Genomic DNA, 105,581 nt, shown 5'->3' on the forward strand with positions numbered 1-105,581 from the left:
TTTTTTTTTTTGAGTGGGGGGACCCTCTTTCCCCAGGCTGGAGCGCAGTGGCAGGATCTCGGCTCACTGCAACCTCGGTCTCCCGGTTCTTAAGCAATTCTCCTGCCTCAGCCTCCCAAGTAGCTGGGATTACAGGCATGTACCACCACGCCCACCTAATTTTTTTGTATTTTTAGTAGAGACGGGGTTTCACCATGTTGGCCAGGCTGGTCTTGAACTCCTGACCTCAGGTGATCCGCCTGCCTGGGCTTGCCAAAGTGCTGGGATTACAGGCCTGAGCCACCGCGCCCGGCCCTGTGCTATATTTTCACTGTCCTTTTTCTGCTTAGACATGTTTAAACACACAAACTCTCGACGCTGTGTTCCAACTGCCTACAGCATTCCGCACAGTACCATGCTGTCCAGGTTTGTAGCCTAGGTGTGTAGTAGCCTATGCCATGAAGGTTTGTGTAAGAGTCCTCTGATGTTCATACAATGATGAAATCGCCTAACGACCCATTTCTCAGAACGTATATCCGTAGGTAAGCGAGAAAACAAAGTGTGTAAGGCCAAATATATGGGTCGCATGACTGGGTAACTGACTGCAGGCTACTGCACGTGTCGGCTTCCCTTCCGGTTCACCACGTGGCTATGGCAGGGCTTAAATATCCAACAGAAGCACTCAGGCAGCGGGCCGGAAAGTTCCACAAGCGACCACTCGACTGTCCCCGCGGGCTTGTGGCCTCTAGAACTTTCTTGCAACTCGGAGCTCTATGCCTGCTCCGGGGTCCCTCGGCTCCTTTTCTTCTCGGCCCGTTTCCAATACCCTTGCCCCCTAGTCCCATGGAGCTGTAACGGCGGCGTCTGGGCTGGCAGCAGCACAGACACTGCCACGTCCCCCGCCACCACAGGGTGGGCAGCACGGCAGAGGTCCTTCGACGGCGACCCGGATCCCAGAGAGGTGAGAGAGCCGAGCCCCACCATACTAAGTCACCACGAGGGGCTTCCACTCTCGCGCCCTTGCCATGGAGCCAGTGCCGAGCGACAAGGCCGGCTTAAGGCCGGGCGGAGAAGAGGCCGATACGCCGGCGGGAACCAGAAGGAGGCGTGCGCGGGCCCCGATACCATCCCCCCACCCCCAGCTCCCCGAGTCGCCCGGAGTTAGCACGGCCCTGACGCCTGCAGCCCTTACCTTCCGCATCCGCCATGTTACCCTGCACCGCGTGCGTGCAGCCCGGACCACAGCCGAGAGACCGACCGCAGACTCCCGCCGCCTCGGTCCCGTCAGGCCGCGCTGCTAGGACCCACCCACCCGCGCACCGCCCTGTGCGTGCCTTGCCGCGGGGCGGGAGGGGGCGGGGCCGTCCCGGGGGCGGAATCCGAGGCGCGCGCTGGTAGTCCGCGCAATGCGATTTGCTGGCTTGGCCAGTACGGAGGGCGCGACGGCGCGTGAGCATCGAGCCTCAACCAGCCCGGTTGGCCCAGGCTGGAAGCGCGACTGCCGCCCGCCCGGGCAGCCCGGAGTCTGTGGGCGTGGCCTCAGCGGTAACTGGTTCACCTCCGGTTTTAGCTCCGCGCCTGCGCCTGGGCTCACGGCTGAACGCTCCGTAAACAGTACCTCTTTCTTTGCTTTCTCACACCGACCCTTTCAGGTTGGTGTTGGATCAGTCCTGATTAATAAGTGAACATGTTAAAGCTCGGAGAGGTTGAAAGCCCTTTGCTGCTTGCAGTTCCCATCCAGCTAGAGCAGATGGCCAATAGGAGTAGAGTGCTTGCTACATGTTGACTTTTAAATTTTCCAGCAGCAACATCAAAGAAGAGTAAAAAGAAAAAGGTGAAAATGATTTTTATAATGAGTTTTTTTAACCCAGCGTATCCGAAATATTATCATTTCCACATATAGGCAAAACACAACAGTATGAATAGGATATTTTACATTTTTTTTCTCCCCTCACGAAGACTTTCCGGAGTGTACGTTTATGCTCACAGCACACCTCAATTCGAACTCCACGACCGGGCTTCACGCCAAACAGCAGAAACAAAGCACTGGCACTAAATCTCATAGAAACAGGATGAGCCTGGGTATCATGATAGGCAGCAGGGCTGGAAGCTGGAACCAAACTGATTTCTCCCCAGGGATCTTTGATGGTGTCTAATTGATCACAGTGTCCTGTAGTAAGCCATCATGATCTGTATAACCCCGGTAACTCTAGGTCTGGCTAAAGGCATTCTGCCTTGAATCACCACAATGGAAAATCATAGTGCCTCATCTAATTCCCAGATCTAGTCAGTCCACAGGCCAGAGCCTGTGAGGTGAACCTGTAAAGGCGAGGCCAGGCATATGTAAAGCTACAAGTGTGTACTTGAAGCCTGCCTCCTGCCTTCTCCTGGGACCCATGGCCATTTCCTAGGGGCTTGCACTAGCCTGTGTTAATCGCTGGGGAAGTAGAATGCCACTGTGGTCCAATGGTCAGAAGTGGAGTCAGCCCACGTCCCTTTCACTATCAGCCACCCTGTGACTCTCTCCCCAGTTCTTGAATCCATACTTGTAATAAACAGTAAATTGGTAGCTGGAAAAATTCCCACAGGGGCTTCCTGACTCAAGGACTGAGGGTGATAATGAAAGGAAAGATCAAAGGAAGCCTCTGGCACATTATCATAATTGATTCCCTGGAAACTGATTTGATCATCTCACTGTACCCCAAGACATCATGCAGAGCGGACCTGATGCTTAGGAAGTAGCAAATATTTCACCACAGGGTGAGAGATAAGCCCCTTGAAAATTCAGGGAGGTGACACCTCAGTGAGCTTCCTGGGCATCCAGTGGGCTGAGGCATGTTGAGACGGTCCCTCCAAAGAGAAAGACAAGTTGCCTTACTTGGAACCCTCTGCTTGCTAAACAAGAAGCATGACACTCAGTGGACCATTTTCTGGAGATGGCATATCCCATTAGGATGCTACACAGAGCCTTTTCCAAGCTTTAGTAAGAGACTCACAGTTCAGCCCTCTGGAATTTGAAATAAACTTAAAGCTAAAACCTCCACACACAAAAAATAATAATTTGCCAGGAGGAAAAGCTCCTGGCTTACTGTAATTATTTACTGAAACGGAATGACTGTGATACACGTGGTCTTAAGACCTGAGCTACCCATGATAAACTGGGTGTTGTCTGACCAAACCATGAAGTTGGGCATGTGAAGCAGCACTCCATCATCAAATACAATGATGCAGCCACTTTAGAAAATGGTCTGGTAATTCCTTGAAAGGTTAAACATAAAGTTACCATATGACTCACCAATTCTACTCCTAGGTATAGACCCAAGAGAATTGAAAATGGATTTTTAGACAGATGGTTCTGCACATATGTTCATAGCAGAACTGTTCACAATAGCCAAAAGGTAGAAACAACCAAAATGAACAGATAAATAGATAAACAAAATGTGGTCTATTCATACAATGGAATATTATTAGCCATAAAAAGGGATGTAGTACTGATCCATGCTACAACATGGGTACAACATTGAAAGAAGCCATACACCAAAGGCCACATTTTGTATGATTCCATTTATAGGAAATATCCAGACTAGGCAAATCTAGAGACAAAAAGCAGATTAGTGGGAGCCTTGGCCTAGGAATTTAGGGGAACATGGGGAATGACTGCTAATGGCACAGAGTTTCTTTTTGAGGTGATAAAAAAGGTTCTAAAATTACATTTTGATGATGATTGCACAAGATTTCAAGAATTGTGGGATAGGATGGCTGCTCATGACTGTTTGGGATCATTTAAATGACAGCCAAATTCCTCGAATTTTTGGTTTGGGTCACAGACAGAAATCCAGGGAATTTCTGTAACAATGCTTAAGGAAGTACTTATCTTTTACAGGCACAAGAATAAAACAACTAAAAACCAAACTTTAAAATTTTGACCCATCACCTTTCCAAATTACAAAACTCAGTGAATTCACAGCCTTCTCAGTTCCCTTAGTAAAGGTTGGGGCCATGATCGGAAAAGCGTAGAACACTGGGATTGGAAATGGGAGTAAATTGGAGAATTGGGAGTCCCCAGGATCCCCAACTCTTACTGAGCCTCCATTGTTAAACAACCCCCACATTTATCTGATTGCAGGTTCCCTTACTCTCTCCTGAGGGAATTAGCAGGGAAGCAAAAGCACTTCCCTCCTACTCTCCCACCCCAACGTCTCCAGGCCTGTGCCTAGATCCTTTGTCACATCATTTACTGGCCTCTCTTGCAGTTTGGGTGGCCATGTGGCACAGTGCTGGCCAACGACTTGTAACTGGAAGTCAGCTGGAGAGGGGAGGATTGGGTAATGGCATGAGGAGCCAGAAGTGGCCAAGTGGCTCTGTTTCCAGGTTAGTGGAGTGATTCTCATAAGTGGAAGCATGTTTTTCTTGGGTACTAGTGATTTGTTTTTCTAAGACCAGCCGAGCGGGCACAAAGGAACCAGCGACCAGGCAAGGGTAGGAGCAAAACTGCAAGTTTATTTTGGTAACCTAAGGTGGAGGGGAGAAGTCTGTCAGCCTCCGGCGAAGGAGGCCGGCAGAGTCCCCCCGTGGGGCTCTCGGAGGGAGTTCCCACAGTCTCGACATCCCTACAGGAGTGGGGCTGTGAGAAGGCCGCGTGGGACCCTGGCCCACAGCGGCTTTTCTAGGAGTGGGAAGGCAATAGGCGGGGCACGGGCGTGTCCGGGGCGTTCCGCAGGTGCGACCAGGTAAATCTTGGTCTCTTCGGATTGACGTCACCTGGCGCACGCCCAGTTGATCTGCACCTTCCCGGCGCCGGCTGCATTTTCGCGCGCGGGGGAAGAGTTGGTGGTGAAGAAGAACCCGGAAGTGCACCATCTTGCCTCCCTTCGTCCAAACAACTAGAATCTAAACCAGCCAGGTACAAAGTCATGAGGTTGAGAAGCAAAAATTCTGAAGGCAGATTATTCAGCATATCTGTGAGATATGCCATTCCCCACCTCAACTCTGTTTTCCAGACCTCTTATATTCTGACCATGAGAAAAACTGCACCATTTAATGGTTTCTAGTTCAGAGTATGGTCCAGATCCTCACAGGAGTGTTGTGTCCCAGCTAGCAACACAGCAGAATCTTCAACAGGCCACTTTATCATTGCCCAGATCAACAGCTGCATACAGAATGTTGGAAGAGGTATGGAATTGTTTTAGCAAATAGATCACATCTGGAACCATAGCAGCAATTGAAATAACCATCTGATTATGCTTTCAGTAATCCACAGCCGTTTAATGTCCACGGTTTAGGTTTCTACTGCTGCATAACAAACCATCCCCAAACTTAGTGCCATTAAACAGCCATTTCATTGTGCTGACAGGTTCTTCAGGTTAGAAATTAAGACAGGACACAGTGAGAATACTTTCTCTTTGCTCCGTCATGTCTGAGGTCTCGGCTGAGATGACTTGATGGATAGGGGTGACAGGATGGCTGGAGGCTATAATCTTCTGGAAGCTTCTTCAGCCTGTTGCCTATACTAGGATGGCTGGAAGGCTGGGTTCCTCTGGAACTGGAGCACCTACTACACACAGCCTCTCTTTATGGCAGCCTTAGACTAGCTGGAGTCTGTACTTGGTGGCTCAGGACCTCCAAAGCAAGGATTAGAGTGAAAAAGGCAAAAAGCTGCATCACCTTTTATGACTTAGCCTTGGAAGTCTCATCATGCCATTTTTGTTGCAGTCTATGGTTGAGGCAGCCACAAGTCTGCTCAGGTTCAAGGGGAGAGAACATTAACCCCACCTCTCAATGGGAGGAGTGTCAAGAATTTTGGAGTCCTGGTTTAGAACTGCCACATTTAGCAAGACCTAACCAACTGCTGTGCAGGCCAAACGAATGAATTAAATGAGGGTGTGATAGGAATTTTCTTCTCTGCATTTTTCAAGTCTTTGGTGAGGGAACTAATTTCTGAAATTGCTCCTAAGTATGTGGTATTATTTGTTTTGATTTACACTTTGTGAGAAGGGGAAACTCTAGGGGTTTCCACTTGGGCCTTTCTGCCATGATGGTCTCATTCTGTAGGTCAGGAAATCATTGTGGGAATTTTGTTTTGTTTTCTTTTGAGACAGGGTCTCACACTCTGTCACCCAGGCTGGAGTGCATTGGTGTGATCACATCTCACTGCAGCCTCAACCTCCTGGGCTCAAGTCATCCTCCCTTGTCAGCCTCCCAAGTAGCTAAGACTACAGGCGTGCACCATCATGCCCAGCAAATTTTTGTGTTTTGTGTAGACACGCAGTCTCACTATGTTGCCCAGGCAGATCTTGAGCTCCTAGGTTCACGAAGTCCTTCTGCCCCGGCCTCCCAAAGTGCTAGGATTACAGACATGAGCCACTATGCCTGGCCCAATGTGGGGATTTTGCTGACCTTTTTTTTTTTTTTTTTTTTTTTTTTAGAGACGGAGTCTTGCTCTGTCACCCAGGCTGGAGTGCAATGGCTCGATCTTGGCTCACTGCAACCTCCGCCTCCCAGGTTCAAGCAATTCTCCTGCCTCATCCTCCGTAGTAGCTGGGATTACAGGCATGCACCACCACGCCTGGCTAATTTTTGTATTTTTAGCAGAGATGAGGTTTTACCATGTTGGCCAGGTTGGTCTCAAACTCCTGACCTCAGGTGATCTGCCCGCTTCAGCCTCCCAAAGTGCTGGGATTACAGGCATGAGCCACCGCGCCTGGCCTGCTAACTTTTTTTTTTTTTTTCATTTAGATAAGTAGGTAATGGTGGTTTTAATATGCACTTCTCTAATAGCTAATGATGCTGAACCTCTTTCTATGGGCTTATTTGCTACCTGTATATCCTCTTCAGTGAAATGTCTCTTCATATCTTTTGTTTATTTTCTAATTGGATTTTTTTTACTGTTTATTTTTGGGAATTCTTTATATATTCTTGATATGAATCCTTTGTTAGATACATGATTTGTAAATATTTTCTCCCAGTCTGTAGCTTGTCTTTTTATACTTTTTTTTTTTTTTTTTTTTAAAGAGTTTCACTTTTGTTGCCCAGGCTTGAGTGCAGTGGCATGATCTGGGTTCACTGCAACCTCTGTCTCCCAGGTTCAAGTAATTCTCTTGCCTCAGCCTCCCGAGTAGCTGGGATTACAAGGGCCCACCACCACGCCCAACTAATTTTTGTAATTTTAGTAGAGACAAGGTTTCACCATGTTGGCCAAGCTGGTCTCAAACTCCTGACCTCAGGTGATTCACCAGCCTTGGTCTCCCAAAGTGCTGGGATTACAGGTGTAAGCCACCATGCCTGGCTGTCTTTTTATACTTCTTAACAAGGTATTTTGTAGAGCACAAGTTTTAATTTTGATGCAGTCGAATTTATCACTTTTTTCTCTTCTTTTTTTTTGGGGGGGGGGCGAGATCTCGCTCTGTGACTCACTGTTGCCTCAATCTCCTGGGCTGAAGCCATCTTCCTGCATCAATCTCCTGAGTAGCAGGGACTGCAGGTGTGCACCACCACACCTGGCTAATTTAAAAAAAAAAAATGGTGTAAAGACGCTGTCTATCTTTGTTGCTCAGGCTGGTCTCAGACTGTTGGGCTCCAGTGATCTTCCTGTTTCGGCCTCCCAAAGTGCTGGGATTACAGGCATAAGCCAGTGCACTTGGCCTCAGGTTTTTCTTTTATGGATTGTATTTTTGGTGCCATGTCTAAGAACTCATCACCAGGTCGTAGGTCCCAAAGATTTTCTCCTATTTTATCTTCTAAAAGTTTTGTAGTTTTACATTTTATATTTAAATCTCGGATCCATTTTGAGTTCATTTTTGTATCAGGTGTGAGGATTGGGTTGAGGTATTTTGTTTGGTTTTGGCCTATGGAAGTCCAGTTGCTACAGTCTGTTGAAAAGACTATCCTTCCTCCATTGAATTGCTTTTGCACCTTTGTCAAAAACCAGTTGGACGAATTTATGTGAGCCTAGCTCCAGGCTCTCTATTCCATACCATTTATCTATATGTCTATCCTTTCACCAGTACAAAAAGTTTTGATTACTGTAGCTTTATAATAAGCCTTGAAATTGTATAAAGAGATTTATATGTTGACCTTCTATCCTGCAACCTTGCAAAACTCACTTATTAGTTTGGGGAGTTGTTTTTGCATATTCCTTGAGATTTTCTGTGGAGACAATTATGTTCTGCAAATTGAGACGTTTTCTTCCCAATCTTTATGCAATTTGTTTCTTTTTATTATCTTATTGTACTGAACTAGGACTTCTAGTACTATGTTGAATACAAGTGGGGAGAGTGGATAGTCTTGCCTTGTTCCCAGTCTTAGGGGGAAAGTGTCCAGGTTTTCACCAGTAAGTATGATGTTACCTGTATGTCTTCTGCAGATGTTCTTTAATAAATTGAGGAAATTCCCCCATTTTCTGAGAGTTTTCTGAGAGTTTTTATCATGAATTCTGTCGAATGCTTGTTCTGCATCAACTGATAAATCATGTGATTTTTTTTCTTTTGTCTGTTAATGTACTGTATTGCATTAATTGGTTTTCAAATATTGAACAAGCCTTGCATCTTGAGATGCATGGTGTATAATTCTTTTTATGTATTTGTGGATTCTATTTGCTAATATTTTTCTAAGGATTTTTGTGTCTATATTCATGAGGCATTTTGGCATATAGGCTTCTTTTTTTAACTTTTTCTGGTTCTGAAAGTATCAGAGTAATACTGGCTTTGTGGAATCAATTGAGAAGTGTTTGATTTGGACTTATGACAACAATTTTGTGCAATCTTTTATTTATTTGTTTGTTTGTTTGTTTAGCGATGGGGTCTTCCTATGTTGCTCAGGCTGGTCTCAAACTCCTGAGCTCAAGGGATCCTCCTGCCTCATCCTCCCACAGGGCTGGGATTACAGGTGTGAATCACCGTACCTGACCAATTTTGGGCAATTTTAAATACAACAATAATGGATATGATGAAAGACTATCATTGATAATAATAAAGTCAAATTTCATATTCCAGATGAAAATTAGATGATTTTAACTCTTAGAGAAGTCCTTTATGGATGCCTATCTAGGCAAAAGAGCGTTCCCCTATCTGAACTTGTGCCATGGCACTCCAGGCCTTTAATTCACATACTTCTTCAATTTATTAAATCAAGAGGTGGATGGGAGGTGGGAGATATAGGAAGGTGCAGTCCTTTCCCTCATTATTGGCTTTCACACACATGTGAAACTGTTTCCCATGCCTGTCTGTGATCCAGAATTTTCTTTTCAAATTTTCTTTTCATAGCGAATAAGTTAGATGCATAGCCACTTTGACTCATCATGATGTAATTGAGATAGAAACTCTTCTGTAATAGTGGGCATTTATTTTCACAAGTTTGTAGTTATAAGATTTACAGAAGTTAATGAACTGTGAAACAAAGTCTATTTTAAATAAAAAATAAATGGGGAAGCCACAAAGGGAATTCAGGTGCCAAAAATCACTTGCTATTCAAATTCTCTCCTCTTCCCAGGCTAGAGTGCAGAGAAACTGGGATGGGTTTCCATGAAGGAACAATTTCAATTTCTCCAGCAAGGAGAACAGCGTACCCTGAAAGATACAGGAATAATTACTCATATCACATCTTTATTTAACCCATCTGGCTAGTTTGGAGATTAATAGTGGGTAATTGTAGAATTTATCAGGTTGTGATTCGAACTGAAGCTGCTATTCCAGATGATGCTGTTTTCCTACAGCAAATCAACACAGCCCCCTGGCACCTGGGATACAACTATCCATCTGCCAAATGTTATTTTTTCCCATTCAGCAGAGAACACTAGAAGCAGCTTACTTTCATCTGGCAGGAACAGAAGTACAACTTTAGGGCTGTATCTATTCTCTGGCTCACTGTCATAATCCACGTTGAATGGAATTTGATTGTTGTGAATGTCGTGCTGGTTTATTACACTGATGACATATGTACTGGACCTGATGATCAAGAGGTAGCGAATACTCTAGATGCTTTATTATGATACAAGTACACCACAGGGCGGGTGATAAGCCCCATGAAAACTCAAGAGCCTGAACCTCAGCAAAGTTTTTAGATGGTCTGGACCACGTTGGGTATTCAACATGTTGTTGTATCTCATACCACCTACCACTCAGAAAGAGGCACAGAATTTGGTGTGGGTGTTTGAATTTTGTAGGCAACATATGCTACACTTAATTGTGCCGCACCAATGCACTCAGCAAGTAATCTGTAGGGTTGCATGTTTTCAGGGAGAGATCCAGGGCAAAAAAAGGCTCTGTGACAGGTCCAGGCCACTTGACCCTTATGACTATGTAGATTCAACAGGTACAGAACCTTTGACACATTGGGAGGCTACGTGAAGCCTCTGGCAAGTCCCAATAGGAGAAACATACAACAAACCCCTAGAGTTTTGAAGTAAACCATGCCCACAACCACAAAAGAAGTATTTTCCTTTTGACCAATAGCTTCCAGCTTGCTCCTGGGCTGTGGCAAAGTCTGAATGCTTGGCCGTGGGGCACCAAAGAACCAAGTAACTTCAGCTACCCCTGATACATTTGGTGTTACTTGGTCCTCTATTGGAAGTGGAATATTTGAGACCAGGCTCAAGCAGGTCTGGAAGGTACAGGAAAGTTGCTTGAGCAGGTGGCTCACATCTCTGTGGCCCTTGCTGCTGCATGATCACCATTCCCTGGACTCATACCTAGAATGTCATAGGGAGTTCCTCATGACCAGGTCTATTGGTCAAGGTTTCAAAAGGAAGCAAATGGTAGACTCAAGGGGTTGAAATGAGGAAAATATAATTAAGGGATTTTTTTTAAACACAGGTGTGAGCAAGACTTAGATAATTAGCAATGCATAGCGGGGCTCTCAGGGACTGGCAACAGTTGATATGGCCACAGCCACGGCTAAGTGCTCAAGCTGCCCACAGGCAGAGACAAACAATGAACCCCTAATAACATAGCATTCCCTGGAGGGACCAGCCAGCCACCTGGACTGCCATCTGGAAGGGGCAGCAATTTGTTCTCACTTGAACAGGTACTAATTTTGTACATGGATTCGCTTTTTAAAAATTCACATTTCTGCTGGCACTCCCACCCATTGACTTATTGAACCCATTATTCACACTGACATTATCTCACACAAGAAAATCATTATAAGCCAGTGTGTGCATGCTGATGGACCCCACTAGTGTTACCATGTTAGCTCATCACCCTGAAGCACCTGGCCTGATAGGATGGTAGGATGGTCATTTTGTTGAAGATGCTAGCAAACGTCACACAGATGATGCCTACAAAAAGCAGAGAGTGGTGCTTAAGTGGATGGGCTCTTGGCACAGCTCTGGCTTCCTATGGATGATTTTCTAGTTGTGTGGCTCTCGACAAGTGACACTGTCATCCTGTTTTTCATTTTAGTAACCTGCAAAATTGAGATAATAATAAGAGCCCTTTGACAGGGTGTTTGTGTGGATTCAATGAGATAACGCCTGTAAAGTGCTTTAGCACAATCGCTGGCATGGTGTTCGCTTGGCAGTAAGGAAGGTCAAAGTGTTAGGTGCTCATGATTGTTATTTTTATTTAGCGTGGTCAGCACACTAGTTGTCACAATCAACTTTAGATCCATCTTTTAAAACCTTAGAGTCAAAGAGACTGCAAACAGCACTACCTTTTGAGTTTGGGTCATTTGGGTTCATTAAGACATTTAGACCGTTTAGCCGGCAAAGCTTATCACTCAATACAAGGATCTTTGGGGGAGGGACATAGAAAACAATCAAGTGGAATAGGGAAGTCAAAGAGGAGTCGTGCTTTTGTTTCTCCCTGAACTATGCACATGGCAGTTGTGGGTGGTACGTCGGTTTTGGCTCCAGGGTCCCTGAGGCCCAGGGACCATCCCGTTTGGCGTGGCTGATTGGGGATGGGGCATGAGGGCAACAGGTTCCAGGCTGTGCTCCCATTAGGTCGCAGGGCTCCTTTCGAGCGCTTTTTCTTGACCCTGGGTGAGAGTGGCAGGCGCCCTGCTGCATAGGCTCCCCTGGGCACAGCCGCTGGCGGCGCTGCACTTGCTCGAAGGGGCTTCCCAGGCTTCGCTGCCTGCTTTTCCCGCCGTCTTGGGGGGCGGGCGGCGTCGGTTCCCTCCCCGGGGGCCGCAGCGGCCGGAGGCGGGGGTCGCAGCGGCCGCTCAGGGCGGCGCTGGGCGGGCGGCCGCTGGGCCCGCCCCGCCGGCATCCTTGGCTCAACTTCCTTCTGCCGCGGGCTGCTGGCCCAGCTGGAGGAAGCGGCGGCGGCGGCCACGATGAGTGCGGGCGACGCAGTGTGCACCGGCTGGCTCGTTAAGTCGCCCCCCGAGAGGAAGCTACAGCGCTACGTGAGTAGGGGCGCCGCCACCCGCCCGGCCTTCGCTTCCCGGGGCACCCGCCCGCGGGGCGGCCGCGGGGAGCCGCGGGGCTCTGGGCGCGCCAGGCGCAGCCGCTCCCAGCGCCCGGGACTGCGGGCGAGGCCGATGGACGGAAAGCGAAATCGCACGTCGAGCCAGCGTCGCCGCTGTGCTAGGCAGCGGGCCGGAGACCAGGTGGCGCCTGCCCGCGGGTCTCAGGGACTCCAGACCGCCGCTGACTCTAGCGGAGGGAGGCGGGTTGGGGCTGAAACCTCAGGCACCAGTCTCCGTGCAGGAGCGGCCAGGGTGACATCTCGAAAGCGTGCCCCTTTCGTTGGCGGGGAGTGGCTCTGAGACCCATTGCCCTGCGAGGGGGACGCGGCAGGGGATAGGGAGACTGACAGCCGGCAGGGAGTTGCCTGCATTCCCCCAGGACCGTAAGGAGTGCGGAGTGCTGCTCTTGTAGCTGTCATCGGACACTGCTGTCTGGAACCCCACACAGTGTAACTCGTTTCTCATCGTGTAACCCATTTCAACTTCTTCTTAATGCTGACACCGCGCTTTTATAGTGCCAGCAGGACAATTGACTTTCACTAGTATGAAATTAGGAATACTTGGAAGAGCATATCTTCCGACATACTCCATTACTGTTTTAAGATGTGCTATCGACACCTCAAACGTTCATTATCTCCATCAGCGTCCTCACGATGAGGTTTTAAAAACATTCTGCTTAAAGACCTGATTGCTACTCAGTGTTTTTCAGCCATTAGGAAGAACCACTTCAGTCCCCAGGGAGTTGCATATAAATAGATATTAGGGCTTCTTGCTTTTTTTAGGCTGGGGGTAGCTGCATGGAATCATCTTGTTCTTAATTCATAATTTCTCTGCAACTTCACTGCACGGTGGTAGGAACAAACTCGCCCATGCCTGCGCTCATCCAAAGCAGCCCACCCCAAATGTGGTTCAGCCTCGTGCTCTTGTCTATACAGTGCTCTCAAACTGCTGTCCTCTTTTGGCCAAATTTCACAACTGTTTTTGTTCCCACATAAATGAGGCACATATTGTGTGGAAGTTCAAGAGGTGGGATTATAAAAAGACTTTAATAATGTATGAATACTTCCAGAATGTGTGGCAGGAGATTTTCCTGAACATAGAGTTGCTCAAATCTTCTTTCCCCATTCACCCCGGGCTAGACAGTGTTTGTTTCTCTCTTAAGGGTCTTTGAAAATATTTTTGTTATTTGTTTGTTCTGCAGAACAGAATTTTAGAGGAAGTTTGTTCTATTTAGCATGTGAATATCAGGGGTGTATAAATACTGAGATTTCTCTAAGTGCCAGTGTGTCCCTACATCATTTGCTTTTGAGTCCAGGTGTCCCCAAGCACAGGGTCCAATATCTCTTGGCCTCTGCATTATCCAGCTGCTTCCTTAACTGTGAAGCTACTCAAAGGAGGCAAGAGAAGAAAACCTGCTCCCATCACCTGCATGAGCAGGTGAGGCTTTTGTCACACAGCAGTGCTTGAAATGTTGTCTCAGGATGGGTTTCCTTGTTGTCCTTTGGAATGACAGTTTTAGTAGATGATACAGAAAGATGGTGGACCTGGAGGGCAAAGATTATAGAGTATTTTATTCCCCAGTCTTTTTTTGTATCTTAAGCAGACTGGCTTAGGGAAGTTTATTAGTATTTCATCAACTTTGGAAAGGCTTGGGTGTGTGTGCCTATTATCACATGTGGTTCATTCCTATAGGGGATGTGGCAGGACTGGACACCGTGCAGCTTAGAGATATGTGGGGCGTGTGATGATGGGGCAGGGACCAGACTTAAGACACAAGAGTACCTAGGTGTCATCTTACCAACACTCCAAGACATAAACCTTGATGGTTGGGGACTCTCTCTAAGAAGGATCATAGATAGTCAATGCTTTTTTTGCTGACTGGCATCTGTCCCTGGAACACACCACAGAAAGAATTCTTTTTCCTTTCATAGCTAAATTTTGCAGGAATTCTTTTTACCACTAGATGGTGATCATGTGTCACTTCGACGGGGCCTGGACAGGGCTGTTGCAGCTGCTTAAATTCAATTCCTGTCACTCCCTCCCGTTAACGGAGCGCTAACTCTGAACTAGGCCCTGTGTTACAGGCTGGGAAGACAGAAAAAAAAGACTTGATTCCAGTTTATAGTTTAACATTTATAATAATAACATAGCAAAACTAGTTATTGGCACAACCAGGACAATAACTCAGTTCTTCGTGCTGTCAGGCCAGCAAGCAGCACTCCATCAATGTTTGCTATTACAAATGGAAGCTCAGGCAGTTTTTAGGCAAACCTTTCAGTCCAAAGTAGGCTTGTACTTCATCCACTTGAATCCATCGGTGAAGACAATCAGAAAGTTATTTTTTATCATTGGTCTTTTAAAAGATAATTATTTTCATTTGTATTTTTTGTTTCACAAGAAATATATTCTTATTTTAATAAATAGAACGAAACATGAAGGCCCCCTTTATATTTCCCCTACCCCCTACTTTCCCTTTGCTCTCCTCCTTATTCCACTCCCCAGCCCGGGGATAACAGCTGTTAGCCGTTTAGTGAGCACCATTCTACAAAAGTTTTCAGAAAATATATAATTTTCTTTTTGCACAACTGGGATCATATGATACTATCTGTCCTGCAATTTGCTTTGTTCACAAAAATTCTGGACATCTTTCCAGGTTAGTACATATAGATTTACTTCTTTAAAGCATTGTCAAATATTCCTTGTAATACATATAATATAACAGTTTCTCTACTGGTGAACATTTGGCTTGCATCTATTTTATCAATTTTAAAGAATCCTATAATAACTGTGATAATAAAGCTATAATAGTTCACTTTTATTGAATGTTTATATGTGCCGGGCACTACACTAAGAACTTGTATTAACTCATTTAGTTTTCAAAACAATGACAAGAGCCAGGCACTGTTTTTGTCCCTGGATATAGGTTCTCTGGATATAGGTTCTTTGTTGCATATTTAATTTGCAAATATTTTCTAGCAGCTCATAGTTTTTGTCTTTTCATTCTCTTTTGAAGAACTAAAATTTAAAAATTTTAATGAAATCCCCAATACAACTTTTCTTTTATGAATCATGGATTTAATGTCAAATCTAACAACTCTTCATTTAGCCTAAGATCCTGAAGATTTTCTTCTGTTTTTTCTATAAGTTTTGTTTTGTTTTGCTTCCTTTTCGAGACAGGGTCTCACTTTGTCACCCAGGCTGGAGTGCAGTGGCATGGTCATGGCTCACTGCAGCCTTGACTTCTCGGACTCAAGTGATCCTCCCACTTCAGTCTCCTGAGCAGCTGGCACTATAGCTGCTCCCCACGGTGCACTGCTAATTGTTGTATTTTTTGTAGAGAGGACAGGATTTCTCCATGTTGCCCACAGGCTGGTCTCCAACTCTTGGCCTCAAGCGATCCTTCCACCTTGGCCTTCTAAAGTGCTGGGATTACAGGTGTGAGCCAATGCACCTGGTCTCTGAAAGTTTTATATATTTACATTTTATATTTAGATCTATGATCCATTTTGAGTAGATTTTATAAAAGCTGTGAGGTTTATATCATGGTTTCTTTTCTTGCGTACCAATTTCATTTGTTCCAGTGCTATTTATTGAGTAGACTTCCTTTATTCCATTTATTTACTTTGAAACATCATCAAAAATCAATTTACCTGGAGGGCACAGTGGCTCACTCCTGTAATCCCAGCACTTTGGGAATCTAAGGCTGGAGGATCACCTAAGGTCAGGAATTCGAGACCAGCCTGGCCAACATGGTGAAACGCTGCATCTACTAAAAATACAAAAAAAATTGTATTTTTACAAATTTGTATTTTTACAAATTTGTGGTGGGTGCCTGTAATCCCAGCTACTTGGGAGGCTGAGGCAGGAGAATCGCTTGAACCCCGGAGGTGGAGGTTGCAGTGAGCTGAGATGACACCATTGCACTCCAGCCCGGGCGGCAAGAGCAAAACTGTCTTAAAAAAAAAAATAAATTTACCATATCCATGTAGATCTATTTCTGGATTCTCTAGTCTGTTCCATTGATCTATGTGTTCTATGCCAACAACATGCTGTTTAATGACTAATGACTGTAGCTTTACAGTAATTCTTGAAATCAGGTTATTTTAGCCCTCAGACTTTTTCTTTCTCAGAGTTGTTTTGGCTATTTTAGGTCCCTTGTTTTCCTATAACAATTTTAGAATTGGTTTGTCAATTGATTTCACTGACCTCATATCCCATAGCCTTGCTAAACTCACTTATTAGTTCTAATAGCGTTGTCTGTAGTTGCAACCTGCAATACTATAAATGTTGCATAGAAATGACGAGAGCAGACATCCTTGACTTTTTCTTGATTTTAGAGGGAAAGCATTCCATTTTTCACCTTTTAAGTATGTTAGCTGTAGGCTTTTTGTAGGCACCTTTTACCAAATTGAGGAAGTTCCCTCATATTGCTAGTTTCCTGAGGCTTCTTCTCATGAGTTGGATTTTGTTGCGTTTCCTGCATCTATAAAAATGATGATATGTTTTTTATTTTTTAGTCTGTTACTATGGTGAATTATGCTGCTTGATTTTGAATGTTGAACCAACCTTAAACTTCTGGAATAAACTTCAGTTGGTTGTAACATATTATTCTTTTCATATATTTCTGGATTTGCTTTGTTGAAGATATTTGTGTCTCTGTCCATGGGGGATATTGGTCTGCAGTTTTCCTTTTTTATACTATCTTTGGTTTTGATATTAGCATAATGCTGGCATCATAAAATGAAATCAGAAGTTCTCCCTCTTCTTGTATTTTCTGAAAGATGTTGTGTAGAATTTGGTATTCCTTCTTCCTTAAATGTTTGATAGAACTCACCATTGAAAACATCTGGGCCTATACTTTTCTTTTTGGGAAGGCTATCAACTAGAAATTTTCTTTCTTGTATTTTTTTTTTTTTTTTGAGATGGGGTTTCACTCTTGTCACCCAGGCTGGAGTGCAGTGGAACCATCTTGGCTTGCTGCAACCTCCACCTCCTGGGTTCAAGAGATTCTCCAGCTTCAGCCTGCCGGGTAGCTGGGATTACAGGTGCCCGCCACCATGCCTAGCTAATTTTTTTATTTTTGGTAGAGACAGGGTTTCGCCATGTTGGCCAGGCTGGTCTCGAACTCCTGACCTCAGGTGATCCACCCACCTTGGCCTCCCAAAGTGCTAGGATTACAGGCATGAGCCACTGCGCCCGGCCAAATTGTATTTCTTTAATTGATACAGGGCTATTTGGGTTATCCATATCTTCTTGAATGAGTGTCATTAGTGTCTTTCAGGGCTTTTCTCTATTTCGTTAATTTATCCTATCTTTATTATTTTCCTCCTTTTGATTGCATTGGGTTTAATTTAATCACTTCTTTATCTAGTTCCTTAGGGAGGAAACTTAAATTACTGATTTGAGACCTTTCTTATTTTCTAATATAAGCATTTAATGCTACAATCTTCCTTGTTTTTCTGAGATTGAGTCTTGCATTGTTACCCAGGCTGGAGTGCAGTGACACAATCTTAGCTCACTGCAACCTCTGCCTCCTGGGTTCAATTCTCCTGCCTCAGCCTCCCGAGTAGGTGGGATTACAGGCACATGCCACCATGCCTGGTTAATTTTTGTATTTTTAGTAGAGACAGGTTTCACCATATTGGCCAGGCTGGTCTTGAACTCCTGACCTCAAGTGATCCAACCCACCTTGGCCTCCCAAAGTGCTGGGATTACAGGCGTGAGCCACCACGCCCGGCCCAACCTTTTTCCTTTATAAATTACCCAGTCTTGGGTATGTGTTCATGGCAGTGTGAGAATGGACTAATACACCACATATATTAGTCTGTTTTTACACTGCTAATACAGACATACCAGAGACTGGGCAATTTATAAAAGAAAGAGGTTTAATGGACTCAAAGTTCCACGTGGCAGGGGAGGCTTCACAATCATGGCGGAAGGTGAAAGGCACGTCTCACATGGCAGCAGACAAGAGAAAGAATTTGTGCAGGGAAACTCCCCTTTATAAAACCATCAGATCTTGTGAGACTTATTTGCTATCATGAGAATAGCATGGGAAAGGCCCACCCCCATGATTCAGTTATCTCCCACTGGGTCCCTCCCACAACACGTGGGAATTATGGGAGCTACAATTCAAGATGAAGTTTGTGTGGAGACACAGCCAAACCATATCTCTGTGGATGCATTCTCTAGTAGGCAGAGGCCAGGGATGCTGCTAAATATTCTACAATGCACAGGACAGTCCTCCACCACCATGAATTTGGCCCAAATGGGTCCAAGTGGTGCCAAGAGGGGGAAATTCTGTTCCAGATTGAACAGTGAATTCCTTCAGCTTAAATGAGAATCCTGTTTATAGATATCCACTTTAATTATAGGAGACTGTTTCCTGTTATGGTGAAGAGGAATGCCAGGGACCTGGGTTAGCTATACAGGTAGCTTGTTTTCTGGGTCGTGGGCTACCTCAGCAACTGGAAGTCTCTGTACTTAGGATCACCACTAAGGGAGGGATCTCCTCCATGAGCCCTATATACTGTGGGAAGGGATTGTCATCCCTCTTTGGAAGTCAGATCACTTGGGTGCCTTGTGACCTCCACTCTTTGACAGGCTTAATAAAATGAAGATTTTGTGTTTTGTCCAGCTTTTCTCGTCATAGTGGGAAGGATGTTCTTTGCATCTTTTTCATTCCTAGAAGTGGAGACCCCTTATATTTCTTCTCTGAGACAAGTTTCTTGATTTTCCTTCCAGATATATTCCATGCATATACAAGCACATATACTTCCCCATTTTTTGCACAAATGGTAGTACACTATACTCACTATTTTGTAACCTCCTTTCTTATTAATGTATTTTGGAGATTGGTCCATATCAGTTTCATAATATTTCACTATGTGGAGATACTGTGATAGAACTTCTCTTGTTTCCAGTCTCATGCTGCTGTAAACAATACTGCGGTGAATATCTTCGTACATTGGTCTTTGTGGTTATGTGCAATTATGCTTGTAAAAAAAACTGTTAGAAGTTGAATTGCTGAGTCGAAGTGCATGTAAATGTATAATGCCAATTTTTACTCTCAGCAACAGAGTATGAAAGTGCTTGTCCTCCTGCACCCACTCAAATATAGTGTACTATTAAATGTTTTTATCTTTGAAAAATCAATAGATGATAAATGACATCTTGTTTTAATTAAATTTCTTTCTGAGTGAGGTTAAACATCTCTTCAAGTATAAAAGCTATTTATATTTCTGTTTCTAGAAAATTATCTTAAATGTAACCTAAATCTTAAATCTTTCTTTGGGTCTGTTTTGGGGCAGTTCTGTTGATCTTCCTGTCTATTCTCCTACTTTTGCCTTAGTTTTAAAAATTGCTATCGAATAGGTAATGCAGTCATGTTTCAAAAATTAAAGAATATATTTTAAATGTTTAATGAAAACTCCTTCCACCTCTGCCTTCCTCCACCCTATTTTTACCCTTACCCCTCAAATAACCATTTTTAAAATTTTTTTCTTTAATCTTTTCAGTATTTCTTCATATGAACACAAGGAAATACATATACAACTTCTTATTCCTCCTTTTCTAACATAAAAGATACACAATGTTCTGTACATTACTCCGTCCATTAAAAAATTTATCCTAGAATTGTCTCCATGTCAGTGGCCAGAGTTCACTTCATCTTTTTTTCTTTTATTGATACTATATATATATGTGTGTGTGTGTGTGTATATATATATTTAAAGATGGAGTTTCACTCTTGTTGCCCAGGTTGGAGTGCAATGGCACAATCTCGGCTCACCGCAACCTCTGCCTCCTGGGTTCAAGCGATTCTCCTGCCTCAGTCTCCCAAGTAGCTGGGATTAAAGGCATGTGCCACCATGCTCGGCTAATTTTGTATTTTTAGTAGAGACAGGGTTTCTCCATGTTGGTCAGGCTGGTTTCAAACTCCTGACCTCAGGCGATCCGTCTGCCTCAGCCTCCCAAAGTGCTGGGATTACAGGCGTGAGTCACTGAGCCCGGCCATATTTTGTATATTTATGGTGTACATACGTTTGCTACATGCATAGAATGTATAATGATCAAGTCATGCTGTTTGGGGTATTCATCACCTTAAGTATTTACCATTTATATGTGCTAAGTATAGTCACCCTACTCTGCTAGTAAACATTAAAACTTCTTCCTTCTATGTAACTGTACATTTGTACCCATTAACTAACCTCTCTTCATTCACCCCCCACCCTTCCCAGTCTGTGGTATCTATTGTTCTATTCTCTGTGTCCATGGCATCAAGTTTTCTAGTCCCCACATATGATTGAGACCCTGTGAAATTTGTCTTTTTGTGCCTGGCTCATTTCACTTAATATAATAACCTCCAGTTCCATCTGTGTTGCTGTGAATGACAGGATTTCATTCTTTTTTTATGGCTGAATTGTATTCCATTGTGTGTAGGTACCACATTTTCTTTTTCCATTCATCCATTAATGGACACTTAGGTTGATTCTGTAGCTTGGCTATTGTGAATAGTGCTGCAATACACATGGATGACATGAGTACACTTTAAGTATGGTATAAATATGTAAAAACAGCTTCTGTTAATAATTTTCAGGGCATGGTACTGAGAAGGTTTGTTTTTTAAAATCATATATCTTTAATAAAAACTTTAATTTTTGACACTGGGCTCCCACTCCCCACTCCCCTAAAACCTTATCTTCAGTGAGCATGTCATTTCAGGTAACTAGATGATGATTTAATTAGGCAGATAAAAAGTACTGTTGTGGGATCTGCAGAAACAATCTTGAGGTTAAACTGTCAGGAAAGACAATCAGAATTTGTACCTTCATAGTAAGGGAGATCGGAAAAGAAAGGATCCGTCATTTCTTGCTTCTGTAACTGGAGTTGGTCTCTTCTGTCCCAGTAACTTAAAAGGTTGGGAATTTCCCAAATATAGAAAAAGGTGCAGATGCTGGGTGGCCAAAACAACTGACAATGTTACTCCAGATTGCCACTTAGATTCTGAAAGTCAGGTTGATTGGGATGGTATTCGAAGATGTCCTTTTTAAAAAAATCTTTCCTATGCAAGGCGACTTAGTCCAGGGTATTAATGTGAATGCAGCAGAAGGGAAAATATGGTAATATTTTAGAGAAATAATCAATGGGAAATGTTGATTGCTTAATTATAAGCTATGTGAGAGAGGGCATAATTAAAGATTTTGAACTTGGCAGGAGTAGGGATGTGGAGAAGGGTGATTAGCCCAAGATGAATTACAGCAACTCCAATGCTGGCCACATTTTTGCCAGTCATTTGTTATCTGGACACTTCCAATGACAGGAAACCGGTTACATAATATGCTACCCAAATAATCGTGTGATAGTTCTGACTGCAAGAAATTGGTCCTGGTGTTACCTCTTTTTAGAATATACAGAACACTTCTAATTCTTTTTCAATTTGAGAGCCCTGCAAATATCCAACCTAAATGTTGCTGGTTTACTCAGTCATTCCTTAGGATAGAACAGAGTTCTGAGTTCCCTCACTGTCCTGTATATTTCCTCTGAACTGGTACCAGAACTAAATAAACTCCTCCAGGACCATCATTGCTCATCTGGACATCGTGCTTCTGAGAAGGCAGCTGGAGATTCCATTAGCTTTGTTCTGGCAGCCACGCCACACCGTTGACTCACACTGAGCTTCCTGTCAAACGGACTTAGTTTTCCTCTGTGTTTCAGCTAAGCTATCTTTTCTCCAGTCTGTTCTTGTGCTATTGGTGTTTTGCTTAAGCCCAGGAACAGGACCTACATTATTACTGTTGAATTTCATCTTTAATTTATTCATTTTTGTAATTGATTCTTTTTTATTTTTTTTGAAACAGGATCTCACTCTGTTGCCCAGGCTGGAGTGCAGTGGTGCAATCTCAGCTCACTGCAACCTCCTCCTCCCAGGTTCAAGCAATTCTCCTGCCTCAGCCTCCTGAGAAGCTGGGATTACAGGCAGCTGCCACCAGGCCCAGCTAATTTTTGTATTTTTGGTAGAGACGGGGCTTCACCGTGTTGCCCAGGCTCAAACTCCTGACCTCAGGTGATCCTCCTGCCTTGGCCTCCCAAAGTGCTGGGATTACACTGCGCCTGGCCTGTAATTGATTTTTTACACCACATCTTTTTGGACACTGACTGTGTCATACAGACACTGTGAGCAAGAGCATGGGAGAAAAAACCCAGTTTGGGGGCAAGTCAGTGAGACTGGTACATTCAGGCTGGCACATACCAAGTTTGAAGTATCCGTGGGTAAATTTGTCTAGAGCCAAGGGGAGGGACCTGGGCTCCAGATGGAGTTTTGGTGGTTACTGGGGTATAGGAAGTAGTTAAAGTTATGGGGGTGGATGAGACTATCCAAGGAGGGTGTGATGAGTAAGAAGGAAAAGGACCTAGGGCAGAATTTTGGGAGATACCGCAGTTAGAGAGTAAGAGGAAAAGTGTCAGCAGAACTGAGAAGAGATAAGAGGAGAGACCATTAGAAGCGATGGATAACCCTAAATACCTTGCAGTGGTAATGCCAGTCACCCGTCTTTCCTCCCAGGGCTCTGACTGATAGGGCACAGAGAAGGAATGGACAAGGGGCACAAGATAAGGAAAATGGATGCAAAACAGCTGTTTTATCACTAAAAAAGCTGAATTGGAGAAAGCTACTTGGGCCTGAAGTCTAAGTGGAGCTTCCGAGTCTTTCTAGTGAAGCGGATTCCCAGTGTTAATGGTTTAGGAAGAAATGGGTAGCAAGGACAGCAAGAAGTATGGCAGTGGAAGAGAAAGGAGATGAGATGGTAGTTAAAAGTGAAAGAAGCAAATGGGAGGAAAGTATTTATTCATTTGCAGTGTCAGCTAGAAAACCAGTGACCCAGGCTACCAGACCCAGGCCTAATAAAGAAAGAAATACAACCAAGTGGTGAGATGGACTCAAAGTCAACAATTTTGCAAAGGGCTGACTACATCTTTAGGGCCTGAAGTGTGTGTTTTAGATGAGTTCTGCCAATAGGTATTTGTGAGATTGAGGATAGAGTGTACTGGTTAGAAGTCTTAATAGGAAAAACCCCTGGACTGGTTCCTCCACAGGCTAAATGCTTTGGGACAAGCTCTCTAAATGGCAGAGAGGTCACTCAGGTCCAACCCTGGCTTATCCTCCCCGCCCCTGCATTTGATGAATACCTTAAACCTTTATCATGAATCTGATATAAGACTTTAAGATCTTTCAGGAGAATAACCACTCTTAGCACCAAAATACGTACACACCACAGAAAAGCAGAAAGAAAACTTCAACTCTAGCATTTTACTCTTTTTAAATTGGAAGATGGCAGTATGTGGATCCACTTGGCTCTAGATGATAACAGTCAGCACTCAAATATGTTGTTATTTTCTGAGAGAATAATATAATGAACCCTTCCTAGATGGTATTATTGTACTTCCATTAGGAGGAAAATCATATCTGGTTGTTTCCCTTTTTGTGATTGTAGCAGCCACTGATGCTTAATGCTTAAATTGATTAATTCATTAAGGATTACAAATGGTGAGATTCTATTTCTCATTCACTCCTGATCACGTGTTTACTCCACCACTCCATCAAAACTGCTCTTGTCAAGTTTGACCAATATCCTGCGTCATGGGGTTGTTGTGAGGATGTAGTGAGTTATATGTAATGCACTTCATAAGTAGCCAATAAAGGTGACCAATTCATATGGTATTACTAGTACTGCTAGTACTAGTACCACAGAAAGATATTGGAGGATGTGCTCCTCTCCCCCGACTTTGGGGGGCTTTCACTTCCAACAGTGGCAGCTTCTGTTTGAGAGATTGCTCTTGGCCTACCAGAGACCATTTTGCTTGCATGTTAGAGAGCTCAAAGTGTCTGGGAATGGCATACCCCACTCCTTAATCAGGGGAGGGAATGGACAGTGTACAGCCTCTGAAGCAGGAACACACCTGGAATGTTCCAAGAGCAGTGAGCTTGGCTGCAGCCCAGGGAGTAAGGGATGGAGCAGATGAGGTCAGAGTGGTGATGCAAGTAGAGGCCTTACTTTAGCCTTTGGCTTTTCGTCTGAGTAAGGGAGGAAGACACCAGAGGGTTCTGAGAACAGAACTGACATGATTTGATGTGAATTGTGACAGGATCACTCTGGCAGCTGCCTGCAAGCTGTAGGGGCCAGGGCAGAAGCAGGGAGACCAGGTTGGGAGCTAGTGGAGTGATACAGGTGAGGTGCGTGGAGAGGGGTATATTCTGAAGATAGAACCGGCAAGATTTTCTGACGGATTGGTTATTCTGTGCAAGAGAAAGAAAGGAGTCAAGAATTCCAGTGTCTTGGCCTGAGCACCTGGAAGGATAGAGTTGCCATGTACTGAGATTTGGAAGCGTGCGGAAGGAACAGGTTCAGGGAGCCCCCAACTACCCCCATGGGCTCCATTCTGGAAAGATGTCTTGTGAACAGTCTGTATTTAATTGTTTTGAAAATTTGCTTTTGGAATTATAGACTTTACTGTTCGTTTCACTCCGACTTGTAAATGGGATGAACGGAATGGAACTCAAATAATCACAGCACACAAGAGTGCCAAGATTGCCAAAATATAAGCATAGACTGGGGTGGAGGGGCTTATGTGTGTGCTTTGCTTATTCGTATCATAATTTATTTTATCTTTTGATAGATGTTTAGTTTCTTTCTGATTTTTAGTCATTATGAAAAATGACATTAAGATACATTGCACATGTTTGAACATTTTTGCCAGTCTTATATGCAAAGATGTCTCATTTAAAATTAGATATGGATATATAGTTTGGGGCCATTTCTGTTTCTTTTTCTGTGAAATACTGATTCATATATTTTGCCCATGTTTTTCTATTAGGTTATTCATATTTATCTTAATGCCTCATAGAAGCTCTTTTCATGCTTTGTTTATTAGATACACATTTATGTGTAATTCAACATAAAAGATTAAAAGAAAACATAGGAAAATATTTTGATAATCTTGGAGTGGAGAAGGCTTCCAGATCGCGTAATAGGAGGATCCCCCACTTCAGTCAATAGGAGGATGGCCCCCACTTCAGGGCAAGCCTTAGAGTGGAAACAGCGATCAAAGTCAGTTTCCTTCCCTTGCAAAGCAGCCCCTCTGTTTACTTGTCTGTCTCCCTCCCTGAGCGCCTTGCTCAGCGCTGTCTCCCCAGGGCCTGCAGTGTGCTACATCAAAGTCGGGGTTCCTTCCCTTGTGGGTTGTGCCCAGTGCCTGAAAACACAGTGTCTTCCTGCCAAGTAGAGCCTTGTAAGAACGTCCCACTGACCTGCGAAGTGTGTGGGCGAAAACCTTCCCATCCTCCCTCTTAGGCCCTGGACTTCCCTCTGTTACAATATTAGCATTCCGCACAGTGATTATTTGTTTGACTTACTCATATTTGTAGCCTTTCACTGGAGACTTTCTATCCAAGTAATTCAGCCTATTTTGCCTTCTTTGCACATAAGAATGTCACCATGCTCTAGACCAAGCTAAAGCTTTGGCTATTACTTACTAAAAGGCAACAGCAGCAAAATGACAGCTAGGCCCCCAAAGGGGTATGGCTGCTTTTCTGTCCCCTCCTTTTCTTTAGTTATTTCACCACTAAGTCATGACTTCCTGTTAGAGGCTTCCAGTTCTGGCAGTATTTGGTTCCTATTTCACAAGAAGCCAGTCTTACATTGTGGCTTTTAGTGCTAACAAAAAATCAGTGGTTTAGGGTCTTTAGCCACGAGAACAGTGTAATTAGAAGTTAAACTGAGGTTTAAACATTAATTTAACCCCACCCAAATTTTCACACCAAATAAGAATTCTAACATCGCCTTGCCAAAAAAAAAAGGTACACTCTTCAAAGTGTTAGCCCCTGAAATGTTAGACTAATCAACATTGTAAGTAAATATAAGACATGAAAAATATTGTCAGATAATTACCTCCAGGACAGATAACTAACTCAGAAAGTCTTAGATTTGAGATCTCTTGAGCTTTAAAGGACATATAACTCTCATACTCTTGAAACTGACACAGAAAAAGATGCAAACGCCTTTGGTTCATTGTATGACATTAGTATGACCCTGATACCAAATTACATAAGGAGATTACGGTACAAAAAAGAAAATTATAATCAATCTCACTTAGCGTAGATATGAGAGACGAATTCCAGATGTGTTGTATTTAAATGTAAAGAAAACGAAATAATATAATTTCTAGCAGGGACAATGTTATTGAATCTCAATCTGATCTTGGGGTTGGGAAAACCTTCCTAAACATGATAGCAGAGGAAAAACTATAAAGGAAGAGACAAGGATTTTTGCTATATGAAAATAAAACTTATCTCTTTGCTCATTTATTTATTCAGTCAATTCTCCAACAAATAATCTAGTGAGTGTCTCCTATATGCTGAACACTGTTTTAGGTACTTCAAAAATAATACCAACTTATAAGACAAATGACAAAATGTGAAAGTTTTTCACATCGTACAAGGCAAGCAAAGAGTTCATATTCTTCACCTTTATGAGTAATCCTGATCAATTATTAGGAAAAGATCAGCATCACAATTGGAAAATGGGCAACATACCTGAACAGCAGTTCACAGACAGTTCACAGCAGTTCACAAAGGGACATGACACATAAAAAATAACATACATTGAATTGAAAATGAGACTGGTTGGTGTTGTATCCGAGTGTGCATATTGACATGTTATGGACCAGTGCTCACTGATTCATTCAGCAAACATTTTGGGAACCCTAACTTGCACATGTGTTCTTGGGAGGAAAGAAAGGGCATTTGGTTCAACAGTGAAGAGGCCAAGAGTTTGTCTGGAACTGTAAACAATAAAGGGTTCTTCCGTCTAGTTGATGTGCTTTGAGCCAAGCAAGTAATTAAACCAAGTTGAAATTGAGAATGTTCTTTTCCTCTCCAGGTACCTGGGGATAAGTCAGCATGCAGATGCTCTCTGGGGTCTTAACTTCTCCCATGCTGAGACAGGAGTTTAAGTAAACACTGGTGCCCTGTGGTCTCTGATGGAGCAGCTTCTATTGACTCAAGGTTATATGCTGGCCAGGGGCTCGGAGGTGGTTTTGGCAACTTCCTCCAGCCAGAGGAGTACTTAGAAGTGATGAACCACTCCGAAAAAATTCATTTGGGGGCTGTAGCTGACTGCTGGATTTCCCACCGACCCTGGGGTGCTGGGACCCATTCTAGAATGGCTCACTCCTTCCCCTGTCATCTCTTTTCTTCCCTCCCACCCTTAGACTCACACATAGCACTTAGGTGTTTCAAGCATTTCTACTTTTTAGGAATTCATATATGGTTAGAAAGCCTTCCCAGCTGCCAGTATTATGTAAGTGTCTACCTCTATTTTTTCAGTACTGTCAGTTTCTTTATTTCAATGTAAACGTTTAATCCAGGAAGAATTTATTTTTATTATATGTGGGATGAGACAGAGATTCATTAATTAATTCAACAAGATTTACCGAGTCCCTGTTAGGCACCAGGCACTGTTGGGACATTTGAGAAAGACTTTCTTCAGTATTAAACATCAGATTATATTATGCCCAATAACACAAGATACAAGGTTTTCTGAATGCTTTCAAAATTCATGTATTTTAGGAAAAAAGAATAGGAGGACCTCTTGCTAGACTATGAGCTCGTTTTTACAATATGATGTTGTATTTTTCTCCTCTCCTAGACTTTTTAACCTGAATACACACTCTTCCACAATCCCAGTCATTCAGCTCATGCTTTTCTTCACGTGGAATGAGATTCCTCTTTGACTCCTCACCCACTGCTCACTCTTCTGATGTGCTAAGCTCTTTGACCTACATAGCTGTAGTCAGTGGATGACAACTTCTCGACATCACACATAGTCTGTGATTAGGAACCAGACTGAAGCAGATGATCTGATTTCATGGCCACCTCTGCTACATATTCGCTCTTGCCCTTAGGCAAATTGCTCGACCTCTCTGTGCCTTAGTTTCTGCATACGTATAGAATGCCCTAAAAAGAGTATTTACTTACATGGGGTCTGAGTGTCAAATTATTTAATTTAATTTAAAGCATTTAGAATAATTCCTGGGATATACATGTTAGCTATTAATATTGCTATTGCATATTTTGAGGGATCTGTGTTACTTCATGTTTGTCTGTGACTCTGGTACTGATATGTTCTCATCGTTAATGGACTCCTTTAGAGACAATCCCAGGAGCCACCACATCTTGCACTCAGCTTGGGCAATGGGGAATGTCCCTAGGGGACACCCATGGATGTGAGGGTAACATTTTTCATTACTTTTCTTGTGGGAAAAGATACATAACATAATATTGACCATTTTAACCATGTGTAAGGGGACAGTTCAGTGGCATTAACTACTGTACCTTCATGATGTTGTGTAACCATCACCACTAATTGTACCTAACACTTTGGAGTTATTCTTAATGTTTTGCAAGTACCTCTGCTTAGAAGAGCCTCCCCTCAACCACATTGGTCTCATACAACTGGTAAGCTCAGCTGCACCGTCACTTCCTCCATATTGCAGCTTCCTTGATCCTCCATCCAGATTTGATTACCTCCACTGCATCTCAGATACTTAATGTATCACAGAACTTACCAGAGTTTAAAATAACTTTATTCCTCAGTTGGTTTTGGCCCATTGTTTCAACCCATAATTTTGCATCGTGATCCTGACCTAACATATTGGTGACCCTCCCAGGTTTGTAAACACCTGCAAATTTGATTAGCTGGTCTTAATGACCTCGAAGATCCTGCCACACAAGAAATAATGAGCAACTAGCCAGGATATTCAGTGGCACTTTGGTTGACAATACATGAGGAAGGTCAAGTCCATGTCATGTAGTGTGGCTGTACTTGAACACAGCCCTGTTGGCATGCTTATCTTTGCTGAACATTTCTCCTCGGGATTCTTCCTTCCAAGGCCCACCATACTGTAGAGATACAGGACTTTTCTGCTTCTGTTGACAAGCTATGGAAGCAGATCCTGTGGGCCAGGCCATCTTCAGGACAATCACAGGAAGTTATTCCATGCCTTGGACAAGTCCCAACTCTATCTGGCAGGGAGCAGAAGGTTACAGGCCATCAGGCTGAAAGGTCACCAGCAATGCCAGGGCTGGTGGCATTGAGCCAGGACAGAGAGGAGAAGTGTGTAACCTGCTCCTGGAAATTCCCAACCTTTGTGGTCCCCCTTGGCAAGGAAGTAGAAGGCAGAGGGAAAGGGCCCTCTTGAGTAAAGCTCAGCAGAATATAGAAAATTAACCAGATTTCTGTTTCTTGAATGATGCTTACCTTTTGCAACATATAAACACTCCCAAGCCTCGTGAGTGCGTTCAAGGTGTAGCTACTGGGCAGAGAACGAGAGATCAGCTTAGAGGAGCAGGTCTTGGGAAGTTACCAAAAATCTCTAAGTTGTTACCAAATGCTTTATTTCATTTCATGTTCTGGGACCACATCCAAGATTCCTAGGGGCCTTGCAAGTGGCAGTCAGTAATTGAGTTGTTAGGTTTTCTAAACAGTAACTAGAATCTACTAAGTATATGTCAATAGCAACACAAGAACGAGAAAAACACCGTAGGGGAAAGTTGTCCACAGTCAGAGGAGCAGGGGTGAGGAAGGGTGTCAAAGGAAATGAAAAGTCAGTAAATCAGACAAGAGCAAGTCTTATTCCTCTTTCCTTCTTTTCCTCTGTGTCTTCTGGACTCCAAAGAATGTTTGCACATGAAGGGACAGAAATATCCAACTTTGCAATACAGGGCTAAATCAGAGGAAATAACTTTGACAGTTCCATGTGATAGAACAGTGCTCAAAGTGCTCTAGCACATGACTGTTTTCCTCCAGATACCCCCAGAGCAAACTGCAGAGTGTGGCAGGAGCAACCAGCTTGAAAACTTGCCTGGTAAAGTTCTAAGCTATCTTGAAGGATCATCAACCAACTTGAATGGCCACATACCCTCTCCTTACTGTGGCTCTCTGTTTTCTCTCTTCTTTAATTTCAAAGAATTTGAAACAATGTTGTTGAACACCGAATGGGGGAGCCATGGGTTCAGATTCACTGTTACTCAGTGAGCAAGCCACTGCCTCTGAGGACCAGTATCTTTTTCTGGAAAATTAGGGTAGCAGCTGCCTTGACCACTGCACAAGATTAGGAATGTAAGTTGATAAAAACTTGTAGGAGAAAGAAATGTCATCAGTGAAAGCTCATTTGCCCTTGTTCCATGAGGCCTTGATAGCATGTTATGCAATAGTATTATCTGCTAACTGCAAACCAGAACCCTGTGATTCAGTCTGAATCCTTTCCTCTCCCTGGTGGCCCACATGCATTTGGTGACCCAGTCCTATTAATTCTCCTTGCAACTTGTCTGCTATGGCCACATCTCTAGCTTCATCTTCCATCGCTACAAACCTCTGGCAGTTACAGACTCATTCAGGTGGCACTCATTAACAGCATTTGGCCCAGTTCTTGGTTCATTGCACCAAGCGTCATAAAAGCAGGGCCTGGGTCGTATTCATCGCTGTTTCCCTTGCACATATCACAGGGCTTGGTTCACAGTAGGCATTGGATAAATGTCTTTTCACAAGAGCATTGAGTCCATTTACATTTTAAGTAATTATAGGTGCCTTTGGATTGACGTCAAGCGTCTTATTGTGCTTTCTATTTGTCTTTTCTAGGTTTCTTTTTCTGCACTTTTAAGTTTTCCTTTGGATTGAGTGTCTTTTTGTAAACTTACTATTTTGAAATCACTGGATTCACAGGAAGTTGTAACGAAATGTCCGGAAGACCAGTGCATCTTTTCCCGCGGTTCCCTCAGTGTCGCCATCTAGCATAATTCTAGTGCGGTCTCACAACCAGCAAATGACATTGATACCCTCTAAGAGCAGCTGTAGGTGTCACCCCTTGCACGTGCATGTGTGCACATGTGTAGCTGTGTGTGATTTCATCACCTGTGTAGAGTCATGTACCCACCACTGAAACCAATACTGAACTGTTCCATCACAAAGATCCCTTGTGTTGCCCCTTTATAGCCATACTTTAGTCAGTCATTCTGTCCACAACAACACATTGAGTATGTATTGTATGCCAAGACTGTTAAAGATGTTGGAGGTACTTTAGGGACCAAGATGGGCAACGTCCTTGCCTTCACAGAGCATACAGTTTAGGTCAGCACAGGCTAAAATTCCAGGGAAAGTTGGAGCCAGTTGCTGTTCACTGGGTGGGGCTTGGTTTCCAGGATTTCTGTGTTCTATCTGTAACTCCAACTGCTCCCCAAGCTAGTTCCATTTCCAACATCTCACCAATTTACATTCAACTTGAAAGCCTTTCACAGTTGGTTCAGGTAGGTTCTTAGCAACATTTTTATTTCCTCCTTGTTGTCTTTTAATCTGAGGCATCTCCTCTACCTGGTCAGTAAGGCCACTGAAAAAGCAGTGCAGAAGGAGACCAACACCTGTAAGCAATCAGAACAATCAGAATCTGAGCACCAAAATCCTGGCGCTGTAGACACTCTTGGCCAGGACAGTATGAAGCACGTTCATGGGTCAGGAGGGGAAGAGGCCCACACAATTCCTTTTGGCAGGTTCAGTCAAAAAGTGCCATTGCTGAAATGACAGCAGTATTGAAGGATCAAAACACAGAGCTGCAAATGCAGATAGATATAGCTTCTCCTCCCTCAGCCTGAGTTGGAAAGCCTGGCTCTGAAGGCAGGTTGCTGACCCCTCCTGTGCACATGTGAAGGAAATGACTTCATAGCTTTGGGATTTCACCACTGCAGAGGGGGCAGAGGGCCAATTCTGCTGAAACAAAGGGACAATAATCACTCTCACCAGAAAAGTAGTTTAAATCAGAGGTGTCTCTTTACAGCCTCAGAGACTTTCAGGATGTTTCTCAGTTCATTTCTGTGTCTTTTGACAATGGATACAATCCAGGCGGGCCACTTCAATTTTATTGGAGTGAATTCTGGAGCCAAAGAAGTGAAACTTGCTGTAACCCAGCCAGGTTTATTTTACTGTGCAAGTAGAATTGAGTGCAGAAGGAACGTGTCCAAACTTCCAAGCCTTGTTCGTTGTTCAGTTTAATCCTGAACAACATGCTGCAATATCTGGATAGTGCATTTGTTGATTTTTAGTTAAAACTCTGATATGACACCTTGCCTGACAGCCTAAGTTCCAGCTTGGAGACCATGTCTATCTGGTTCACTGTTACATCTCCAGCTCCCAGCACATAAATATGTGATGAGTAAATTCTGGTAATTAGGTTTGCTATAAACCACAATACTACTCTTGTTCCTCAAGAGTAGTGTTTTAAACCTAGGTCTGTGATATCATGAAATCACGTGTACAATTCATTCATTCAACAAGTATTTACTGAGCGACTATCCTGTGCCAGGCACTACTAGGCCCAGAGGATAAAACAGTGATCAAGACAGACAAGGCCTCTACTGTCCAGGAGCTCACATTCTACTGGTGGAGGCAGAGAATGACTGTGACTGGCCAGTGAGGCTGGCCACTTCAATATGGATGATCAAAGAGGGTCTCTCTGAGATGACAATGAAGTTCAGGTCTCAATGACAGGAAGCAGAGATCCGCATGACAGCCACGCAGGAACAAGTAAGGCAAAGCCCCCAAGATGGAAAGAAGAGCATTTCCTCCCATCCTATCTCTGGTAACCAGTTTTTTTTATTTATAAATATACCACAGTACATTTGACCTTTTCCCCCCACATACAAGGTAGATCATTCAGTATTTGTCTTGCTGTGTCTGTCCTGCTCCACTTACCATAATGTCCTGTAGATCCATCTATATTTTTGCAAATGGCAGGATCTCCTTCCTTTTTAAGGATGAATGATATTTCATAGTGTGATGCGATGCACATACCACAATATCTTTATCCACTTATCTGTCAACAGACACCTAGGATGTTTCCATATCTTGGCCATTGTAAATTAATGCTGTGCTGATCATGGGAGTGCAGATATCTTTATGAGATGGTGATTTCACTTCCTTTGGTTCTATACTCAGAAGATGGTCTGCTGGGTCAGGGTCTGCTGGGTCATGTGGTAGGTTCTAATTTCAACTTCCTTAGGAACCTCCATAGTGTTTTCCATAAGGGTTGTATGAATCTACATTCCCACCAACAGTATACTAGGGTTTCCTTTTCTTCACACCCTCACCAACACTTGTTATTGCTTGTCTTTTTGATAATAGCCATTCTGATGAATATGAGATGATATGTCATTGTGGTTTTCCTTTGTATTTCCTTGGTAATTAGTGATGTTGAGCACCTTTTCATATACCTGTTGCTATACTTGAATGTGTCCTCCAAAGTTTGTGTGTTGGAAACTTAATCCCTAATGCAACAGTGTTGGGAGGTGAGACCTTTAAGAGGTAATTAGGCCATGAAGTCAGCCCTCATGAATGGGTTTATGTCAGTGTCAAGGGAGTGGGTTTGTTATAGAGAAAGTGGGTTTTTTCTGAAAGTGAGTTCAGCTCTCTCTTGCTCTTGCATGCACTTGCTTGCCCTTCTGCCTTCTGCTATGGGGTGACACAACAAGCAGATCCTCATCAGATGCTGAGCAGATGCTGGTGCTATGCCTTTGGACTTCCCAGTCTCCAGAACCATGAGCAACATAAACTAATATTGTTATAAATTATCCAATCTCAGATATTCTGTTATGGCAAAAGAAAATGGACTAAGATACCTGCTAGACATTTTTCTGTCTTCTTTGGAGAAATGTTGTTCAGATCCTTCACCCATTTTTAAATTCTTTTTCTGCAATTGAGTTGTAAGAGTTCTTTATACATTTTGAATATTAACCCTTTAATGTAGTTTGCAAATATTTTTCCTAGTATATAGGTTGCCTTTTCATTTTATTGATTGCTTCCTTTCCTGTGCTTTTCTTTGCTGATTGCACCCTCATATCAGGCTATCAAAGGCACAAAATGTCTGATTGTTTCTCTTCCCAAGTTAGCAGCTGTTGATGCTTAATAGCTATACCTATTAATTCATTGGGGATAGCAAAGTGGGGATATTCTAATTCTGTCATTTTTTTTTCCATTACTAATCAGAATACATTCATAAAGAAACATTCCCTTCATCTACTCAAGTGGGACAGCTCACATAGCAAAGGTTGGATAATGCTTGATTCTTCCCTTTACTTAACTAGTTTTCAAGGAAATGAAGTAGTTCCCTTACATCCTCTGAAGATGACAAATTCTTTTTCTAATATCACAATAAACTCATGGATTTAAGTGTATTTGGTGGATTGCAAGCCACTATAGTTATTATACAATCATGCATCATTCAATGATGGGGATATGTTCTGAGAAATGTGTCATTAGGCGATTTAGTCACTTTGCAAATATCACAGGGTATACTTACACAAACGTAGCTTACTACACACCTAGGCTATATGGTATAGCCTATTGCTTCTGGGCTACAAACCTGTACAGCCTGGTACTGCATTGAATACCATAGGCAATTGTAACACAATGGTAGGTATTTGTGTATCTAAACATAGAAAAGGTACAATAAAAATATGGTATTAAATTTTATGGGATTCAGATGTCTCGGAGGATTGAAAAAAAATCTTACAGGACCACCATTGTATATGTGGTTCATTGTTACTATAATGTCATGCAGCATATGACCGTATTTATGAAAGCAAAAATTCTTTCACGTATGGCCAGTGGTAACCTCTTCAGGTTAGCCCCTAAGTCCTTTTGAGATGGCCCTCGCCATTCCTTGTGGCTTTGTTTCATTGTAAAAAGCTTCACTTTGGTGCTGGCAGACTGACTGCTTTCAGGGGCTTTGTCACATGTCTTCCATTTTCCAGAAGCCTGTAAGCCTGGTGGAACAGAACTATATGTGGCCTCTGGTTTTACCTACTTAGCAAAGAGCTCCAAGAACACCCATTTCTGTTTTTGCATAATCACAACTCTTATGTAGAGATTTAAAAACCTAAGGGATCACACACTGGCAATTTTGCATGATTTAGCATCAAGACTATGCTACATCCTATTTAAGTTACTGTGTGACTGTTCTTTTTCCTTTCCACCTTCATGCCTGCCTTCCAGCCCTGCTGAACTACTTATGCAAAGTTTTCAGCCTTTCCACCTTAATGCCTTTGTGCATGCTGCTTCCTCCTGCCCCACTTTAGCCTCAGCTTAGTCACCACTTCTTCCCGGAAGCCTCCCCAGACAACTGATCTGACAGAGATGTCTCTTTTGTTTGTTCCCATAGCATCTTGGTTTTCTCTTATCGTAGCACTTATCTCACTGATTGCAATTGTCTGTTTATCCATCTGCTCACTCCCTTGTTGCCCATGAGACTGTGAGTGGCAGGGCCTGTGACTCGCTTACTTCATCTTCCCCAGTGTCTGCACAGTGTCCAGCATATTAGTAGGCTATCAATAGGTAATTGTTGAATGAATGAATAAAGCCCAAACTTCTTCATGTCACTCTTTCCATTGCACTCCCACCACTCCTGGTTCACTCTTCTGCTAGACCGCTCACTATCCTGAGTTGAAATCTACCCATATCATAATTCTACCCTTCTCCCTATCCCAGCTAGAGAGTGAGGTCCTTTTAGAGACCAGCTCTAATCCCCTTTTCTATCTTCATTGTCTAGCAGGATGCATAGTGCAGAGTAGGCACTCAATAAATAAACTCTTGGTGTTACTTCTCTTCCAATATTGTTATTAAAAGATAAGAAATCTATTGTCTCCATAACACTAAGAGCAGTTAATGTGAAACTTGTTTCTGTGCTCAGTTTGACTTCCTCTTTTAGAATCGTTTTTGGGAAGTGCAACAAAGTTCCTCTTTACATTTCCCCCACCAAAGTGGCTTTTGGAAAGTTTGGAGCACCCCATGCTCCCTCCTCAGCAGGCACACATGCCATTCTCTTATCCCCTGAGCCCCTTCCCTGACCTGGGCTTTATGTTCCTGTTTGCCTCAGTTGATGCCAGTAGCCCAAGTTTCCCACTTTCAAACCCCACAGCAAGACTCAAGCTACTTCTCTTATGTTTAGTGGCTCTACTCCCATCCAATGCCATGTTTTTGCAACAGGAATTCATTGAATCAATTTTTCTCTCCCTCTTGGGTGACCCCCATGAGCATACAAACATGCTGTTATTTTTCCTGTCTTAAAAACGTGGACTTAATCACACCACGTTGTTTGTCTCCTGAGTTTGTCTCCTTGTTTGACCCATGGCCAGACCTCTTCTCAAAGCCGTATACTGTCTGTAAAGGCAAGAGCAAACCAGGGTTCACCTGCCCCAACCTGACGCAGAGTGACTGCCTTCCTTCTGCTTGCTGCCCCTTGCCACAGTCCTGGAAGGGCTTTTTATTCTAAGGCATAATTGGAGGTCAGTGCTTCTTTGGATTCTCTGACATCTCAGATTCATGTTCTCTGAGCAGGGAGGGAGCTGAGAATACTCCAAATAGTGTCTTTTCCTTTTTTCCTGGCCTCTTGGTCAAAGCTGGTGGGCTTAAAAAGTATCACACATAAATGAAGCTAGAGATACAAAAGACTTCCTGTCCCAGGGGTCGCTGTACCTCCTGGCAGAACCCCACACTTCCTGCTGTCACACATGCTACCGCACGGGAGAGAAAACCACAGAGCTATAAATCTCTCCTATGCAACACTGAGTGTCTCCAATGGAAGAGAGCCCTGTGGTCAGCCCGTCATCCTTCTCTGTGCTCAATTCCCAACTGGGGCTCATGCCATAGTTCCCTACCGCAGAAAGTAAGCATACGCTATCATTGCAGGCTGGCCTGTCTGGCCCTTTGATGAACAAAGGGCACCTAAATGTAAGAAGACAAGGAACTCAAACATTTCCTTCCCCCTGGCTCCATGAGAGGGCAGGGAAGTTTACAGATCCAGAGGACTTCTTAGGGCTTTGGTCAATTGTAAATACCTCTTTCCCCAGGCCAGAGATCTGCACCCTTTCTTTGTACTGAGCCAAGATGGTACTGTCTACATCAAACATTCTAGGTCAATGGTGAGTGGGGAGCCAAGGAGCCCTAGGTCATCCTCAGTAGTTCTCAGTGGCACAAAAGAGACCAGTCGTATCTTGGCACTGGCTTCTGTGGAATATCATTCTCTTTTCTTTTCTGAGCATGGACTGAGCTTTACCTGTTCATCTGACCTCCAGGCTTGGCTCTTTCCAAGATTCCTATTCCATTAACGAAAGTTCCTTTTAGTTTTTACAGTGTTTCAAAACAGAGGCACTGATAGCTTGAGGCCAATCCTGCCATGCCTCACCCCCCACCCCATCTCCAGCCTTTATAACAAGCAAAACCCACATATTTTCAGATGCTCCAGAGAGGAATTAGACCATCCCTTGTTGAGAAACACTGTGACTTAGGGGGTGAATGCTTAAGAGTCTCCCATCTTTAAAAAATCCCTTGACCCCAGAGCTTCCCCCTTTACAGTCAGATGTTTCTGAAGAGCTGAATACACTTCCTCTATTTTTTTTTTGACTTCACATCCATTACTGATCCTTCCATCCCAACCTGAGTTCAAATTCATTCCTACAGCTGTTTAGCTATATGACCTTGGGCACATTACTTAATCTCTCTGAATCTGTTTTATCAGACATAAGATGGAGCTAGTAATAGTTACCCCTCCCATAGTGTAGTTTTAGGGATTAAATGGATTATAGTAAAGCACTTAGGGTCTCTTACATAGGAATTGTAACTAGCCAGGCTAGTTAATTCTCTGAGAATTCTATTAGTGTTTTAATCATCATTGGGAGTTTTATGGAAGACAATTTGTCACCTTTAGACACTGGCAATCCTCTCTCCTCCTCTCCAATGTGTATGATTTTCCTTCTTGGCCAGTTGTGTAGAACTTAAATAACAATGTTAGAAGATACTGGGGCAGTGGTGAGCACTTGTGATTTGCCTCTGATTTTAATGTATGATATTGGCTCTTGAACTGAGATAGATAGATAATAGTAAGAAAGCTTCCTTCTAGTTCTTTATTGCTAAGATTCTTTTAAAGCTTAAGTATATGTTAAATTTGCACTACATTCCTTTGCTGCATCAATTTCAATGATTGTATAATTCTGGTCCTTCAAACTGTGGGTGTGAATCCCATTACTAGACTCTCATATCCTGACCTGTCCTTAAAATCATCCAATAAAGTAGACTTGAAGATGGGCACTAGTCCTGTAATACAAAGCGTTTCATCATTAGAATGGCTGATTTGCTTCCTTCCTGCTGTCCTTGTCATGACATGGGTTCTTGGCATAGCCTGAGAAGCAAGAGAAATTGGTCCAGTAACTCCTTATTGAATTGCCTTTCTGCAGGCCTGGCGCAAGCGCTGGTTTGTCCTCCGGCGAGGCCGCATGAGCGGCAACCCCGATGTCTTGGAGTACTACAGGAACAAGCACTCCAGCAAGCCTATCCGGGTGATAGACCTCAGCGAGTGTGCAGTGTGGAAGCATGTGGGCCCCGGCTTTGTTCGGAAGGAATTTCAGAATAATTTCGTGTTCATTGTCAAGACTACTTCCCGTACATTCTACCTGGTGGCCAAAACTGAGCAAGAAATGCAGGTGTGGGTACACAGCATCAGTCAGGTCTGCAACCTTGGCCACCTGGAGGATGGCGCAGGTAAGAGCGGAGTTGGGGCTCCCATGTGCTAAGGGGTATCCCAGGACTGGAGGGCTACTGCAGAAAAACAGTTCAGGATGCCAAGCCTGCCTCCTCGAGGGTGTTTTGGCAGGCTAATTTATATCAGAACTGTTCCTACCAAATATGGTACTGGAAATTGCCCTCTTTTACTCAGTCCAAATGTGGGAAGGCAGAATCCATACACACACTGAGCATTGCAGGTTACTTTAATGGCTTTAAAACCCCTTCATGTCTTTGCTCTCATTCAACCACAGTGAAAGTCAAATGTGGATGAGGATGTCTTCCCATGATGCTGACACTCATGACTTTCTAGAAATATCAAATATTGCCACACTTCAAAACATTGTGGAACTCCAGTATTTCTGGTGCCTATTGGGTTGTTCATCACTAAATGGTAGAAAGAGAGAACTTGGCTACTTACCTGATACCTCCAAATGTCTCAAGTCCTCTGCAGAGGAAATTAGTTGTAAGTTTGCTCTGGGCCATTTCTGGACAGTGGGAGCAATTGACCCATGAAGAGTACCCCAGACTCTCTCTCTCTCTGCCACACGCACACACGCGCACACACACACACACACAACTCTTCCTATGTAATTTACCAGGTATATTGTAACCTAGGGTTACAATTCACTTCCCTTCATGGATTTTGTTGTTGAGCCCCTGACATTATTGCAACATGCCCTTTTCCTCAAAATATGAGATTTTGAATCTGATTTCTTTTAGCCTCTTAGTCTAGTAGACAAAACTTGCCCCTAAATCCTGTGATCTATACTTGCTTCAACATTTTAAGGGTTACTGTATGGTTTCCGCCCTCTGCCACTGAAATATCCACACTCTAACACTAGGTGGCAATGGAGAGTCAGAGTTGTATCTCCCTCCAGGACAGGCACAAGAGAGTGTGCTTCCTGAGAACACATTCCTTTTCGTTTCGTGAACCAGGGAAGCGTATTAAGTGAGGCTATTCAGTAATATTGCTGAGCATTGAGAACACTCAAATAAAAGGAAATGAAGTGATGGCAAGTTCTTTATCCTTGGTACAATGGACAAAACTTAATTGGAAAGTCGCATTAAGTAAGTTCTGGCTAGAGTCTGACATTATGCAAATCAAGCAGAGCCTCCCTGACCAACTTCTCCAGCCTTGCTGCTGGCTCTTTACCACCCTATTCCACACCTTCTGCCCTAAATAGGTATATCGTCATATACTGTGTTATATGTCTCCTCCGTTTTTTTCCTTTATCCAGGAGTTATCCTAAAACATATGTACATAATATGTTTCCCAGTAACCCAAGAGCAATAGGAATGAGTAAGGTACCAGGCCAAAACTGGAGAGCCTGCCCTGGCGTGAAGTTGGAGGAAGCCAGAAAACTCACCTGTGACCCTTTCCATTCTCTGTAGCCCCCCTCAGTTTTTAGAACCACGTAAGAGCAGGGTCCTCTTCATCTGAGAATTACACCCAAAAGGCTTTCTTGTGACTTTTCACAGAGTGTTTGGTTCTGTCTCCAGCAACCATATAGTAGTCAACACATTGTGTGTGTACCCTGGCCAGGAGCTCTGTTGAAATGCTTTTGTATAGTAACTCGTCTCATCCCCACAGCAGTTCTATGGCCTATGTGTGATTATTATCTCCACTTTATAGAAAAGGAAACTTGGAGAAGGCAGGCTATGTAGTAATGGCTATGTAGTAGAGCCTGGACTTGAACCCAGGCAGTTCTGGGTCATCCTGACTCAGGAATCCTGGACTATTAACTTGGTTCAAAGGGGAAATAAAAGCAGGCTTTTCATTAGCTGTTTCTGATCTGGAGTTCTCATTGGTTCCTGATTCAAATTCATCTTAAGGGCCATGTTTTCAGGTGATGGGGAGGATGTTATGCTCCTTGAGAAAAAGGAATGTGCTTTTCCAGCTACCACAGCACAGTGTTTCTTTCCTTCTCTTTACTTGTAACAGTGATGAACAGGATTCTTTATTTATGTGTTATTTGTCTGTCTTCTCTGCTAGAATCTAAACTTCAATGAGGGCAGGATCTTTGTCTTGTCTGTATTGTGAGGGTTAGTGGCATTCCGGGCACATGGTAGATGTGATAGGTATTCTATATAGACATATACCTATAGAAACATGTATAGATATACATACATATATGCACAAGTACATATATAATTATATGCATGGACTTGTTATGCATACATATATATGTATGTATGTTTGTTGAGTGAAAAAACAATGATGCAGGGCTGCTGCTGAGGGCCATAAAGAAGCTGTGTGTAGACTAACTGCGGAGTTTTAGGCCAAGAATGCTGGGGTTTTTACTCTTAATTGATTCAACACTTTGCTCTTGAAACATTGGCCTTCTTTCCCAGACATTGTTTATAGCTTGGGGAAATGGTCTCCTCCATCAGTACAAACACCAGCTGTGATTTGCATCTTCTGTTTGGCTTCTTTGATGCTGTTTGAGAAATGTTGAGTGCGTGTTATAGCCATTCTTAAACATTAACCTGGGAAATGATTTCTCCAGCAGATTCCATGGAGAGCCTCTCTTACACGCCCTCCTCCCTGCAGCCATCCTCTGCCAGCTCCCTTCATACCGCCCATGCTGCCAGCTCCTCCTTGCCAAGAGATGACCCAAACACTAATGCTGTAGCCACTGAGGAAACAAGAAGTGAGTCAGAGCTTCTCTTCCTTCCAGATTATCTGGTTTTGTCCAACTGTGAGACTGGAAGACTGCACCATACCAGGTATGTTTATATCCAGGACTCTGTCTGAGCTGGGCCTGCTAGCATGCTCTCTCGAGTCACACTACCTCCTCTTGCAGAGTCTGTAGCTGAGATGTGTTCAGTGTGCTTCACCAAATTAGTCCATTCAGTGGTAGCATTTTCTAGTGGGTGTGTCTGCTCTCATCTCTCTTCCTGCCAATGGGAAGGAACAGATTGCTATGAACCACTGTGAAAGATGAAGCATGTAGCATACTAAACAGAATGAGTCATGCATTTCAGCATTGTGGTTTCATTTCTAGCCTTGCATTTTCATGTGTATCTGATACTTAGAGGATGAAAAAATCAACAAAGCATTTTTCTTTTGCCACACCAAGGGGTTGGTGTAACTGAGTGTTGTAGAGGGAATGTGGCTGTGCAAGTAGCAAGCAAGGTGGTACTGGGGGGATGGGAATGAGGCCAGTGTTGGTTTTGTGGTAGGTGGATGGCTGCATTTTAGTCCAACTTACATGCTTTTCTTCCCCAGTCTACCCACCAGATGTGATAGCTGGTCAAACTCAGACCGTTCATTGGAACAGGCTTCATTTGATGACGTTTTTGTTGACTGCCTGCAGCCGCTCCCGTCCAGTCATTTGGTCCACCCCTCATGCCATGGCAATGGCGCTCAGGAGGTGCCATCCTCGAGGCCTCAGCCTGCCCTGATCTGGAGTAGAGAAATCAATGGGCCACCCAGGGACCACTTGTCTTCTTCACCATTGCTGGAAAGTTCCTTAAGTTCCACCATTCAGGTAGATAAAAATCAAGGTTCCTTACCCTGTGGAGCAAAAGAACTAGACATTATGTCCAACACTCCACCTCCTCGCCCCCCTAAGCCAAGCCATCTGTCTGAACGGCGCCAAGAGGAGTGGAGTACACACAGTGGCAGCAAGAAGCCAGAATGCACTCTGGTTCCAAGAAGAATCTCTCTCTCTGGTTTAGACAACATGAGAACCTGGAAAGGTAAGTGTTGGGTCCTAAGATTCAGGCGCCAAGAAAACCCTGGCTCCTCCTCACTCTTTGTGTCCATGTGAGGTCATGCCAATGGACCCAACCGATGGGGCTAGATTAGAATTACCTTGATGTGTACAGCTTGGTAAAAAGCCACATCAGTAGTGTGTACTTGTGTATGTATGTGCTTGTCCCTTGCTCAAGCTGGCCTGATCTTCTAATGGGGCTGGATCCTTGGTGGAAGCATATAACCTAAAAGCAGCACTCTTCTGTTCCCAGATCCCCCCACCCCTCCTTTGAGCCTGGCCACCAGGAGAGACATTTAGGTCCCCATAGATGCTGCAATAGGTTGGAACACTGGTCCCTTGTGATGGGCTTGCCCATGCAAATCCTTGCCCATGTGGTAAGCTTTCCACCTGAATCTGAGATCCTAGTGTTTTTTGGAGTCACTCAGGGACCCACTTGGTACAAAAGTTGATGTCTTTTGTCTCAACTCAGTCCCATTCCTTTCTTTGCCTGTCTCTCACATACATAGAGAGCCCTGAGACCACAGATCATCACTGCCTTCTATTTTTCAGCAATCCCATCAGCCTCATTCATCATCCCACTAGACTTGTTCTTTCCAAATTCTAACTGGCTGTACAAAGGGCCCTCCTACAGCCCTCTTTTGCCCTTTTCTATAAGGCCATTTATCCTCACGAGGTTATCTTGCAATTCTGCTTGCAGTTCCATCTTCCTCCACCTGTTTCTTTCCACCTGGGCCTCTCTGGCCTTCAGAAGCAGTTTGATGAAAGCCAACTTAAGCCCATTCAGTGTGGTTTTTTTATTGCGGGATCTGGCCAGCAGCCTACAATGCAATGGGACTCTCTCTTTGTTCCCAGGTGGATTGGCAGGTCGAGAAATAACAAACACACACAAGATAGTGAAAGCTAGGTCCAGGGGGGTCACCACCTTCTGGTCCCGTGGTGCCAACAATGCACTGGATATGCCAGCATTTATTATTAAGTTTAGTGAGGGCAGGGGTAGGTTAGTGAGGGCTTTAGGGTCATTTGATTTTGAGGTGAGATGGTCACATGGGGATTAAGTAGTTCTTTAACATAACATCTGTATGCAGAAGTACAGTATACAGAGATAAGAATTTACAGCATAGTGTGTGCATCCAGAATTTCTAACAGAGCCTTAAAGCAGGCACACCATCTTTCCATAACCTATGATTAGCAAGATATTAATCAGCAGTAGCAGTTGCAGCAAAAGCTGGTTACAAACAATTCATAGAAACAGGACATGAAGTTAGACAACCAGTTAGACCAGAATTTCTCAGAAGGGGGCATGCCTTAACCCTAAAGAGGCCTAGAAAAGCCGCAGCAAGATGAGGGCGTTTATAGCCCTATCTTATCCATGTGGACAGGCACCCCCCATGCATCCGTTTATAGGCTCTCCACAAGAGTTGCATTCCATTCCCAGAGCTATGAACATCTGCTTTTCTGGGATAGGAATCTTGGTGATGTGAAACCTCCCTGACTGCATGTCCATTCATAGGCTCTCTGCAGGGGGAAGTACATCACGTGCTGTTGGCTCATTCTGGCAGCCCAACCTTGCATTGTCTTTATACAATCCTGCATGCAATTTTGTATTTACAATAATCAGGAGCATTTCATCTTTTATTCTGTAGCAATAGTTTCTGGGGGTCTCCCTAGAGTTTTTCAGTGACCTCTTCTTTACTGCGTTGCTGGGCCACCTCATCTTTCTGCCGTGAGCCAACCAACCTTAACATTTTGCTCTTCTTTCTTACATCAGTCTGTATCTCTCAGATACACAGACACAGAAACTAATTATCTCTGTGTCTTTCTCCTTTCTTCTTCTGTTTCTTTCTCTCTCCATTGAAATATAATCACCCACACATCACTACTTGTTTAGGCCATGTTTTCAAGGAATTATGGAAAGTGGAAGGAGTGCAAATTTATTTTCAAATTGTACGAATCTCTCATTCTGACTGAGGATTTAAGTTACTGGCAAAAGCCTTCCCTAATGTCCCTAATGATGTTACCATTACATATGTTTCTTCCTTTTGACTGTCCTTATGAAATAGGTATATACTGATTACACAAATGATCTGGATGCGCTAACATGTGTGAACAGTTGACAAAAAGGGAAAAATGAAAGTGGTTAAGCACATTTTAGGAAGTGAAATGAATAAAACCAGTAGAATAATAACATATGAAAATGAATCAAAAGTCTTAAATTGAAGAACAAAAACTTGAAATAATTTGAAATTTCAACACAAACATAAAACAGTTAGGTTGTGTTATTTTACATGAAGGCAAACAAAGGTTAAAACTAAGTAAAATAGAGGTTTTGACCATGAAACAAAGACCAAGACAACAGTGATGCCTAGAAGCAAAATGGCTCTGATAAAGCAGAGGGAATGCATAAAGTTTATTGTTCCACCTTTCCCACCGAGATTTGCCTGGAATCTGTGTTGGTGCATGGTGGCAGAGTGAGGTCACGGTTCATTTTTGTCCATCTGGATCTCCATCCAATGACCCTGCAAGGCTGTCCTGCCCCCATGGCCCTCCAGCACCCCCTCTGCCATAGATGAAGTGCCCATGTATGTGAGGGTCTGAGTCTCCTTTCTATCCCTTGGAACCCACTTGTCCAGCTTGCACCAATACCACACTCTCTTAATTACTATACCATTCTATCTCAATATCCAATAGGACAAGTCCTCCTGCCTTTAAGAATATAATGGCTATTCTAGGGTCAATTTTACAGTCAGCTGGTCAGGTTCTAGACACACCTATATAAATATATTGGGGATTTGAGGGGGATTGCATCATATCTGTAGATCAGTTTGTGAAGATTTGACATCTTTACAATGTTGAATTTTCCAATCCATGAATAGGAAATATGCTTCCATTTATATAGGTCTTATTTTTGTATTTTAAAATATTTAATTGACAAAGATTTCGTATATTCAAGGTGCGAATGCACATGTATCAGAACATGATGATTTGATATGCACATGCATTATGTACTGATTATTACAATCAAACTAATTAATACATCCATGGCCACCCATGCTGTACATTGGATCCCCCAGACTTGTTCACTTATCACTGAAAGTTTGTACCTTTAGACCAACATATTCTCATTTACCTGCATTCCCCAGTCCCTGACAACCACCATTTTACTATTGCCATGAGTTCGACTTTTTTAGATTCCAGATATAAGTGAAATCATGCAGTATTTTTTTTTTCTGTGCCCAGCTCATTTCACTGAACATAATCTCATCCTGGTTTACCCATGTTGTCACAAATGACAGGATATCATTACTTTTTAAAGCTGAGTAGTATTCCATTCTGAATATATACCACATTTTTTATATCCATTATGTCCTTTATCCATTCATCCAGTGACAGACACAAACTGACTACATGTTGTATTAGTCCATTCTCATACTGTTGTAAATAACTATCTGAGGCTGGGTGCGGTGGCTCATACCTGTAATCCCAGCAATCTGGGAGGCCAAAGTCGACGGATCACAAGGTCAGAAGTTCAAGACCAGCCTGGCCAATATGGTGGAACCCCATATCTACTAAAAATACAAAAATTACCTGTGTGTGGTGGCAGGCGCCTGTGGTTCTAGCTACTCAGGAGGCTGAGGCAGTAGAATTGCTTGAACCTGGGAGGCAGAGTTTGCAGTGAGCTGAGATCGCACCACTGCACTACAGTCTGGGTGACAGAGCAAGACTTCATCTCCAAAAAAAAAAAAAAAAAAGAACTGCCTGAGACTGGGTAATTTGGGTAATTTATAAAGAAAAGAGATTTAATTGACTCACAGTTCCACAGGCTGTACAGGAAGCATGGCTAGGGAGGCCTCAGGAAACTTACAATCATGGAGGAAGATGAAGAGGAAGGAAGCATGTCTTACATGGCTGGAGCAGGAGGAAGAGAGTGAAGGAGGAGGTGCTACACACTTTTAAACAACCAGATCTTGTGAGAGCTCTATCACAAGACAGCACTAGGGGGATGGTGCTAAACCATTAGAAACCACCCCCATGATCCAATCACCTCCCACCAGGCCCTCCTTCCAACATTGGGGATTACAATTCAACATGAGATTTTTGGGGGACACAGGGCCAAACCATATCACATGTTGTGGCTATTGTGAATAGTGCTGTAATAAACACAGGAGGGCAAATATCTCTTTGACATACTGATTTCATTTCTTTTGGATATGTATCCAGAAGAGAGATTGCTGGATCATAAGGTAGTTATATTTTAGTTTTCTGAGGAACCTCCATACTGTTTTCCATAATGGCTATCCCAATTTACATTCCCACCAACAGCGTACAAGGGTTCTCTTCTCTACACCCTCTCCAACACTTGTATTTGGTTGGGCCGATACTTTGTGTGGTTCTGATTGGCATTTCCCTGATGGTTAGTGATGTTGAGCATTTTTTCATATACCTGTTGGCCATTTGTATGTCTTCTTTTGAGAAATGTCTATTCAGATCTTTGCCCATTTTAAAATTAGGTTATTTAGGTTTTTTGCTACTCAATTATATGAGTTCCTTATATATTTTTACTGTTAACCCCTTATATATGATTTGCAAATATTTTCTCTCATTCTCTAGGTTGCCTTTTCATTTTGTTGATTGTTTCCTTTGCTGAGCAGACACTTGTTAGTTTGATGTAGCTCCACTTGTTTATTTTTGCTATTTTTGCCTGTGCATTTGGAATCATATCCAAAGTATCATTGTCAATACCAATGTCAATGAGCTTTTCCCCTATATTTTCTTCTAGGGGCTAAATGGTTTTAGATTTTACATTGAAGTCTATAATCCATTTCAAGTTAATTTTTTGTATATGGTCTAAGAAAAGGGCCCAACTTCATTCTTTTGCATGTGGATATCCAGTTTTCCCAACACCATTATTAAAGAGACTCTCCTTTCTTTGCGCTCTTGTTAAAGCATTTTGGATTTTGATTTTATATCCAGCTTTTTGAAACTATGGATTATTTTGTCTTTTCTTTGCATATAATTATATTGCCTGCAAATAATAATAGCTTTGTTTTTTCTTTAACAACTTTATATATTTCATTACTTTTTCTTATGTCACTGCATGGGATAAGAAGTCCAGGACATTACTGAATAGTCATGGTGACAATACGGATCCTTGTATCATTCCTGATCTCAGACAGAAAGCTTCTAATATTTCACCATTACAATGTGGTTTGCTGTGGATGTTTGTAGATATCATTCATTAGGTTAAAGTCATTCACATATTTTCTACTTTGCTAACTGTTATTTTCTAAAGTCATGAATAGATGTATTTCTTTTATTTTTAATTGACAAATAATTGTATACATTTATGGGGTACAATATGATGTTTCGATATACATCCATATCATGGCATGATTAAAATCAAACTAATTAACAAAAATTACCGGCCGGGCGCGGTGGCTCAAGCCTATAATCCCAGCACTTCGGGAGGCCGAGACGGGCGGATCACGAGGTCAGGAGATCGAGACCATCCTGGCTAACACGGTGAAACCTCGTCTCTACTAAAAAATACAAAAAACTAGCCAGGCGAGGTGGCGGGCGCCTGTAATCCCAGCTACTCAGGAGGCTGAGGCAGGAGAATGGCGTAAACCCGGGACGCGGAGCTTGCAGTGAGCTGAGATCCGGCCACTGCACTCCAGCCTGAGTGACAGAGCAAGACTCCATCTCAAAAAAAAAAAAAAAAAAAAAAAAAAAAAAAAAAAAAAAAAAAATTACCTAATATAATTATCATTTTTTTGTGGTTGAGACACTTTATAATCATATTATTTTTATCATGTTAATGTCAAGAAATTCACTGGATAATTTTTTAGTGCTAAACTAACCTTGGCAAACCCAACTTTATCATGATACCTTTCCTTTTTATAAATTACTAGATTTGTTTTGCTCATATTTTGTTTAGAACTTCAAAAAAAATCTATGTTCATGAGGGAGATCATCCTGTAACTTTCTTTTCTCATGACATCTTTGGTTTTGGTAAAAATGTTATGTTGACGTCATAAAATGTGGATTTATTTCTGGGTTCTCTATTCTGTACCATTGGTCTATGTGTCTATTTTCATACCAATATCATGCTGTTTGGGCTATTGTAATTTTGTATATTTTGAATTGAGGTAGTTTGATGCCTCCAGCTTTGTTCTTTCTAAATTTTTTTTTTTAGAAACAAAGTCTCATTCTGTCACCCAGGCTTCAGTGCAGTGGTGTGATCATAGCTCACTACAGCCTCAAACTTCTGGGCTTAAATGATCCTCCCACCTCAGTCCCCCAAGCTGCTGGGACTACAGGCTCACGCCACCAAACTTGGCTAATTTGAAAAAAAAAATTTTTTTTTTAGAGACAGGGTCTTGCTATGTTGCCCAGACTGGTCAGACTGGTCTCGAACTCCTGGCCTCAAGCAATCCTCCCACCTCAGCTTCCCAGAGTACTGGGATTACAGGCATGAGCCACTATGTCCAGCCCAGATTTGTTCTTTTTGCTCAGTACTGCTTTGGATGTTCAAGGTTTTTTGTGGTTCCATATACATTTTAGGATTGTTTTTTTCTATTTCTGTGAAGAATGTAATTGATATACTGATATTTTGATAGAGAGTGCATTAAATCTGTAGATTACTTTGGGTAGCGTGGTCATTTTAACAATATTAATTCTTCAGATCCATGAGCATTTTCTTTTTTCTTTTTTCTTTTTTTTTGAGATGGATCCTCACTCTGTTGCCCAGGCTGGAGTGCAGTGGCGTGCTCTTGACTCACTGCAACCTCTGCCTCCCAGGTTCAAGCGATTCTCCTGCCTCTGCCTCCCAAGTAGCTGGGATTACAGGCATGTGCCACCACGCCCAGCTAATTTTTGTATTATTAATAGAGATGGGGTTTCCCCATGTTGATCAGGCTGGTCTCGAACTCCCGACCTCAGGTGATCCGTCCGCCTCAGCCTCCCAAAGTGCCGGAATTACAGGTGTCAGCCACCATGTCCGGCCAGATCCATGAGCATTTTAATAATATTAATTCTTCTTTCCATTTGTTTGTGTCCTCTTCAGTTCTTTTTATCAGTGTTTTGTACTTTAGTTTTCATTGTACAGGTCTTTCACCTCTTTGGTTAAATTTATCCCTGGGAAATTTTTTGTAGCTATTGTAAATGGGATTGCTTTCTTCCTTTCTTCTTCAGCTAGCTCATTGTTGATGTATAGAAACGCTACAGATTTTTGTATGTTGATTTTGTATCCTGTAAACTTACTGAATTCATTTATCAGTTCCAAGAGTTTTTTGGTAGCATCTTTAAATTTTTCTGTATTTAATATTATGTCATGTGCAAATAGAATTTGTCTTCCTCTTTTCCAATTCGGATATCTTTTATTTCTTTCTTTTGCCTGATTGCTCTGGCCAGGACGTCCAGTAATATGTTGAATAAAAGTGGCGAAAGTGGGCATTCTTTTCTTGTTCTAGTTCTTAGAGGAAAGGCTTTCAGCATTTCCCCATTCTCTATGATGTTGGCTGTGGGTTTGTCATATATGGCCTTTATTATTTTGAGGTATGTTCCTTATATGCCTAGTTTGTTAATAGTTTTTTTAATCATGAAGGGATGTTGAATTTTATCAAATGCTTTTTATCATCTCTATTGAGATGATCATATGGTTTTTATCCTGGATTCTGTTGATGTAATGTGTCTCATTCTTGCATCCCTGAGATTAATCCCACTTGATCATGTTGTATTATCTTTATGATGTATTGTTTGAGTCAGGTTGCTAGTATTTTTTAATTTTTAAAACTTTTATTTTAGGTTGCGGGTACATGTGCAGGTTTGTTACATAGGGAAACGCATGTCGCAGGGTTTGTTATACAGATTATTTCATAACCTAGGTACTAATCCTGGTATTTTGTTGAGGATTTTGCATTTATGTTCATCAGAGATATTGGCCTGTAGTTTTCTTTTTTTCTTGTGTCCTTGTCTGGTTTTGGTATCAGGGTGATGCTGGCCTTGGAGAATGAGTTAGAGAGAATTCCCTCCTCTTCATTTTTTGGGTGATAGTTTGAGAAGCATTGGTGTCACTTCTTCTTCAAATGTTTGGTAGACTTCAACAGTAAAGCCATCAAGTTTCTGGACTTTACTTTGTTGGGACACCTTTTTTAATTATTGATTCAATCTCATTACTCATTATTGGTTTGTTCCGGTTTTCTAGTTCTTTGTGATTCAATCTTGGTAGGTTTTACGTGTCCAGGAATTTATCCTTTTCCTCTAGGTTTTCAAATTTGTTCATGTATAATTGTTCAAAACAATCTCTAACAACTCTTTGTATTTCTTTGGTATCTATTGTAATGTCTCCTTTTTCAGTTCTAATTTTATTTATCTGAGCATTCTTTGCTTTTTCTTACTCTAGTTACTAAGTGACTAAACCACTTAGTCTTTAGGTTTATTGATTTTGTTTATCTTTTTGAAGAACCAATTTTTTCTGTAGTTCTGATGTGATCTTTATTATTTATTTCCTTATACTATTTTTCAGTTTGGTTTGCTCTTGCTTTTATAGTTTCTTTTTTCTTTTTAATTTTTGTGGGTACATGGTAGGTGTATATATGGGTACATGAGATGTTTTGATACAGGCATACAATGTGAAATAAGCACACCATGGAGAATGGGGTATCCATCCCCTCAAGCATTTATTCTTCATGTTACAAACAATACAATTACACTCTTTTCATTATTAAAAAATGTACACTTAAGTTATTATTGACTATAGTCACCCTGTTGTGTGATCAAATATTAGGTCTTATTCTTTCTAATGAATTTGTGTATCTATTAACCATCCCCACCTCTCCCACAGCCCCCCACCCTGACTACCTTTCCCAGCCTCTGACAACCATTCTTCCACTCTTCATGCCTGTAAGTTCAATCATTTTGATTTTTAGATTCTACAAATAAGTGAGGACATGTGATGTTTGTCTTTCTGTACCTGGCTTCTTTCACTTAACCTCCTTAATGACCTTCAGTTCAATGCATGTTGTTGAATGACGGGATCTCATTCTTTTTTACGGCTGAAGAGTACTCCATCGTATATATGTACCACATTTTCTGTATCTGTTTATCTGTCGATAGGCACTTTGGTTGCTTCCAAATCTTGGCTATTGTGAACAGTGCTGCAGCAAACATAGGAGTGCAGTTATCTCTTTGATACACTGATTTCCTTCCTTTGGGGTATATACCCAGCAATTGGATTGCTGGATCATATGGTAGCTCGATTTTTAGTTTTCTGAGGAACCTCCAAACTTCTCCATAGTGGTTGTACTAATTTACATTCCTACCAACAGTGTACAAAGGTTCCCTTTTCTCCACATCCTCGTCCGCATTTGTTATTGCTTGTCTTTTGGATATAAGCCATATTAACTGGGGCGAGAAGATAATCTCATTGTAGTTTTTAAATATATTTTTTATTTTAACTTTTCTTTTAAGTTCAGGGGTGTAGGTTTATTAAATAGGTAAACTTGTGTCATAGGGGTTTGTTGACTATTTCATCACCCAGGTATTAAGCCTCGTATCCATTAGTTATTTTTCTGATCCTTTCCCTGCTACCATCCTCTGCCCTCCAATAGGCCCCAGTGTCTATTGCTCCCCTCTGTGTGTCCATGTGTTCTCATCGTTTAGCTCTGACTTATAAGTGAGAACACGTGGCATTGGGTTTTCTGTTATTGTGTTAGTTTGCTAAGGGCAATGCCCTCCAGCTCTGTATATGTTCCTGCAAAGGACATGATCTCATTAATTTTTATGGCTGCATAGTATTCCATGGTGTATATGGACCACATTTTCTTTATCCAATCTGTCATTGATGGGCATTTAGGTTGATTCCATGTCTTTGCTATTGTGAATAGTGCTGAAATGAACATATGTGTACGTATGTTTTTATGTTAGAATGATTTATATTCCTTTGAGTATATATCCAGTGATGGGACTGCTGGGTTGAGTGGTATTTCTGTTTTTCGGTCTTTGAGGAATCACCACACTGTTTTCCACAATGGTTGAACTAATTTACATTCCCAAAAACAGTTTGTAAGCATTCCCTTTTCTCTGCAACCTCACCAGCATCTGTTATTTTTTGACTTTTTAATAATAACCATTCTGACTGGTGTGGGATGACATATTATTGTGGTTTTGATTTACATTTCTTTAGTGATCAGTGATGTTGAGCTTTTTTGTATGCTTGTTGGCTGCATGTATGTCTCTTTTGAGACAGTTTTGATTTGCATTTCTCTGATGATCAATAACATTGAGCACCTTTTCATATGCCTGTTTGTCACATGTTTGTCTTCTTTTAAGAAATGTGTATTCAAATCTTTGTTCCATCTTTTAATCAGATTGTTAGATTTTTTTTCCCTATAGAGTTGTTTGAGCTTCTTAAATATTTTGTTTATTAATCCCTTGTCAGATGGGTAGTTTGCAAGTATTTTCTCCCATTCTGTGGGTTGTCTCTTCACTTTGTTGATTGTATTCTTGTTGTGCAGAAGTTTTTCAAAAGTTCATGTAATCCCATTTGTCCATTTTTGCTTTGGTTGTCTGTACTTTTGGTGTATTGCTGAAGAAGTTTTTACCCAGGCAAATGTCTTAGAGATTTTCCCTGATGTTTTCTTGTAGTAGTTTCATAGTTTGATGTCTTAGCCTTTTTTCCCTAATGTTTTCTTGTAGTAGTTTTATAGTTTGATGTCTTAGATTTAAGTGTTTGATCCATTTTAATTTGACTTTTGTACATGGTGAGAGATAGGGGTCTTAGTTCCATTCTTCTGTGTATGGATATCCAGTTTTCCCAGCGCCATTTATTTATGTGCCTGTCTTTTTCCCAGTGTATGTTCTTGGCACCTTTGTCAAAAATGAGTTGACTGTAGGTGTGTGGATTTGTTTCTGAGTTCCCTATTCTGTTCCTTTGGTCTGTGTCTGTTTTTATGCCAGTACCATGCTGTTTGGTTACTGTAGCTCTGTAGTATAATTTGAAGTCAGGTAATGTGATTCTTCCAGTTTTGTTCTTTTTGCTTAGGATAGCTTTGGCTATTCTGGGTCTTTTATGGTTCCATACAAATTTTAGGATTTTTTTCTATTGCTGTGAAGACTATAATAGGTATTTTGGTAGGGATTGCATTGAATCTGTAGATTGCTTTGGGTAGTATGGACACTTTAATAATGTTGATTCTTCCAATACATGAACATGGAATATTTTTCTATTTTTTAGTGTACTCTTCAACTTCTTTCAATAGTGTCTCATAGTTTTCATTATAGAGGTCTTTCACTTCTTTGGTTAAGTTAATTCCTAGGTATTTAAGTTTATGTGTGGCTACTGTAAATTGGATTACTTTTAATTTTCTTTTGCAGATTGTTCACTGTTGGCATATAGAAATGCTACTGATTTTTCTATGTTGATTTTGTGGCCTGCAACTTTACTGAATTTGTGTATTAATTCTAATAGTTTTCTTGTGTAGTCTTTAGATTTTTCCCAGTATAAGACAGAGGAGACTCACTCCATAGCTACCACCACCCCAGGCCATGGGGAGTACTGTCTGCGCATGTTCCCTTAAGGCCCAAGGGCACTTTGGGAAGCTTGCGATGAATGCTGTCATATAAGAGAAAAAGTGCCTTCCTTTACTCTGATCCCATCTGCATTCTATCTGTCATAAATCTCTTAAAGTATCTGGCATGTGGATTATACCTATGCCTTTAATTCAGAGTTTTCCCTATATTTATGTTCTTTGATGACTTCAAAAGGGTCAGGTAGTGGAAAGGGAGTTAAGGGCTTGTGCTCACACATGCAAGTCCCACAATAAGACATTATTCCATAATAGTTTCTAAGAATTATTAAGTACTTTCTGTGTTCTAGGCAGTGTTCTAAGTCCTTTCCGGAAGTCCTGTGAAACAGGTTCTATTATTGGCTTCACTTTACAAATTAGGAAACTGAGACATAGAGAGGGTAAGTAACTTGTCTAGTGCCACACAGCTAATACATGGTGGTGTAGGGATTTACAACTAGACAGTCTGACTTCAGAGTGGTTTTTAACCAGTACTTGTACATCCTTAAACATATGTAAGCGTGGATATATATATATATATATATACACACACATATATGTATATATAATATATATGCTTAATTCCATCAGTCTCTGTCACATTTATTCTGAGCTGGGAGTTGTCCTTGCATTTTAAGGTGTTGTCAAATTTTAAGTTTATTTCTTAGAGGCCTCCTGACTTTTCACACCTCCAAGCTCTTGAGAGCTGAGGGCTACTTTGCTCTGGGAGCACTTGCTGGACTCCTCTGCACCACTCAACACCGTTGGCCATTCTTTCCTTCCTGAGGCTTTCATGGCACCATACCCCTGAAGTTTCCTCATTAATCTATAGTTGCTCTTTCTCAAGATACTTCACTGACTTATCTCTTAGTTCTCTGAATCTTAGGATTCTCTAGAGTTTTGTACTTTTCTCAACACTTGCAACCTAAATAGTTTCATCTACTCTTACGGTGTTGACTGCCATCTCTAAGCTGCTAAATTCCCCCAAATTATATCTCATTTGAGTCCAGGCCCAGATATCTTGTTGCCTTCTGAACATTTTCTCTTTAAATTCAACAATTATTCTAAATTTTAATATCACATTGTTTATTGCATCCATCTGGTGAGTTTCTAATCCTGGATAAATCCAAATGTCCTTTCTATGCCTCTATCTGAGGAGCTTTTCTGGTCGCAGACCTCAATTGAGCCCTTAATGCTGCTCCACAAGGCAATTGATTCTCTGTTCACCCTGTTCTCCTGCTCATTACAAGGAATATTTCAAACCTCTCTCCTCTCCTCAAACCTCCAGCTCAGAAGATTTATGTAATAAATGCAACAAGCATTTGTTAATTACTTGCTATATCTCCTCCTAATTCACAGAGAGAACTCAAGCCATCGACTAGAAACTTCTTCAAAATCTGGTCTGATTTTTCATCTGTTGGGGAAATGTGTTCTGACTGCCCAGCTAGACTCTAATAGCAACTGTTGTGTTATGCTTCTCTTCCTCTCTGGACTCTAGTTTCAGTTGATATTGTTCTGCATTTCTCACCACCTTGGCTTATTTCTTGCAGCTGATGTAGGAGGCCAATCCTTAAGACACCGAGACAAGCGACTTAGTTTAAATTTGGTAAGTTCAACACTCAGGTTCCTTTACACATCAATTTTACCAAAAATAGCCTGATCTATATATATATTCCCTTGAAATCTTTAAGATTCAACACTCTGAGTGTCTGAGGACTCTTTCAGTCTCCCCCTGAAGACTTGAACTTGCTTGGGAACTACAGGACTTGCTCAACTTGGTATAGCTACTTAAGGCATCACTTTATACTTAAAGCATTTGCATAAATTCATAACCCTCTGTCTTCCAGTGTCAGATCTTGGAGAGTTATCACCTGTACTAAAATGATAAGTCCAGAGGCAGAACTTGAGCTAGAGGCTTGTCTGACTTTGCTGAGGTAGTTCAGAGTTATACTTGGATAGTTTGGAACTGAAACCATATGTGCAGCTTTGGCTGCCCTCTGATAGCCATTTCGATGACTGGTCTGTGGTTCCCAATCTGCATCTATTCTTTTGCAGCCATGCAGGTTCTCCCCGATGTACCCCACAGCTTCAGCCAGTATCGAAGACAGCTATGTGCCCATGAGCCCCCAGGCTGGTGCCTCTGGTCTTGGACCCCACTGCAGCCCTGATAACTACATTCCAATGAACTCAGGAAGCATCTCAAGCCAGTTGCCTGAGCTACCTCCAGACCTGGAACCTCCCCCAGTGAATAGAGATCTCAAGCCTCAGAGGAAACGTAAGCACTTGACCAGACCTGCTGTATAGGGGGAGGGGAGCAAGGTTCCAGTGGTTGCATAGAAAAGGTTTCTGTAAAGGAAGACCTAGAGAAACCATCTCAGAGGGCCGGAGAGTATAAGGTCAGGAAAGAAGTGGCTGGGATGGAATAGGAAGGGCTGGGGCACCTTGCTGCCTCAGATTGTCATGATAATAGGAGTTGGGGGACTTACAGGCACTGTGGCCTTGCAAATACAGCTGACAAAGTCAAGTTCATTCCAGAGGGCTCGTCTTTGGCTGTTTCCCTAACAAGCCCAGGAATAAGTGATGGTGGATTAGAATGGAATCCCACCTGGCATCTCCCCATTAGACAGCACTTGAATGTAATCATAGTGCCAGCCTCTGTAAAGCAGTCAGGAATAGCCTTTGACACCAATTCCTGAAGGTCAGACCGAGTCACATGCAGTTTATCACTCATCGTTCTGTGCATGCCCATCAGCAGAGGTATTCAGGGGTAGAAGAGGATTTTGGCAATGATTAGGCTGACTCCTCTGTGCAGAGGGTGCCCTGCAGCTTCTGTTTTACTCCCAGGCAGCTTCTCTGGTCTGTTGAGCAGCATGGACAGACAGGGGGATAGATAGGAAAAGAGGGAAAGAGGAAGAGCAGGTCAGATTGACTTGTTAACTTCATTCTTATTCATCCTGCTCTTCCCAGTTGGCTGTGTGATTACAAGGAAGCATTGGTAGAATGACTGATCTCTTGTCCATTCCGACTTCTCTTTGCTCTTTAGAAAGCAAAAAAAGTCACTTCAGGTAGCTGTGCCCAAAGCTGCCATCTAAGACCACTACTCATGCCTGGTCTACTCCAGGCGTATTCCCTTAAGTTTCAGTCAAACTGTGCAGCACACCAACATGGCACAAGTATACATATGTAACAAACCTGCATGCTATGCACATGTACCCTAGAACTTAAAGTATAATAAAAAAAAGAAAAAAATTTCAGTCAAACTACATGTATACATTTACAATGCATGTGCTGTATATGTAGTGCTGTGGTGGGCACTGAGTGGGATACAAAGATGAGGAAGCAAGGAGGCTTTTTCAGCCTGAGGGGGAGGAAGATATGTAAAATCCACCTGGACCACGGAATAGAATCATGAAATCAGTGCTAAGTAGGAGAACAGATCCTGTCTTATGAGGTTCAGAGGAAATAGCCATTAATTCTGGTCAGAAACAACAACAGAATTTTCTGTGATGTTGGAAATAATGACTATTGAACCCTTGAAAGTTGGCTAATGTGACTGAGGAACTACATTTTAAATTGTATTTAATTTTAATAAATTTACATATATGTGTAAATGGGCACATGTGGCTAGTTGTCACGACAATGGACAGTGCAGCGCTGCAGGACCTTGTCATAGGCAACAGAAGATGTCTGATAGACTCAGGGTTGGAGATTTAGTGAGTGGATGCAAAGGTGGATACCTGGGCCAGGACTAACTCAGGAAGATGGGCCACTGAGGTGGAATAAGGGTTGGGGCAGATACCAAGTGCTTCTCTAGGTGCCGAGGCTACTGCAGTGAACAGACCAGATACACCCCTGTTCTCCTGGAGCACAGTTTAGGCCCAGGTAAAGCACAGATGAGTGTATTATCACAAACTGGGGCTGTGCTGTGAAGGGTAAGTACGAGAACTTGAGAGCCCAGGCTGTGGGGCCTGATCTTCTCTGGAGGCAAAGAGATGGGGAAGAATGTTCTAGGCAGAAGGATCATCAGGTGGACAATGGATTGTAGGTGGGGAAGACTAGGACCTGGGTGATCATCTCTGCCTGTAATAAGAAAGGTAACATTTCCACTTCAGACACATTGGGTGTGAGGTAATAGGTGTTGCAATTCCACAAGGTCAGAGACTTTCATCTGCTTTGTTCATCCTGTGCCTTTGACACCTAGAAGCACGCATGATATACAGAGACTTCTTAATAATGCCTTGCCACGTTGTTAACCTCCAGCAGGTAATGTGACCATTTGCTCAGTATTTGTCTTTACTCCCAGTGAGGTAGGGAAGAGGGGGACAGTGAAATTCACACTCATCATCAGTGCTGCCTGTTAGTAAATGTAAATTTGGAGTGCTGGGAAAGTGAAATGTCATAGTTTTATAGCCTTTAGATTCTGGCCTTGACCTCCTGGATGTTGCACACTGTCTTGTAGCACGGCCACCTCCTCTGGACCTGAGAAACCTCTCCACCATCCGGGAACATGCATCTCTTACCAGGACCCGCACTGTGCCTTGGTAAGACTGATTGCTCAAAAGAGCCTCATCCAGCACAAACATGCCTGGTGTGTGTTAGGCCTCTGATTAAATGTAGCTGAAGCCCATTTGATCTAGTTTAAGCCAAAGGAGGGGTGAGGTTTATTATCGAGAGCAAGAGCTGTTTTATAGATCACAAAGGAAGGAATATGACTGGATCCTGGAATCAGGATCCTGGAATCAGGAACTAGTGTGCTATCGGGAACCCAAGGAATCTGCTCACTTCTGCTTCACTCTTCACATCTGTGCATTTCTTTGTCTTTGCAGTATTCTTTTCTCTGTTGCACAGTCCCCATGGTCAAAGATAGCTGTACCATACCCCCTGATCTTGTTTACATGCTACAACTGCAGTACCAACAGATGGGCTCTTTTTCAATGCCAATTCAGATTTCCTGGGGAGAGAGAATTGTGTTCCCCAGTCTCAGTGGAACTGGCTATGGCCCCAGCCCAACTTTGTGAATGGGGTAGGACAAGGGAGTTCCCAGGTTCATGGGCTGGGTAGACAAACTTCAAAATGTAGTTGCACCCTTTCATCTCACCTTTTAGAAGTTGCCTATTTAGCCCTGAGTGTGGCTCAGGAGTTTCTCAGTTCACTCTAAATGCCACAAAACGCAATTGCATTGTAAAGCAGAATTCTGCAATGAGCTGTATTTCCAGCCAAGACTGTGACTCAGCTCATGCTTCTGACTCAGAAGAAGGATGGAAGTTGATTAGCGGTCTTGTGTCCTATCAGAGGAATGGCCATACATCCTCACTTTTCCTTACATTGAATACAAACAAGAAGGCCCCAAAGGAGTTTATTTTTTTCTAAATGATATGATGCCCTAGTCCATTTAGAAAGCTCATGAGCTGTGTCACATAGAGGGCCTGAGAAAAAGCAGCCTTTGTGAATTGGGAGCCATTTGCCCCAAAGTGGAGCAGAAACTGCTGGGCATTTTCTGCCTCTTCAGGAATTGCTTTGGCCGGAAGGAAGTTGTGTCTGGAAGAGGAGGGCTGAAACCCCATGAGGGCCATGTTAGTTCCTGGCTGGCTTTCAGAGCAGCTGTAAGACATTGCTTTGACCTCATCTATATTTTTATTCTTAGCAGTCGAACCAGCTTTCTCTCTCCAGAAAGAAATGGTATTAATTCTGCAAGATTTTTTGCTAATCCTGTTTCCAGAGAAGAGGAAGAAAGCTACATCGAAATGGTAATCTTATATTTTTCACACTCTTCTTATCCTTCACCCCAACCTATATTCTTATGAGCTCATTAAAAAGGAAACACAGCCTTCAGTAAGCCCTGTGCAATTTTAAAACAACCACTTGATCGTAAAACCAGGCCATAAGCTTTTCTAGACTTGGAACAAATCAATTTGGAGTTGGCTTTTTTTCTTGCAACATTCGACTCCTCATACCATTTTGAGATTGCAGTATTTCACGATAGCCCAGGGCTGAGGCTTGCTTAATTTAAAAATGGAAATGCCAGCGATTCTTTTCACCAAGGCTGTGATGTCCTGTTTGACCCCAATAGGTTTGTAGTTCTCTGGATGTCCAGAGTTTAAATTGTAAAAACTCAACATACTGCATGTTCCCTTCCACCAGAACACCTGGTGGCCCTGTCCTGACTGTTTCTGAACCTTCCTGGAGGATGAATCACTTAGAGTCCCACTGGGAAAGGTACAGTGCCCTGGACTGTGAGTGTGTATTAGCCTGTGGAAGACTCCTATTATGGGATCGTTCTATAGACCTGAGTGGATGCAGACTTGATTAACCATTCGCAGTTAAAGAGTCCTGATGTTTCCCTTCTAGCCTGTTGTTCCTTCTATTCTCTTCATCTTGGATGCTATTGACAACATGGGCTTTTGAAGATGGAGAGGGACTTTTAGCACCTCTGGCAACTAGAAGATACTTTAGCCATGACAGTGCCTGTTCTGCAATTTAGAAATGTAGGGAACTCAAGAGAGAGCTTCTGTTCGAACTGTGAAATTTTGAAGAGATCTTAGAAGGACAATGTTCAAGGCACTGTGACAATATACTCTTGAGAAGACATTTCTGCCTTCCTATATGCAAGGATAATCAGCAACTGAAAATCTAAAAATAGTAATCTCCAGTTAAGCTATAATTAAATGCTTAATTTTGCCTTCTTATTTTATTCAAATTGTGCTGTAAGTGCACTTAACCGTATGCAGATGCAAAGTGACTCATACACAAATCTGTTACGGTCTTCCCAATATTTCTCACACTTAGTAATGGCCCTTGGGAAATTTCTAGAAGAAAACACTCTTATAAAATGATGCTTAACATCTGTGCTCTGTCTCCAGAGAACAGAAAAAGGAAGTGAATCTAAAACCCAATGGAAGCAAGTGCAGAGTCATTGCAGATACCAACAGTTCATTTCTGATCTTTGATATTGTGAGAAAGATCAGTGTTTCATTAACAACAAAGTTAAGAATCGTTTGTTTGCCTAGGTTTATGATCACTGATCAATGACTGTCTCCGTGTATTAGTAGGCAACATGACACAGCAGATTAAGAACCCAGAACACTGGCTGATAGTAGCTATGATCATGGGAACTGTCATATAAAAATGTTTAAAGGCTATCCCATCTTGTTCAATTGTGTTTTTTTAACTTTAGTAATAAGACAGTTTCATATGACTTTGATTTACATTATTTCACTTGTGCCACATAACAGCCCAATATGGTAGTCAAACCTAGTATGATTTGACTTTGATTTTGCGCATAAGTATATATGTTAAGTTGGTTTTTTTTTTTCTCTTTAAGGGCGAGTTCTGATCTGAATGTAGTAATTAAGGCCAGGGGCTGAAACACGGTTTTGCTTTACTGAAATACAAGTTTTGCCATATATTCTTCTTTAAATGTTTGTGAAATATTAGAAAATTTAGAAGAATAAACATAATTTTAATATATGGGATTTCTTCTCTATCACTTTTTCAAGCCCTTTAGTTTCAACAGTTTTGTAAGGCTTTTATAGTAGAGTTCTAGACTCTTAAATCTCACATTAATTTTGTATTATGGTATTACATTACTTTTAAGTTTTTAGATCATTTTTACATCATACAGTGCAATTGACTTTCTCTTGGTGTGCAGTTCTACGAGTTTGAGCATATATAGAGATTTGTGTAACCACCACCATGATCAGAATACACAACAGTTCCAAAATCCCTCATGCTACCTCTTTACAGCCACATCCTCCCTTCACCTGTAACCCCTAGCAACCACTGATCTGTTCTTCATGACTATAGTATTGTCCTTTCAAGAATGCCACAAAAATAGAATCATACAGTACCTTTTAAAACTGGCTTCTTTCACTCAGAATGGTTTTTTTGAAATTCATCCGTTGTTACATGTATTAATGGCTCCTTCCATTTTATTGCTGAGCAGTGTTCAAGCATATGGATGTGTCACATCTTGTTTGTCCCCTCACCCATGGAATGACATTTGGATTTTTTTTTTTCAAGTTTTTAGGCAATTAGAACTGTTAGAAGCTTTCTTTTACAGTTTTCAAAAAATACTTTTCTTGTAGTAAAGTTCTACTTTCTGTCTCTATGAACTTACTTAATTCGAGCTACCTCATATAAGTGGAGTCATACAATATTTGTCCTTTTGTGTTTGTCTTCTTTCATTTCGTCTAGCGTTTTCAAGATTCAGCCATATTGTAGGATATATCAGAATTTCATTTCTTTTTAAGGCTGAGTAATATTTAACTGTATAGGCCACATTTTTTCATCCGTTCATCTGCTAATGGGCATTTAGGGTTGTTCCTACCATTGTCTATTATGAATAATGCTGCTATAAACATTGGCATATAAGTGTGTGTTTGACTTCCTGCTTTCAATTTGTTTGTATATATATGTAGAAGTGGAATTTCTGGATCAAATGGTAATTCTATACTTAACTTTTTAAGGAACTACCAAACTTGTTTTCCACAGTGACTGTACCATTTTACATTACTGCCAGTAATGCACAAGGGTTCCAATTTCTCCACATCCTCACTAACACTTTTTATTTATCTTTTTTTTTTTTTTTTGGAGACAGAGTCTCTCTCTATTGCCCAGGCTGGAGTGCAGTGGCACAGTCTCGGTTCACTGCAACCTCCACCTCCCAGGTTCAAGCGATCCTCCTAACTCAGTCTCCCAAGTAGCTGGAATTACAGGCGTGTACCACCATGCCCGGCTAATTTTTGTATTTTTAGTAGAGATGGGGTTTCACCATGTTGGCAAAGCTGATCCCAGACTCCAGACCTTATGTGATCCGCCTGCCTTGGACTCCCAAAGTGCTGGGATTATAGGCGTGAGCCATCACGCCTGACCTGTTTATCATTTTTTATAATAGATATCCTAATGGGTGTGAATTGGTATCTCATTGTGGTTTTCATATGCATTTCCCTAATGATTAATGAACATCTTTTTATCTACTTATTGGCCATTTATATATCTTCTTTGGAGAATTGTCTATTCAAGTCCTTTGCATATTTTTAAGTTAGGTTGTTTCTTTTTTTATTGTTGTTTAGTTATAGGAATTTTTAAAATGTATTCTGGATGTTAACCCCTTATCAGATACATGATTTCCAAATATTTTCTCTCATTCTGTGGGTTCTCTTTTCACTCTCTTGATAGTGTCCTTTGATGAACAGAAGTTTTTGATTTCAAAATTTTCTTTCCTTTTATTGCCTTGCTTTTGGTGCCATATCCATGAAATGGGATGCCAAATCCAATGTCATGAAGATTGTCTCCTATGTTTTCTTCTAAAGGTTTTATAGTTTTAGCTCTTACGTTTAGATCTTTGACCTTTTTTAAGTTAGTTTTTGTATATGGTATAAGGTTAGAGTCCAACATCATTCTTTTGCTTGTGGACATTCAGTTTTCCCAGCACCATTTGTTGGAAAGACTGGACTATCCTTTCCATGTCGAATGGTCCTGGCGCTCTCATTGAAAATCTCATTGAAAATTAACTTATGCAAGGATTTATTTCTTGGTCTATATGTCTGTCCTTATGCCAGTACCACACTGTTTTGATTAGTGTAGCTTTGTAGTAAGTTTTGAAATCAGAAAGTATGAGTCTTCCTACTTTGTTCTTCTTTTTTGTGATTGGTTTGTCATTTAAGGGTCCTTTAATATTACGTGTGAACTTTAAAGACAGGGTTTTTTATTTCTGCAAAAAAATGCCATTGGAATTCTGATGGGGAATGCTTTGAATCTGCAAACTGTTTTGCATAATATTATCATATTAACAATATTAAGTCTTCCAATTCATGAACACAGATATCTTTTCATTTACTTATGTCTCCTTTACTTTCTTTCTTATAGTTTTCAGTGTATAAGTCTTTGCCTCCTTGGTTAAATTTATTCCTAAGTATTTTGTTCTTTTTGATGATATTGTAAATGAAATTTTTTAAAATTTCCTTTTATGATTGTTCATTATTAGTGTATAGAAATGCAACTGGTTTTTGAGTATTGATATTATATCCTGCAACTTTGCTGAATTTGTTTATTTTTAATTTATTATTAGTTTTTGTGTGGAATTTTTAGGGTTATCTATATATAAGGTTACACTATCAGCAAATAGAGATTACTTTACATCTCCCTTTCCAGTTTGGGTGTCTTCTCTTTCTTTTTCTCACATGATTGCTTTGGCTAGAACTCCCAATGCTTTGTTGAATAGAAGTAGCAAAAGTGGGCATGCTTGCCTTGTTTCTGATCTTAGTGGTATATGACAGGTTTCTACATGGATAGACATCTTCATTTCTCTAGAGCAGTGGTTCTCAGCCAGTGTTGATTTTGACCCTCACGGGATATTTGGCAATGTCTTGAGACATTTTTGATTGCTACAACTTGGAGTGGAGGAGGTAGTGCTAATGACATCTAATGGAAAAAAATCGGGGGGCTGCTATACATCCTGCAATGCACAGGACAGCCCTCTCAACAAAGAACTATCCAGCCCCAAATGTCATTAGTTGCCACAGCTGAGAAATCCAGCTCTAGAATAAATACCTAGAAGTGGTGTTGCTGGGTCATCAAATGTGTGTTTAACTGAGTCATCAATTGTTTATTTAGCTTTGTAAGATACTGCCAAAATGTTTTCCATAATGGCTGTACCATTTTGTACTCCTACCAGCAACTTATGAGAATTCCGGTTGCTCCACCTCCTTTGCCAGCATAGTTGGTATTACCAGATTTTTAAATTTCTACCTTCTAATGGATGTATATTGGTATCTCAGTGTGGCTCTAATGTGTGCTTCCCTAATGGTAAATTATGTTGGACATATTTTGGTGTGTTTACTTGCCATCCATATATTTTCTTTGGTAGAGTATCTGTTTGATCTTTTTGCCAATTTTTAAATCAGGTTGTTTGTTTTCTTACATTGAGTTTTGAGAGTTCTTTATATATTCTGTGTACAAGTCCTCCAAAGGGGCTAGGCACGGTGGCTCACGCCTGTAATCCCAGCACTTTGAGAGGCTGAGGTGGGAGGATAATTTGAGGGCAGGAGTTGGAGACCAGCCTGGCCAAATGGTGAAACCCTGTCTCTACTAAAAATACAAAAATTAGCTGGGCATGGTAGCATGTGCCTGTAGTCCTAGCTACTTGGGAGGCCGAGGCAGGAGAATCTCTTGAACTCGGGAGGCAGAGGTTGCAGTGAGCCAAGATCATGCCACTGCACTCCAGCCTGGGTGACAGAGTAAGACTCTGTCTCAAAACAAAAACAAAAACAAAAACAAAACAAAACAAAAAAACCCAAGTCCTCCAATGGATATATAATTTGCAAATGTTTTCTCCATATCTGGAGCTTCTCTTTCCGTTCTCTTCTGTCTTTTGCGGAGTAAACATTTAAAATTTAATTAAGTCCAATTTATTGATTTTGTTTCCTTAATGGATTGTTATCATGTCTAAGAACTCTGCCTAACCTAGTTCATTAGAATTTTCTCCTTTATTTCCTTCTAAAAGAATTATGGTTTTACATTTAGGTCTGTGATCCATTTTAAGTTAATTTTTGTGTAAGATGTGAGGTGAAGTCGAAGTTGACATTTTGCATATGGATGGCCAAATGTTTTAGTACCATTTATGGAAAATATAATCCTTTCTTCATTGAATTTTCTTTGCACCTCTGTAATAAATCAGTTGGGCATATTTGTGTAGATTTTCTATTCTGTTTCATTGTCTGTCTCTTTGCCTATACCGCACAGTCTTTATTGTAGCTTTGGAGTAAATTTTAAAATCAGGAAGTGTATTTTCTCTAACTTCATTCTTGTTTTTAAAACTTGTTTTTGTTATTCTACTTCCTTTGCCTTTCCATGTGTAATTAGAGTCAGATGTTCTTTATCTACAAAGCTATCCTGCTAAGACTTTTTTTAATTGGAATTGCATTAAATCTATAAATACATTTGAGAATTGAGTCTTTACTATTCTGAATCTTCCAGTTAGTGAGCACAGTATAGCTCTCCATTTATTCAGATTGGGTTTTTTTATTTTTTTTTTTGGACGGAGTCTTGTCTGTTGCCCAGGTTGGAGTGCAGTGGCACAATCTTGACTCACTGAAACCTCCGCCTCCTGGGTTCAAGTGATTGTCATGTTTTAACCACCCAAGTAGCTGAGATTACAGGCACACGCCACCACCCCCAGCTAATTGTTTTGTATTTTTAGTAGAGACAGGGATTCACCATGTTGGCCAGGCTGGTCTCAAATGCCTGACCTCAAATGATCCATCTGCATCAGCCTCCCAAAGTGCTGGGATTACAGGCATGAGCCACCACACCCGGCTTATTTATTCAGATTTTCTTTGATTTTTTCCCCTCATAATTTTGTAATTTTTACATAGATCTTATGCATGTCCTATTAGATTTATATCAAAGTATTTCATTTTTGGAGCTATTATAAATGGTATTTTTAAAATTTCAGCTTCCAATGACCCATTGGTAGTATATAGAAATATGATTGGCTGAGTTTAGTGGCTCACACCTGTAATCCCAGGACTTTGTGGGGGCTGATGTGGGAGAATGGCTTGAGCCCAAGAGTTCAAGACCAGACTGGGCAACAAAGTGAGACCCTGTCTCTACAAAAATGTTATTAAAAACCATGCATAGCAGCTGTGCCTATAGTCCCAGCTAATCAGGAGGTTGAGACAGGAAGATCCCTTGAGCCCAAGAGTTTGAGGTTGCTGAATTAACTTATTAATTATAGGAAGTTTTTATTTTCTTCAGATTTCTTGGGTTTTTTTTTTTTTTTTTTTTTTTTTGGTAGAGACAAGGTCTTGCTATGTTGCCCAGGCTGGTCTTGAACTTTTGAGCTCAAGCCATCCTCCCACCTCAGCCTCCCAAAATGCTGGGCTTATAGGCATGAGCCACTGTGCCAGGCTTTAAGCCAGTCTTGTATTCTCTAGATAAACCCCATTTGGTCATGGTGTATTATCTCCTTGTATATATTGCTGCATTTCATCTGCTAATATTTTGTTGAGGATTTTCATGTCTGTGTTCCTAATGGGTGTTGATCTTTAGGTTTTTGTAGTGTCTTTGTGTGGTTTTGTTATTAAGGTCATGCTGGGTTCCTCAGGAAGTGTTCTCTCCTCTTCTAATTTCTGGAACAGATCGTGTAGAATTAGTTTTGTTTATTCTTTAAATTTTTGGTATAATTCACCAGTGAAACCCTCTGGGTGAATTCAATTTCTTTAATACAGGATAATCATCTATTTGATCTCAGGTGAATTATGGCTATTTCCTAGGAGTTTTCTAGTTTTACCTTCACATTTGGATTATATCACCTTGAATTAACTTGTGTGTGCTCTGAGATGGGGGTCAAGACTCATTTTTCCCCATATGTTTATCTAATTGGTTGGCACCATTTATGTAAAATAAGTATCATTTACTAACTATTCAGCAGTGCCATCTTTGCCATAAATCAAGTATCCATATATGTATGGGTTTTTTTATGGACTCTTAATTCTATTCTGTTGGTTTCCCTATCTTTGAACAATACGAACTCCCTTAGTTGCTGTAGCTTTATAAGACTCAATATCAAGGAATGTAAGTCCTCCTGCTTTGTTTCCCTCCTCAAGGTTTTTTTTTTTCTTTGACCTTTCTACTCCCATAAAAATTGTAGAAACAATTTTTTAATTTCTACCAAAAAAGGAAAAAATATTGTTCTTGGCAGGAAGGGTGGTCAAAATTACTTTATTCAACATTACTGGAGGTGAAACTACATTTATTCTATTTTTAAAATTTGATGGGACACTTTGGTAGGCAAGATAGCATGAAAAACACCTCTTATTATAAATATGATACATTTTTAAATCTAAAACTCAGCTGAAAAAAGGGAAGGGAAAAGAAATCTCTGGGGTCAAAAATATTGAAAAACGGCAACCCCCCAAATTAATAAGAATTACAAATAATAGAATCAAATGTGGAAGTAGGCAGTTTTTGGAAATACTGAGTTTTGAATATAAAATAAGTAGTTTTACTATATTTAAAGAAATAAATGAGAAATTGAAAGTTGGATTAAGTAATGACATATTATTAAAAATGACCAAGTAGATTGTAAAAGACCATTTACAACTTGTAGAAATAAAAACAAGAATGAAATTAGAAACTCAATGGATCAGATAAACAGACTAAGCACAAAGAGTGATTTAGTGAGCTGGAAGATAATTTATGAAGAAGTTACTAATAAATCAGAACAAGAAGTTAAAAACATGGAGAGGAAAGAAATTTGGGACATGGAAGATAGAATAAGAGGTCAAATATTTGTATAGTCAGAGTTGTTGAAGGAGATTATAGAAAAATAGGAGAGAAGCAATATGTCAAGGGATAATGCTAGAGTTGCTCACAATTCATGAAAGGTACCATTCCTCCACAAGCCCAAAGACTTACAAGCAGGTTAGTATAATAAAATGTTAGTGGAGTATACATGGTGGGTATATTTTCTTTAATTTGGCTGATTGCTGGAAAAATTTTATAATAATAAGTTTAGAAAAACCCTACAAAAGTGAAATGAATAAAGGCAAGAACCGAAACTAACAAAATAAACAACAAAATCAGAGAGGATCAATACAGCTGTAATTGGCTCTTTAAAAAGACTAAAATTTAACAAAACTAATAAAAAAGATATGAATTCAAGTAAGTAATATTAAGAATGAAAAACAGATAATAATTGCAAATACATGAGAGGTTAACTGCCTAAGAAATTTTTGTGAACAACTCTGTACCAATAAATTTGAAAACTTTGGTTATAGGCAAATTCTCTGAATTAAAAAAAAATCAGGGCCGGGCGCGGTGGCTCAAGCCTGTAATCCCAGCACTTTGGGAGGCCGAGACAGGCGGATCACAAGGTCAGAAGATCGAGACCATCCTGGCTAACATGGTGAAACCCCGTCTCTACTAAAAAATACAAAAAACTAGCCGGGCGAGGTGGCGGGCGCCTGTAGTCCCAGCTACTCGGGAGGCTGAGGCAGGAGAATGGTGTAAACCCAGGAGGCGGAGCTTGCAGTGAGCTGAGATCCGGCCATTGCACCCCAGCCTGGGCAACAGAGCGAGACTCCATCTCAAAAAAAAAAAGAAAAAGAAAAAAAAATCAGAAATTGACTCAAGTAGAAGTAGAAAACCTGAATGTTTATGTACCTGTTAAAGACACTGAATCAGTAGGAAAATTTGTACTACAAAGGATCATAAGGCCCAAAAAACTTTGCAGATAGTTTCAACCAAAAAGAAGAGGTAAGTGCAATCTTATATAAACACCTACCAGGAATGGGAGAAGAGAATATTGCTCACCTTACTTTATGAGGCTAAAATAATTTGATAAAACAAATAGCAATTACATAAGTAGAAAGTTGTAGGCCATTGTTACTCATGGATGCAGATTTTAAAATCCCACAGAAGAGTATGTCTAACCAAATACTCATACACAAATGTTCGTAGAAGCATTTTTTCATAGTAGCCAGAAAGGGAAAACAACTGAAATGATCATCAACTGATGAATGTGTGAATAAAATGTAGTATACTATATAATGAATAATATTCCATTGTATTATGCAGCCATAAAAAGAAATAAAGTACTGACACATGAACCTCAGATGGAAGATTGACCACAAGCCTCCAGTTTCTCTCCATCCCCAAACACTCTCTAAAATAACAGTAAAGAAATCTGTTAAAGGCATAAATCCACAAAGATATGAAGAATTGGAGAATAAAATAGCAGTAGCATATTGGAAACTGGAATGCAGGTAGATATGTAGTAAATGACTTACAAGACCCTCCCCCCCGCAAAAAAAATTAAATCTTAAATGTGATGGAAGGCAGGCAAGAAGCAACTTGACTTAGACTACCCAAAGAATTCAGGAATTGTCCACAGTAGGTAGTTCTGAAGTAGGGTTGAAGGGAAAGTAAAAGAAGTAGTAGTGGTCAAAGACATCAGGTAAATTCCAAGATCCCTTCCCTCACTCCATGGAGATGAAACACTATGACTTTCCATCCCCCATCTCATAGAAAAGTTGAAGTGCAGTCTCTCTGGAGAGAGTAAAACAAAAGATCTCTGCACTGGGGGATACTAGACATATTTGACCATGAATACTATACTAACAACAAGGTGATTAAGTAAATAGGCATAATGGATATGAGAACCATTCTTAAGCCCTTTTCCAGAATGTTGACAACCAGACCTTTACAATTGAGTTTGGATATTAGAAAATAATTCTCCAGGCTATTTGAGCAGCCCAAGTGGCAAAATGTAGTTCCTAATATTGAGGGTTACTTAAGATAACCACCCAATGGGATCACCCTGCAGAAAACTCCAGAGTTGACAAACACCATCCATGTACACAAAGCTTCATGTTAGCTTTTTGGTCTTTCGCTCATAAGTATAAGCAACAGTCAGTGATTTCATGTGACATTTCAGGAGAACTCTAGCATGAAAGATTGAGACCAAAACAGATTAGACAAAATAAGAACTATGCCAGAAGGAAAAGCCTTTTTATTTATTTATTATTTTATTTTTTGTGTGTGGCGGAGTCTTGTTCTGTCGCCCAGGCTGGAGTGCAGTGGCGTGATCTCAGCTCACTGCAACCTCTGCCTCCAAAGTTCAAGTGATTCTCCTGCCTCAACCTCCCGAATGGCTGCGATTCCATGTGCACGCCACCATGCCTGGCTGATTTTGTATTTTTAGTAGAGACAGGGTTTCACCATGTTGGCCAGGCTGGTCTTGAACTTCTGACCTCAAGTGATCCGCTCACCTTGGCCTCCCAACGTGCTGGGATTAAAGGCATGAGCCACTGTGCCTGGCTAGGAAAAGCCTTTTTAAAACTCTATTATTACCAATATTCTCAGGGAGATGAGCTATTACAACCATAAACCAGGAATATCTATTAAGTCAACCAAGCACATTAACAGATTAAAGGAGAAAAATGATATATTATCTTACTAGATGCAGAAAAAGCATTTGATAGAACTCAACATCTATTCATGAAAAAATCTATTAGTAAACAAGGAATAGAGGAATTTTCTTTAACGTCATAATAAATGAAAAATGAATCTTATAGAACCTATAGTAGATATCATATTCAGTGTTTAGACACTAAAAATATCTCCTAAAGAAACAAAATGAGTAAAAATGAGAAAGGAAGGAAGAAGACAAACAGTGATTATTCATAGATGAAGTGATAACTCAAAATAATCTGCTTATATGAGTGATAATTTGAAATAATCTACTTAGAAATAATTAGAATTACTAAATTAGTAAAATAAATAATTACAATTAATAAAAGATATCAAGATTGATGGATATAAAGTCAATATACACAATCCAGTTGGAGGTCTATATAATGGTAACAAACAGAAAAAAGAATTTAAACGAAACTTACCATTTACAGTAACAACAAACTGTAGGTATTTAGGGATAAATCTAACAAAAAAATATTGTGGAGAAAATTATTAAAATTTATCAAAAGACATTAAGGAGAATGAAATAAGTGGAAAAGTAGACCATGTTCCTGAATAGGAAGACTCAAATATTAAAGACATTACCTTACCAATTCCCTAACAGAGATTTTTGAGGAACTTTGAAGCTGATTCTGGGGGAAACTAGTTATCCATGTTGAGTAAAAACAACAACAAAAATGGAATGAATTTTATTTCTATTGCTCCACCATATACATTATTAAAATCAGTTCAAGTGAGATTATTGCTTAAACATGGAGCAAATTATTACAAAACTTTATAATTTCAGGAAAAAATATAGATAAATAAATCATGACCTCAGCATAGGGCAGGATTCCTTAAACATAATGCAAGTGCAAGCCATGCAGGAAAAGATTGACATATTACGTTAAAAGTATTTCTTAGTCAAAATAAATCCCATAAAAAGAAATGAAAAGACAAGAAGCTAGACTTTAATGAGCTATCTGTAACATACATGATAGCAAATGATTACTCTCCAGGGCATAGGAAAAAGTACTCAGGGTAAGTAAGAAAAATAGACAATTAAATACAAAAATTAACCAGAAACAAGGCAAAAAAAAAAAAAAAAAAAAAAAAGAACCCAAAAAACAAAACAAACCCAAACAGGCAATTCACAGAGGAGAAATAAATGACCTTTCAACATATGAACAGGTACTCATACTAATTAATAATCAGGGGAATGGAAAACCAAACCACAATAAGATACCATTTTACCTGTCTCAGGTAGGAAAAATGTTAAAACGTCTGACAATACCAAATGTTGACCAGGATGGTACACGTGTAGATCGGTTCACTCTGGAAAATAGTTTGGTGATGTTTAGTAAAGTTGGAGATGCTCATATTCTATAACCCAGTGATTCTATTCCCAAGTAAATGCCCTGGAATTTCTCCCACAGGTGCATGAATGTCCATGGCAGCATTGCTTGTAATAGCCCCCAAACTGGGAGCAACTCAAATATCCTTTGATGGCAGAATGGTTAAATAAGTCATACAATGGAATATCTGACCCAGTGCAAATGAGTGAAATAGGGCTAATGCATCAACACAAGTGAATGTGGAGTACCTAATATTGAACACAAAACTGAAGCCACCCAAAATGTATGCAATGTGATTCTGTTGATATGACATTCAAAAACAGACAAAAGGAAATAGTCTGTTATTTAAGGATACTTGCATACTCATAAAACTATATTTAAAAGTAAAAGGAGTGGTATGCACAAAATTCAAGATAGTGCTTTACCTCTTGGGAGGAGAAGGAAAGATGGTAGAGGGGAAACAGCTTCAAAGATATAGATCGGTAGCATTTCACTTCTGAAGCTGGGCCCTGAGTTTCATCTGTGTTATAACTGTATTGTGCAAATTATATTTAAATGCATTTGGGATGCCTTCACGAGAACTTTAATATGTATAGTTGATCTCGTCAGGGTTTTAATCTCTAAAGTATCACAGACCTGTCAGATTCGTGAAGCAAATTCCTTTTTGAGTGAATTTTGGCATACTGTTCCCATGGTGAATAATGGTATAGTTTCATTGTGATGGCCAGATTGGCTATGTTCTGTTTAAAATTACAGTTCTCACTCAGATATGCAGGCTGATTGACTCAGGTCTCATCAGACTATTCTGTTACGATATGACGGCATCTGCTTGGGTGAAGCCACAACTTGTCCTCCTTCCCTTGAGCAACCCAGATAGACATCATTAACCTGACTCCTGCGATGTTGGTTCCTAGGAGGAGCACCGAACAGCCAGTTCCCTGAGCAGTGGTGCTTTTACGTGGACAAAGAAATTCAGCCTAGATTATTTGGCCCTGGACTTCAATTCAGCATCACCAGCCCCCATGCAGCAGGTAGGAAGGGCTTTGCGTCTGAGAATCCCCAGGTGATTCCATTTCTGCATAGACTTTTCCGATGATCAAATCATGCATATTCTCCTTAGAAAGTGTGAAAAATGCAGACATGTATAATGAAGAATATTAAAATCAGCCCTAATCCCATTTCCCAGACAGAATGAAATCTTGGTGTATTTCCTTCTAGGGTGTGTTCTTTGTGTGTATATATATAAATAGATGTGATATTCACACTTCAAAATTTGGACCATAAAGTTTATAGAAAAATGTCTCAGGCAGAAATGAGGGTGAGGTAGAGGACCCTCCAGGTGTACGAACATCCTGTTTAGGGAACAAGTAACAGCCTAGTTTGGTTAGACCTGAGGGAGCAGTGGAAAGAACTGTAAGTTGGAAGTGGAACCCCTTAGTAAGGGGCCTTGAATGCCAAGTTGGGCAGCTACCCCTTTGGGTAGAATTCTCATCTGAAAAATGGAAATCAGAAATGACAACACTTATGTCAAGAACTGTTGTGAGGATTAATTGAGTTAATACAGGTAAGTCATCATAGCTGTGAACTAGTATCACCCACTGTACAGCGTAAGGAATGAGTGCATGGGAAACAATGGAGGACTTTCCTACTCTTTTGCTGAGGTAACTCCTACTTCTTTTCTGCTTTTAATATCATTCCAAAAACCTGATATGAGACTGGAGAAAAGCTGTTAAGAAGGGTGGGAGCAATAAGTATAAAAGGAGCATTAGTCAGTTTTGCTAGACTATGCACTCAAAGCAAACAACCCCCAAATCTCATCTACTTTCAACACAAAGGCTCTTTTATTGCAGGCCAGAGCCTTTGTGTTCCAGGTCATCTCCAGTCCAGGGCCCAGGCAAGAGAAGCAGCCCCCATCTGAAGTGTGCTGGCCTCCTGGCAGAGGAAAAAGAGAGATTGCAGAATCACAGAATACCTCTTTTCTCCTTATGATTGGAACATGTCACTTCCTTTTTGTTATTGTTGTTTTGTTTTCATGAGACAAGATCTCACTCTGTCACTCAGGCTGGAGTGCAGTGGCATGGTCATAGCTCACTGCAGCCTCGATCTCCTGGGCTCAAGGTATCCTCCCATCTCAGCCTCCCAAGTAGCTGGGACTACAGTTGCACACCATCACCCACAGCTGTTTTTTATCTTTTTAATAAAAAATGATCTTGATCTCCTGGGCTCAAGTGATCCTCCCGCCTTGGCCTGTGTATTAGTCCATTCTCATGCTGCTATGAAGAAATACCCAATTATAAAGATTCCTTTATAAATTACCCAGTCTCAGGTATTTCTTACCCAAAGTGCTGGGATTACAGGCACATGCCACCATGCCAGGCCATGTCACTTCCACTTACATTATATTGGTCAAAGCAAGTCAAGTGGCTAGAGCAAAGTTGAGGGAAGCAGCGCGTGTTTGTGCACACACACGCGCATATACGAAGTATAAAGCTTCCACACAAAGAAAAGGGCAACAAATATTTAACAATGTAATTTAATACAAAAGGGTAAACATTTTCCTGACATTTTAAGTTAGATGTAATGAAAACCTTTTTGTTCTCCTTCTTCAGAAACTTCTCCTTTCAGAAGAACAAAGAGTAGACTATGTCCAAGTGGATGAGCAGAAGACACAGGCTCTCCAGAGCACAAAACAGGAGTGGACGGATGAGAGGCAATCCAAAGTATGAGAAACAGGGAAACTTGGGGCTCAGTTTAAGTTTTTTCTATTTTTTTCTTTTCAACTAAAAACACACTGATGGTCAACACAGGTCAAAACCAAGAGAGAATGTGTAGTCTTCAAGGTCTTGGCCAGAACCTTTAGGAAAGAAGACCTCTTTATACATTGAAGGAACAAAAGAAGGAAGCATTTGCCTTCCTGAGGGGGCTCTGAGAGAATCTAGCCTCCCCCCTGTCTTATCGGAGCAAAGATTGGAGTGAGTGTTGCCACCAACAGGATTTTATCGTTTGACTCCAATACCTGAAATTCTGACCTGTCTCCTGTGCTTCAATGAGAATGATAAATTATCCTAGCAAAGGGGCCTCTGGAGACCATCTTGTTCCAGCCTCTGAAGACAGTTGAGGAGATCAAGCCCAGTGATGGTGGCAAAATCTTACTCCAAGGACTTCAGCAGACTAGTCATGTCAATCCCCAAATAAAGACAAGTGACAGGGGCAATGGATCTCAGGCTCTGAGATAAGTATATCAGATGACACTGGTGGCTCTAAGGACATTGCAATTAAGCAGCTACCTGTAGCCAGGTATTCTGCTGCTCTTGGTCTTTTCCCACGCACCGTCTCATGTCTTCTCCGAAAGACTTTGGAAGATAGGCATGGAAGAGACCGTTGATGCCACTTTGAAGAAAAGAACACTGAGAACTAGAGGAGGGAATGCTTTGCCCAAGATTATCACAAAGCCAAGACCCAGAGTCCGGCTTAGAATACAGTTGTCCAGGCTGCCAATTGCAATCTCATTCCTCTACCTCATACTTCCTCTGAGGATTTTGACAAAATGGATTAATTGGGTGAGCCTTGGAGACATGTGGGAAACACCTGCAGACACAAAATGAGTAGGGATCTGAACAGTTTTGATACTTGAAAGGTGTGCATGTCAAGTGAGGGTTTCTTTGTGCGATGTTCAACTGGAACTCTATCAGTAGTTACAATTAGAAATACCTACTAATGGTCAGTCTGAAGGCCATTCTCATGGTCCCCTATGCAGTGTGTTTCCCTGTGAGCTGGCTAATGCTAGCAGAGGAATTTTTACCACTTTGGGGAAGGCGTAGGTTGTCTCTGGCTATCCTATGATGGGCCCAAGCTTTGGAGTGATAGAGAAAAATGACCAGGAAAAATATGAATACCATTCTTAGCTTTCCCAGCCAATTGCTCCCCTCTGCTTGAGAAGTAACTAGGTACTGAGAGTACAAACACTCCCACTTTATAATGAGGGTGTCATGTCACCCCTTCCTTTACAGGTCCTGGGGTCCAGGAGACCCAGAATGAAGGTGTTAGTTGGGCATGAAGTGTTATTTAATGTCTGTTCTTGATCCTTCTGAGCACCTACAGCTGGAAACTAAGCAGATACTGGTCCTGCATTCTGACTGAGATTTTGTCTTCTTTATGAGGATAGATCAAATTGGCAGTCAGGCCCATGATAGTCAGTGCAGTTGGGGCAGTTGTAGACTTTGCTACAGGATTTCAGGATTTCCAGTCACCCCACAGGTAAGTAAATGCCAAAGTCGTCTTTTTTCAGACCATACAAGAAGTCATTTTGATTTTCAAAGAAGCCATATTGATTTTCAAAGAAGCAGGTTCTGGTGACATTATTTTCTTCCTTGGACAAAGTGGGGGAAAATTTCTAAGTATTTTAACTGAGTTCAGAGTCCTTAGTGAGCCTGGACAGAGCAAGGAGAGGGCTCCCCACTCCCTAAGCCCCACAGCCAGCTCTGCATCACCACAGACAGCCAAAGCTGGTGAGGAGCTGCCTTCTTCCCCATGTGACTTGCAAAGAGACTGAGGCAAGAAACCAGGGCTTCAAACTGCCAGTTCCCATGTGTGGAGCACTTGTGTTAGGATCACTGATTATCTGACAAAGGCTGATGCAGAAAAAAATTGTAGGCCCAAGTGTCAAGAACCCAAGTGTCAAGGCCCAAGTGTCAGATTGGAGATAGAAAAGAATAGCTGAAATTATATCAGTAGTGAAATGTTACTCAATTGACCCCCCCCAAAAAAGAAAAGAAATCTGTTTCTACAAAACATTTCCAGAAATGTATTTATAGCATGAAGAAATACACACATGGGTAGTGTGACCTGTTTGGATGTGATTACTGAAAAATGGAATACTCTGAATAGGCACTCTCTGCATTAAAGGTGTGGAAGGTGATAGGGGTCAGAATTTTAAAATTTTAATTTTGAAAATGGTGACTCACCCCTCATTTCCAGAGTGTATGCAATTATGTCCTGCTTTGATAACTGTTAGAGGATGGCTATGCAAAAGCATAATGATTCAAGAAAACAAAGTACAGGTAGTTTTTGAGCTGACACCAGCAAAGGTACCATAAGTCAAAATATTGGTTTTGGTGGAGATGATCGATGTGTGTGTGTGAGAGAGGGCTATGTTTCTGACCAAGGGCCTGATGTTTGTTACAGAAATGATCCCAGAGACCTACAAGATGTGGGAATCAGCATAACAGGGCAATGCAGCAATTAACCCCACTTTGTTTTCTGTAGTTCCTTTTTGTTTCATTTTCTTCTGTCTCATCGCATTAGAAAATTCCTCCCAGTCAGGAGTTGTCCAGTGCAGGACAAGGGACCCAAGGGTCTCAAGCCTGCAAGTCCAGAAGGTGACAAACCCAGGAGCACTGGGAGTTAAGCTTTCCTTGGGGAAGGAAGAGCCTTGAGGTCCAGCACACAGCCTGGCTCTAAAGGCACGAAGCGACCTGCCCACCGCACAGTCCACTTCACAGGATCAGCTGAATCATGACCTTTAAAAGTTTCAAGTTGAAACTGAAGGCTGTCCTCAGACCTGGCTTTTTCCTCAGTCCCTGTTCATACCATCTCTGCACCCCCAATCACACTGATTTTTCAAATTCTTTTTGTTTTTACTGTTTCATTTCTGGCATTAATAAAAGTCTTATAAGGAGGAATCGTGACTTAAGTTCTTTTTTATTTAAGTGATGACATCCAATATAAATAAGGATCATGTTTTAAAAGCTGAATATTTGAAAATGGACTTCATAACCACTTTTACATTGAAGTACAACAAACTTAACCTGACTCACGTGCGTGTTATTTCACTGCAAACAGTTGAGCAGGTGTCTGTAATCAATACTGCTTCGGCTCAGCCAAACCATATCTTGTCATTTTCTTTATTTCTTCGTTGGAAACTAGCTTTTATAATTGACACTAAAATCAGCTGCTCTCCCTGACACCATGTATAACATGACCTTCATGATTACTTGCATGAGAAGGCAACTGCCCTAGGCCTGCCTGTCCTCAGCAGGCGTCTCTTTTGCCACCACCTCCCTTTTCTCCATAGCTGAGTCTCCCAGATGCCCTGGGTGCTGGGTCAGTGGCATGTCGAGGCCATGAAGCAAGGAAGGGACAAACAAAGTAGGGAGGGGACGGGCTCAGATTTGGGGGAAACAGACCAAAGGCATAGAGAGAACAGGCCTGGGGGATCCTGGGGCAGAGAGAAAGGACAAAAAGCCACATTAAATGCCTCACCCCTGGTGAAGTACGAGGCCAATCATGAACACTTTTTTCCTACACACACACTCTAGACCAAGTCTCCGACCCACAAAAACAGCAGGTTGGCCCATAAGGCCAAGTGAGAGACTCAGACCCTCACATACATGGACGCTGGAGAGCCGCAGGGACTAGATGGCTGTGCAGGGTAATCAGGTGGACAAAATGATCCAGATGGATAAAATGAATCTTGACCCCACTCTGCCGCCACATATAAACACAGATTCCGAGCGGACCTCAGTGGGAAAGGCAGAACAATAAACTCTATGTGTTCCCTCTGCTTTAGGGGAGCCGTTTTGCTTGTAAGCACTGTTGTTTGGTCTTTGTTTCATGGTCAAACACCTCTATTTTACTTAGTTTTTTTGGCTTCCTCTTTCTTTATTGGGCACTTTGTAGATGTCACGCAGGTCTAAAAGTCACACTGTTAAATAATTATTTAAAAACTGACCAGGACAAAGGTCCTGGTTCAGAGCTCCAAACCAGAAGCAAAAAGGAATCGGGGCAGTGGGCTGGGGGTACTCCTCCAACATCACCAAAACCCAGAAAACAAGGATCCTAAGTTCCTCCGCGGGCCAAATCCAGGGCTTGGGCCCTTGGGCTAACCTGCAGGTGCCTCTGACTGCATCACACTCAGAGTAAGGTAACCAGCAAGGGGCTGGAGGGAACGGCCAGCAGAGTCCCTACATGGACAGATGTAACTGGAAGGAGGACAGGAAACAGTTACTGTCCAGCTGTAGATAAGACAGTGCAGCTAAGGCACGTTGAGGGGCAGGGGAGAGGCTGGGGGAGCAGTATTGCAGCAATGCAGGAGTGTAGCCCCAGGGTCCTGTCCTGAGCAGCTGGTCAGGGTAGCAGCTGTTAGTTCCCAGATGGAGCTCCTGACCCGAGAGGCAAGAGATCTAAGTCCAGCTGTTCTTGTAAATGCTGATGGTAATGCCCTATCTTGACATGACAGTGTTTTCGGATCATGCCATCTGTGGGTAGTAGCTCTCCAGTTAGCAGCTTCAGAAGAGTTGACTTCCCTGCTCCATTGGGCCCTACCAGAGCCACTCGTGTGTCAAGGTCAATTCCAAATTCTAGATTATTGTAGATGCAAGGCCTACTTTTATATACTTGAAGCTCACATTTTGCACCATAATGACAGGTGGAGGGATCTTGCCACATGGTGGGAAATAAAATGACAGTGTCTTATCACTCACGACCCTCTCTGTCAGTGCTGATGCCATCATTTTCTGTAGCGTCTTCTCCTTGTTCTAGGCCTGCCGGGCCAGCTTGGCACTGCCATGACCAAACCTCACAATGTAGTTCTTCATGTGTGCAATCTGATCTTGCTCCCAGTGAAACCTCTTCATCTGGTTCTCCTCCAGCTCTAGCCACATCTTCACATACTGATCATAATTACCCATATAATACTTCAGTTTCTTGTTGTGCATATGAATGATGTTGGTACAGACACCACTCAGAAATCCTGGGAATGGGAGACTAGGACCAAGATGCGCTTAAAAGATTTTAGTTCTTCTCCAACCACATGCAAGCATCTAGGTCCAGGTGGTTGGTGGCTCATCCAGGAGCAACATGAAGGGCCAAATAAAGAGGGCTCTGGCAAGGGCAGCCCTCATCCTCCAGCTGCCACTGAAGTCTTTTAGCTTCTTGCGCTGCGTGGCAGGTGTGAAACCTAGTCCATGTAAGATCCACGAGGCCCTCATCTCCATTGACAATTCCATTCAGTTCAACAAATATTTAATGATCACCTGCTACATAAGAGGTATTCTTATTGGTGCTGGGTATATAAGAATGAGTGAAACAAATATGTCTTTCCTTAAGCTTCTGTTGTGGCAGGATGTGGTGGGCAGTGTTGGTGCCCTGCCCAAGTCCTCTGGCACCCCTTTCTCTGATTCCATGTGCTCTTCCTTCTGAAGCCTACACCCCTGGAGCTCCTTCTCAGAGGATAGCCCCTCAGCTCCTGGAGCTGCTTTACCTGCAAGAGCAGAGAGCTGGAAATGGCTCGGAATTCACTCTCCCTACCCTGTGGAACCTGGCTGAATCTTTCCTCCCTCTGGGATTGCACCCTTGCTTGGATTCTTCTTCTTTGCTCTGCTTTCCCCACTAGGGGTTCTCAGCTTTTGGGGTGTCCAATTTTCATACATTGCCTTCTTGAAAAATGGTCACAACAATATTTTCTGTCTTGCTTGCTCTTTCAGCATCTAGCCACTCCCCATTAAGAGATGGAGTCTATGTCCCATCCAGTAGAACTTGGGTAGTGATGCCGTGGCCAATGGTGTACAGCAGAGGGGACTCTGACTTCTGGGGCCAGGTCATACACGATGATACATCTTCCACCTGATATATATATCCTTGGAATCCAGCCATTATGCTGTGAGGAAGCACAGGCCACATGAAAAGGAACCAAGTTGGTTGGCCCTCAGACTCTTCTGAGTGTTACCAGCTGGCAGGCAGCACAAAATTGTCCCCTTCCTGTGTAAGACATCTTGGAAGCAGATTCCTTCAGCCTTCAGTTTAGCCACCCTAGCTGCTGCCACATGGAGCAGACATGAGCCTTACTCCCAGTGGCTGCCCAAACTGGAGATGCAAATGATCATCATTGTTTTGAGTCACTAAGTTTAGGGGTGGTTTGTTATGTCGCAACACTTACTAGACCACCAACCGAAGACAGAGGTGAGACAGGAAATACAAAACAAATTTGTACATTATACTGTATTTTAGAAGGTGGCAAGCAGTATGGGCAAAAAGAAAAGGGCAGTGAATTGGTCTGTGAGGGGTGCAGTTACATGATGAAGTAGGGTGAGGAGATGAAAATCGAGAAGATTTAAAGGAGATAAAGGAGCCAGCCATGAGTTAGATTTGAGAGAGCACCAAAGGTAGAGAGAGCAGAGTGTGCAAAAGCCCTCATTCAGCAGAAATCCTGGAATATTGAAGGTACAGATGCAACACCAGGGTGGCTGGTATGGTGTTTGTAAGAGAGAGTATAGCAGAGAAGGTGGAGAGGTAATGGAGGATTCACAGATTACAATGTAAGGCCTTATTGGCCCTTATAAGGATTTTATCTTATCTTCTGACTGAGAAGGAAACCAGTGAAGGGAATTGAGTAGGGGAGACATGTGATTGGACTTAATGACTTGAAAGGATCACTGTAGAGAATATATTATAAGAAGATTAAGATTAGAATAGGGAGACCAGGTAGGAGGTTATTGCACTCAGATAGGCAAGAGGTGGTTGTAGCTCAGACCAGAGTGGCAGCAGTGGAAGTGGTGCGATGTGGTTGGATCTTGGATAGCTTAGACAGAATGACAGAATTTGCAGAGGGATTGCATGTGGGTGATGAGAATAAGAAAGGAGTCAAGAATGACTCCAGGGTTTTTCACCTAAGCAACTGGATGGGAGTATTCTCTTGGATTTCCAAGCAGATCATTATTTTTAGTATATGCAAAAGCTGCAGAGTCCTATAGCTGGGTCCATTTCCTAGGGACTCATGACACTGTGCAACCTTCCTATGCCTCAGTTTGAGTGCGTGTGTGTGAGAGAGAGCATGCCCACTCACATGCATGTTCCCCTTGAGGTTTTCCAACTGCAAAATGAGGGTTGTAACAGCCCCTAATATACCTAGAGATTATTGAGTCATGGTTGTTGTTAGATGACATAAAAGAGGTGATACATCTACAACAGGATCTGACCCACAAAATATTGTCACTTGTTATTTTTAATGGAAGTTAGATATTATTTTAAATGCTTTGCATGTTATAGCTGATGAAATCCTCACTATGTGGCTGATATTATCAAGGCCAGCTTTATTGACAGGTGAATTTAAGGATCTGCTAAATAGATGGTATAAGGGATGTGTGGCCAAGAGAAAATTCTAAGAATTCAGCATATTATTTTTGATCTGAACAGCTGTTATTAATCAGTGTGTAGAAGAGTTGGAAGTGGGGAAAGATTAGAGGTTCAGTTTTGGAGTGTTAATTTTATCTCTCAAGCAATTGCAGATGTCAGGATAGGCAGTTGGATCTATGAGTGTGGAGTGTGCCTTGGAGTCTAGAGACATAATTTATACACACACACATGCCCATGTGCACATTTAACATAATATCTAACTTTCATTATAAATAACTAGTGGTAATATTTAGTGGGTCAGAGCCTGTGTATAATTTATGTCTCAACATGAGTCAATACGCACGCGCACACACACACACACACACACACACAATTTATCCATGGGATTAGACCAGTATATCAAGAGAATGACTGTGAAAGTGAAGATGCCCTCCTCAGCTCCGATGTAATTGCCTTTATAAACAAACAGGTGAAACAATTCCCTGTAGTTCCCATCTGTCCCTCTGTCAAGACACACACATACTCATACTGCAACCCACTACATGGATTTCATTCCCTTTCCCCTCCCAGGTGTCTCCATCAACAGTTTGAGAAACCCTACCTTAGCTAATAGAGATGCAAATAGCAGACTCAACAAATTTATGGCCAGATGTTTTCTCTCAGGTGTCACAGATACAGTGGACTCTGCAGCAGAACTATGAAGTGCTTTATCTGTGTCTCAGAGGACAAAGCACAAAAGTTCTCAATTCCATGAGAGCAGCAAAGCCTCGCACGTTCTGTCCACTGACTGCAAGTGTGCCCGATGGAATATACTTAACACTACTAAACTGTACACATAAAAATGGTCAACATGACACCTTTTAGGTTTTGTGTTTTGTTTTTTTTTTTTTTTTAACCACAATTTAAAAAATCCTCAAGAACTGCTGAACGGACAGCATACACAGTCATCCAGATGATACACTCATGGAAAAAAGTCCTTTCTTCCTTCCTTCCTTCCTTCCTTCCTTCCTTCCTTCCTTCCTTCTTTCCTCCTTCCCTCCCCCCTTTCTTTCTTTCTTTCTTTCTTTCCTTTCTCTCTCTTTCCTTCTTTCCTTCCTTCTTTCTTTCTTTCCTTCCTTTCTCTCTCCTTCCTTCCCTTCCTTTCTTCTATGCCTCCATCCCTGTCTCCTTCCTTCCTTCCTTCCTTCCTTCCTTCCTTCCTTCTTTCATCTCTCTGTCCTATCTATCTCTATCATGAAAGAAAATGAAGTAATTAAGAGTAGGGCTTTGTAAACTGGAGTCTGGAGATTGAGAGAAGATTGCACTCACACCTGATAAAGTTCAAACCACAGAATGTTCCAGTAGACTTTGATACACAACTAAGGTCAGTATCTGCCAGCCTTGAAAGTCTCTCGGCTGGGAGTACCCCCATTAAATAACCAGTCTGAACAAGTTTGTAATTTGGGATTTCTGCACAGCCAATGAACTGCCTCAGAAAATAACTTTTTGTGGAAATCTCCTGTATAAAATTTATTCTACCCTTGCCTTATCAGGGCTGGCCTGATTCAGTCTACCTGAATTGCAATTCTTTGTTTCCCAAATAAATGTTATTTTCTTTGGCCTCTATGTCCATCTTTCTTCAGTTAACACTCTATATCTATCTCCGTCTATCATCTGTATTATGTATCAAAAGCAAGTTAGTTTGTGGTCATGGAACAATATGAACACATTTATTGCCATGGAAAAACAAAGTGCAACGTTCTGTCATAGAAAGTCAGACTGGCTTACTGATGATGTGGGTTACTTGGCATACGTTTTGTCGTTAGGCTGAGCTGAATGTAGACTCCAGCATTCCCACAGAATGCACTTCAAACACATATGCTATATATACACTAGACCAGATACCTTACCGCTTGCAACTATTACACACTTGATAGCAAAATCACCTGGAACATATTTTCAGATGTGTGTGAGCAAGAAATATTTGAAGAACAGAGATATAAGAAGCAGACACACATCAACTTGGAAAGAAGCCTTAGAGCCATGCACAGGCAGGACATTGAGACCCCAGAGCACCTAGTGTAGCTCACACCTGCTTAATCTAATGTATTTCAAAATGACAAAATATACTAGTTTTAAGATATCAAACAAACACTATGTGATATGGTTTGGAACTGTGTCCCTACCCAAATCTCCCGTTGCATTGTAATCCCCAGCGTTGGAGGTGGGGCCTGGTGGGAGGTGATTGGATCATGGGGTCGGTTTCTCATAGTTTAACACCATCCGCCTTGGTGTTGGTGTGGCAATAGTGAGCGAGTGCTCACGAGATCTAGTTGTTTAAAAGTGTGTAGTACCTCTCCCCTCTCTGTCTTCCTCCTGCTCCAGCCCTGTGAGATGTACTTGCTTCCCCTTCTGTGGGAGGCAAGCCACCCAGGTGCCGAGGCGAGAGACCGAGGGCACGAGCTGTTCCAGTATAATAAAATATATAAAATAAGAATAGTTATACTAGATATAGATAATAGATATGATTATATATGAATATCATTAATCATTAGTTTGTAGCAATTACTCTTTATTCCAATATTATAATAATCCTCGCTCTACAATCATAACCTAGGAAAAACCAGAGATAGGAGCTGAGGGGACGGAGTGAGAAGTGACCAGAAGACAGGAGTGCGAGCCTTCTGTAATGCCCGGGCAGGGCCACCAGAGGGCTCCTTGGTCTAGCGGTAGTGTCAGTGTCGAGGAAAAACAGTCGCTCCTTTGCAGACTGGGAAAGGGAGTCTCCCTTTCGTCGGAGGAGTTCAGAGAAGACTCTACTCCTCCACCTCTCGTGGAAGGCCTGACATCAGTCAGGCCCACCCGCAGTTATCCGGAGGCCTAACCATCTCCCTGAGATGCTGTGCTTCAGCGGTCACGCTCCTGGTCCGCCTTCACGTTCCATCCTGTACACCTGGCTCTGCCTTTTAGATAACAGTAGCAAATTAGTGAAAGTACTAAAAACCTCTGATATGCAGAAATAATGGCATAAGCTGTCTCTCTCTCTCTCCTCTCTTTCTCTCTGCCTCGGCTGCCAGGAAGGGAAGGGCCCCCTGTCCAGTGGCCACGTGACCCACGTGATTTTTACCTATCATTGGAGACGGCTCTCACTCCTTACCCTGCCCCTTTGTCTTATATCCAATAAATATCAGTGCAGCCTGGCATTCGGGGCCACTACTGGTCTCCACGTCTTGGTGGTAGTGGTGCCCCGGGCCCAGCTGTGTTTTCTTTTATCTCTTTGTTGTGTGTCTTTATTCCTACAATCTCTTGTCTCCGCACATGGGGAGAAAAACCCACCGACCCTGTGGGGCTGCACCCCTACACCCTTCACCTTCCATCATGATTGAAAGCTTCCTGAGGCCTCCCCAGAAGCAGAAGCTGTTATGCTTGCTGTACAGCCTGCAGAACCGTGAGCCAATTAAACCTCTTTTCTTTATAAATTACCCAGTCTCAGGTATTTCTTTATAGCAATGCAAGAACAGACTAATGCATTATACTACTTGAAAAGCTCTTCACTCTTTCCTATTCATTGGGTCTACAGAGGTTTACTGTGTTACACAGTCATTCCTTTTAATAAAGTCGTGCACCACATAATGACATTTTGGTTCACGGAAAACTGCATAGAGCACAGCTGTCCCATAAGTTTATAACGGAGCTCAAAATTTCCTGTCACTTAGTGACGCCTTAGCTGCCACAACGCCATAGTGCATTGCCTTACTTTTTCTATGTTTACATACGTTTAGATACACAGATACTTACCATTATGTTGCAATTGCCTACAGTCTTCAGTTCAGTCACATGCTATCCAGGTTTGTAGTTAGGAGCAATAGGCTCCACCATATAGCCTAGGTGTGTAGGAGGTTATATCATCTAAGTTTTGTAAGTACCCTCTAAGATGTTCACACAAAGATGCAGTACTCAGAACGTACCTCTTTAGATATATTCGGTATCTTAACACTGAAATCTATTACCCTTAGTTATTCCCAATTAAAATATTGTCATGGAATGGATGGATGGTTTATAAATAATTCTGATGTGGGATAGTTTCTTCAAATAAAATCTTACCATATCCTCCCAACCCCCTGCCAAAAAAATAAAAGCAAGTGGAAATGTAGGAATAGGGGTCTACCTCCTTGGTGGCCTGATCTATGAAACCCTTGGTGCTCTTGGATTACACCTTGAGAAACACAGATCTTGACCAATATTGATAGGGGTGCGCTGTGCTTTTCTCAGTGCATACTCAGTAAAGCTATACACATAGTACGAATCACAAATATGGTAACTACTTATCTATCCATATTTTGTTAGAATATGTATCCTCGTCAGTGCAAATGCATTCATCTGCTGATGGGCACTTGGGTTGCTTCCACCTCTTGGCTATTGTGAATAATAGTGTCTCTAATTGTGAATAGTGTCTCAAATTGTGTTCTGTTACAATGGAGAACAGATTCTTATTGAACTTATGTAAGTAACCACATTGCCATAAATTAAGTACACTTACAAACCATTTTCAAATTCTGAATAAATCAGGTAGAGAGAAAGAAATATACTCCAATATGATTTTTCATGATCACCATTTCCCATTTGAACACATTTCCACACTTCCTCTGTGATTTTCTTTGAGTTTACATTAATAAAACAATGGAAAGATTTGGGATACAGTCCCTCCTTGTGAATTTTCTATCTCCATAGCAATGGAAAACGTTTGTGAAATATTTAGCAGCTTCCTATAAATCAGAACTTACTTTTATAATCAGCACATCTGAGATAAAATGAGTAATCTTTCTGACATACTTACTGAGATGAAGGAAAATCCTGAAATCCCCAGGGGTAAAAAAGAGAACAATTACATTCAACATGGCTTGAGATGTATTAATTTTATTAACATGCTAAGTGCTGCAACATCATTACAAGAGAACCCCTACATTGCCTCTGGTCACTCTGCTTTCAGAAACTAAGAAATGTGACTTTAACTCTTGCTTTGTATATATGGACATGCAGTGTATGTCCACAAGAGATTTTGGTGGATTTCCAGGGGACTCACAATCCAATGATCATGTCTGTAACTGAAAGCAGCGGTTTTAAAGGGGGACTTGGCATGAAGGGTACGCAGGGGAGGGAGTGAGCACATGTGGGGTCTATGTGACTCTCTCCTCAGTACCTTGTCTATCAGGTGGCCGAGCTGGCACCGTCACGAACAAAGAGCTAGGTTGTAAAGTGGCCGCTGTCTCAAGATACACTCCAGATGGGACAGAGTTTCATGGTGGGCATACCTTAGGTTGTAAATTGACTGTTTTCTCTTGAGGCAATCTCTTGATGGGAGAGATTTCCGGCTTTGGAGCTTCTAACTAGGTACATGGTTAGATGAGAGCTTGCCCTGTAGGGAGTGTCTGGTGCAGGGAAGGCAAAAGTAATGATTGCATTCTAAAGATTTGTTGGAGCATTATGGTACAAGATCTAGAAAGTCTCTGGGAAAACCTGTCTTGGTTCCCATACAGAGGGTGCAACAGAAGTAAAATCTACCACAAAGAAGTGTGACTGTTCTTGCAACCGGGGCGAAAGTTGAAAGTGGCTTCTGCCACCACGATGATCCAGATCTGATCCAGGATGCTAACGAATGATCTCTCGATGATGTTCGTTCAGATGTAGCTTTGATTTGTTGGTGCATGTCTCTCAGGGCTATCGAGGCATTTCTTTAATTATTGGGGATGTATCCACAGCAGTTAGTCTTAACTATCGTGCACGTTCCCCACTGCCAATTGTAACTGGAGTTCCTGTGATGATATGATGACCACTTGGCTCAGTATATATTTAACAGGTTACAAAAAGAGCTATGAGTATTCATGAAGGTGATCATAAGCCCTGTTTAGTTCTTGAGAATGGGTCTGTTTAGTTAAATAGCTGCATCCCATCCAGGAGATGACATTTTTTATGGAAACAAAAGAAAAACAAAGGTTAATATTGGGCACAGCCTATCCAGATCTTAGACTCAAAGTGTCTTTAGTTACACAGGAGGGAGTCGGTGGCAGACTAACATGTTTTTCTCATCTGTATTACAAGGAATGAGGTAGCAGTAATTTCACTGGTTCCAAATCAGAGAAATAGAAGAAAAATTTGAAAGTGTTAGTTTAGGGACTCATAGTCTGGAAAGAATTCACAATTTAGTCCACATTGCAGAAAGTAATAATAATATTAAAAGACAAAACTCAAAGATAATGGACAAGACTATAATCTAACAAGAGGTGTACTATATAGTTTTTTCTGAAACATATTTTTTCTCTCTCCAGTCTCCATTCTTACTAAACACAAATCATACTAGGACAAACTTATTTTCAAAATTTTAGTCTTATGATGCTTGGCCTGATTATTTGGATAAAGTGCAGGAAGAATAATTATTTGGCAAATAGGTTCCTTTAAAAATCGGCTTTGCGGGAATTTTTATTCATAAGGAATCTTAGATGAGACCTCTCAAGGCCTCAAGCCCAGGCATGGTTTTTTCTGTGCTTGCAAATACTTGTATGGTAAACATCTCTCCTTTTGAGGTCCTAAGATAACTTGGGGATCCTAGGTCTGTAGGAAAGTGACATTCTTTACTTACCACAGGTCAGGAACCCCATATAGGGACTGCATAGACAAGCTATGAGGCCAGTTTTTCCAAGGGGCTTTTATCAGCTCTACAAATCAATCATGATTCCTTAGAGCAGTCTGTTTATAGCTAAAAGCATGCCATTCCAGTCAAAGCCTTGGGGAAATAACCACTGTCTCTAATTGTGTCCTGTTACAACAGAGAACAGATTCTTATTGAACTTATGTAAGTGACCACATTGCCATTAATTAAGTACACTTACAAACCATTTTGAAATTCTGGATAAATCAGGTAGAGAGAAAGAAATATACTCCAAATTTCACTCACAGGAGTGTACTTTACCCAATTGTTAAAAGCTGTAAATAGCTCAAAAGAATTATGCTTTTCTGTACATGAAAACACAAAAAAATTAGCAATATTTCAAACAGGAAATCATAAAAAGATTATTTTGGTCTTTTGTTAGTTCAGTCTATGTAATTAACTCTAGGTTTGCTGGATATTCATGAACACATTAGCTCTCCATGGGAGTCTTGGAAATTTTTTTCTCTTTTCTAATATCACAGTCTCCAAAGTTATCAGAAACCTGCATTCAAGAGTACCTGTCAGAGTCTTAGAGCTGATTATAAAGAATCAGAGTAAAAAAGTGATTATGGGTGACATGAGTCTCAGAACAGCCACAGTTAAACACATAAACAACAAAGAAATCTGGTCATCTCTGTGGCACAAACAATTTAGCATAACAATCATAATTACTACTGATAACATATCAGGATTATAGGAATCTTATACAACTTTGGAACACATACTAAGAATATATTTATATGATTATAACCCAAAGAAAGCTTAACACCATTTTGTATTTGACAATGTTTCCTATATGGCTTCAATAGACCAAATAAGCCAAATATGTCTCTTTTGGACTTTAGGGTATCTCATATCCAAAAGGGTTGACCAGGTCAAAAAAGGACTTAATTTAGAATTTGACTTTGGAACTTTTGTTACATATCAAAGATTTAACCACTTGACATTACAAAATAGAATCCCGGATTACTATATGTCATTTATTTAGACAAAATGATAATTCAAAAATTTTAAAAAGGCAAAAATCTTTACTTGTTGGTAGAGGAAAGACTTGGCTTTCTAAACAAGACCCAATAAAGGTAGCATGAGGCCAGCTAAATCTGTCTTTTCTTCCCTCTTTTTTCTGTCATTTATTCAAAAGGAAAACAAAAATCTTTCATTGTCTTTTAATAGTACATGAAAATCTTGTTCAACACAGAAGCCAAATTTCACCTTTAAATTAGTGTACCATCTATTAATGTCAAACACATTTTTTTTTACACAAAGTCTCACTCTGTCACCTAGGCTGGAATGCAATGGCATCATCATGGTTCACTGCAGTCTCAACTTCCCAGGCTCAGCTGATCCTCTCACCTCAGCCTCCTGAGTAACTAGGAATACAGGTGCTGGCCACCAAACCCAGCTAATTTAAATTTTTTTTTTTTTTTAGAGATGGGGTTTTGCCATGTTGCGCAGCCTGTTGTTGAACTCCTCCCAAAGTGCTGGGATTACAGGCATGAGCCACCAGGACCGGCCTTTAACCCAATTCTTAATAAAATCTTATAAACAAATCTATCCAATCTCAATTCGTTTGACCATAAGGTAAGATTTCCATAAACTTTTATAATCCTTTACAATTTTTGTTAAAGAAAAGACGAATGCTGTAAGAAAACCAGATACATTGGCTCAGATTCTGGCCCTGCATCAATGTGCTTTTATTTTAATGTTTAATTTACAGGAAAACTAAATAATCCCCTTCAAATTTCAGACAGCTTGCTCATACCTACAGAACTTCCTTAACAAGATCAATCTTTCACAAATATTTTACAACTTGTTTAAACTTTCAGTATTCTGTTATTCTTCCTGCTTAGGACAATGCTTCAAAACTTTTGAACTAGCCAAAATTGCCTTCCATTGAACAAAAACTATATATCCATGCCTTCTTATAACCTTTTGTCAGAAACACATTCCACTTTCCTTATCCACTTTGCATGTCAAACTGTTTCTCCAGTAGTCTCAATTATATATGTTACAGTGTTAATTCTCAGCAACTTTTATTTTTGGTAAAAAACCTGTTAAGTAAGCAATTGTAACCATGTATCAGTTTGCAAAGCCCAGGACCAAGACACACCGAGCTTTAGACAATGTCTGACTCTTCCCAGCCTAGCCAGGCAACCTGGCAAACTCCATATGTCCTCAGGCCTTACCTAGAATCTAATGGATGTAAAACAGAGAAGTCAAACAATTATTAAAACTCATAGAAGCAAGTTATAACCTTAAAGCATCTAGCAAACAGTATCTGACCTGCCTAAATTAGACCGAATGTCTAAATTTTGAAGATGTTTTTATTTTATTAGTTTTTATTTAATTTACCAATAATCTTTAAACTGTCTTTATTTCTCAAAGATTATTGAAGTCAGATGACCTAAAGCCATTAAAGTTTCTACTTTTCTGACAATATGATTGATTTAAGCCCTTATTATATCTTAAGCCAATTAATTAGAGCTCTTTCATAAATTTTGGCAGCAAAACTCATAAAAGCAAGGTATAACCTTAAAGCAAATGTCTAAGTCTTTTGTCAATTCTTTAACTCAATTGTTTATCGCTTTGCTTGAGTTTTAGGAGTTTGTTGTATATTATGAGTTGAGTTTTAGGAGTTTGTTGTATATTATGAGTTGAGTTTCAGGAGTGTGTTGCGTATTATGGATACTAAAGCCTTATCAGATATATGATTGGCAAATATTTTCTCACTTTCTTCAGCTTGTCTTTTCACTTTTGGGTTGAGGCTTAATATTACCATGCTGCCCCGGCATCCATTTGGTTGTCTTGACATGAGTCCCCAGATGCCACACAATGCCCTTGGTTAATAGCCTAAGCCCAGTTCCCAACCGTTGCCTTTCGATTCCACTTTCCTTCCCCTAAAAGCCGCCTCACCAGTACACACACACACACCCAGCTGCTTGACCAAATGTAAAGTTAGGTTAGGTCCATGTAGTTAGGTTAGGCCCCTTTTTCTGGGCATTTGCTTCGAATGCTCCAATCTTCTCACCCCCTACTGTGATGCTCTGACCACCTCCCTGGACCCAAATAAAGGCAAGTGCCCCAGGTCCACGCACGCTCTCTGCACATGTTGATTGACCTCCGTGTAGCCGCCATAACCTATGAGTAACAGAAGCTCTTTGTTTCTGTCTTCTGGCTCTTCTAATCGCTGAAGGAGTACTCTCCATTTTAAAGGAACTAAAGTAAACTAGCTCAACCATTGTGGAAGACAGTGTGGCGATTCCTCAAGGATGTAGAACTAGAAATACCATTTGACCCAGCCATCCCATTACTGGGTATATACGCAGAGGATTATAAATCATGCTGCTATAAAGACACACGCACACGTGTGTTTCTTGCGGCACTATTCACAATAGCGAAGACTTGGAACCAACCCAAATGTCCATCAATGACAGACTGGATGAAGAAAATGTGGCACATACACACCATGGAATACTATGCAGCCATAAAAAAGGATGAGTTCATGTCCTTTGTAGGGGCATGGATGCAGCTGGAAACCATCATTCTCAGCAAACTATCGCAAGAACAGAAAACCAAACACCGCATGTTCTCACTCATAGGTGGGAACTGAACAATGAGAACACTTGGACGCAGGAAGGGGAACATCACATGCCGGGGCCTGTTGTGGGGTGGGGGGAAGGGAGAGGGATAGCATTAGGAGACATACGCAATGTAAATGACGAGTTAATGGGTGCAGCACACCAACATGGCACATGTATACATATGTAGCAAACCTGCATGTTGTGCACATGTACCCTAGAACATAAAGTATAATAAAAAACCAAATAAATACAAATAAATAAAAAATTAAAACAACTTTCTTGATAAAGTTCTTTAATGCACAAAAGTTTTTCATTTTGATGAAGTCCAGTTTAACTATCTTTTCTCTGGCTGCATGTACTTTTGGTTTCATATCTAAGAATCTATTGCCAAATCCAAGGTCATGTAGATTCACCCTGTGGTTTCTTTGAAGAGTTTTACGGTTTTAGCTCTTACGTTTAGGTTGCTGATCGATTTTGCATTAATTTTTACTTACCGTGTTACATGGGGGTTCAACATCATTCTTTTGCAGGAGTAATTCCACTTGTTCCAGCGCTGTTTGTTGAAGAGATTGCAGGATTGGCACTCTTGTCAAAAATTATTTAACCAGAGATCACATCAAGTTAAAAAAGCTTCTGCACAGCAAAGGAAACAATTCACAAAGTGAAGAGACAACCCACAGAATGGGACAAAATATTTGCAAACTACCCATCTGATAAGGGATTAATGACGAGAATACATAAGGAACTCAAACAATGCTGTGGGGCAGGGCGGGGCGGGGGAGTCTAATAATTCAAGTTAAAAAGAGGCCAAAGAAGTAAAGGAACAGGAAGGGCATAGGGAGGGGTGGGAGCGGGGGCGAGGAGGGATGGGGCAACCACAGACAGGATGGAGATTTAAGGATCCCTGTGATTCCCGAGATGACCCTGAGAGCATCAGCTGGGGAACCGGATGAAAATCCACAGCAGACGTGCATTGTTTGGAAGGAGGTGAGGAGCCAGAAGTGGTGAGTTATTCACTGAAGGAGTGACCACTTGATCTGTTCTTTGGCTGACTGTAGTACCTGAGACATGGTCTGCCCCATAAGAGGGACATCTTCATCCCCTCATTTAAAAAAAATTTTTTTTGAGACAGCACCTCCTCTGTTGCTCAGGCTGGAGTACGGTGGCACAGTCGAGGCTCACTGCAGCCTCCACCTCCCCAGGCTCAGGTGATTTTCCCACCTCAGCCTCCCGAGCAGCTGAGACTACAAGCACGGCGTACATTGCCTGGCTAATGTTTTCTGGTTTTAGTAGAGACGAGGTATCACCATGCTGCCCAGGCTGATCTCAAACTTCTGGGCTCAAGCAATTCTCCCACCTTGGCCTCCCAAAATGCCGGGATTACAGGTATGAGCCACCTCAGGGGGCCAGAATTTCTTAAATGTTTGATTCATTAACCAATAGAGCATCCAGCCTGGAGTTTTCTATGTGGGAAGGTTTTTAATTATGAACTGATATGGGTAGTTGATATAAAACTCCTTTTTTTTTTCTTGTGTCAGTTTTAGTAATATGTGTCTTTCAATAAAATTTGTGTCAGTTTTAGTAATATGTGTCTTTCAATAAAATTATACATTTCATCGAAGTCATTGGATTTATTGTCACAGAGTTGTTAAATAGCATTCCTTTTATTTTTTTATTTTTATTTATTGTTTTGACAGAGCCACGCTCTGTCGCCCAGGCTGGAGTGCAGTGGCGCGATCTCAGCTCACTGCAAGCTCCACCTCCCAGGTTCACGCCATTCTCCTGCCTCAGCCTCCCGAGTAGCTGGGACTACAGGGGCCCACGACCGCGCCCGGCTAATTTTTTTTGTATTTTTAGTAGAGACGGGGTTTCACCGTGTTAGCCAGGATGGTCTCGATCTCCTGACCTTGTGATCCGCCTGCCTCAGCCTCCCAAAGTGCTGGGATGACAGGCGTGAGGCACCACGCCCGGCCAATAGCATTTTTTACTAGCCTTTGACTTGTTTCACTGATGTCTGCTTTGTGATTTATTAGGTCCTCCTCCTGCTTGTCTGGGGCTAGCTTTCTCTTTTTCTCTAGGGTCTTAAGAGGAAAAGCCGAGATGATTGGGCCAGGAAGGAATGGGGAAGAAGAGTGGGGCACGGCGAGTCCACAGTCCAGACCACAGTGGGGAAGGGCCACACGCTAGCCGTGGAGAGGAGGAGGAGAAAGTGCTGTCGTTGGAGGGGCATTTGGGGCTGAGGAGAAGCTGGTGGGTTTGTACAGGTGCTGTGGGGGACAACGGAGGGGTGAGGTGTGTGGGAGGGAAGAGCCCAGCTGAGAAATGGGGGCTTTGCACGGGAGGAGCTGCTCCCCCATACAGAGCCCAGCTCCAGGGGATCCCTTCTCCCCCAGATTCTCACGGCTCTGGACCGAGATGCCTCAAGGCGACAGAAGCTGGAAGATGGTCAGCCTCGTGCCCAGTGAAAGCTATGGGTGGAGGAATGGGTGAGGGGGGCGCTTCTCAGTCTTGAGCCGTCCTCCTGTCCTGGGGAGCGGCTGGCTCAAGCCTGGGTCCCCGGGCTGAGCCCTGAATTGGGTGTTGCGGGGCAGGTCACCCTGGCCAGGATGTCTCCGGCACACCTGGGCCCTGAAAGGAGAGGGAGTGACAGACAGGACCAGGCAGAAGGCGGGGGAGGCCGGATGCGGTATTAAAGAGGCTGGCCAGAAAAGCCTCTCTGAGAGGGTGACAATTGTGTGCAAGGCTGTATTTAAAATGTATTTTGCGTAGAAATTGGGATCATGGAGGACAGTAAGCAGGACTAGATTGCAGCTCCGAACAGACCCTCCTCTCCTGAACACCCGCCCCCCGGCCCACCACTGGAGAAACTTCAAGTTAGAGAGCCCAGCGGAGTGAAATACAGGGATAGAGGAAGTAGCAGAAAGCAGGCAAGGTGAGAGCCGGTGGCTGAGGTGTGAGCTGTATGGGGGTGTCAAGCAATGGGGGGACGGCTGATGCGGCAGGAGTCATGGTGGGGAGGGCCTTGGAAGGGTACGCAGGAGTCAGCTTGGGGTGCAACAGAGGAAAGTGGGGAATCACGACAGCTGGGTGGGGTTGCTTCATGACCTGGTCCAGTGTGTGGGGAGACAGCTTGAGGGGATGAGATGGGCACCGGCCAAGTCCTAGAAGATGGCTCCTTAACCGGGTCCCCACCAGCCGCATCAGGATGCCTTTCTCATCACCCATGGAATACACAGAATAAAATGGGACAGAGGACATTTATTAATGATAAAGGGTTCAATTCATGAAGAAGACACAATAAATATGTGTGCACTGAATATAACAGAGCTTCAAAATACATGAAGTTAACCTCATAGAAAAAAAGGAGAAATACATAAACCCACAGAGGTGAATATTTTCACACTCCCCTTTTAGTAACTGATAGAACAATATTTTAGAAAATCAGCTACAGAAAAGCAAATTAGACTGTGCACAGTAGCTTATGCCTATAATCCCAGTGTTTTGGGAGGCTGAGGTGGAAGAATTGCTTGAGGCCAGGAGTTTGAGACCAGCCTGGGAAACATAGTGAGACCCTGTCTCTACAAAAATAAAAATACAATAAATTAGCCTGGCATGGTGGCACACACCTGTAGTCCTAGCTACTTGGGAGGATGAGGCAGGAGGATAACTTGAGCCCAGGAGTTTGATAATACAGTGAGCTAAGATCATGCCACTGCACTCCAGCCTGGGTATTAGAATGAGCCCCTGTCTTAAAAAAAAAAAAAAGAAAAGAAAACAATAAATAAGAAGAAATTGTAATCTAAATATAGGAATGACCTCAGCCAGGTGGAAGAATAGGAATTCTCCAGCTTTACTCTCCCAAACAGAAATCCAATCAGTAACTATCAAAAGGCAAGACTACCATTGTGAGCACCACAGAACTCAGAAGAGAATGTGAGACACCCCTTTGAACTACAGAATCTAGAAAGCCCACAATCAGATGGTAAAAGGAACAATTCTTTCTGATCTTGCTGCCCCTCCTCCAGGCTGGCACAGTACCACACACAGAGAATTTTTCTGAGCTCATAGTTTCTACCATGGGAGCAGTGAGTTGGAGGCTGACATTTGTCTTCCCCACCATTCTGAACCCCTTTGAGGAGGCTTAGTCTTATCACATACTTCAGGGAACATTGGGAGTGTCAGCAGGGTTGGACACTTGGGGTAAGTTGGAGATGGAGGATAGGGGTGGAGCTTACACTGACAAGGGAACAGATTTTGGTGGTTGCTCTGCATTCCAGCCAATGGCGGCACTACACTGGAGAAACTAGCCAACGGCATCACACTTTAGGAAACACGACAGAGATTCCAAACAATATTACCACATGGCCTGGGAAGACAACTGCAACCCTGCCTAATCAGAGTTGATTGCAGAGCCCAGCCAGCAGCCCCACCTGACAGTGGACTCCAGCCAGCAGTCTCACTGGACCATGGTGCCAAGGCAGCACTACCATTCAAACTCAGAGCACGGGAAGTAACTCAAGAACATGACACCAAAGACTGCTTGGGTATGTTTGCAACCAGCTGGCCCATTCAGAATCTCAGGTTAGACTAAATAGTAAAGGTCTATTACCACCAAAGAAGACCTGCAAAGAATGAAAGAGGTGGCTATGTCCTCAAATGCACAGACATCAATGTAAAAACACAAGGATTATGAAAAAACCTGAGAAATACAACACACCAGAAGAAACTAATAAAGCTTCAGTAACAGACCCATTAGAGAAGGAGATCTATGAAATAACTGAGAAATAATTCAGAATAATCCTCTTAAAGAAGTTCAGAGAACTACAAAAATACAAATAATTAAAATAAAAAACAATTCATGAACAAAATGAGAAATTTGACAAAGAAATGGAAACAAACAATCAACAACAACAACAACAACAAACCAAATAGAAATCCTAAAGATGAAGAATACAATTGCTTGTGGAGCTTGGTAGCTCACATCTGTAATCCCAGCACTTTGAGATGCCAAAACAGGTGGATCAATTGAGCTCAACAGTTTGAGACCAGCGTGAGCAATATGGTGAAACCCTGTCTCTACAAAAATTGCAGAAAATAGGCTGGTGTGGTGTCTCAAGACTGTGGTACCAGCTACTTGAGAGGCTGAGGTGAAAGAATTGCTTGAGCCCAGGAGGTGGAGGTTGCAGTGACTGAGATTCCACTACTGCACTCAAGCCTGGTTGATAGAGAGATACTCTGTCTCAAAAAAAATTTGTAGAATACAATAATTGAACCCTAAAAAGTCAATAGAACGCCTCAACATCAGACTTGATCAAGAAGAAGAAGGAAAAGCAGTGAGCTCAACAACAGAACGTTTGAAATTATCCAATCAAAGGAGCAAAAAAGGATCATAAAAAGGAATGAAAAAAGCTTAAGGGATTTATGAGACAGCATCAAAAGGGCAAGCGTTTGGGTCATCAGAGTTTAAGCAGGACTGAGAAAAATAGATAGGTAAAAAGCTTATTTAAAGAAATAATCGCAGAAAATTTCCCAAAGTGGAGAAAAATATAAATATTCAGGTACTGAAAGGTCAAAGGACACCAATCAGATTGAATCCAAATAAGACTACCCCATGACATATTAGAATTGAATTGTCAAATACCTAAGAGAAAAAGAGAATTCTGAAAGCAACAAGAGAAAGGAAGCAAATAACATATAAGGGAGTTCCATATGTCTAGTAGCTGACTTTTCAGTAGAAACCTTACAGGCCAAGAGGGAGTGAGATAGTATATTCAAAGTGCTGAAGGAAAAAAAGAGCTACCTACTAAAAACACTATACCCAGAAAATCAAGACAATAGAGACTTTCTCAGAAAAACAAAAGCAGAGACAATTCATAATCACTAGACCTATCTTACAGAAAAGCTAAAGGGAGTTCTTCAAGCTGAAAGAAAAGGATGTTAATGAATATGATAATGTCTGAATTTATCAAACTCACTGATAAAAGTGAGCACACAGTTCCATTTACAATATTACTATAATGATGGTGTATACTTTGCTTACATCTTTAGCATGAAGGTTAAAAGACAAAACTATAAAGAATAATGACAAAGGGGCTCCTTTCCAAGATGGCCTAACAGGAACAGCTCCGATCTGCAGCTCCCAGTGTGATTGATGCAGAAGAAGGGTGATTTCTGCATTTCCACTGAGGTACCTCGTTCATCTCATTGGGACTGGTTGGACAGCAGGTGCAGTCCACAGAGGGTGAGCCAAAGCAGGGCGGGGCATCACCTCACCTGGGAAGTGCAATGGGTCAGGGGATTTCCCTTTCCTAGACAAGGGAAGCTGTGACAGACTGGACCTGGGAAACTGAGACACTATGGCCCAAATACTGCACTTTTCCCACGGTCTTAGCAACCAGCAGACCAGGAGATTCTCTCCCGTGCCTGGCTCGGTGTATCCCATGCCCACAGAGCCTTGCTTACTGCTAGTGCAGCAGTCTGAGACCAACCTGCAAGGCAGCAGCCTGGTGGGAAGAGGGGCGTCCCCCATTGCTGAGGCTTGAGTACGTAAACAAAGCAGCCAGGAAGCTCGAACTGGGTGGAGCCCACCACAGCTCAGCAAGGCCTACCGCCTCTGTAGACTACACCTCTATGGGGAGGGCATAGCTGAACAAAAGGCAGCAAAAACTTCTGCAGACATAAACGTCCCTGTCTGACAACTCTGAAAAGAGTATTGGTTCTCCCAGCACAGTGTTTGAGCTCTGAAAATGGACAGACTACCTCCTGAAGTGGGTCCCTGACCCCTGTGTAGCCTAACTGGGAGACACCTCCCAGTAGGGACTGACAGACACCCCATACAGGTGGGTGCCTCTCTGGAACGAAGATTCCAGAGGAAGGATCAGGCAGCAATATTTGTTGCTCTGCAATATTTGCTGTTCTGCAGCCTCCGCTGGTGATACCAGGCAAACAGGGTCTGGAGTGGACCTCCAGCAAACCAACAGACCTGCAGCTGAGGGACCTGACCTTTAGAAGGAAAACTAACAAACAGGAAGGAATTGGATCGACATCAACAAAAGAGACATCTACACCAAATTCCCATCTGTAGGTCACCAACATCAAAGACCAAAGGTAGATAAAACCACAAAGATGGGGAGAAATCAGAGCAGAACATCTAAAAATTCTAAAATCTAGAGCACCTCTTCTCCTCCAAAGGATCGCAGCTCCTCGCCAGCAATGGAACAAAACTGCATGGAGAATGACTCTGACGAGTTGACAGAAGTAGGCTTCAGAAGGTCAGTAATAACAAACTTCTCCAAGCTAAAGGAGCATGTTCTAACCCATCGCAAGGAAGCTAAAAACCTTGAGAAAAAAGATTAGATGAATGGCTAACTAGAATAAACAATGTAGAGAAGACCTTAAATGACCTGATGGAACTGAACACCATGGCACAAAAACTTCGTGATGCATGCACAAGCTTCAATAGCCGATTCCATCAAGTGGAAGAAAGGATACCAGTGATTGAAGATCAAATTAATGAAATAAAGCAAGAAGACAAGTTTAGAGAAAGAAGAGTAAAAAGAAAAGAGCAAAGCCTCCAAGAAATATGGGACTACGTGAAAAGACCAAATCTACGTCTGATTGGTGTACCTGAAACTATCAGGGAGAATGGAACCAAGTTGGAAAACACTCTGCAGCATATTATTCAGGAGAACTTCCCCAACCTAGCAAGACAGGCCAACATTCAAATTCAGGAAATACAGAGAACACCACAAAGATACTCCTCGAGAAAAGCAACCCCAAGACATAAAATGTCAGATTTACCAAGGTTGAAATGAAGGAAAAAATGTTAAAGGCAGCCAGAGAGAAAGGTCACATTACCCACAAAGGGAAGCCCATTAGACTAACAGCAGACCTCTCAGCAGAAACCTTACAAGCCAGAAGAGAGTGGGAGCCAATATTCAACATTCTTAAGGAAAGAATTTTCAACCCAGAATTTCATATCTAGCCAAACTAATCTTCATAAGTGAAGGAGAAATAAATTCCTTTATAGACAAGCAAATGCTGAGAGATTTTGTCACCACCAGGCCTGCATTATGAGAGCTCCTGAAGGAAGCACTAAACATGGGTAAGGAACAACTGGAACCAGCCACTGCAAAAACATGCCAAATTGTAAAGACCATCGATGCTATGAAGAAACTGCATCAATCAATGGGCAAAATAACCAGCTAACATTATAATGACAGGATCAAATTCCCACATAACAATACTAACCTTAAAAGTAAATGGGCTAAATGCCCCAATTAAAAGACACAGACTGGCACATTGGATAAAGAGTCAAGACCCATCAGTGTGCTGCATTCAGGAGACCCATCTCACATGCAGAGACACACATAGGCTCAAAATAAAGGGATGGAGGAAGATCTACCAAGCAAATGGAGAACAAAAGAAAAGCCTAGTCTCTGATAAAACAGACTTTAAACCAACAAAGATCAAAAGAGACAAAGAAGGCCATTACATAATGGTAAAGGGATTAATTTAACAAGAAGAGCTAACTATCCTAAATATATATGCACCCAATATAGGAACACCCAGATTCATAAAACAAGTCCCTAGAGACCTACAAAGAGACTTAGACTCCCACACAATAATAATGGGAGACTTTAACACCCCACTGTCAATATTAGACAGATAAATGAGACAGGAGGTTAACAAGGATATCCAGGACTTGAACTCAGCTCTGCACCAAGAGGACCTAATAGACATCTACAGAACTCTCCACCCCAGATCAACAGAATATACATTCTTCTCAGCACCACATTGCACTAATTCTAAAGTTGATCACATAATTGGAAGTAAAGTGCTCCTCAGCAAATGTAAAAGAACAGAAATCACAACAAACTGTCTCTCAGACCACAGTGCAATCAAATTAGAACTCAGGATTAAGAAACTCATTAAAAACCGCAAAACTACATGGAAACTGAACAAACTGCTTCTGAATGACTACTGGGTAAATAACAAATGGAGACAGAAATAAAGATGTTCTTTGAAACCAGTGAGAACAAAGACACAATGTACCAGAATATCTGGGACACATTTAACACAATGTGTAGAGGGAAATTTACAGCACTAAATGCCCACAAGAGAAAGCAGGAAAGAGCTAAAATCAACACCCTAACATCAAAATTTAAAAAACTAGAGAAGCAAGAGCAAACAAATTCAAAAGCTAGCAGAAGGCAATAAGTAACTAAGACCAGAGCAGAACTGAAGGAGAGAGACAAAAAAAACTTCAAAAAAAATCAATGAATCCAGGAGCTGGTTTTTTGAAAAGATCAACAAAATTGATAGACTTCTAGCCAGATGAATAAAGAAGAAAAGATAAAAGAATCAAATAGGCTGGGTGCAGTTGCTCATGCCTGTAATCCCAGCATGTTGGGAGGCTGAGATGGGCAGATCACAAAGTCCACCTGGCTAACATGGTGAAACCCTGTCTCTGCTAAACACACACACACAAACACACACACGCACACACACACAATTAAGGCATGGTGGCAGGCGCTTGTAGTCCCAGCTACCTGGGAGGCTGAGGCAGGAGAACAGTGTGAACCCGGAAGGCAGAGCTTTCAGTGAGCCGAGATCACACCACTGCACTCCAGCCTGGGCGACAGAGTGAGACTCCATCTCAAAAAAATGAATCAAATAGACGCAACAAAAAATGGTAAAGGGGATATCACCACTGATCCCACAGAAATACAGACTACCATCAGAGAATATTATAAACACCTCTATGCAAATAAACTAGAAATCTAGAAGAAATAGATAAATTCCCGGACACACACACCCTCCTAAGGCTAAACCAGGAAGAAGTTGAATCTCTAAATAGACCAATAACAGGCTCTGAATTGAGGCAATAATTAATAGCCTACCAACCAAAAAGAGTCCAGGACCAGACAGATTCACAGCCGAGTTCTACCAGAGGTATGAAGAGGAGCTGCTACTATTCCTTCTGAAACTATTCCAATCAATACAAAAAGAGGGAATCCTCCATAACTCATTTTATGAGGCCAGCATCATCCTGATACCAAAGCCTGGCAGAGATACAACAAAAAAAGAATTTTAGACCAATATCTCTGATGAACATCGATGCGAAAATCCTCAATAAAATACTGGCTAACCGAATTCAGCAGCACATCAAAAAGCTTATCCACCACAATCAAGTTGGCTTCCTCCCTGGATACAAGGCTGGTTCAACATATGCAAATCAATAAACGTAATCCATCACATAAACAGAACCAATGACAAAAACCACATGATTATTTCAATAGATGCAGAAAAAGCCTTCAACAAAATTCAACAGCCCTTCATGCTAAAAACTCTCAATAAATTCGGTATTGATGGAACGTATCTCAAAATAATAAGAGCTATTTATGATGAATCCACAGTCAACAGCATACTGAATGGGCAAAACTGGAAGGATTCCCTTTGAAAACCGGCACAAGACAAGGATGCCCTCTCTCACCACTCCTATTCAACATAGTGTTCGAAGTTCAGGCCATGGCAATCAGGCAAGAGAAAGAAATAAAGGGTATTCAACTAGGAAAAGAGGAAGTCAAATTGTCCCTGTTTGCAGATGACATGATTGTATGTTTAGAAAACCCCATTGTCTCAGCTTTAAGCTGATAAGCAACTTCAGCAAAGTCTCAGGATACAAAATCAATGTGCAAAAATCACACGCATTCCTATACACCAATAACAGACAAACAGAGAGCCAAATCATGAGTGAACATTTGCTACAAAGAGAATAAAATACCTAGGAATACAACTTACAAGGGATGTGAAGGACCTCCTCAAGGAGAACTACAAACCACTGCTCAACAAAATAAAAGAGGACACAAACAAATGGAAGAACATTCCATGCTTATGGATAGGAAGAATCAATATCGTGAAAATGACCATACTGCCCAAGGTAATTTATAGATTCAATGCCATCCCCATCAAGCTACCAATGACTTTCTTCACAGAATTGGAAAAAACAACTTTAAAGTTCATATGGAACCAAAAAAGACCCCGCATTGCCAAGACAATCCTAAGCAAAAAGATCAAAGCTGGAAGCATTACACTACCTGACTTCAAACTATACTACAAGGCTACAGTAACCAAAACAGCATGGTACTGGTACCAAAACAGAGATATAGACCAATGGAACAGAACAGAGGCCTCAGAAATAACACCACACATCTACAACCATCTGATCTTTGACAAACCTGACAAAAACAAGAAATGAGGAAAGGATTCCCTATTTAATAAATGGTGCTGGGAAAACTGGCTAGCCATATTTAGAAAGCTGAAATTGGATCCCTTCCTTACACCTTATACAAAAATTAAGATGGATTAAAGACTTAAATGTTAGACCTAAAACCAAAAAGAAAAAAAAAGACTTAGGCAATACCATTCAGGACATAGGCATGGGCAAGGACTTCATGACTAAAACACCAAAAGCAATAGCAACAAAAGCCGAAATAGACAAATGGGATCTAATTGAACTAAAGAGCTTCTGCACAGCAAAAGAAACTACGATCAGCATGAACAGGCAACCTACAGAATGGAAGAAAATGTTTGCAATCTACCCATCTGACAAAGGGCTAATATCCAGAATCTACAAAGAACTTAAACAAATTTACAACAAACAACCCCATCAAAAAGTGGGCAAAGGATATGAACAGACATTTCTGAAAAGAAGACATCTATGCAGCCAACAGATACATGAAAAAATGCTCATCATCACTGGCCATCAGAGAAATGCAAATCAAAACCACAATGAGATACCATCTCATGCCAGTTAGAATGGCAATCATTAAAATGTCAGGAAACAACAGGTGCTGGAGAGGATGTGGAGAAACAGGAACGCTTTTACACTGTTGGTGGGACTGTAAACTAGTTCAGCCATTGTGGAAGACAGTGTGGAGATTCCTCAAGGATCTAGAACTAGAAATACCATTTGACCAAGCCATCCCATTACTGGGTATATACCCAAAGGATTATAAATCATCCTACTATAAAGACACATGCACACGTATGTTTATTGCGGCACTATTCACAATAGCAAAGACTTGGAACCAACCCAAATGTCCACCAATGATAGACGGGATTAAGAAAATGTGGTACATACACACCATGGAATACTATGCAGCCATAAAAAAGGATGAGTTCGTGTCCTTTGCAGGGACATGGATGCAGCTGGAAACCATCATTCTCAGCAAATTATCACAAACGCAGAAAACCAAACACCAAATGTTCTCACTCATAGGCGAGAATTGAACAATGAGAACACTTGGACACAGGGTGGGGAACACCACACCTCTCTGGGGGTGGGGAGCTGGGGGAGGGATAGCATTAGGATAAATACCGAATGTAAATGACGAGTTGATGGGTGCAGCAAACCAACATGGCACATGCACATGCATACCTATGTAACAAACCTGCACATTGTGCACATGTACCCCAGAACTTCAGGTATAATAATGGAAAAACGAAAGGAAGGAAGGAAGGAAGGAAGGAAGGAAGGAAGGA

General features: G+C 41.7%; 2 protein-coding genes across 5 annotated transcripts in view; one reads left to right on the plus strand and one right to left on the minus strand.

Annotated features, from left to right (window-relative positions):
- DKC1 (dyskerin pseudouridine synthase 1) overlaps window positions 1-1,497 on the minus strand; it is a 14,702-nt gene extending 13,205 nt beyond the window's left edge. Inside the window, exon 1 of one of the 2 annotated variants that reach the window (XR_002726651.1) lies at window positions 1,172-1,497. Coding sequence is in view for 1 of the 2 variants with exons in the window: in XM_023193637.2 (XP_023049405.1) it covers window positions 1,172-1,436 (265 nt within the window). In the remaining variant the exon portion in view is untranslated. The remainder of the gene's footprint in view (window positions 1-1,171) is intronic. The other variant, XM_023193637.2, reaches the window with a different exon arrangement.
- A 10,519-nt stretch (window positions 1,498-12,016) lies between these two features.
- GAB3 (GRB2 associated binding protein 3) lies at window positions 12,017-78,316 on the plus strand. 3 transcript variants are annotated; one of them, XM_023193612.2, is made up of 10 exons: window positions 12,017-12,324; window positions 38,717-39,020; window positions 41,555-41,771; window positions 42,274-42,746; window positions 55,878-55,933; window positions 56,383-56,602; window positions 58,787-58,868; window positions 59,972-60,074; window positions 73,553-73,669; window positions 75,248-78,316. In XM_023193612.2, the coding sequence occupies exons 1-10, from the start codon at window positions 12,253-12,255 to the stop codon at window positions 75,362-75,364; spliced, it is 1,761 nt and encodes a 586-aa protein (XP_023049380.1). In that variant the 5' UTR covers window positions 12,017-12,252; the 3' UTR covers window positions 75,365-78,316. The 3 variants fall into 3 exon arrangements, with proteins under 3 accessions (XP_023049380.1, XP_023049379.1, XP_023049381.1); XM_023193611.2 differs by having other exon boundaries at window positions 12,018-12,324; window positions 41,552-41,771; XM_023193613.1 differs by lacking the exon at window positions 12,017-12,324 and adding an exon at window positions 33,019-33,069 and having other exon boundaries at window positions 41,552-41,771.
- The last annotated feature ends 27,265 nt before the right edge of the window (window positions 78,317-105,581 follow it).

Source organism: Piliocolobus tephrosceles, chromosome 12 (genome assembly GCF_002776525.5).
Source record: "Piliocolobus tephrosceles isolate RC106 chromosome 12, ASM277652v3, whole genome shotgun sequence".
NCBI classification, from domain to species: Eukaryota; Metazoa; Chordata; class Mammalia; order Primates; family Cercopithecidae; genus Piliocolobus; species Piliocolobus tephrosceles.

Coding starts and splice junctions, on each gene's coding strand:
- GAB3 (XM_023193611.2), top strand. CDS start 12,253: ATGAGTGCGGGCGACGCAGTGTGCACCGGCTGGCTCGTTAAGTCGCCC. Junction 56,603..58,786: donor TCTCAAGCCTCAGAGGAAAC/GTAAGCACTTGA, acceptor ACTGTCTTGTAG/CACGGCCACCTCCTCTGGAC. Junction 58,869..59,971: donor AGGACCCGCACTGTGCCTTG/GTAAGACTGATT, acceptor TTTTATTCTTAG/CAGTCGAACCAGCTTTCTCT.